Source organism: Hesperophylax consimilis, chromosome 2 (assembly GCF_061612785.1).
Source record: "Hesperophylax consimilis isolate HC1 chromosome 2, BYU_Hcon_1.0, whole genome shotgun sequence".
Taxonomy (NCBI): domain Eukaryota; kingdom Metazoa; phylum Arthropoda; class Insecta; order Trichoptera; family Limnephilidae; genus Hesperophylax; species Hesperophylax consimilis.
This window is the reverse complement of record NC_142837.1, coordinates 21,578,665-21,722,843: the sequence shown is the minus strand read 5'-3', so window position 1 is coordinate 21,722,843 and position 144,179 is coordinate 21,578,665. Positions and strand designations below refer to the sequence as shown.

The 144,179-nt window shown below is 34.8% G+C and overlaps 4 protein-coding genes and 1 long non-coding RNA gene across 7 annotated transcripts; 3 read left to right on the top strand and 2 right to left on the bottom strand.

Annotated features, from left to right (window-relative positions):
- The first annotated feature begins 44,399 nt into the window (after positions 1-44,399).
- LOC149425798 (uncharacterized) lies at positions 44,400-46,935 on the top strand. The gene is made up of 3 exons (XR_016304239.1): positions 44,400-44,448; positions 44,557-44,694; positions 46,050-46,935. It is a non-coding gene; the product is annotated as an uncharacterized LOC149425798 (long non-coding RNA).
- An 8,160-nt stretch (positions 46,936-55,095) lies between these two features.
- Lon (lon protease homolog, mitochondrial) lies at positions 55,096-95,356 on the bottom strand. Of its 2 annotated transcripts, none has more exons than XM_089641714.1 (14): positions 94,757-95,356; positions 88,632-88,890; positions 86,848-87,142; positions 81,566-81,695; positions 80,224-80,364; positions 79,954-80,117; positions 74,002-74,231; positions 64,080-64,272; positions 63,063-63,250; positions 62,710-62,885; positions 60,769-60,934; positions 60,378-60,567; positions 55,772-55,961; positions 55,096-55,560 (listed from the first exon to the last, which is right to left on the bottom strand). In XM_089641714.1, the coding sequence occupies exons 1-14, from the start codon at positions 95,195-95,197 to the stop codon at positions 55,408-55,410; spliced, it is 2,916 nt and encodes a 971-aa protein (XP_089497840.1). In that variant the 5' UTR covers positions 95,198-95,356; the 3' UTR covers positions 55,096-55,407. The 2 variants fall into 2 exon arrangements, with proteins under 2 accessions (XP_089497840.1, XP_089497848.1); XM_089641722.1 differs by having other exon boundaries at positions 86,848-87,112.
- Positions 95,357-101,469: 6,113 nt separating this feature from the next.
- LOC149425796 (omega-amidase NIT2) lies at positions 101,470-121,074 on the top strand. 2 transcript variants are annotated; one of them, XM_089641705.1, is made up of 6 exons: positions 101,470-101,629; positions 102,120-102,266; positions 110,676-110,860; positions 113,357-113,525; positions 118,585-118,818; positions 120,728-121,074. In XM_089641705.1, the coding sequence occupies exons 1-6, from the start codon at positions 101,617-101,619 to the stop codon at positions 120,853-120,855; spliced, it is 876 nt and encodes a 291-aa protein (XP_089497831.1). In that variant the 5' UTR covers positions 101,470-101,616; the 3' UTR covers positions 120,856-121,074. The 2 variants fall into 2 exon arrangements, with proteins under 2 accessions (XP_089497831.1, XP_089497826.1); XM_089641700.1 differs by having other exon boundaries at positions 101,470-101,776.
- A 7,185-nt stretch (positions 121,075-128,259) lies between these two features.
- Positions 128,260-135,241, top strand: betaggt-I (geranylgeranyl transferase type-1 subunit beta). The gene is made up of 6 exons (XM_089641691.1): positions 128,260-128,589; positions 128,718-128,854; positions 130,078-130,257; positions 131,474-131,637; positions 132,107-132,578; positions 133,870-135,241. Exons 1-6 carry the CDS (start codon positions 128,486-128,488, stop codon positions 133,881-133,883), a joined length of 1,071 nt encoding a protein of 356 aa, XP_089497817.1. The 5' UTR covers positions 128,260-128,485; the 3' UTR covers positions 133,884-135,241.
- A 2,954-nt stretch (positions 135,242-138,195) lies between these two features.
- Positions 138,196-139,725, bottom strand: OXA1L (OXA1L mitochondrial inner membrane protein). Its single transcript, XM_089644899.1, has one exon. It carries the CDS (start codon positions 139,597-139,599, stop codon positions 138,334-138,336), a length of 1,266 nt encoding a protein of 421 aa, XP_089501025.1. The 5' UTR covers positions 139,600-139,725; the 3' UTR covers positions 138,196-138,333.
- Between the last annotated feature and the right edge of the window lie 4,454 nt (positions 139,726-144,179).

The following is a 144,179-nucleotide window of genomic DNA, read 5'->3' as shown; positions in this document are numbered from 1 at the left end:
TATTTGGATTCTGAAATTTGCATTGTGTTTCTCTTGATAGTTCAGAATTATGTCACACGTGTACTACAGTTATAAGCAAAAAGACAGTTATTTGACAAAACTGAAAAATAGAACTAGACGTTTTTTTATAAAATTCTATAGCATATATAATTGGAGTAGGTTTCTAAAACTGTATTTCAGTGACAAAAACGTCATACTGTTTTTAAGTTTTTCAAAAAGACGACCGAAATACTAAGCAATAAAACAGTACACCAAGAGTCATAACCTAAAAATACAGTATACGAGTAGGTGAGGCAAATAGGTAATGTGTTTTTGTTTATATGATACTCGATGTTTGATGTTTTGACAATCAGAGGCATTGTTCAGCATTCTGGGAAAAGTAGAGCAGTTTTTTAAGTTTTTCTTTTTATGAAGTAATCGCTAAGTAATAGGTACTGTGTTTTTGTACATATGATACTCAATATACAGTGTTTTGACAATCAGAGGCATTGTTCAGCGTTCTGAGAAAAGTATAGCAGTTTTTTAAGTTTTTCTTTTTACGAAGTAATCGCTAAGTAACAGGTACTGTGTTTTTGTACATATGATACTCAATATACAGTGTTTTGACAATCAGAGGCATTGTTCAGCGTTTTGGAAAAAGTAGAGCAGTTTTTTAAGTTTTTCTTTTTACGAAGTAATCGCTAAGTAATAGGTACTGTGTTTTTGTACATATGATACTCGATATACAGTGTTTTGACAATCAGAGGCATTTTTCAGCACTCTGGGTAAAGTAGAGCAGTTTTTTAAGTTTTTCTTTTTACGAAGTAATCGCTAAGTAATAGGTACTGTGTTTCTGTACATATGATACTCAATATACAGTGTTTTGACAATCAGAGGCATTGTTCAGCGTTCTGGGAAAAGTATTGCAGTTTTTTAAGTTTTTCTTTTTACGAAGTAATCGCTAAGTAATAGGTACTGTGTTTTTGTACATATGATACTCAATATACAGTGTTTTGACAATCAGAGGCATTGTTCAGCGTTTTGGGAAAAGTAGAGCAGTTTTTTAAGTTTTTCTTTTTATGAAGTAATCGCTTAGTAATAGGTACTGTGTTTTTGTACATATGATACTCAATATACAGTGTTTTGACAATCAGAGGCATTGTTCAGCGTTCTGGGAAAAATAGAGCAGTTTTTAAAGTTTTTCTTTTTACGAAGTAATCGTTAAGTAATAGGTACTGTGTTTTTGTACATATGATACTCAATATACAGTGTTTTGACAATCAGAGGCATTGTTCAGCGTTTTGGGAAAAGTAGAGCAGTTTTTTAAGTTTTTCTTTTTACGAAGTAATCGCTTAGTAATAGGTACTGTGTTTTGTACATATGATACTCAATATACAGTGTTTTGACAATCAGGGGCATTGTTCAGCGTTTTGGGAAAAGTAGAGCAGTTTTTAAAGTTTTTCTTTTTACGAAGTAATCGCTAAGTAAAAGGTACTGTGTTTTTGTACATATGATACTCCATATACAGTGTTTTGACAATCAGAGGCATTTTTCAGCATTCTGGGTAAACTAGAGCAGTTTTTCAAGTTTTTCTTTTTACAAAGTAATCGGTAAGTAATAGGTACTGTGTTTTTGTACATTTGATACTCGATATATAGTGTTTTGACAATCAGAGGCATTGTTCAGCATTCTGGGAAAAGTAGAGCAGTTTTTAAAGTTTTTCTTTTTACGAAGTAATCGCAAAGTAATTTATTGTTTTTTGATTTTATATATAGAATACTCTATTAATATAAAGAATCATGTTTAATGTCCTTATCACGAATCCCGCCAGAGTCCAGAGTCAAGCATTGTAGCGCACTGTAGAAAGTATTGGTCCCGTCAATACATTCTTCGCTGTACATTCCTACTTTTATATATCGTATATAATTATTTTCTTACATTTATTATTTTCTTATTAGTCTCTTTTTAATTTATTTATAATTATTTACTTACTATTATTAACTTATAATTACTTACTTATTCTTACTTACCTGTTTTTATTTGCAAATTTTAGTATCATATACTTATTGTTATTAATTATTAATACTATCTCTCTTGTGATGGTCAGAACGGTCAGTACGGCCACCTTATGATTGTGGCTGATAAATTAAAATAACACTTGATGAAACATATGCATAATAAATAAAAATTCATTATTCTTATAATGAACGACTTCATTATATGGAAAGAATACATTTTAAGCTAATGGTTTTTTTTTTGTTTATGTTTCACGCATTTAGTAATAATGCGTAGATTTCAAAAACAAACCGTTTTATAAACGGTAAGAAAAAAAAATTGAATAAAATAATACAATAGTAACTTTCGCACAACCGGTTCAATTAGCAATCTTCGAACGAAAAATTCCTAGAGATATCTTTTAATCAACGCAACTCTAGAATACAGAAAATATGAAAATGAGCCATGAACTCAAAAGCACGAAACCATCCTCAGATTATGTAGATTTCAAAGACTGCAATCGGCTGGTCATGTGGAAAGAAAACATAAAATTTTAATGAAAATAATATTAACACACATTTGTACACAATGTTGGATGTCTTCAAACAAGCTGAAGCTCAATCTATCTAATACTGAGTTTCTCTGGGCAGCCACAAACAAAAGTCAACATTTTATAGACGATTCACCTATTACTATTTCCGGCAGCGATATCGATTTCGGTGTCAATTTAGATTCAGACTTTTCGTTTAAAAGTCAAATATAAAAGAACTGTAAGCACCGGTTTTTTTCACCTAAGACAACTCTGACAAGTCTGTCCGAAGAAACCTTCCTACAGAAGCATCAAAACTACTTATCAACTCTTAAGTAGTCTCACGTCTCGATTATTAAAATATCAAATTGACAAACTTCAATCAGTGTTTAATGCAGCAGCGCGGCTCATACCCGGTGTTTCAAAATATTCGCACATTTCAGAACACCTTCGTAACCTTCACTCGAAGTGCCCTGAAAGAATCCAGTACAAACTGTGCTGGATGGTGTTTAAATCCATCAATGAAATGGCCCCACCCTACATCTCTAAACTACGCGTCCCGGAAAATACTGGTCTGAGGTAGTCAACTCTTAGATCAGCAACATCACCAGCTGTAGGCAGACTGATAGAACCTATGCGCAAGCCAAATACTAAGTTTGGTGATCGCGCTTTCGGAGTATCTGGGCCGAAGGCTTGGAATAAACTCCCTCCGGAATTAAGATCCATAACAAGTCCAACAGGTCTCAACTAAAAACTTACCTTTTTAAGCTGTCATACCCTTTAATTAAATATACCATTCCTAAGAGAAAGTCCAGTTATATTCAATTTTCCAATTATGTCCTCAATCCTGTATCTAAAAAATTAGATAATGTTAATTAAGTGTTAATCTCAAGTGACCTACCAGGTAAGTATTGTACTATATATTATCTCCATAAACAGTTAGTAATAACATAGATCACTGTAGAAATGTATTATAAGTTTGTACAGCGCCCTTGAGGTGATTTTGCACAAAAACGGCGATATACAAGTCATCCAATTATTATTATTATTGTTTTCATTATAACAATAGTACATAACATCTCATCTTAACAATCACTCTACATTCTGTTCGCTTATTTTAAGATCGAACAGTGTTTTATTAAACTTACTTATTCGATTCTCCTTTTTCAGTCTATCGGGAAGGAGATTGTGAATGTTTAAACCCTTATGGCGTATGCTTCTTTTTCCACTTGAATAGTGCATGTACTTGTGGTATTTTTTATAAATGTTGTGTTCGTGTGTATAAGTTAATTTTATATTTTTTTAGATTAAAAGGTATATGTTATATTCATACAATTTTGAATGATTTCTAGATATAGTTTTTTATTTGGCGTATTTGGGTAACGGTTTAAGAGTTATTTTATAACATTATTCTGTATTACTTGTAAATCATGTAAGAATGTAATATGTGTTTTCCCATATTTCTATCAGATAAGTTGGGCTAATGCAACGGCTCTTTACTTATGTTGGTAGACCATGACCGATTCTACAGAACACACCAATTAGTGGAATGATCAGTTTTTCCCTCAAATGATCGGTTCACAGCTGGAATATTTGTAAATATGTAAAATACGTAAGCACATGTATTTTTTACTACTTAGAATGTGTAGGTTTCTTTCTTGTATCTGTAATGGTTTACTTTTAGGTAAGCTTGTGATCAGAATTGAGACATCGAAAAACATACGTAAACAATATGATAACCTATATTTTATGTTTCATTACTTTCAGAAAACAGTTTCACGATTTAATATATTTTTTATGAAGACCTAAAAATTTCTAGATATAGTTTTTTATTTGGCGTATTTGGGTAACGGTTTAAGAGTTATTTTATAACATTATTCTGTATTACTTGTAAATCATGTAAGAATGTAATATGTGTTTTCCCATATTTCTATCAGATAAGTTGGGCTAATGCAACGGCTCTTTACTTATGTTGGTAGACCATGACCGATTCTACAGAACACACCAATTAGTGGAATGATCAGTTTTTCCCTCAAATGATCGGTTCACAGCTGGAATATTTGTAAATATGTAAAATACGTAAGCACATGTATTTTTTACTACTTAGAATGTGTAGGTTTCTTTCTTGTATCTGTAATGGTTTACTTTTAGGTAAGCTTGTGATCAGAATTGAGACATCGAAAAACATACGTAAACAATATGATAACCTATATTTTATGTTTCATTACTTTCAGAAAACAGTTTCACGATTTAATATATTTTTTATGAAGACCTAAAAATTTCTAGATATAGTTTTTTATTTGGCGTATTTGGGTAACGGTTTAAGAGTTATTTTATAACATTATTCTGTATTACTTGTAAATCATGTAAGAATGTAATATGTGTTTTCCCATATTTCTATCAGATAAGTTGGGCTAATGCAACGGCTCTTTACTTATGTTGGTAGACCATGACCGATTCTACAGAACACACCAATTAGTGGAATGATCAGTTTTTCCCTCAAATGATCTGCTCACAGCTGGAATGTTTGTAAATATGTAAAATACGTAAGCACATGTATTTTTTACTACTTAGAATGTGTAGGTTTCTTTCTTGTATCTGTAATGGTTTACTTTTAGGTAAGCTTATGATCAGAATTGAGACATCGAAAAACATACGTAAACAATATGATAACCTATATTTTATGTTTCATTACTTTCAGAAAACAGTTTCACGATTTAATATATTTTTTATGAAGACCTAAAAGTAAGTAGCACATAACATACGAGTACTTCATCTTAAGAATCGATTGGTATGAAGATCTAAAAGGTACCATACCAGAGAATCCGTTATTTTCTACAGGAAAGAATTACACTCACAACACAAATATGGACGGCTCACCTTCTCCGAACATTGTCTTAACAAAGATCATAAATTTCATCATTTCATGTTAAGGAAATGCACTACGTAGTAATTTAAAATCATGTGTTTTTGGTTTGTAAATTTAATTGCCTATAAATATTTCAGATGCTTTAATTAAATACTGCGAGTAGAATACATCCTGGCTTTTGAAATAATCGAGTATTTTTTAGATAAGTCTTTTTATAAGCCCAGAAACAAATAATGTATTGGCCTATGAAAACTGCTTTAAAGTTCAAAATCTCCTACTTACGAACCCATTTTAGGTTATGGTTTTATTGTATAATGTGGCAAATTAAGTTATTTATAAAATGATCGAAAAACATTTAAATATTTGTGCCTGAACATCCACAAAATAAAATAAATTCACTTTTTGCTAAAGTTTTTTTCTTGCATAAATCAAAACAGGTGGATGGTGTGAAGCGGGAATTTAAACCTTATCGCCATATAGTTAAGGTGTGTTATTGATAGCGGCTCGATTCAAAATATTACGCCTAAAAAATTAAAATATTAAATAATATCGCATTAAGACCAAACTATAATTATGGGTTTTATTCATAAAAATAAGTTTCTTACGGTGATGAGCATTGAATACTATTTTAGTCCCTACAGAATATTAATTAATAAAGTTTTGATTCTCAGATTCTAGAATTTCCGACAAAAATTTATATTGAAGGGAGGTAGTTTATTGTCAGCAAACACTTATTTCCTTACTGACTTCCTTTAAATGTTAATTTCTTTCCAAGGTTGCCTAGCAAATGTTTAATCCAGATGATAAATAAAATTTTCTAAAAATATTATACAGAATTGTGATAGATTGCTAAAACATTTTGGGAAAAGGCATATCTTGGAAAAGAAAATCGCCATATTTACTTTTTATGGATATAGACAAGAAAGTAAAAAATTTATATCGTAATTATAACCATATGAATATATTCGAAACAGATTATAATTTTACCAGGATTTTTCACGTGACGACATATGTAAAACCCAATTTATATAAATGTTTCTTCGATAAATGCAAAACAACTTTGAAAAGAGAAAAAAATTTCTTCAAATAGCTCTAATTGAGAACATACTCAAATAAAATCAAAACGAATTTCTGAAAAACGGCTTTGAATGATTATGTTCTAGTGACCTTTGCTCTCGGCAGATTGTTGTAACTGTCAGAACAATCCCACGTCAACCAATTTGAATCCCACAACCAACTGCTAACTTTGTTATTATCAAAACAATCCCACATAGAGAAAGTTGAATCCCATAACCAACTACTTACTTTGTTACAATCAGAATAATCCAACATCGAGCAAGTCGAATCCCACAGCCAGCTGCAGACTTTGTTACTATCGGAACAATCCCACATCAAGCAAGTAGAATCCCACAACCAGCTGCTGACTTTGTAACTATCAAAACAATTCCACATCGAGCAAGTCGAATCCCACAACCAGCTGCTTACGTTACCATCAAAATAAAAATATTCATCAGACTTGCGAAAAACTCGACGGATATCGCACATTAAAATAAAAGTGAATATATAGTTATCTAAGGCTAAGGCACCATCCAGATTGCATTTAGTTCGGGAAGAAACTTGCAGTATGCATCAAAATAGTAGCCAGTAAAAATACGCTGACTTTGTTACCGTCAGAACAATCCCACATCAAGCAAGTTGAATCCACAACCAGCTGCTAGCTTTGTTACTATCAGAATAATTCTACGTTGAGCAAGTCGAGGTTTTGACTGGAAGGAGCGTCAGAAAATTATCGATTTCAGTGATCACCTACCTAGGCTTCTACAGGTTTTGAATGGAAAGATCGAATACTGCACAAGAGTCCCAACTGCTCCCTACCATATGGAACCAGTGAGACTATGACATCCCCAATTGGGGTATGTTGTGAGGCTGAAGATAGTGGGGACGGGGAAGGAGATGTGGAAGATGATGGTGGGGAAGTACCTGGCTATTCAGATCTTGCCACAAACATGGCCAAAGCCATTTCAAGCAACGTTTGAATTCTGAATGGTGGTCTGAGCCGCAAATATACATTATACAGGGTGTCCGGAAACTCGTAGTACAAGCGGGAAACTGGTGAATCTACATCACATTTGGAGTCGATTTTGTAGTATAATTTTTTTTTATTTGAGCTTTCGTTATCGAGTAAATCGAGTTTGAAGTTGATTTTTTTTTTTTTTTTTATTAATCAAATTCTTATAAATTATTACTGAAGATCAAAGTACCCAACTAATTAAAACTATTTGAAAGTAAAACAAATGAAGAAACTCGGATTTGAAGCATTATTTTGAAATCACCCTTCATTTAACCCGGTGTAATCATAAAATATTTCTGCTCTGCAGGGTTAAAACATCTGTTATTCAACCCTTAACACCTTTTTTTTTTTTTTTTTTGAAAATGCTCAAATCAAAAAACTTTATGTTTTTTTGGGTTCCCCATGTGGTGTAGATTCTCCAGTTTCCCGCTTGTACTACGAGTTTCCGGACACCGTGTATTATATTAAGTGATTAATAATATTTAGTGAAACAACACAAATAAATCAACCCGATTGGAACCCGCGACCTTCGGCCCGCAAGTCAAGAGCATTACCCCTCAACCACGGAGGCCATCATTTCGTCATGCCTTTGTTCAGACATTTTTAAATTTCTCTTTTTTTATTTGTTTTCATTATGTATTCTTTATATTAACGAGTACTCCTTTCCTAAGCACAAGCACCAGCTTTCAATAGGAACTAATAAATATTGTACAAAATTGTATATTGCTCAAATCAGTTGTTCATGTATATAATGTTAGAAATCAAGAAAATTAAATCAATTTAAAATCTAGATTTACATGACCACGCCTTATAGATAGTTGCGAAGTAATAATCCATTTAAATAAATCATTTCCGTGCTAAAAAAGATTTATTAAAAAGATAATAAGGAACACGGGTGAATATGTAATGGCTTTTTCATATAGATCAATAAACGCTGATTATGAATAGATAAGTTTTATAAAAGTACATTGTTAAGTTTTGAATGGAAGGAACTTGTAAATGATAACACATCAGAAACTTTAAAAGGACTCTTGAATTTTATTTGCTCTATTCCAAATTACATTGTGAATATCAGGAGGTCCAAAACTACCCAAGAGAGACCAAGGAGGTTGTCTTTACTATTAAAAGCGTTAGCGAAAAAAGAGAGGGTACAATGAAAATCAAATCTTTTTATAATCTGCTTGGGAGTTTGCACCTACCGACATCTATGTATGATTTCTACAACTAATTATCTTGGTTACATACAATTCAATTTTATATACTTGGAGAGGTGTGAGTCCTAGATAAAAATTGCATTATTCAATTTTAAACAACATAGAATTTATAAATCGTCGTTTTAAAACGAATAAAACACCATCACATTAAAATACATGCTTTGTTGGTACGACTGAATCTGCTGATTTGAAGACGTTGTGACATAATAACCAGTCTACTTGAGTAAAATATCAATGGTCTACAGTCACACCATTTCTTTTATAATAATGCTGATATTTAAACAGCGGTAAATTGTCTATCTGGTGCGTTCATGGGTTTATTTTCGCACTTTGGTTCAATATAATAACATTAGTGACAAGATGCTAATATTTTACCAAGTCTTCTTTAATATTAAAAGCGGGTAATCTTATGAATAAAAAAACGTCTCCCTCGACTCCCGTACAAAATACAGCGCCGGTCGGAAAAAAACTTTGACGTTTGGTGCCTGCTGACTTCACACGCCACATCCATAGATTTCATGACATTATGGGACACAAGAAAATTTAAAACTTTGAAAATTAATTACATCTAACTATAAAAATCTAAAAGTATATGCTAGTATTTAAGTTAAGTTATTATTGATAAAAATAAAATAATAATGAGGCAAAGCTGAGCTAAAACAAGTAATAGTGCGTTTTTTTATTGTTATTAAGTTTAATTTGTAGAACTCCATTTTAATTTTTATTTTTTATATGTTCAATAATATTGTTATTGGGTTTATAAAAACAGTTTATTTTTAAACAAGTTCTCTTGTGTAATTATTATTACGCGTGACAGATGTTTCGCCCTCTGAAGGCATTATCAAACTGTCTGTTTAAAAATAAACTGTTTTTATAAACCCAATAACAATTTTATTGAATATATAAAAAATAAAAATTAATAGTTCGTGTTTTGTACCTAGAAATATAAAAAGAAAATAAATATTTTCAGAAAATTCGTCTTGTTATTATTCAAAATAGAAAAACAGTGGCGCACTTCGCACGTTGGGTGAAGTAATTGCAATTTCCTCATTTGCCGCTTGCTAAGCACCCAAATTGCGAAAAGCTTTCCTTCAGAAATGAATGCGCTCTTTGTTCTGCATCCGAAAAGTTTCTTCAACCAAACTACGGCAAACGTCTAAACTTTTAAAAAAAGAATTTTCAGTGGAAATTATTTCTGTTTTAGTAAATGATTTTGTTATCTAGTTTGATAATAAGCAGTAAATTTGCATTTTTCTAAATATATCCGTTACGCACAAGAACCGCTGAACTATCTCGCACCGATGCGCACAAGAAGCGTAGAACGATCTCCCACATAACCGGAACGTACCATGACCGTGCTATGACCGAAAAATGGAAAGGTACGAAGCAACCGCAAACAGTGCGAAACGTTGCTTTAACGTTAAGGCGAATATAAACGCCAAACATATTTGGGTTTCTACCCCTTCCAACAGAACATAAAATATGCACATTTATTGGTCTTATCTGCAAGAGACAAGTAATTGCAGTAGCCGCGTACTATGTACCTGCAATACGTAGGAAGCGCCCGACCAAGACTTGAGGTATTTCGGTTTGACATGCTTGAGGTAGACTAGAGGTATTTCAGTTTGACATGCTTGAGGTAGACTTGAGGTATTTCAGTTTGACATGCTTGAGGTAGACTAGAGGTATTTCAGTTTGACATGCTTGAGGTAGACTAGAGGTATTTCAGTTTGACATGCTTGAGGTAGAAACATTTGAGCGGGAACATTAATATGTCAATACGCATATCCACCCCCCCCCCCCTTAGGGAGGGCCCTGACTCCTGGGAGAGGTCTTCATTTAAAAATATAGCGGATATTGATAGAGAACTACCTTGAAACATTCGCATTCAACAAATTTAATATTATCTACAAAAAGCTGCAAACGGAAGAAGAAGCGGAAACAAAAATAGATCGTGGCAAGGTAAATGCTTGGATTGCAACAATAACATTTGGCTGTCATCAGTTGTTTTGTTTTGCTCTATATAAAATTAATTTTTTACCATTCTTTTTTGTTTTCTGGCAAAATAAAAGTGTAGTGTGTTGTGCCTTGAGGTTTCTTCTCCCTCCTGATCTTCCAGGAGTCACTTTTCGCTGCTGATTTCCAGATATTTATAAACTTTTTTTACTTCTGTCATTTTCCATACTATTATTGTAGTTGTTTACTGTTGTGAATAATGGAGGAAGATTTCCCTCCTGGACTCCCTACAAAGCCCCCAGATCCCTCTCCAGACCCCCCAGACGGGGAGAATGTAGAAATTTCTGACAGTGATTCTGTTATTTTGACTTCTACCAAAAAAAGGAAATTTACTCCTTCCTCCCCAATAAAACTTGACTCGCCTTCGACTTCACAGTCCCCACCAGCACTTTCTCAACTTCCTCCAACAAACTTTTATTCTCTTCATTCCCGTGGCCCATTCATAGTATACGCCCAAAAAACTGAGCAAGGAAAAACCATCCACCCTCTTGAATTTGGCAAATTCCTATCAAATAGCAAGAATCTTTCAATCAAGCCTGGAGGTGTAAAAGCCGAGGTTCGCTTCCGAATCTCCGTTGAATTCCTCTCAGGGTCAGCTGCCAACAGTTTCATCAAAAATATCTTCATTTCATCTAATTCAAAGTTCAAGGCATATATCCCTACTTTCAATGTCACTCGCGTGGGCCTGGTCAGAGATATCTCGACCGATCTGTCCATCGAAGAAATTCTGTCTTCACTTTCAACCCCCCAACACATTGGCAATCCCATAAAAGCCAGGAGGCTAAATTATAAGGACTCCTCTGAGGGTATAATTTCCTGGAAGCCCTCCCAATCTGTCGTTATCACCTTTGAAGGTCAATCTCTTCCCTCCCATATATATTTATTCTTCAACTCATTACCAGTTGAAATGTATACTTATCCCACCACTCAATGTTTCAATTGCTGCCGTTTTGGTCATACCAAAGCTGCATGCAGATCTCAACCCAGATGTTTCAAATGTGGAGAAAACCACACAGCTGACCAATGTCCTTCTTCCTCCTCACCCAAATGTTTTAACTGCTCAGGCTCACATACAGCTATCAACACTTCTTGCCCAGAACAATCTCGCCAAAAAAATATTAAAATTTCTATGGCCTCTCAGAACTTGTCTTTTCTGCAGGCTTCTAAACTATTCACGCCTGTCAAAAAATCATTTGCTGAGGCTTTATCCAGCAACTCCTCATCCAACCCTCTTCCCTCCTCTACAACAACTTCTTCTCGTTCAACTAAATTCACATACAAAAACGCTATCTCTAAACCGGCTCCTGGATACGATCAGCAACAACACAACTCACTGCTCTTAAATCACAATGGTTCACCTCTTTCAAATGCCACAAATGGGTGTGCAAATAATTATAATCCGTCCTCAATGAACTCTCTAAAACTTTCTGAAAAACTCTCCCAAGACAATTCTTCATTTATCCAAACTTTTATTATGCTTCTAATTGACCTTATTTCTTACTAATCTACCGTCCAACGCTGCTACTATTATTTCCACATTAAAATCATTTATTCAAAATGACTCTTCAAGATGTCAGAATACTTCAGTGGAATAGCCGAAGTGCTATTTCTAACAAATCTGATCTCCTTAACCTATTAAATTCCAACTTTATTTCTTTGGCTGCTATCTCGGAGACTTGGTTTACTCCATCCACCCACTTTAATGTGGGAGGGTATTCCTGTCTCCGCGACGACCGCCCGGAAGGTTCGGGCGGTGGTGCTGCCCGTTTTATTAAAAAATCCATATCATTTTCCCCAATAAATAATATCAAACCCCCCAATGCTGACTTCCAAATGGTTGCAGCTAAAATAAAGGACACATCTTTTATTTCAGTCTATCTTCCCCCAACAGCCCACTTCAATAAACAAACTTGGTTGCAAATTGTAAGTCAACTAAGCCCTCCTTTCTTTATATTAGGCGATTTTAATGCTCACTCCCCCGTCTGGGGTTCTGCTTTCTCCGACCGAGATGGTCGAAGTGTGATGGATTTCCTAGATCAATCCAACCTTTTCCTTTTGAATGACGGATCTCCTACTAGGATCTCACGCCCCAGCACAAACCCCAGTGCAGTGGATCTCTCGATATGTTCTACTAGTCTGGCTTCTCTCTCCTCGTGGGTGGTGTCCCCCGACCCTTGCTCCAGTGATCATTTCCCGATCACCATTACTTATCAAACTTCTTTCCAATCGGACAAGTCTCATATTTCGACAAAGATTAAAACGAAACACACCAAATGGGATGAATTTAACTCTCATATGGACAAGTTCCTACTAAATTTACCCGCCACCGATATATTTTCCGTCAAAGATGACTATAATAACTTCAAATCAATGCTCATAACTGCAATAAATAAATCAAATCCTCCCCCTAAAACTAAATCTCTCAAAAAACTCCCTCCAACTCCCTGGTGGGATGAGGAATGTTTCAAAGTAGTAATAATTCGGAAAGCTAAATCTCTTACCTATCGTTACAATATGACTATGGAGAACTATCTTATATACAAAAATGCTGAATCCAATGCCAAAAGGGTATTGAGGTCAAAAAAAAGATCCGGGTGGTACAACTTCTGCAGTTCAGTATCTCCGAACACTCCAATTTCGGAAGTTTGGTCTATGATCCGAAGATTTCGATCCTCCTTCAGTTCACCATCTCCTCGAGCGTCTCATTCTAAATGGATAGATGAATTCTTGGCCAAAATTGCCCCCCCTTCTGTACCTAACTTAGATGAAATAACGCCCATCTATAATACTCCTATGTCTAATCATTGGCTAGACTCTCCATTCACCTTAATTGAGCTAAAAAATTGTTTATCAACAGTCAAGGACTCATCTCCAGGCAGAGATGGTATACCTTACAGCATAATCAAAAATAGTAATGAGAATGTTCTAAACCACTTCTTAAGCATCTTAAATAAAATCTTCCAGACTGGTATAATGCCTGATGACTGGAGTTGTCAAATAATCATCCCTATTTTAAAAACAAACAAATCACCAAATTCTGGATCCAACTACAGGCCAATCGCTCTTTCATCCACCCTCAGTAAACTTTATGAAAAATTAATTAAAAACCGATTAGAATTTTTTGTCGAGAGTAAACAGCTTCTCTCTCTATCTCAATTTGGATTTAGGAAAAAAAATCCACTCAAGATAACCTTGCCATCATCAGTACTGATATTAATTTATCAATTTCTAAACAGGAAGTTTGTCTTGCCGTCTTTATAGATATAGAAGGCGCCTTTGACAATGTTTCCATCCCGATCCTGAAACAAAACTTCTAGGCCTTGGCCTTCCCCCCGTGTTTGTCCAATCTATTATTAATCTATTTCTAGATAGAAAAAAATTCATTGAACTTCCAGATATTTCTCCTCAAAGTAGGTCTATTTGGAAGGGTTTACCACAAGGTGATGTATTGTCCCCCTTACTGTATAATATATACACATATGATATGCATGTCACTATTCCCCCACAAGTAAAAGTTATTGAGTTCGCAGATGACATAGCTTTCTTCTTATCATCCAAAATCATCCCTCTCGCCGTCAAATATCTTAACGAAGCCATGAATGCCCTTTGCACATGGCTCACGTTAAATGGTTTTGAACTTTCAATCCAAAAGACTCAGTGTGTCACCTTCTCAAATCGCCATAAAACCCCCCCCGTTCAAATTTTATTTAAAAATTCTCCAATCCCCAACGCTTCTGAAGTAAAATTTTTGGGAGTAACATTTGATAGGAAACTTAAATGGTCTTCCCATATTAATAATTTAGTTACTAAATGCGAAAAAAATTTAAATATCATCAGATCATTATCTGGCGTTTGGTGGGGAGTTCACCCTACTTGCATTAAGTTGCTTTACAACGCACTTATTCGAAGCCATCTTGACTATGCCTGCCCACTTTTTAGTACTGCCTCAAAAAATGTACTTGATAAATTAGACAAAATTCAATCTAAATCTTTGCGAATTATAACTGGAGCGATGCAATCGTCACCCATCAATTCCCTTCAAGTAGAATGTTCTGATCCTCCTCTTTATTTAAGGCGTCAACTATTTGCTGACAAATTTGTTCTTAAATGTTTAAATTCTAAATGTCATCAGGTTATCCCCAGCGTCTCGTTGTTCATTGACTCAACCCATTCGTCTACAATCAGAGCTTCAACTAAACCTCTTCCTGACATCTGTAAAAATTTTAAGTCTCTCTCAGAGCTTCACATCATCCAAAATGATCTACTTCCCTTATACAAATTAAAATATAGTCACGTCACCCTATCCCCAACAATATTAGAAGGGATCGGAATCCTTAAAAGTCATTCCGATCTCCCGGCCCGAACTGTCAATAACATGTTCAATGACATTATTTCATCTAAATGGCCCAACTTTTCTCTTTTATTTACTGATGGATCCAAATCAATTGACGGCCGGCATAGTCCAGTGGTAACGCATTGGACTGCCATTCCGAAGGTCGCGGGTTCGAACCCGGCGTGCGCAAATAAATTTTATTTGATTAATTTGTGTTATTTCACAATTAATTAATTAAAATAATATAGAGTATAATATATAGTATATTTGCGGCACGTTCCAGAGTGGAAGATACTACCAGTATCGCCCTGGTGTAAGACCACCATTCAGAATTGAACCGTTGCTCCAAATGGCTTTAGCCGTGTTTAGTGACTAGATCTGAATAGCCAGGTACTTCCCCACCTTCCTCTTTCCCTTCCCCACTTACCTTCAGCCTCACAACATCCCCCGATTGGGGATGCCATAGTCTCACTGGCTCCAGACGGGAGCAGTTGGGACTCTTGTGAGGTATTCACTATAAAAAAAAAAAATAATAATAAAAAAAATCTCCCGACTCTCCTAACTGTGGTATAGGTATTAACGTTTACCACAATAATTCTAATGACAGAATATTTCATTCAATTTCAAATCAATTTTCAATATTTTCAGCCGAGTGCATTGCAATAATAGAATCTCTCAAATATATAATCAAAAATAATTTTGAACATTCCCTCGTTCTCTCTGACTCTCTCAGTTCCCTCCAAAAACTTAAATCCAGTCCTCTTCTTCATCCTGATGATCACTTTGTATGCCTTATTCGAGAGATGATAGCCTCCATTCAAAGCTCTGGTAAAACTGTAACTCTGATTTGGATTCTTGGACATGTTGGTGTCATGGGTAATGATATTGCGGATGCCTTGGCAAAACAAGGAGCGTCCAACCCTGTTGTTACCCTCGTAAACCACATTCCCCTATCTGACATTTTTTCCATCATCAAAGATAGATCCCGCAATGTTTGGTCGGAGTATTGGCAAATTGCTAGTCAATCCAAGGGAGCCTGCTATGCCTCAATACAAAGGACTATTCCATCAAAACCGTGGTTTCAGCAATTCCCTCATTTTCCCAAAAAAGAAATTTCTTCACTTATTCGAATGAGGATCGGACATTGCTCCGTTCCTTCCCATCTTTGTAAAATTCACGTCCTTGACTCCCCAGATTGTACATTCTGTGGTCTAGAAGTGGGAACTTTAGATCACATATTTTTTGGTTGTCCCTCTCTAAACAAATATCCTCTCTTCTATCAAGCCTTATCTAAAATTGCCTCCCCCCCATTCAACATCTCATCTCTTCTAAGTCTGAACTCGACTCCAATTTTCATTATAATTTTGAAATTTGCCTATTTAAATAAAATTAATATTTAAATTCACCTTTCATTTCTCAATAATTTTAAATGATGGCCAAGAACACCCTTGAAGGGTGAAAGCCAGAAATAATGGAAAAAAAAGGTAAATGCTTGCGACATTTTTCATTTCCATTTTCTAAATCATCAATTGATTTCACTTAGCTTGTCTCTCCTGTTTCCAATCTAAGACATCAAAATAAAACATGAATACACTTGAACAGAATTTTATTTTATTGCCCCGGGATGGAATATTGGTTTTGGATATAATATTGGAAACAAATTTCAATCCTTCAGAAAGTAATCGAGGACATTTTTATTTCTTGAAGGTAATTCAAAGGATTTACTTTCATGTTACATGTTTTCCAATAACATTTAAAAAACTTATTTCTGATTCCCCTTTCTCTTGCACAAAAACATCTCCCCGCAAGTTTTTGACTGCATTCTCAAAAACGGTCGTGCAGTACCGGACAGTTCCGACCGAAACCAGGATAGGCAACATAAAAAACATAATCGAGCGAGTCTTTCTCGAGCTTATTGGAGTCGTGGAAACTATTCGTTCTCATGTGACAAATGACAACCATGTACAAATGTTTGACACGCGTTTGGCGTATTTACCGATTATGCACCGGAACATCTTCCACTGAAATACTGGTAGAACAAGAACAGCATTCCCACCTGACTTTTTCTAATTTATTGTAATTCTGTATTCATTTTAGCATGTATTTATAAAGCTCTGAGTAAGGTTAGGAGTGAACCGAAACCGGTTTGGTGTTTTCATGAACTCCATAAAGTAGTTTTCAAGCAAAGTGTTTTTTAACATAATTATGCTACATTTTCTTGAAACGCTCAAAACGGTCTAGGGCGTTATCAACCATACATTCTTAGAGTGCGGTCACACACATGGAATCAGATCGTATTCGTGCAGCTGTTGAGAAAAAAAATGTAAATACTGTTGGGAAGAAATCAATTGAAGTGGTAGAAATGGAGCCACATATTTATTATAATTTCAAAGAATTCCAGTATAAGTAAGTAAAAGCGAGAAGTACAAGAAAATGATAAAATCCTTAACAGGTAACCTCCTTTCTATTCAAGGAGTACGTGTTCCCATTCCTAACAAACCAGTGCCCCCTGGTGTACCAAGTTGCACCGGGACATGAATACCCCTGGCTGGCTTTTATTGTTTCTTTAATAAATAACACAAGGCTCCATTTTTTTTTAAATATTCCTGTTTCAATCCAAATTTTAATTGTCATTGGACCATTTCGTTTAACTTAATTCTATCGTTCCTTCAATAATTTATCGAGTAGATTTTTTTATTTAATAAATATTTACAGATTTAGATAAATATCCAATTTCAACTCTACATTTTTTTATGAAAATAATTAATAAAACGTACTTTATACTGTTTAGAATAAAACACATAATAATTAAATCTATAAAGTTTTTCGTTTGTGTCCATAGATTTTTAGAAAACAAGATAAACTGCCTTTGCCAGCTGCATTTAACAACAATCGATAATTTTGACATTAGACCTTTAGTATTTAGCCACAGAAGTATTCTGTTTAAATATTCAGTTTATGTAACGCGTTAATAAAATTTGCAGTCATAAACATGGTGCAAATGCTGCCTATTTGAACATTGATTATTGATAACAACTCGAGCGGATTTAATTAATACTGTAACGTGTTCTATTACACGTAAATGAACTGTAAATCAAATCCACAAAAAATGCGACATTAAAGTTCTCATTCAATTGGTTTTGAATAAATCACGGGAAAAAGTGGAATGAAGGAACAGCCTACCTTGAATTTCCCTGAATCCCGGCAATAGGGCTGTCGACGAACTTACATTGTTCACGGGGTGAAATTTCCTCCGAAACGAGATAATCTTTAATAAGATTTTGATATTTGCAAACAGAGCACAAAGCATGTGAATAATACTACAAGAACACTACGATTGCACCTTTTGCTACACGACACGAATTAGAATTTTGTACTTGTGACAATTTACAATGCAACAAATCATCTTCTTCTTTTCAAGTGTGGGTAAGGCTGTTTTTAAGGAAGGAAATGGATAGTATATGATGGGAAAAATGGTATATATTATCGAAAACTGTTTCAATACTAAACAAATACAACTCCTCAAAATAATATTATAAACAGATTAAAGTCATTGAATCCCCCTTGATTTCAACGTTTATCCCATATATTTAGGGTCTATAAATATGGCACATTATGGTTAGCGACCTCTTAAAACGTTTTCGCAAACTAGGAATAATTTGAAAAAAATCACTCGTAAATGCTAAATCACTATTTAGATTAATCTTTGCTACGAATCGGTATACATCATGAATACCAAAAAATATACGATGCATAAATTGAAGCTTTTTCTTTCTTTATTATAGATCGGAATTAAAATAAAATTATCGGTTGCGTTACAAAAAATATAAAGGTAAACCACTGATAATTTTGTTTTTTCTTGAGGTAAGTAAGAACTCATTTAAGAAATACTTTTTAAAAAAATACCGTTTTATGGCTAAGATTATTTTTTATAATTATTATTGACTAACTTTTCTTCATTCATATAAAAATATTCAACAAATAAATAAAACTCACTTTGGCGCTTACGTCAAATATATCCTACTCCGCTGGTCAAGCAATTGTCGCCTCTATTCGTGGTGATATAAGACGCAAACATTCCAGGATCTGTACAGAAGTCCGCGGAACAGGGGCATTTAACTAAACTTTGGCCTAGAAACCCATTTTAAACCGCCACGCCCACCTCATTATTCTTATAGAAAACGAATAATATGGCTAAAAGCTCAGATCTCATTGGTTAGAGCAGAAGGATTGGTTTGATCTCTCGCTCTCTACCATTATGACTCGTGTAACAGAAAGAGATGACGGAATTTTGTCATTTGACTGTTTTCAAATCATTCTTATTTATACACGCGGGTTGTCATTTGCTGCCAAAATACTGTAATTTCGCGTCGAAAATATTGCGTGTTAAAGTTGTTCGTGATAAAAATACAATATTAGCCAGTATAGTGTTAGCATTGTATAGTTGTTTAATATTAGTTAGTTACAAGCATATATTCATTCTACCTACGTAAGTTCAAGTTTAAAGTGAATTGGCAGTTTTTAGGTTAGTCTTCCTCCACAACGTATAAATGTTATTTATTATATCGACCAACTTATTCATGTTATTGATTAGTGTTATCCTGTATTATCTTATTGTTTTGGTGAAATTAAAGATTTTTAAACATATGCAACCATGAGTTCAAAATAGGCAGAAAATGTCGGAATTCATCGTCGTATTGTCGGACAATCATGTTTTGGAAATTTTCTTCAGTGTTTTTTGCAAATTTCTCGTCATTTTGGGTTTCTTCTTCTCCGATTAACAAGTTTCATCTTAAGGAAATAAACTGTAAAAGTTTATTTTCTTAGTCAGATGAACTTTTGCCCGTGGAAAACATTTCGACATTTTTCTGCTCCAAGGAAATTTTTATTTTTAAAATAGTTTTTTGGGCTACTGAATGAATGGAGTAGGCCGAGAGCAATTATATTGTCTATGGTTGCATCTTACTTTTGAATGGCCTTGAGTTTTTTCTACCTTGTCTACTGCTTTGCTCCGCCCGGTAAGTACTGCTTGTATATCTGTGGTTAAGTACTGTATAATTCTGTTGTATACAAAAAGCCCGAAGATATCGATCTAGAGAGTGGTATATTTATGCCGCGGAACGTGGCACGGAACGGAAGTCGGTCTGTGACAGTTTTTTCGGCGATTTTTTCTTGTCGGCATTATTTTGGTTACGAGTATTATTAGTTCTCAAACGGTGAGGGAGTTTTGTGTGATATTGTTACCATTCATGACCAAAATATTATACTTTTTTATCTCAAAATACTTTTGAATGTATAGTTTTATTCACTATTTAACAAAATTAATGACTTACTTCTTACGAAAAAAATGCTTTCCGTTTGCATTTATTTTGACTAATAATTCGTTTTTACAGGTCCATAATTTATTGAAGATGGGGAATATACAATATGCACATAAGAAAATCAGTTAGTTCTGCGGTAAAATATAATAAGGCTCTGAATCTCGACTTATCGAAGCAAATTGAAAATCTGCATAGGGATATAATCAATTCCCCTCAGCATGTGTTTGGAAGTCACGATAAGTGCCAAAACTATTTTTGCGTGGGAAAGAAGATTGGAGAAAGTAATCACGAACTTGAGTTGTCTAAAAATGTACTATGGGATAAAATGAAAAAAATTGTTTCAACAGTTGCAGCTCATTCGAGAAGCTTGATTCACGATGTAGATAGCAATGTTGTAGAGAGGTTTAACGGAATAATAGCCAAATTTGTATGTGGAAAAAGGATTAAAGAAAAATTATTCCAATAAGCAATCTTATCAAGGGCGATGCTATGCAGCGGTTGTATCCCACAACTCTCGAAAACCACTGTATACATTACATAAACAGCTTTTAGGGAAAAGTCCTGGAAGCAGACTAAAAAAATCAGAAGAAAACAGACTAGCAAAATGTCGTCTTACTTTGCGATATTTTCGGAAGAAAAATCGAATTTAGCGACACATGAATCAAAAAAATGCTGAGTATAGAGAGTAGAGTGTCCCAGGGCATAAGGAAGAAAAAAAATTTCATGAAATTAAATACGCATACCCTTTTATTTTATTCCATTTGATTTCAATAACTCAAATAATACATATTATTTTGATTAAACACCGGTAACCCGTGCCAACTTGATGCCAAACATATGGTACAAAAATTTGTACAGAGTTAATATGGAAGGATTTTAAACTTTCATTTTTGTCGGATAAATGAAATTTAAAAATGGACTAATGTTGTATTTTATAATTAAAAATGTTTTATTGATTAAATTTTCTCTTCAAAGCCATGAAAATCTTGCATTAACTTAACAGCTGTATCATTCACTACCCTCAGTTACGACACCTTTTTTCTAGCTTCTTGATACGAAGCATTATTTGATCACATCGTAGGGCATTCGTTAAGAAAACTGGCATCTATTTTCAGACGATCAAACAAAGACTTGCTTTTGACTGAAATGAAGTCGTAAATATTTTTTTTTTGAAACAAAATTCACAAAATTTTGATAAGAACAAAAACCTCAAAACAAAACATAAATGTAACTGATTATTCAACTGACCATCAATATCTTCCTTCGATGGGATTTAACGTTTGTCATGGGTTGATAATTTTTTTATTTTTGATGTTTTCGAGCATTTTTATTTTAGTTGTTTGATCCACAGCGTCGTCAAACTGCGATAAAATAGATTCTTCATCAGTCAAATACCATAGATGCTTATTGAACTTCTGTAAAGCTGCCATTGAGATGTTTTCATCAATTTTTTCGCAAGCCTTCATCGATTTCAAAAAGCACAAGTCCTGGTAAGGTGCTTTAACTGCTATAATACATTGAAGCCATGGCTTGACATAGGATGTTACTATGAACAGGCAAACGTCTAGAAGTGCCGCCTTATCCTTACCGGTAATTTTCAATTGCGCACAAAGTTATGATATTTTCAACGAATAATGCGCCCTAGCCATCCATCGAGCACCTGGAGGACGAATCTTAAATTTTCTCGCTGTTTCTCCGCCTAAAAATATCACACAGAGCTCTAACAACTCTCGATAGTCATCTCCAAGTATTTTTGTTGTCAGTGCAGTACGGTCAAGCAAATCATCGATTTCGGAAGTGGTTAGGTGCAATGTGAGATTTTATCCGTAGCACTGAATTTTATCGGGATCAAATTTTTTCCAGTTATCTCGAAACTTTTTGAAGAGTGGTATGTCAGAGCTTGTAGTCACTTGACTGATTTTTACTTCAAACACAGCTTTTAATACCAACTCATACACATGATGGCGGCAAGCAAAAATAAACATTTCTCTATTAAGTTTTTATTCAAGAAGCACACAAGCACTATTGAAGCGACCTGTATTTGAAGCTGTAGTATCACAACACAGAATTTGGACTTTATCTTCCAGATTCCAGTCTACAATCGCATTCCATGCAGTCTGCGCTTGTTCGCTACCCGAAGAACTTTCCAATCGTGGCACAGTAATAAGTTGGTCGTTATCCCCATATGATATAACAATTGGAAGACGTTCTTCTTTTGATTTTCGAGGATATTTCAGGCAACAGTTTTCCGTCCCAGTGAAGAGTCACAACATCTGGTACCTCGTTTTGAAAATAAACTTTTATGGCCTCCGCGCGTGCCTTTCGTTTTTTTCGTTCTAATTCTTTGAATTGAAGACTTACTTATAAAAAACTGATCAATATTATATCCAAGCACCTCAACAGTAGCTTCAAGAATGAAAACAGAATCTCTCATACTTAACTGGCACCTAACTAACCTTGGAGTAATTAAGTATTTTCGCATCGACGTTTTACTGGTTTCAGTTTGAGTTTTCTGTAGAGGTTTTGGAAAATCTTCTAAATTTGTGTCTTCGTTAGAATCAGAAGACGAGTCGTTTTGTAACGGTTCATAAGACGATGTTGAAGGAGTTGGCGAAAATGAAAATTTAGTACGCCGCTTTTTTTCCTGCGAGGCGCGCTCTCTCCTCTTTATCTGTCAGTTTTTTGTCAACCCCCCCCTAAGTAGCCAGGACGACCTGGCTCTCTTTGCTGCTGCAAGAAGATTTTAATTTATTTTTATTAATTCATGAGCATCGGCGTGTACAATGTCAAATAAATTATCTAAGTTTTTGACAAACTCTTGACGACGTTGTTCAAATATGACTTGAGTTTTTAGCGCATTTTTTTTGCAAGTCCCTCCAAACTTGATATAAGTTTACAAGTTTTTTCACACAAGCAGGTAAAGATTTGGTTGGTATACGCGCCTTTTCCCAATAGATAACACACTCGCGAATAGTGAGATTAGCACTGTGATTGACAGTTAAATTCACTTCCCGGATATTGTAGAACAAAACTTCAAGAACTTCTCCATTAGATGGCAGTTTAGAACCCGATATTTGGTGTTTTACAACTCCGACTTAAAAATATACTCTTTTTAGAAGTGCGTAAATCTAACGACATCTTACCTGAATGAGTGATATTCGTTTACTAACAAAAAAGTAAGTTACTACAAGCTCATCAACACGTTTTGTTCGCGGGCGTCTTAATGTACAAGTACTAAAAAGTTTCGATGCAGTAGTCCCAAGTAAACGAAATTTTATTTATAAGTGCTTTGTCATTATTGAAACAAAATTAGAGGGTATGCGTTGAAAAATAACAACTTTAATTTTTTGGGACACCCTAATGGAGAGTTCTGCATAAAACCAGATATTCCTGAATCTATTTTCGAGGCGGAGAAAGAAATACTTTTGGATGAGTTGAGAGAAAAACAAAAAGATAGGAATAAAATAGAACGGGAAACAATTTTACAGAGTAACTGCAGTGAATGGATGGAGTTGCGGCGTAAAATGATCACAGCATCTTCATTTGGAAAAGTTGTACGTAGAAGAGACAATATAAGCTGTGCAGCTCTTGTAAAATCGTTGCTGTACAAAGTCAATATCTCTCATGTATCTTAAATAAGTCACGGAAGAAAATATGAGAAAGAAGCTTTACATCACGCTAGCGTTGAACACGATATTGAAATTCATATATATTATTATACTATGGCTATTTATTGACGAGGAATTTCCATTTCTAGGAGCTTCTCCGGACGGTTTTAGCGGCGACATGCTAGTAGAAGTAAAATGTCCTTTTTTTTTTTTTTTTTTATTGTTGATACATTTTTTTTACAATATTTCATATTTCAATTTAGTAATGTTGGCCTCACTGGGTTGTTTACCCGTGCTGAGGCCCCCTTTAAGAAGTCCTTTTGTAGAAGTTACTCCTATAACGCAATCATCATCAATGGAGTTACAAAATGGCATAATTACAGACGATGTGTCACCAACAATTGTTCCTGATTTCAACTCTATTGATATTGAGAATGTTATATCATTTAAAAAAAATTATATTTATGAATATGCTACATAAATTCACAATATATTAGTTATATTATATAAGTATTTTTTGTTTTTCCAATTTTTTTACATTATAATAAAAGCAGGTATAAGTACATTTTTTTTAAATACATGTAAAGCTAATATGTTCTAATCAGAGGTAATAATACCTCCCTAGTTGAGAAATTATCGTGATTAGAGAGGGAGTACTATCACAAGTTGAGATAGTACTCTCTCAACCCGTCGCGCGAGATCAACATAGTACGAGAGGGGATAAATATAAATAGATAAATATATATATATATATATATATATATATATATATATATATATATATATATATATATATATATATATATATATTGTTGTTCTTTAGATTGAAGCGAAATCTTCCGGCAAACGTAACATCATACTAATAAGATCAAACATGGCGTCAAAACACGATAATTTTTTTATCTTTGAAAAACGATTTACAATGCACCTTTTACCATCTCCTCTGAATAAAATAGTTTATTGTAATAATTAAGTTGAAACGTAGCATTAAAAATAATATATTAACAGTTAATAATTTGTGGGTATTAAAAGTAGGCAGTGTAGGGGAGTTTGTCTTTGGTTCGTTCTGACACGACGTGTTTTGTGATCGCTCCGTGTATTTCTGGCCTAATTTCTTTGTAAAATGTTTCAAAAGACATGTTTTCGTGAAAACTTTACAATTTGATTGTGACATTTTATTTTGCATTTTGCTTATAGTGGTAAAATTTACATTTTTTTGTTATTAATGAAAATTTTGTACTTACATACAATTCAGGTTTTGCAGTTGGATATTTTACATCTTAACAATTACACTACCCTTCCATTACCTAGAAATACTTCTACAAGCAATATATATATATATATTACGAAATGCAATGAAAATAAAATACTTCATTGTTTATGTTTATTTTCAGCAGACTTTTAACCCATTCTGTTCAGCTTTGGAATCGGTTATCTTATTGAATTGATTGATTGAGCCAAGACAATAGCAAAAAGAGGAATGAATAAGTAGGGGGAGAAGAAGCAAGAGGAAAAAATAAGCGAGAGTGGGATAGAGGAACCAAAAAAGCAAGAAGAGGCATGAAGAGCCAAGAAAATGCAAAAAAAACCATGACGAGGCAAAATAAGAAAAGAAGACAAGACGAAACAGGAAGAAAAAAGAACCAATGAAACCCAAAGGGAGTCAATAAGGCAATTAGCAAGGGACGGGGGGAGATGCAAAAAGAAACAATATGAGCTAAGAATAGTCAAGGCGAGCCAAGAAGAATCAAGGCGAGCCAAGAGGAACCATGAAGAGCCTAGATTGAGCAAGAAGGGTCGAGAAGATGCAAGAAAAGTCAGTCCCGATCCAAGAAGACCCAAGAAGAGTCAAGGAGAACAAAAAAGAGGGAAGAAGGGCTAAGATGAGACAAGAAGGGGAGAATAGAGAAGAGCCAAGAAGATACAAGATTCAAGAAAAACCATGAATAGCTAAGAAAATCCGAAAATGGGCAAGAAGAAGGAAGACTTAGGGAAAAACAACGCTCAATCAATTGTTTTAATCCTGTTTATCCAAAATTTCAATACTTATGAACAAATTTAGTTGCTTTTACAAATTAATAAAGATTCTTTCAACAACGAAAACTAAACACTTTTTTCGCAACAGACCAAATGTGCATGGTTCTATATCCAACCCGTGCTGCAACACCAACACAGCCCAACAATTTTATAAATATAGTTGTGTGAAATGGTTTAACCAATTACCTCCAGATGTAAGACACCACCATTAAAAATATAATCTCAAAATATTCATTTCTTTCTAAACAAAAATATATTTTAATACTTTTGTGGTCACACATTCATTGCGTCATTCACATGCAAACATACATATTAAATTTTTGAAAGTTTTTAATTTTTGCGTGTTAATTGAGCAATTCTTTTTCCAAAATTACAACTTTTGAAGAATGTCGGTGACAAAAACCTTACATACGATATGGGTATCAAATTACGCGTCTCAACCTACACAACGCGAACGGCTCGGTGAAAAAATGATCAGTAAGCTCCTTGGCTCTTTTTTTCTCAAAATATTCATTTCTTTCCAAACACACATATATTTTAATACATTTGTGGTCACACATTCATTGCTTCATTCACATGCAAACATACATATTACATTTTTAAAAGTTTTTAAATTTTGCGTGTTTTTGAGGTTAGGTTAGGTTAAAACATGGAAAAGGGTATTAGAATTAAATCACAAACCAGTCTATACAAACCTAGCGTAGCCCACAAACTACTTGAAAACTGGGATGTAACTCTAAATGGGACGCGAGCAGGCGTTATTAAAGGGGAAATTTTTTGTTACAGAAAATAACATGGAAAATAGGTATTAGAATTAAATCACAAACCAGGCTATACAAACCTAGCGTAGCCCACAAACTACTTGAAAACTGGGATATAACTCTAAAGGGGACGCGAGCAGGCGTTATTAAAGGGGCAATTTTTTATTACAGAAAATAACATGGAAAATAGGTATTACAATCAAATCACAAACCAGTCTATACAAACCTAGCGTAGCCCACAAACTACTTGAAAACTGGGATATAACTCTAAAGGGGACGCGAGCAGGCGTTATTAAAGGGGCAATTTTTTATTACAGAAAATAATATGGAAAATAGGTATTAGAATCAAATCACAAACCAGTCTATACAAACCTAGCGTAGCCCACAAACTACTTGAAAACTGGGATATAACTCTAACGGGGACGCGAGCAGGCGTTATTAAAGGGGCAATTTTTTATTACAGAAAATAACATGGAAAATAGGTATTAGAATTAAATCACAAACCAGTCTAAACAAACCTAGCGTAGCCCACATACTATTTGAAAACTGGGATGTAACTCTAAAGGGGACGCGAGCAGGCGTTATTAAAGTGGCATTTTTTTATTACAGAAAATAACATGGAAAATAGGTATTAGAATCAAATCACAAACCAGTCTATACAAACCTAGCGTAGCCCACAAACTACTTGAAAACTGGGATATAACTCTAAAGGGGACGCGAGCAGGTGTTATTAAAGGGGCATTTTTTGTTATAGAAAATAACATGGAAAATAGGTATTAGAATTAAATCACAAACCAGTCTAAACAAACCTAGCGTAGCCCACATACTATTTGAAAACTGGGATGTAACTCTAAAGGGGATGCGAGCAGGTGTTATTAAAGGGGCATTTTTTGCTATAGAAAATCACAGTTTGATTAGGTTAGGTTATATATATTAATTTAATATTTTCAACATTTTATTTTCTTTAACTGAATTAGTTCGTAGGTAAGTACTGTACCTAACCCGCGCACTGGCTAGGTAAACGGCGCCGCATACTAATTGACATATCGCGTAAGTGACTTAATAAACTAAAGTAAATTTAAAAGTGCGTATTTTTCCGTCTCTCCCTTCATAATAAATCATGTTTTGAATGAATAAAGCTAAATCCATTTATTTGAAAGTGAAATATTGCGTTTTACCGTGAAGCGGAATTCGTAACCTTTACCACATTTTTTGATTTAAAAGTTTTTAAATTTTGCGTGTTAATTGAGCAATGCTTTTTCCAAAATAAAATTTCCTGGGACTTTTCAAGAGTGTCGCTGACAAAAACCGTACATACGATATGGGTATCAAATTACGCGTCTCGACCTACACAAATCGAACGGCTCGGTGAAAAAATGATCAGTAAGCTCTTTGGGACTTTTTTTTCTCCAAATATACATTTCTTTTTTAAATTATTTGTAGACCCACACCCTCGTCTCATCTACATTCAAATACTACACCACGCACCACATTTTTACCCATTAGTTGCCTGCAACGGGCAAAAAGCTAGTTTAGTAGTATTCTTCAATTATTACACTTTTAAAATAATATCATAATACTCGAAAATAATATTAGATATAATTTTTTCTCGTTTCTTCTTTTTCCCTCCTCCTTTTTCTATTAATTTTTCACAACAATTTGTTGTAAATTTTATTTTATTTTCTTTGTTTGAAATAAAAATATACTTAAAATAATAATTAATTACGTTTTTTAACACAAGCGTTTGCACAAAAAAAGATGTGTTACGATACTGTTTATAATATTAAAAAAAAAACTTTTTAATATGTATAAATTATAAATGTACCTCTTTAAACCAATAAAGAAATTAACAAAAAATACCTAATTAGAATAAAATAACGTTGATTTTAATACCCATTTATTGTATGTATTTTTTTAATAAATAAAACCAGTAAATAATTTTTTGTTTTATTGTGTTTTATTTTTAGTTAAGAAATTATTACATAGTTAATGCCCAAGAAATACAGCAATATACTGTCCAATTTATTAACCATCTCCAACCTACAAAAAAATCTTACCGATGACCTGGCCTGTATGCTTAACCTTAACCAAAACTATTTTAAATTAAACAATGTTACATATCAGCAAAATGAGGGTATACCTACTAGCCATCTTTTTGCTTAACAGAAATGGGATAGGTTTACGTTTGAACAATCTAGAAGCTCTGGAAATAAATAAAACCAATTTACTAAATAAACAATTCTTACTGTCAAATAGCCCCATTATAAACATCCTACCCTCTCCTCCACCTTCTTTCACCTCTATCTCCCCCTCGCCACTCCCACCAAAGTTGATGTTCTTACCTATAAGTATAACTCTGTTATTGATTTAATATGTTTTTAAATAACCCTTATAAGGTTCAGGGTGAACCGGTTGGTTTTATATATATTTAAAAAATATATACAATAAAGTGATATTTTTTTGTATTAGGCAATTCACCCTAAAAAGAGTGCTATGTGCCGTTAAAGTTAATGGAGATGGTTATAATTTTATGGGAAATCTATACGGGAATAGAAAATCTCAAATACCTATTGAAGTCATTCAAGTCTATGAACTTGTATAGAACTGAGAAAATGCGAGAATTGTAGAGAGAAAGTAAATAAGGAATACTAAGGGGAGATTGGTGGGTAATTTTTATAAGTAAACGATAAATGCCTTTGAAAGATGAATGATTTTTACAATTTAAGAAAACATGATCAAGAGTCTCATTTTCCATGCCGCACTGGCAGAGTAAACTATCTAGGACCCGGATTTTAAACAAATGGGATACAATGGAGCAAAGACCAATTCTCATTCTCGAGATACAGGATATAAATCTTTTGGATTTTTTCTTGCCGTGGAACCAAGGTTTACTCGCAATATGATTTTGTATTCCAGCATAAAAAGCACCAGTTCAGGTTTTCGTACTAGTCCAATTTTCTTCCCAGGAGCGAATCATGTTGGATTTAAGAATTGGGATGACGTTAGAGATAGGAATTCTAAAATCTAAAGGATTAGAGCCAGAAATTATTCCAAGTTTAGCTTGAGAATCGGCTTTCTCGTTACCCTCAATTCCTAAATGGCCAGGGACCCAAACCAATATTGTCTCGAAATTTAATTCATTTAAAGATTTAAGGGTGTTTCTGATATTATAAATAATATAGTCTTCTGGTTTATAAATATTTGAGGAAATTTTCAACACTGCGCCTAGTGAGTCAGTGCACAGTAAGGCTCGACGAATATTGAAAAGCTGGATTTGACTCAAAGCTTGTTCAATTGCGAAGCATTCTGCAGTAAATATAGAAATTTCTTTAGGCAATTTATAAGACAAATCTGAATCAAATTCGGGAATGTGTACCGTAGCTCCACAATCTTTGTTATCAGACTTAGAACCATATGTGTAAATGAGTGAAAATTCTGGAAACTTAGAAGATGTAATGTTTTTAAATTTTTCCTCAACATTTTGATTAGATGAGGTTAAAATATCAGTTCGGAAGTCTGAAGTTATAACGTTGGGGATATAATTGATAGAATTAAATGGGATGGTGAAAATAGGAAGGATAGGATCTTTTTGTAGATTTTGGAGGGAAGAAGACAGAGATTTGAATGAAAGAAAACTTTTTAGAAGGAGAGGAATTCGATGTTTATGTGTCAATCTTTTTTCGTTATTTAAGTTATTGAACAAATAATCAAGGTTTTGTTCTAAAGGGTGACGCGATATAAAAAAAAAAGTTTTAAAAAAATATTTATCAGCCAGGAATTGTCTCCTAAAAATTAAGGGGGGATCAACACATTCTACCTGGAGAGAATTAATTGGAGAAGATTTCATCGCTCAAATATTTAGGAAGAGGATCGAAAAGAAATGTTCCATAATCCAAATAGCTTCGCACTAGAGCACCATACATTAATTTAAGAGTAGTAGGATGAGATCCCCACCACACTCTGGAAACAGCTCGCATAATATTTAGCCCCTTTTCACACTTAGCCGAAATTTTCTGAATATGCGGGAGCCATGAAAGTTTATGATCCAAAAGTAGTCCAAGAAATTTAATTTGCTTAACGATTTGAAGAGGGACATTATCAAAGCAGACAGAAAAGGGGGGTATTTTTCTTTTGCGCGTAAAAGCCACTACTTTGGTTTTAGACGTAGCTAAATTCATCCCATTTGTCAACAACCAAACTTTAACATTATGTAAAGCCAAATTCAATTCCTTCGCAGCGCGCGATAGATTTTTGTGTGATAAATATATAAGGAAATCATCAGCAAAATAAAGTGGCTTGATAGAAGAATGAATTACACTGTCCAAATCACTTATATATATTAAATAATAATGGACTGATTACGGACCCCTGAGGTAACCCCTTCCATAGTTTGCGATTTATCGTTTTTGAGGAAAAGTGGATAATAATGGATCTTTCTGTTAGTAAATTAAGAATAAATTGAATTAGTTTTAAGGGAATTTTTATTTTAATTAATTTTTCTTTCAAAATGTTAATTAATACATCGTCGTAAGCTGACGAAAGATCAAGAATGTGGCCAGAGTGCAAGAATTAAGGGACTGAGATATACGGATGTCTGTTGTTTAAATTATCTATGGTTGATTTCTTTTTCCGGAAGCCATATTGACTAGGAGAGATAATTCTGTGATTTTCAACAAACCATTCCAATCTGTTATTTATCAAGTGCTCTGCTACTTTCATTAAACATGACGAAAGAGCAATAGGACGATAGGATGAGATTTCAGATGGATTTTTGACTGGTTTTAAAATCGGAAGGATTTTTGAACTTTCCAGACTTCCGGAATACATCCTGTTTCGAAAATGTAATTAATTAGGGATAGAAAATATTCAACCGACATGTCTGAGAATGCTTTAATGAAACTATATAAGATTCCATCAGGGCCAGGAGAAGAGTCTGGAAGGGAATTGATTACTCGATTTAATTCACTTACTGAGAAAGGAGAGTCCAGCCAGCTAGAGTGAGATGGATAAGAAATAAAGGAAGGCATTTCCTCACATCTGCCAACTGACGGAGGAGCTATCTTATTAGAAAAACCTATAATAATTTCTTCTGGAATATGTTTGGAACGCTGGGGAGTATATGACAAACTGATTTTTTTTAAATTGGACCATACGGATGACTGGGGAGATTCAGGAGACAAGCGTTCACAGAATTTTCGCCATCCAGACCGCTTTTTGTTTTTCAAAACGCGTTTCGCTTCTGCCTGGGCTCTTTTCACAGAAAGGTAATTTTCGAAAGACATACATTTACGGAAAATGGAAATTGCTTCTCTTCTGGATTTAACGACACTAGTGCATTCTTCATCCCACCATGGGGTGGAATGTTTTATCTTAATGTTAACATTACGTTTTTTAAGTGTTTTTTCTGCAGCTTTTATTATCATGTTAGGAAATAATTCACATTGTAAACTAGTGTTGACAAGGGAAGACTTAGATGCTTGAACAATGGAGTCTAATTCTGAAGAAAAATTTCTCCAATTCGCGTCTTTCGTTTTAAATTTAAAACTATTGTTTATCGAAAAGGAATGCGTGGAAGATAGATGGTGGAAGGTAATTATTATAGGAAAATGGTCACTGAAAAGGGGATATTTAAGAATGTTCCAAGAACATATGGGAATCACCGAAGATGAGCAAAGAGATAAATCGACTGCACTTTTCCGATGTTGAGGGGCAGTGAAACGAGTTGAATCCAATGAATCCGTCATTTAGAATACATAAATTATAGGTATCCATAAAATCTAATAGATTATGGCCAGAACGGTTTGTTAACTCACTGCCCCAAGAAGGAGAATGAGCATTGAAGTCCCCAAGTATCATATACGGGGGACGAATCTGGGATATAAATGTTGACCATTCGTTTTCAACAAAAATTGTAGAGGGAGGGATATATATTTATAGTAATGTAATATCAGATACAACAGCTGCTGCTATTTGAAAATTATTGGAGAGAGTGTGGAAAATGATTTGTTTAAAAGGGATAGAATTATGTATAAAAAGAGCAGTGCCACCTTTGCCATCCAGTCTATCATGTCTTAGACAATGATATCCGGGAATCTTAAATTGATATGAGGGTTTTAACCACGTTTCGGAGATGGCTGAGGATGGATGAGCAACTGAAATATTATGTTCATCAAGTAACTGTACAAGATCAATTTTGCTGGCGAATAGACTTCTACTATTCCACTGAAGTATTTTGCTCAGTTGCGGATACATCGGGAAGGCTAGAGAGTAAAGATTTCATATAATTGGCAGCGTTGGACGGTACTTTATTGTTATTTGAAAGGATCGTAATTAATAGGGTAATTAAATTTTGAATAAAAGAAGAATTTTCAATCATGACTTTAGGTAAGATATCGGAAGTGGAACAGTTTTTTAAGGCAGTCCCATTGGGAGCCTGGGATTTATTATTCCCATTCGGGTTAAGTAAAAGATCATTATGTAGTTTTTTATCGAAAGAAGGAATAAATTTTGGATTAGATTTTATCGGTTTGAAAATTGTTTCTTTGTGGGAAGATGATAGAGGGGATTTAGGGGAAGAAAAATGAAAGAGAGAAGCGTTAGACGTTATCTCTGCAAAAGATTTTTTCGTAGGAGGGAATAATTTAGAAGCCTGAAAGTAGGAAATGTTGTCTGCAGCCATTGACTGTTTGATATTTCTCTGTCTAGATAACTCTGGACAGGCCACACTAACAGCAGTATGGTTGCCCTTAAAATTAATACAAATAGGGTTATTCGTTGTATTTTGACACTGTTCAAAGGGATGATCCTCTCCGCAATGGAAGCAACGAGGAGGGGAACGACAAATAGGTTTTGAATGGCCAAAACGGCAACAGTTGAAACATTGGATCGTCGGGAATCTGTATACTTCAACGAGAAGAGCGTTATAATAAATAAATACACGGGATGGTAATGTTTGACCTTCAAAAGTAAAAACAACGGATTGGGAAGGTTTCCATATAGTGGTGCCGGTGGAAGTATCCTTGAAATTCAAACGACGTGCTTTTAAAACTTTTGAAGTTAATTGAGAGTCATTAAGAGCGTCTACTATTTCTGTTTCTGATAGATCGGTTGAGATACCTCTTACTCTGCCCATTCTGGTTAAATTGAAAGTAGGTATGAAAGATTTAAATTTATTATTTGAAAGAGAACCTATTTTTTTACAAAATCGTTAGCTAATGTGGCGGATTTAAATTCTATGGATAGTTTGTATCGACCTTCCGGTTTTATTGATCCATTTATAATACCGAGGTAATTGAGTTTTGAGCTAAAAATAAATTTACCAAAATCCAGGGGATGAATTATTTTCCCCTGTTCAGTCCTTTGGACATTAACAATAAATGGAGCTGAAGATGAAATAGAATACATAAGCTCAATGGCTTTTGCTTCTGTAGGAATGGTATCATTATAACATCCATGAGAGATTGGGGCTTCGTTTGTTTGTAAAAGAGATTTAATTTTAGGAGATACATTAAGGCAAAGCGGAGGTCGTCGTTTTCGGGAAGGAATGGTTACAGAATTTTGGGAATCATCAGAATCGTAGACGTCTGCAATATTAGAAATGGACTCAGGGTCCGGAGGTGGATTATCGTCCTCCTCCATTTCAACAAATTAAAAAAAAATTAAACAATAATTATTATTTTAGAAATAATAAATGATAGAAATAAAAAATCATATTTGACGAAATTAGTTTTTTTAGATCTTCATACAATAGTATATGCTACTGCTATTACTGTTTGTAATAAGTTAGGAATCAAATTATCATCCTCTGATGATAGATCATATAGTCATAGTAAACCAGAATGGCAGATCAGATTAGAAAATGATGTAGTATTTTTAAGAAGTAACATAGCTAGAGTAATAGAATATAAAAATGGGAATAGAAGTAGGAAAATTTTGAGACATGTAGATGAAATTGGGAGAAAATTTGGTTATAATATAGATAGTCATAATAATGAAAATATAATCAATGATTTATTAAAACAAAAATTAGGCGTAAAAGCTAGTAGATTAAAAAGATATAATTATACGTATAATAAAAAAAATAATAACAGATTATTCCATAAAAATGAAAAAATATTTTATTCCAAACTTGACGATAAACAAAATATTATTTCGAATAATAATATTCCGTTGCCATCTGAATCAGATATGCGCGATTTTTGGACTAAAATTTGGAGTAAAGATATAAAACATAACGAGTCAAGTCCCTGGATAGAAAATGAAGAACTCAATTTTTCAGGCATTGAACAAATGAGTTTTTCTAATATATCGGTTGAATTGTTAACCAAAATTATTAAAAATACTCATAATTGGAAAGCCACGGGTTGCGATTGGATACATAATTTTTGGTACAAACGTCTAACTACTTTACATCCTCTTTTGGCAAAAAATCTTTCAAAATTTGTCAGTCAACCACAAAATTTTCCAAATTTTCTAACTAAGGGCATTACTTATATGTTGCCCAAAAGCGAAAATATTAATAATCCCTCTCAGTACAGACCCATTACATGTTTACCGACAATATACAAAATATTAACCTCTTGCTTAACAGATTTAATATATACTCATTTAGATGAAAAAAATATTTTATCTGAACAACAAAAAGGTTGTCGCAGAAAACATATGGGATGTAAAGAACAATTAGTTATTGATTCTGTAATTCTAAAACAGATTCAAACTCGAAAAAGTAATTTACATACTTGCTATATAGACTACCAAAAGGCTTTCGATAGTGTCCCGCACTCGTGGCTGATCAAAGTATTAAATATATATAAAATTAACCCCATTATCATTAGCTTTTTGGAAAATATTATGTCCTTTTGGAATACCAATTTACTTATCAATTTAAAAGGTAAGAAAATAGTAATACAGGGCATTTCAATTAAAAGAGGAATTTTTCAAGGAGACTCATTGAGTCCTCTTTGGTTTTGTTTAGCATTGAATCCTCTATCTAAAATGTTAATTAAAAGCAAGTTTGGAATAAAAGTTAAGGGTAATACAAGGGAGAGTAGTACAATTTCGCATTTATTATATATGGATGACATAAAATTATTTTCGAATTCTGAACAAAATTTAGAGAAAATGATCGAGGTAGTTAAAAACTTTTCAAATGATATCAAAATGACTTTTGGTTTAGATAAATGTAGAACGATCCATATAGAGAAAGGCAAAATTGTAGATGGGGACGAGAGTATATTTAGAAATTTCCAAATTACTAGTATGAAAAGGGATGAGATTTATAAGTATTTAGGATACCCACAATCAAATAGATTAGACCACAGTAGTATTAAAAATGATATTAGGACATAGACATATGAATATTAGTAGACCTGCCCTAAGTGATTAAAAGCGTATTATCCCCACTCCCCATACCGGTTCCATTGAGCCGGCTGGGCTCGCATATGGCCTCAAGTGAAATTTGAAAACGTGACGTCATCATTCTTGTGCGAACTATGGTCGAGGCATCATCGGTTCATTTTACGAAATAAAACGGCAAAATGTTGACTTGTGATATGAAAACTTGTAAAAATAGATGTGAAAAAGAGAATAAACCCAATTGTCGTATTACATTCCATAAGTAAGCATTATTTTACTTTATTTTAAGCTTATTCACACCGTATTATATGGATCAGTTTTAGAAACATATACTATCACATCTCAATGTAGCGATTCTCAAGTGTGCTCATCGTTGTTTACTGGGGTAAGTAAATTATGAGACATTTGTAAAAGTGTCTTAACTAAATACTCTGAAACTAACTACGACTCTGAAAATAGAAGCTGCCTTACTTTGCCGAATTTGGACTTCGCAAATTAGTTCATAACGTGGCGAGTAATTTGCGCTCCCATGTAGAAATGTCTATTCATTCAAAAGCAGATTTTACTTTTAAGAACTAAATGGTGATATTATAATGCGAGATGCCTATTTACTGTCAGATTGATTTATTGACGAATCTCAGTCAGCCTTACTCCCTTCGTTCTTCAACAGTTGATTTTACCCCTCGCCATTAGCTTCTCGTCTATTAATTCCTATGTCTGTGTATTAGGATTAAATTTCAAACTAGGATCAGGAAAATTTTAAAATGCAATCTATCTGCTAAAAATTTAGTAAAAGCAATAAATACTTGGGCAATACCTCTATTAACGTACTCATTTGGCATAATTAAATGGTCTAATACAGATTTAGATAACTTAGAAAGATTAATTAGAACTACGCTAACAAAGTTTAATTGCCATCATCCAAATTCAGCTATAGAACGAGTTTTTTTTTTTTATTTATTTAATATTTGTATGTTTTTTACAATAAATATACAATTATACATATTATACAGTGTTATCAAGGTAAATAATAATAGCTTTTCCTCACCATAAAGAGACAAGGCTCTTGTGTTTGGTGAGTGAATCCTAGCTCAATTATATGGAATCATGTAAGTAAGTAAATAATATATTTGCAAAACCAAAGGGATAAGTAAGAAATAGGCAAGATTTATCAATAATACAGTTTCAAGATTTGAGAGAAATAATAATAATAGTAAGATATGGACTTTTATAGTAGTTTTAGGTAATTTTTTAATTTTATTTTAAATTCCTGAATATCTTCAATATTTTTTAGATATAATGGAAGGATGTTAAAATATGTTATACCCAGATAGAGATAGGTATTTTGTGTGTGCTTTGTATTAAGTTTTGGGATTTTGATAGTTTTTTGATATCTTACTGATGAATTGAATTGTAAGTTATTTAACTGTATTTCTTTATAAATTTGTAGAATTGAATATTTTTTATATATATTGTCTATTGTGGGTACATTGAATATTGAAAAGAGAATCTCAGTAGAAAATTTGGATGGTTTTTTCAATATTACTTTGATTATCAATCTTTGAACTATTTTAAGTGGATTTAATATATTGTTATAAGTTCCTCCCCAGCCAATAATACCATATTGTAATATAGATTGTACAATTGCATAGTACACTCTTTTTAGGTTTTCTAGTCTAAGAATATTTCTAAGTCTTATAAATATATAAATACATTTTCTAATTCTTTTGACAAGTTCACAAATTTGTTTTTTCCATTTAAAATGTTGATCTATATATATACCAAGATATTTAATTTCAGAAGTTAGGCTAAGTATAGAACATTCTTGATTGCAATTAGTTCTGTTACATTTAAGTTGATGTATTATAATTTTTAATTCTGGTACTGATTTAAATTTGTTGATAGAGAATGGGATACATTTTGTTTTTTCAGTATTTAATGAGAGGAGGTTTTTATCGAACCAATTCAACCAATTTTTATCGGCTGGCTAAGTCCTCCATCACAACACAAGCAACATTTTCGGCTTTCTGTGGTGGTAGTAGGAGATTTTCAAACATTGTTGGGTTATTCGTAACCCGGGAATGTTTGTCTTTCTTTTAAAAAAAAAAAAAAAAAAAAAAAAAAAAAAAAAAAAAAAAAAAAAAAAAAAAAAAAAAAAAAAAAAATTTCAGTATATTAATATCAGTATTTGCTAAGTTATTAACATTATTCCAATCTGTACCTTCAATTATTATGACAGTGTCATCAGCATAAGATATTATTTTTCCATTTAATCTTTGATTGAATATGTCATTTACATAAATGATAAACAGTAACGGTCCCAGGACTGTACCTTGAGGTATGCCGAAGTGACTTGTTTTTTGTTGACTATGAACATCGTTGATTTTTACGACTTGAGGGCGTTTGAAAAGGTAGCTTTTTATCCATTCTATAGCTGTACCACTTAATCCAATGTTTCTTAATTTACTTATAAGTTTGTCGTGTGATATGCTATCAAAAGCTTTTTTAAGATCTATGAAAATTCCAATGCATTTTAATGATTTATCTAATGAATTATGAACAAGACTAGTTAATTTTGCAATTGCATCCTGAGTGCTTCTACCTTCCATAAAACCGAACTGATTTTCATTAATTAATTTATTACATTTTACAAATTGGTTTATCCTTTTTTTAACTATCTTTTCAAAAATTTTTGCTATGTTCGAGATTACTGATATGGGTCGGTAATTGCTAACTTCTTCTGGGTTACCAGATTTAAATATTGGAGTAATGGTAGTTTGTTTGTAGATTGATGGAAACACTCCGCTTTGGAAACTTACATTTATTATGTGTTTTAACGGTTTAGAAATTTGATTTTTAATATTTTTTAAAATATTAACTGTTATTCCATCAAAACCCGGGGCAGAACCTCCTTGCATACCGTTTATAATTGATATTATTTCGTTCTCTGTGGTGACTTGGAATGTTGCTATATTATTGTCAGTATCAATACTACAGTCTGAAAATGTTATATTTGGGTCAGTATGAATGAGATTGGCAAGATTTTCCCCTACATTCGCAAAGAAGGTGTTAAATATGTTTGCAGCTTTTGAGGGATTTTCTTTACAACGTGTTTTCATGTTGTCATGAAATATAATAGCGATGTCGTTATTCTTGTTTTTTTTCTTGTCAATTATTTCATTTATAACTGTCCACACTCTTTTACTATCATTTTCAGCCTGATTCAACTTTTGTTTATAATACTTTTGTTTTGTGTTTTTTATAATATATGAAAGTTTGTTTTTATATGCTTTAAAATGATTTAGTAAATTTTTATTATTTGGTTGTTGAGTAGTTAATTTGTAAAGAGCTTGCTTATGTCGTACAGATACTACTAAACCATGAGTAATCCATGGTTTTATAGGTTTCAAGTTCAACACTTTGGATTTGGTTATTATATTATTATTTGTCGAGTCATTTATGCATTTAGATATTTTTTCTTCAAACATTTTACAACATATATTGACATCATTACATTGTAATAATTTATTCCAATTTTCTGATTCTAATTGGTGTTTTAATGTATCCATATTAAGTACTTTTTTTGGGTAATTATTTTGTTTAAATAATGGCAAAGTTGGATTGCTTAATTTATAGTTAAAAATACATGAATAATGATCAGTGATAGATGTATAAATGACAGCTGATTTTATATTTTTGATATCAGGAATATTTGTAAAAATGTGATCTAAGCATGAGGGGCGTTGACCTTTAACATTTCTAGTATAAGAATTTATGCACGATAAATAATTGAGTTCTGCTAACATATTTAGATATGTGTCTTTATCTTTACTAGAATAGTCATTTGCGATATTTAAATTCATATCTCCAACAATAATGGTATTTTTATTTCTAAAATTTAACAAAATATTTTTTAATTCATCTATGAATTGAGGTACTATCGATGTATGCGTGCGATAAATAGCAATAATGTTGTAATATTTATTTACGTCTTTAAATTCTATATTTAATATGTTAACATTACTAACATTAATTATTTCTTTAATATTGAGAACATTATACTGGTTAGAAATAAATAATCCGATACCTGAGTTTTTGTTTATTTTGTTTATTGTCGCATGGTATGTGTAGCCTGGAATAGTGTAATTGATTTCGCCTGCAGAGTGTGTCTCTGTTAAGACAATCAGGCCCGGGAAAAAATTTAATTCTTTTAATGTTATAATTAATTCATCCATATTTCGTTCTAAACTTCTAATATTTATATGAAATAGGGTAAATCCTTTTTCAGTGCAAATTAAGTTAAAATCTTTCATAGATTGACATAAATTTTCTTCAATATACATTTTTTTATCTAATGCGTTACATAAAAAATCATTCATTTTTAAAGTTTTAGATTAGAGTTTAAAGAAATGAAATTTACCGTATTATTCATAGTCGATGCGCTCTCTAGCTAGTTGAAGCATTTTTTGCCGATAGAGACATTTCATGCTATCAACTCTGTGTTCTGTAGAATAATTCATATTAAACCTTTTGTTTTGAACACAGCAATTGTTGCATGTTAGAGGTTGTTCTTTATTTTCACATTTAGACAGAATGTGCTCCTTTGTGCAGTGAGGGCAAATGGGGGGCTGCGTCCTGGCGAGACATCTTTGCGCTGTGTGGCCGAACTTAAGGCAGTGGTAGCATTGAGTAAGCGGGTTACAGTCTTCTATGTATACTCTTTGGAATTTGATGTTTATTTTGTTTTTTTCTAGTAGCGTTTTTCTTAATTTACCGGTTGTTTCAATAATGTAGTTAGTGGTGTCGTTTTCTTTTCCTTCATTGTATTTGTTTTTTAATTCTTTGATAAGCTTGATGTTGTTTTTGTCTTCCAGGGTTAATCCTTCATTTTGTTGTACAATCCCATCTATTATTTCCTCTTCAGTCAATTGGCATTGCAGTCTTTTCAACATTAAACACGGTTTCTTTTTTTTAATTTCTTCGGCCAATATTTCTTTTCCAATTACCTTATTAATTTCTTCGGTTAACTTTTCTGCATCTTCTTTTTTTTGACATGAAATCAGTAATTTTTGATCTCCAATTTTTTTTACTCCATTTACTCCAACTTTTATTTTAGTTAAATTAATGTTTTTTTGAATTTTTATTTTTATATCTTCGGCCTTCAAGGTGTTTTTAGATGTAATTATGATGGCGTGCTTCTGTTCTGGGATGTGTGCACTTGTATTCACGAAGTTTTTATTGTCACCTAATACATTTGCATATGTCCTTTTGTTATTATTATGAATTTCTTCTAGTTTCTGTGCGTAGTGATGATTGTTTTTAATATTAGTTTCTTGTAATTCTATAATCTTTTTTTGTAGATTTATTAGTTCATGTTGATTTTTTTCTTCCAGTGATATAACGTTCTGTTCCAGTGTTAATTTTATTTTTGAGTCCTTCACTGAAGTGATCTTGTTTATTAAATCTTTAATGTTTTTAATAATTTCTTGAGTTTCCATATTGGATGGAATGGAGCGCCCAGGTGGGCGAGTTATTAATGTAAACTATATTATTTGATTTACTTGTTACAAAATTACGCGACTGTACTCCTTCGATGCGGAGCGAGAAATATACATGAAATATACATAGAGTTAATTTACCTAGAAATTTAGGAGGTAGAGGTATAGTCAAAATAACTTCTTTGAAACATAATCAGGTAGAAATGCTAAGAACTTTTTTCCATAGGAAAGCTCATAGCTCAGAAATGCACAAAATAATTTGCAAGGCAGATAGAAATATTACACCTTTAAATTTATACGATGAGAATGCCAACATTTTTATAAATCCCAACCAGGAATTATTAGATTCCTGGTCAAATAAAATTTTACACGCAAAACACTTCAATTATCTCAACCAAACGTATGTTGACAAAATTTCGTCAAACAAATGGTTGAGTATTGGAGAGTTGAGCGCAGAAATAGAAGGATTTATGCTTGCCATTCAGGATAGAGTCATTAATACTAAAAATTATAGAAAGCATATAATCAAAGATACAAATCAAATTGATGATTTGTGTAGAAAATGTTTGGCTTTTCCGGAAACTATAGAACATATTATATCGGGATGTTCTATATTAGCACCGTCCGAGTATACATTTAGGCACAATCAAGTTTTAAAAATAATTCACCAAAATTTGGTAATTAAACATAACTTGATTGACTGCCGTAATGTAGTACCATATTATGAATACGAACCAGATTCATTTTTAGAAAACGAATTTTATAAAATATATTATGATAAAACTATACTAACAGACCGAGCGATTAGTCATAATAGACCCGATATAGTTTTACATGACAAAATTAAAAAAATAACTTATATCATTGATGTCGCTATTCCAAATTCCTGTAATATTCAAAAATCTGTTAGTGAAAAAATAAGAAAATACACAGATTTAGGAAATGAAATAAAAAGAATTTGGCATTCTCAGACTATAAAAATATTACCATTCGTTATTTCGGCTACTGGCATTATACCTAGCTCTCTAATTGAAAATTTAGGCGTATTAGATCTATCAAAAAAATTATATATAAAGATGCAAAAGTCGGTCATTTTGAATACATGTAGGATAACAAAAGATTTTTTAAATATTTATGTTGGGGGATCAGTAGGATTTATAGGCCCTGTTAGAAGTTCTACCGAGCCGAACCCTCTGATATGAAAATATCTGGAGTCGGTGAATTATTTTCCCATTTGATCTCTGGTGAGTTGACGTGTTGTTCTTGTATTGTTTTGTATTTATTTTGCTTATATAATGCACTTACATAATGTTGATTGACTAGATGATCATTTGTGGAAAAGTGAGTGGAAGGGTTAAGTTTTTCCTTTGGGGAAGATTTAACCCGGACAACTAAATCGGAAGATAAATTTTAAAAAAATACACGCAACTTCGTCGCAAACCAATAGCACAAACAAAAATAATGAATACGAAAAGGTAACAATAAATAAATCTTATCTGTACGCCGCGCCGTCAGCAATCCATCAAACACAGAGCACTGGAAGTAAACACGACTGCACACTACCGAGGTTCGGTGACTAATCATAAATTGATATTAAAAACAATGTTATTTTATTCTAATTATTACAGATTAAAGAGTTTATTTAGTCATTGCTTCATCCTTACACTTATCGCACTGGAATTTTTAGTTTTTTTTTTGTAATGATTTGTGTAAAACAATTTGTTTGAAAACATTTTTTTGTGTACATAATAAAATACATACATTTTTTTACACATAAAACGTCAATAAATGGCCCACTAACTAACTTCAGTTTATGGAGTCGCATTACAAAAGTAGGCTTTAATTTAAGAGTGGGTTATAGGACATAATGGTGATTTGCTGGAAAACGGCTTAATACTACCTAAAACGGCTTAATACTACCTTTCGTATGTCATTCTCAGACTTCATATTTTTGTATACCAATTAATGGACTATTATTTTTCAGTCTGCTTTTTTTTTGTAGTTGTTGTAGGCATTCGACTATAAAAAATAAAAACATTGATACACCATACAACCCACTTTTAAAACTTCGATCCATGATTATCGCATTAAAAACGGTTTTACACAATATTTTTAATTTAAAATATGTATATAATATACACATCTGTAGAAGTACGGCCTCTTATTATCGTTATGATATCTGTGGATATTAACAATTAAATAAATACTTCATCTTGCACCAAATTTTCAACACATTTACACTGTTTTACTTATTACGGGTGAGAAGCCCCCGAAAACGGTGGTGAGACTATACGCTCCTTGTTTTACGGCGTATATATTTCGAAAATGCCATCAAAATGTTTCATTAATGGGTCTAAAAGTAGAATACGGACTCACTTGAAGCATTGCAATAATCTATAGAAGCTACGAAAACAGTAAGTAGGTACTCACAAATTCTCTTTTTTCATATAAATTTGTCGCATTGTATATTTTCAAGTGTCAAATTCTTTGAAACGTGTAAAATCCAACATTCAATATGCGTTTATATTCCTAACGGTTAGCACGAAGTTCATGATGTTCTGGCGCGCTCTTTATGCAGGTGTGTGTGAGAATTCGTTGTCTTTACGCTATGTCTAAATTGTGAGAGTGAACGTTTTTTCATGACACGTTTGGTAATTGAACCAAAAATTACCATCTCACACCGGATCATTTTTAGTTCATATCACCTTTCCGCGTATAAACACGTAACCATTCACACATTGTCAAATCAAAGATATTCTATCTATGTGTTGTGTTGTACAGTTTCAAATAATTATATTATTTTTCTCTTTGTAGATCAACACATGATTTATCCATAGCAGCCGGAAAAAATACTCCAAACAAGGTATGCTTCGAGCAACAAATGAATTTGAGTGCGTTGGAGTCACGGGGGTGGGGGGGGGGTTCTGGACTTTTTCATCATAATATATTTTTTTTTTGCTTTTTTATTTAGGAAAAAATACAGCAAAAACACCAACATACGATAGAACCAAATGAGTCTACTGTAAATATTGCACACAAAGGACCAAACTTGGAAGATTTAGACCACGAGGATATTCTTATTGGTTCATCAGCCACTACTGTCGAAAAGGTACTTATATACTTCAAATATCTCGCATTTACTATTCGTCACCTCATTTGAATAGGGTTCTAACTTCATTTAACTTGTTCTGAGATATGAGGTGTCAAAGTTTGAAAAGACGATTTCTCATAGCCTATTTACCTATATTTAGAGATGGCAAAATTTAGCATTAATTTTCAGATTTTTTAGCATTAACAATTGGAAATTTAGAGTTTTATAGCATTTTGAGGCATAATTTAGCGTTTTGTAGCAAAATAGAAAAAAATGTATTTCGTGAATGTTTTTAGCGCATATTTTAAGTATTTTTGGTAAAATATATGTTTAACCTTCATTTGCAAGTACATATTTCCATGTGAAAGATTATAAATAATTATTTTTAATATTAAATTAATAAGGAAGGAAACTCTAAGTACGGGTCGAACACAAACACAACAAATGCAGATTGCGATTAACATCAATAGGCGTAATTTATTTCGCACAAATTGTGTAATGTCAAAAAGCTATTTTAGCCTACAGTATAAAAATATTAAATATTTACACATAAAATAGTAACAAAATTATAAAAAATCGTAGGAAAGGCTTCCAAAAATTAAATAAAGTAGACATAATACTTTTCCTTGCACATTCACATGAAACTACCTTCCTTATGCATTTTTCTCAATTATTCTTTAGTTGTACAGGACTAAATATTACTGTATCAGCTTCTCCAATTTGTATGGTTCTTTGACTTACGAAATACGCTATATTCTCGGAAAGCGTTTAAATTCAGCGTACAGTATAAATTAAAAATATTAAATATTTACACATAAAATAGTAACAAAATTGTAAAAAGAGGTAGGACAGGCTTCCAAAAATGAAATAAAGTAGGCATATTTGAAATACAGGTAAATACAAAAAACAATGGAAAAGGCACTTTACTGATTGAATGATAGCATTGCGCACGTTTCAATAGTGGGCTCCTTCATTCTCGTACGCCTGTCAGTCAATACCCGGTATTTTTGGGAAATTCGCGCCTATTTCGCTAAATAGAATAATTTAGCTGAAATACGGCCAAAATCACGTTTTTCGCGTTAATTCGCGAAATAGAAATCACTGGAAACACTTTCAAATGCCTTGAAACGCAAAGAAAACTTATAAATGCCCTATTTTCGAACCATAAATATTTTTTCGCGTTTTTAGTTAAAACGAAATCTTGCCATCTCTACCTATATTCCTGATATATCGGAACACTTGTTACATGCACCTGCTTTAGCCCTCATGAAGTATATTGTCGAAAGGCGAGAATTTTTATGATTTCTATGACGCGTGTTCCCAACATCGTAATAATAGGTTTGTATTTTACTAAAATTTTATTTTATGTTCAGGACCAAAAAGACAGCAATTTTTTGGGGAAAAAACCTGTGACCAATGACCAAGGATGGAGCTGTGAAGAATCAGAGCAAGAGCTTGTTATTGAAAAGGCGATAGAAGAAAGCGATGATATTTGCATAGAAGGGCGGAGAGTAGTACAATTTGATTATTTTTTTAAACAACTCCAATGTATTAGTCAACATGATTCCCTTTTAACTGCAATTTAAAGCATTTACAATTTACCTCAGAAAATAGAAATGGTTTGAACTCTACTTTTAATTTAAAATGTGTGTTATGTGGTAAACATTTTAAACTTAAAACGTCCGAAAGCATACAAGAAGGCATTGGCATCAACGAATCTTTTGTGTCGGGAATAATGAGCATAGGATCGGGTTATTCGGGCATGGAAGAACTATGTGCTACCCTTGAAGTTCCGTCCTTATCTATTGCTGGATATGGAAAATGCCATAAGAAGGTTTGTGAATGGTGGGAGAAAACCAAATTTACCAGTATGGCTGCGGCAGCCGATGAAGAAAAAAAACTGGCTATTCAAAGCGGCGATGTTGATGAAAACGGGACGCCAATGATCACTGTAGTAGCTGATGCATGTTGGTCTAAACGATCTTATAAAACCAACTACTCCGCCCTCTCAGGAGCTGCTACGATAATCGGTTACCGCACAAAAAAATTATTTACATGGTAGTTAAAAATAAGTACTGTACGAACTGCGCAAGAGCTATAAATTTGAAAATTCCTGTGCCCGAGCACACATGCTTCAAAAATTATGTTGGTTCTTCAAGCGGAATGGAAGCTGAAGCAATTTTAGACGGATTTCAACAATCGATAAGTATGTACGGTCTTATATATTCAACCCTCATTGCCGATGGAGACTCCAGCACTTACGCCAGAATCAGAAGTAGTCACCCATATTCCAATATTACAGTACAGAAAATAGAATGCTCTAACCACTTAATTCGAAACTACAGCAATCAAATTGAAAAAATTACGAAAGATACCGGCTTTCCTTTGGAATTTAGAAAAATTGTTTCAACCAACAAACTTCGTCTTAGGAAGGCGGTAGTTGGAGCTGCAAATTACAGGATGTAATCAAATAGTACATTAGACCAAAAAATTATCGATTTAAGGAAAGATTTATTAAATGGACCCAAACATGTTTTCGGTGAACATAAAGATTGTTTACTGTACTTCTGCAAATTTAAAATTGATCCAAATAAAACATTAGACCACAATCACGTTCCAAAGTTACAAAACAATATTATATTTTCAAAAATTATGGAAGCTAATTCTCGTCTTGTCAACAATGCCCGGAGTCTAGTACATTGATTAGACAGTAATATTGTTGAGAGTTTCAATGGAGTTATTGCAAAATTTATTGGTGGAAAACGAATTAATTATTCTTTAAAACAGTCATATATGGGTCGTTGTGCAGCTGCAGTAGTTTCTTTCAATTCCAAGCGACCGTATTATTCTTTACATAAGCAGATTTTCAACAGGAGCCCTAGTAATTTTTTGAAACGATTAGAATTGAAAAGAAAAAAAGAAGAATGGCTTCTAAAACAAACGATAAAAGATCTTTACGAAAAAAACAAGGGACACATTTACTTACAAAATCAGGAGCACCTGATATCCATTATGGCGAATCGTGCGAAAAAATGGATATGGAACATGATGCATATGAATGTGCTAAGGCAGAATTCTTAAAGCTACTCGACATTTCAAAAAGTGAAAAGAAGGCAGTTGAAAGACGAACTGTCTTGCAGTCTGATAGCGGGGAGTGGCTGCAACGCAGAAGAAACATGTTAACAGCTTCTTTATTTGGTAATATCTGTAAACGAAGTCAAACCATCAGTTGTGCTAATTTAGTTAAATCAATATTATACGGCCGCTCTCTAGATAATATAAAATCTGTGCAATATGATAGAGACCATGAGCAAGTTGCAAAAAGGCAACTTTGCATTCAAGAAAATATTATGGTCGATGAATGTGGCTTATTTATTGATGAACTTTTCCCATTCTTAGGAGCCACTCCAGATGGTTTGGTAAATGATAGTACAATATTAAAAATTAAATGTCCGATTTCTGCTAGTGGGATGCTATTTGAAGAAGCAATAGCAAAAAAAAAATTACGTTCTGGAAGGAAGATAAAAACAAAAAAAAAAATTTTACAAATACAAATCACAACTGGTATTATCAAGTACAGGGTCAACTTCACATTTCCAATAAGTCTGTATGTATTTTTGCCGTCTGGTTGGGTGAAGCAATTCCATTAAAGATAGAAATAATAAAACGAGATGACAAATTTTGGGGAGAAAAGATGGAAAGCAGATTAAGTACTTTCTTTATGGATTGTTTATTACCAGAAATCATAGATCCTAGATTTAAAAGATCAATGCCCATTTCGTGACCCACAGTATATTATATCCGCGTTGGAGAAAAAACGAAAAGCAGCGACATAAATTCGAACAGAAAAACTTTAAAAAATCCGAGAAAAATCTGTTACTGTGTTATTGAAACTAATGCAAATATTGTTCAAATTTTAGATTCTGATACGATTTTAGATAACTTCCTGAAGAGTTCATCTATCAGCGGGCACAGTGGAATTATTTCTAACTTAACCCTTCCTTGAAGTTCCTTTTATTTAATGTATTAAACATATACACAGGGTGTTGAGGGACGTACTTGAGTTACTTTAACCAGTAAATCCTGATATTATTTGCAGTAAAAACTGTAAATTAATTTACGGTCACCGGTGACATTTTCGATGTTCGATGTGACATTTCCGGTGACATTTTGAAAAAGTCACAGGAGAACAAAATTTTATTTACATTTTTTCTCTAAATAATATCAGGAATCACTGGTTAAAGTAAGTCAAGTACGTCCCTTAACATCCTGTGTATATTAAAATAAACCTTTGTTCCACCGCAGGGGAAGCTTATGGCGCAGACTACGCCAGTCGAAGAATACCATCATCACTGCCATGGTTGCCTGGATGGAGTCCCCCCTGATGGCCTTCAAACGAAACAGGAGCCTGTCAAATATCCCCCATGAACATTTATTATCATATACTATATTTTTTGTTTCTTTTCTGTTCCATTCTATGTATGAATGCATTGTTATTTTGTCAATATTTGTACTATTTTTGTACATTCTGGAATAAACTCTCATTATTATATTTGTTTTATTAAAATAAAGAGTGAGTGTCGCTGCAGTTTTGTCATGGTTTTCTGCGGCCTTGCACGACAGCTACTGCCATGGTTAAAAAATATTGTTGTTTAGTTGTACTAAATAACACAGAAAAATTAAAAAATAAAAAATATTAAAAAAAACTTTATTTTATTTCTCGAGGTCAATATATAAGAAGAACGCCATTACGGAGAATCAAGCAAAGCAACACTTTAACATTACAAATACAGTAACAATAAAATGTATAACATGATAACATTAAATAACATGTAAAATTTATTGATAATAATTTAATGGATTACTTGAACCATGAGATCCCAAACACCGTTTATAATGGAATAGCGCTCACTCCTACCTACACTTCAGTCCCTAACGAAACGCGACCACGAAAGGAACCAAGCAACCGCTAACGGTGCAAAACGCCGCTTACGGTTGCTTTCCTCCTTTCACATAATATCGCGAACTTAAAAACCTATTGTCAGCTTTTCAAACCTAATATGATTTACAATAACAAGCAAATGATGAAACATTTGTAAAAAAGATCATACTAAATACTCTACCAAAATAGTAAGTTCCATAAACAAGCCACATTTTGTTATTGGTTTGTTTTTTTACTTGAATATCTATATGTCTCTTCATAACTCACGTATAATGTTGAATATTGTACAGTGGTGAAGGCACCCTTACTGCCACCTAGCGATTTAATAATAAACATATTTTGGTAGTTTCGGAAATCTGCCTTGCCTATTATATGCCTTTAAGACAATAATTTTATAGTCAGAGTATAGTCAGTACTATGTAAAGAATTTCATTAAAATCATGTATTATTTTCAATGATATACAACATTCATTTTCTCAAATGGGACCCTTTTTTCGGCCGACTGCTCCAACTACCGGCCCTGAACGAACACACAAATGTGTTGTTCACAGCTATAGATATGTTTTGTGGACTGTAAATATTGCTAAGCTATGACAATGCTTGACGGAATTGTTAGGATGAAAAAGAAATAAAAGGAAGGAAAAGGCATCAAAAATAATTCCAGATCTCCTTTATGAACAATTTCACTGTCTTAAACATTCACTCCAAAGTTAAAGTAAACCAAAGCAGTGTTACCCAGGTTCATGGGGTTAGGTTTTTCTAGGTCTTGGCGGCGGATGTGTCTGCCGCCTTACTGCGTGGCGGGCCGGATCGGGAGAGACTGATTGAGTGAGACCGTTTGACCTCTCTAGCAGGACTCTCAACCCATCGCCTTGCAACGCAGTGACAGGGATGGATTCATACTTCTGTCACTCCTGGACACACTGACCCAGAGATTTCTACCTACCCCTCATACCTTTTCCTTCCTTGAACTACCTCTCCTTTCTTTCCTTGAAAAGGCCCTCCACACAGCATCCCCAAATTCAACAGCATACCTATTTTGAATGTTCTATTTGACCATGAATCTAAAAAGCCCTGGACAAAGCATTTATTAGTACAATTTTGTATGAATGGCATTGAAGCCAAATCTAGGGCGAGGGGAAATCGCCTGACAGCCATCTTGTATGACAAACTTTTGAAGTGGTATTTTTATTAAGTTTTCGAAGTGGCATTATGTTAATATTTTTATTTTATTTTCATATTTTGAATGCAATTATAACGGCTTATGAATTTTGGGAATGGGATGTTATTAAAAAATTAAGCAGGTTTTGACAATTTTCATACAACTTCCCCTTCACCCCGCGGCTTCAAATTTATCTTGAATAGTTCCATGACTTCTTAGGTCCATGTATTTAACTGATGAAACCAGATTGCCAATATTTGGAGAAATGTCTGTGGTTGATAAACATTACTATAATAATTATTATTAGTCCCACAAGTTGACTTATTAGTTATATGAAAACTTTAATTTGGACCGGAAAAATCACTCGGCAGTCCGCAAGTTACCAATGTATGCTGTTAATATGCTGTTAATGCTGTGTGTATGCATGCATATATGTGTATTTATGTATGTATACATGGGTGTATGTATATATGTGCATATAAATAAATATTTTTTTTCCTTTTTCTTTAAATAAAAATGTACAATAACCATTTAAAAAAATAATAATTTAAAATCCCAACTTACACTTATACGAGGCATATCCAGAAAGTAAGTGTACTGAGGCTCTCACGACCGAATGAATTTTATTTTCGATATGTTGGCTACACTTACGTGTAGCCTGACTCTTCCCCTCCGCAACGAGACCTGTTCAAGGTCAGTACGTTGAGAAGTGTCAACGCGACAACACGTTTCGTGAAAAATGTCAATCCAATCTCCCGCCAAATGCGAAATACGCGGCGTCATCCGTTATCTCGTTTGGAAAAACCTCCGTTTGAGGTTTATAATGAGGTTAAAACTGCATATGGTGATAAAGCTATGAATTGTACGAGTGTGTACAAGTGGTATCGCGAGTTTAAAAACGGTTCTCACCTCTTCACCCTCCACCAAAAAGTTCAAAACCACAATTTCAGCCAAGAAAATCGTGGCATCCGTGTTTTGGGACTGTCAAGGCATAATTTTGATTGAATATCTGCCTCAAGTGGAGGCCATCAACTCTGCAAGATACTGTGAGACCCTAAAAAAATTGCGGAAGGCGATTCATAACAAGAGGAGAGGCATGCTGACAAAGGGAGTCAGCCTGCTGCACGACAATGCCAGACCACACACGGCCAACGCCACGAAGGAACTGCTTGCTTCGTTTAAATGGGATATCCTGAACCACCCCGCGCATTCCCTTAACCTAGCACCTTCAGATTATTATCTCTTTACCTCCCTGAAGCTGTACATGAGTAGAAAAAGGTTTTTAACCGACGAGGAGGTAAAGGAGGAGGTGGAAAAGTGGACGAAGGTGTTGGCGGGAAACTAATTCGAGGAAGGCATCAAAAAGTTGATCCCCCGCTTCACCACCTGCATTGAGAGGAATGGCGACTATGTCGAAAAATAGCTTACATATGTACTACGGTAACCATGTAATTTTTTTGTTTCAATAAAAAGATTTGTAACCTACAAAAATTCAGTACACTTACTTTCTGGATACGCCTCGTATAATAAAATTTAACCAATACACATAAATACATGTACCATTTAATCATAACCACGTAAACACCTCAGCACAGGTTCTCCCAGTGAGGTGTTCACGAAACATATAACATTACCCACCACAGTGTCACCTACTCAAACCTACCTCACACCCAGCATAAAACACCATTTTAACAACAGTTCTAAATTTATGTATTATATACAAATGTAAATATTTGGTAGACACTGTAATGTATGTATAGAAATAAATAAAAATACAATAAAAATACAATTTATACTTATCTTTCACATCTTATGAGCAGTGATGTCATCCAATATCTGTACAAACGGGTTTCTATCAGTATGACAACGATAATTATTATTGTATGTCCAATATAATATTTTGTTTATTGCTAAATATATCAAAGATTTAAGTACACAAAATATGAAATATATACATATATACTACGTTTTAATAAATTTATCGAAAATATTATTAATACTGGTGCAATTTTTTTTTAACCTTCCAGCGGGCGCGCTGTCGCAAAATTTACGACAAACGCGCCTTATCGCTTCCCCCACTCTTGCGACTTAGTTGTAAGCATAAATGAACCACTCACTAGATCAATATCTTCGGGTTTTTAGTACTGAGCCCATGGGTCCTAATGTTTGCCATAGATAAAAGTCAGTAACTGAAAAATATACGTCACTACTACACATACTCACCATCGACTAGGATAGAAACTATAAAAAAGGCGTAACCATAGACAATATAATTCTCATTCGGAGCCAACCCATTGGCTAGCCTAAAATCGGCCAATGACAGCGGCCTATAAACATGCATGAAGTTCGTATTGGTTTGTGGAAAATATACGTCACAAGTCACCCATAGAGATTACCGTGTCTTTTTTTTCTGACCCACTTTTTTCTCGGAGTTATACCCCCCTGGTTGTAAGCATCGAGCTTCGAGCTATGCTAGAGTCAAATCAAATGTCAAACATTTACCGCAAGATATAAATGCTTTTCTCAAAGTGAATTACGGTAGGGCAGTTGAACCGATAACAGAAGAATAAAACAGAAGCTTTCCAAAATGCGGTGTTTGTCGGTTATGTGCACTGGATAAGAAAAGATCCTCCGCATCAATGAAGTGTTGCCGTTGCCAGTCCTTTACATGCAAGAACCATTCTTCAGTTGAGGTGGTTTGTAACAATTGTAAGGATGAGGATATTGATTCTGACTAAATAGGTCGATAAAATATTTTGTTTTGAAATATTAACATGTTTAGAGTGTTGCTTCGTTTTTTTTAAGAAAGTCAAATATATTTTTTTAAAGTACTGCCTATTATGATTTTTCATATCCTTAAAGAAATTCCCTAACGTTTGTATAAAGAAAACGCCACTTACATGGAGAAAACTTGATGACGTAAAATTTACGACAAGCGCCCGCTCAAGGGAAATTTCTCAACGCGCCCGCTGGAAGGTTAACTGATGATGCTCGATGGTGTTGTTTATTTTCGCTTTAACAAACGGGTTTCTGTAAACCTGCTGAATTTACAGCACTGTAACTTTACGAAGACCTCCGTGGCAGAGAGGTAAGCGTCTTGATTGGGCAAGTGCAAGTTAAATTAATTTACATGGATTAATAAACATATTTTATCATAATATGTTGATAGTTATGGTAGGTTAGGGCGGTAGGGTCAATTATACGTGGGGCAAAAGGGTTAGTTGTGATAGTCGAAGCCCCCACAATGTGCGCCAGGGTTAGTTGTGGTGACCCACGGCGGGGATAATATCAGTGTTGGTTATAAAACATTTGGGCGGCGTGGTTTTGGTATGGAAACCCACTGGGGGGCGAACCTAGTCAGTGGGAGTTCTCCAAGGTTACCATAAACAAAACACATTTCTCATAGAACAAGGCTGCCCAACCCCAGGCCCGCGGGCCACATTGTGGCCCGCGGGCCCGCGAATTATAAGTGGCCCGCGTGAAACATTTTCAAAAAACCCGCCAATCCGCCAATTTGAAAAAGTGTCGCGGGCCCGCGGTAAAACAAACAATGCAGCTTGCGCGCGGTCACCAGTGTTGCCAACGACGGCGATTTATCGCTTTTGTGGGGAATTATGTTTTATAGAAATTCTCTAACAACCCCCCCCCCATAGAAATAGGAACCGTCAGGTATTCAGTGGCCCGCCAGTGATTCAAAATCGTCAATTTCGCCCAACTGCTAAAAAGGTTGGGCAGCCTTGTCATAGAACATAAAATCTAAAAGTAAAAATCACATGGTTAGAGGGCCCCTAAACTATTGACACTATGGGACGGAACTAGCTCTCTTTGTCTTGTTTCATCACAATTAAATATGGGCATACTTGATCGGCCCAGATGCGGGAGCGTTATCTCCACTACAACGGCGTCGCTATGTGTTTTGAACACACATTTCAAGCAAACAAAAGGGCACACAAAGTCCCGAACGGGCGGCTGACGAACGTCTGTGTGTGGAGTTTTTCGGGAGGCCGAAGCGGATTTGGGTATTTGGCTCCTTTGTGTATTTATTGCTTTGGCCGAAATTTCAAACCTCTAGTGTCTAAAATCCACTACATTACACTACGATACTCACAGTATCGTTCTGGTGAAAGACCATCATTCAGAATGGAAACATTGCTTATAACGGATTTAGCTATGCTCAGTGACCACACCTGAATAGCTAGGTACTCCATTCGGTCTCACAAAATTCTCAAACTGGGGATACCACCGTCATACTGACTTAAAATAAAAACATATTTAGCATTATTATTTATTTATACACTATTCATTAATACAGGTAACAATCTTTAATTTAGAGAAGAGCAACTTTAAACAATTAAGAAATATAGTACGCAGATTGCAGAAAGCAATATGCAAGAAGGTACATGATAATCATACATAATACAAAAATAAATGCGCGCTTTCTCCTTTGTTTGTGCCAAAATAAAATAAATTTTATGATGGATAACAATCAATATATTTTCACCAATTAACTGAATGCCGACATATAAATAGGTTGACTAAAATTTTTACAAGAATGTTTCTTTTCTTTCAATAAATATTTTTTTGTTTTTGTATTTCTTTTTATCGAACACTAAGTTAAACTTATTGACTATGCAATTTTTTTAAAAACAATATCATAAACATCTTTGTAGTTGCTGCAGAAGTGAACTTCCAGTCCTTCAGTTATAAATGAAGGGAGGTCGTTGAAGTCTTTCTTGTTCTCTTCGGGAAGTATAATGCAGTTTACACCAACTCGCTTAGCCTGAAATAAACACAGTTATGTTGATTGATTTTTGGGGTAATACGCCATGCTAAACTTCCTCCTCCTCCTTGCGCCAATATTTGGGACAGATTTGCAGAGCCCATCATCAGGGAAGATATAACAAGGGTATTTAACTGTCTTTAATTGATACCGTGTTGCCGAGGCCCAGTAAAAGAAATTATTCAATTAGTCTCTGTAGGTGAGAACTTACTGCAATAGTCTTTTCTTTAATTCCTCCCACTGGCAATATTTTTCCTGTCAGTGAGATTTCTCCCGTCATGGCAATATTCTGTCGAATAGGAATATTCTTAGCCAAGGAGATAAGAGCAGTGGTGATGGTGCAACCAGCAGATGGGCCATCTTTCGGAGTGGCACCTTCCGGAACATGAAGATGAAGATGGCTGGAGAAAAATACAATATATTTATTAAAATACAAACAACAAACTTTAATAATCTAAATAAAAAGAGAATTCAACAGGATGACCTATAATAAAAATAAAACATTAACTGGGAAGAAATTAGAAGTTTACTTGGGGAATGTATAAAGTGAACAAATAATATCTATCATAATCAGAGATGTGCTTTATTTCAAATAAATCCATTTCAAATGGAAATGCAAAATGCAAAATAGGTATTTTCCATAGACATATGAATATTAGTAGACCTGCCCTAAGTGATTAAAAGCGTATTATTCCCCACTCCCCATACCGGTTCCATTGGAGCCGGCTGGGCTCGCGTATGGCTTCCCGTGAATCTTGAGAATGTGACGTCATCATTCTTGTTCGAACTAGCGTCGAGCTATGGTCGAGGCATTTTATGAAATAACACGGCAAAATAGTGGCTTGTGATATGAAAAATTGTAAAAATAGATGTGAAAAAGAGAATAAACCCAATTGTCGTATTACATTCCATATGTAAGCATCATTTTAAGCTTATTCACGTCGTATAATATGAATCAGTTGTAGAAACATATACTATCACATCGAGCCAACATTGGTCGAATGTAGCGATTCTCAAGTGTGGGCATCATTGTTACTGGGAAGTAAATTATGAACACTTATAAAAGTGTCTTAACTAAATACGTAAACAAAATATTCGACTCTGAAAATAGAAGAAATTTTTTTTTGCCGAATTTGGACTTCGCAAATTTGTTCATAACGTGGCGAGTAATTTGCGCTCCCATGTAAAAATGTCTATTCATTCAAAAGCAGATTTTACTTTTAAGAACTAAATGGTGATATTATAATGCGAGATGCCTATATACTGTCAGATTGATGTATTGACGAATCACAGTCAGCTTTACCCCCTTCGTTCTTCAACAGTTGATTTTACCCCTCACCTTTAATTTCTAGTCTATATATTCATATGTCTGTGGTATTTTCCATTTTGCATTTTAAATGCTTTTCTAAAAACCATTTTGCATTTTAAATGCTTTTCTCAATGCATTTTCCATTTTAAATGCTTTTTTGCAACATTCTTCCTACTATCTCCACTCATCTTTTTTTCATAAGCCCCAAATATCAATCGGTCCTCAACCTCGCTATGAGAGATAATTTACATTTGTCAAGTTGCTCCCTGGTGAGCCCTGGTAAGAGTGAAACCATTACAAAAAATACTGAACATGGGGCCATGACGCTGTAATATTAAATTTTAGATAGCAGTTTCTATGTTTTTACGTTGGCAACATTAGTCCCGCGCAAAATTTTTGTGGTTTCATAATCTGTAGTCGTGGTGTTTTTGGATTTACCATAATTTAATATGTTTGTTCTACATTGATGAATTTTTATCAAATGAATTTTTTTTTTAAATTCTATAATTATTTTAATTGTTTGACCTGAGAAACCATTTTGCATTTTCAATGCATTTTGAAAACAGGTATTTTGCATTTTTATTTCTAAAAACCATTTTGCATTTTGCATTTTCAAATGGAAAAGTTTTGACCCATTTCCATTTTGCAGTTCAAATGGTTTTGGGTACCCATTTTGCACATCTCTGATCATAATATATTAAAAAGATACACAAGTAAACTTGCAAGTGTTGGGTTTTGTGGCGTCTGAAGAATAAATTACACACATGGGGAAATTTTTTGATGTATTCATAGCTTTTATTATGTAGTGCCGTTCATTATCCAGAATATTCCTTGGTGAGAGATAGCATCTCTGTTTCTACCCGATTTCGGCTTCTCCCCTCCTCTTTCAGTGTTAAAATTTCGCGCCATTTGCTGCGCAATTCGTCTTTCCGTGAAATCAACTACTGCCGCCAACATCTAGGCGTGTACGAATGCGATGAAGCGACGCTATTTTATTCAATTGACATCATGTTTCTACCGCGAACGGTTCTTTGGTTGCAATATCACGACTAAAACAAAAATTCTGTTTCTTCTCCAAAAGATTTTTACGCAAAAATATTACGCATTCTCAGATAATGTTGTGTCTCTCGAAGCAGTTGAGATTCCCGTGTCCGCGAGTGTAAATCGTGTTTTGAAAGTTCCTCCTGTAAATCCGGCAGACCTTGACACTTTCCTCTGGCGTAGGTGTCCTTATTTAATTCCCCGAGTGCTGGCTCATCTGAACAACTCAAAAGGGATTAACCTACTAGTAGCTCCCAAATGGACGAAAGTATTTGGCTACCAGACCTAAAATAGAAAGCCTTCAACCTACCGCAGCAGATCAAGTGTAAACCAGAGATACTGATAGATACCACCACAAGCTTTCACCCACCGCAAATACTTCACCCGGAGCTGCAAGTGTGGAAAATTGGGACTGGGATGGTGCATTGCAAGGATTGTACGATAGAAAACGAGAGATTTTAAGGACCAGCTGGCGAACTTCAACACTAGCTTCTTATAAATCAACTATTTCAAATAATGCAAATAGACGTTACCATCTTGTGGTCAAGCAAATTATGAAAGGTATAATAAACAGCTTGAAGCATCTAGAAGATGTGCAATCATACTCCTGTTAGCCTCAGGATGAAGAGCACATGATCTGACACTTTTGAGGTTAACCTCAGATCATTTTACTGATATGGATGATCATACATATTATTTTATGGCCTACATTTGGTTATTAAGCAAATTTTGCAAAATAACAATTATCAGGATGGAGATTAAACTCCTCACTAACTCAATTCACAGATCCTGTATTTTGGCTTGAGAAGCTGTGTGTCCTCTCAAAAGACAAGATACGAGAGGCATTCAATATTGATAACCTGTTTTTTAACCCCATCAGGTCCAACAAAAGTAGCTTCTAGAACAATTATCGATGGATGGGTCAAGACAATACTTAGGGATGCTGGTATTGAGGCCGCTGTGCACTATGTCAGCAGTACTTCGTTGGTTTGAAAACTGTCCAATAGAGGAAACTGGTTGAGTGAAAAAACCTTAGAAAAATAATATAAAAAATGAAAAACAGTCCAATATTCACATTCTCCTGAGGGGGGCAGACCCCCAAAGGTTCACCATTTCTGGAATCAGAAGGAGAAGCGATCGGGGTGAGGGTAGACCTCCAGCCGACGTTTGTATTAAGGACCGGGGACGTCATCGTTGACAAACTGTTCAGACCAATCATTCGCCTGAGGGGGGCAGACCCCCAAAGGTCTTCCAATTCTGGAATCAGAAGGAGATGTGAAATCAATTGTTGGACGTACTTAAGATCTGTACAGGGTTAGCAGGAGGTCACTATTGAAAAATCTTCTAGCTAAAGACTTTTTCGCCCAGTTTCTTGGAAGCTAGATTTACTCGGGCTTCTATGGAGCCCCAATACTTGAGCCAGTCTGATATACTCACTCCAAGGATTTCAATGGAGTCTTTATTGGGGAGGGTGCTTCCATAAAATTGCACCTGAGTCATTGATCTCCCTCTTTGCTGAAATCAGAAACGCTTGGGTTTTTGAGTTGGCCTTACCCCACCTTGAGGTTGTGATCAAATTTTTGTCTCAAAACATCCTGAGCTGTTCGGACGTCAAAAGTGGAAGGGGCCTTGTCAAAAAGATAACCCTCGTGAACGGTGTTGTCATCAGCGTAGCAATGAATTGGTGCACATTCAAGGAGATCGTTAATGTGCAACAAAAACAGAGTGGTAACAGCACAGATACCTCTATTTGGTACGGAGAGGAAGAGCCGTCAACTATGTAATAAATTGTTCTTCCCTTGAGAAAGCAATCCAACCATGCAGGGTTGGATGGATCCCATACAATGGTAACTTCTCGACAAGTGCTTAGTGCCAGTCCCTATCAAAGGCTTCGAAGATATCCAACCTGACGATTTGAGTTTCTACAAAATGTTCCAAGTACTGCCTCTAAATATGCATCACATATCTGAGCAAATCACCACACAATCGGTTTGGTCGAAATTCATATTGCCGATCGCTCAAAAGGTTGTTATTCTCAAGGTGTTAACCACCCTTTCGAATACCTTTGAGAGTATGGAAGTGATGGCTATGGAGCGGTAGTTGGGAGTATCGGAGCGGTTCCCCTTCTTAGGGATTGAGGGATACATATATTACGACTCCCGCATAAAAACCAGTTTGCAAATGTTTGAGGTTTCATTTGAGCTGAAATAAACATATTTAAAGTTTATATAACTTCGACCATTGTTCTAAAAAGTTGAATTGAACTCATGTAAAACAGGGAGAATTTTTTTTTCAATTTTAGACATTTTGATAGATAAAACATGTAATTTTACACGCCTGGCAAATTCTGACACAATTTAGGTGTTTTTGTGAGTTATACTACTTCTCAGCTGAAATGATTAGTGCAGAATTTAAGTTAGGTATTGAAGAACTAAAAAATAACAACAAATTCTATAAATGTAGGTACTTATTGCTTAAGAAATCATTTGTCGCATCAATTTCCAGCATGAAGTTTCTAGCAACGGTGAGAGCTATTCTGACAGACTCTTTCATTACGTCTCCCAAGTGTCCTGTCAACTCTAATGTGCCGTCCCCCTTAGACTTCTCAGAGTTGGAGGATTTCCTTTTTGCAGTTTCAATGAAGAGTGTTGAACCACCTTAAAAAGAAATAAGATAACATAAAGCTCAATGAAGTAAATATGTAATGCAAATGCATTACATATTTACTTCGATGACAAAAGATTAGATTATCTCCCTATGTCTGTCTATTATTAATATGTATATAGGTACAATCATAATTAATTTATCGGCATTGAAATTAAATTAAAGTTATTTTATGTACTGATCGTTGGACCTACCCATAGCAGTCCACGCTAGCCCCATTACAACTCCAGGAGGCGTTTCATCATACATCCGGTCGTGGGTAAACACTGGCTTGCCGACAAAGTCATTCAAATTATCCGACGTGACATTGACAAACTCCGCATCCTTCTTGACAATCTTAAAGGCAACCTTTCTGATGACCTGTGGGAGAAACAAGAAACAATTTAATTTCAAAGGAAACTACACAGCTACCATAATCCTCGTGTTTATTTTACGATTAATAAAATTATTACTATTATTTACAATAATCCCCAAAGAGAATTATTTTTCATAGAGAATTATTAAATCGCTTTTATACTACAACACTTTTAAACCCTTATTTTAAGATGTTTTGACTACACTTCAATAAACTTCCGGATAAACTGACAATGCTAAACATGATAAACATATATTACAAATCAAGCAAAAGCCATAATAAAAACCAGGTCCTCAACAAATAAAATACTGAACATTCCGATAACACACACCACACACGGACAAAGACACTTTCAATACTAAGCAACCAAACTTTTTAACAGTATGCCCATTACTTTGAATCAATTATTGACTACAAACACATCTACAAACTTTCTCAAAAAACATATCGTAGCCTGGATAAAAATCAAGATATTCGCTTTATTCAAAAGATTATAATTCCAAACCAAACATAACCAAAATATAATAAGTAAAATTAAATATTATACACGTCCTTCAAGAATTATCCAAAAATACATACACTCACATATAAATGTGTGTTTTCATGCTTCAATATGTCTGTGAAAAAAAAAATAATAATAACTTTCTACCACAACACATTTCTACCACCTGTCACCCTCAATCACAAACACGTTAACACCTCAGCACAGGTTCTTCTAGTGAGGTGTTCACATAACATACAATATCACCCACACAGAGTTTTACCTATATCAACCTATGTTCTTTATTTTTTATACCTTTTTTCTGTACTTTTTTCTCTGTACTACAATATAAACCACTGTAATCATTTGTAAAATGTGTATTCAAGAATAGACATAAATAAATATATGGCACACACTGTTACTTTGTATCATAAACTCGCTATTTTTTAATGTGGCAATAATTTCATCAGTGCGTGGTGGAGATTACAGCAAGCCCAGAAAAAGCATTCCTAGGAAAAGCATCCTTCAAGGATCTTACTTAGCTGAATAAAAACCAACTCATTTATGAAGGAGCATGTATTTTTTCATCCTACCAACACAACACTAGGAAACTAGCCACTGTGGGCAAATAAAATCAAAGTGATTTGACTCCTCAGGCTAATTCGTTTACTTTTTTAACAAACAGCTATGTATTATCCGTAGACAATTTGTTCGCTTTTCGGAACAGCTCATATAGTCTAATAGAATCGTTGTCTCCCTTACTGTCATAGTTAGAAATATGAACTAAATGGTGTTAGAAAGAAAAAAACACTAAGCTTTACATTCAAATATATGTAGAAGTTAACCACAAATAATTCAAATGTACACCTCTATGAAACCAAAGGTTCTGACCGCAATTTGAGAAAAATTTATGAAATTTTGTGAATTTTTTATTAATATTTTTATATGAAATGACAAAAAATGAGGTGGCAGTAACATTTATAATACATTTGTCTAATAATTTATTTTTTTTGTTATTAGTAATTTTGGTTCAGTGTTTAGATGAGAAAGCGTAAGGTGTTTCATGTTAGATTTCTAATTTTAATATTTTTAAAAATATATGTTGATTTGTAATAATAATATTTGAAGGCGTATTTTATCACCTTTCATAAACAGTTATTAATTTTCGGATACTTTAATTTATTTGGATTTTATTGAGAAGCGGAAATACACATAAATACTCTGACTTTCTGACAACATCTTTGAGAAATGTAACGGTCAATATGCCAGAGGCCTGAAGGGTTAAATAATTCAAATAACCTTTTCAATGTGTTTCTGCAGATTTCTCACTCCGCTCTCTCGACAGTAGCTTTTGATAAGAGTGTGCAACGAATCGTCTCCTATTTTAATTTGTTCATCATTCATTCCGCAATCCTTCATGGCTTGGGGAATCAGATATTGTTTGGCGATGGCCAGTTTTTCTTCAGCCACATAACCTAAAAGCAATAAAAATGTATTATTGACTTATTTATATAATTTATTCAGGTGAAATGACAAGAGTAGCCACAGAAAACAAGATTCAAAATTCGCTGATAATTCCAGGTTTTCCAGTTTTATTACTCATAGTTTTTGTATCCTAAAATGAAACCAAAGATAAAAAAGGTAATGCATACCTGACATATCAATCATTTCCATCCTGTCTCTCAGAGGTTCAGGGATGGTGTCAATAATATTGGCCGTACAGATGAACAGAACTTTAGACAAATCAACGGGAACATCCAAATAGTGGTCCAGGAAGTTGGCATTCTGTTCAGGGTCCAGCAACTCCAGAAGAGCTGAGCTAGGATCGCCTTGATAACCTCTGGACAGATGCAAAAACAACATTTATAACTGTTTTGTTATTAACACAAGGTAGAAATAAGTCCATCCATCATTATTTACAAGCCACTGGTAAAGTGATCAATACCCGTACTTTCATTTGACATAGGTATATATTAGGTAAATGATAGCCAATTTGAGATTTCAGGTCAGGTATTTACCATCTCTATTTGTCTGTCACGAGAACAAGATTTGAGATATCCGGTCTTCACAATTCATACATCTATAGTCGCTCGCCTTGCCACACCGACAACCGGCAACCGGCACCCATCATGGAACACGGGTGCTGACGATTGAATTAACCCACTCATGAACCACTAATATGTGGGCGGGTAACAATGAGTGGGTACTTCAATGGGTTTCGATTCATGGGCTAAATTTCATTTTACTAGTAGCTCCAAGTTCTGTCAAATTAAGATTTTATTTTGCTGCATCAACGTGAAATAGCGATCATTTATTTCATGTGAATACCGCACAAGAGTCCCAACTGTCCAGAGCCAGTGGCATCCCCAATCAGTTGTTGCGCAGCTGAAGCGAGTAGGAAGGTGAAGAAGATGGCAAAAAGGAAGGCTGGGCAGTATCTGGCTTTTCAGATATATCACTAAACATGGCTAAAGCCATTTCAAGCAAGGTCTCGGTTCTGAATGATGTTTTTTACAAGGAAGATATTGAGAGTATCGACCATTCTGATTAACTATTAAAATAGATTTGCAGCTATCACAACTGACATTGACCAAGAATCAAAAAAAAAAATACTATAAATAATATTATACGCACTACATATAATAATTGAATAAAAAATATATACGCACTTTCCGATTTTGTCAACTTCATCAATAAGTACTAGTGGATTTTCAGTTTTGGTTTTCTTCAAGCATTGGATAATCTTTCCTGGCATGGCTCCAACGTACGTTCTCCTGTGCCCCTTAATTTCAGCCACGTCTGTCATACCGCCAACTGAAAATCTGAAGTACTCTCGGTTAAGCGCCCGGGCGATAGATCGTGCTGGAAAAAAAGAATTTTTACAGAACTTATTTTCATAAAACACAAGATTCACATCATAGGGTATTCTCAAAATATATATAGACACTTCACACCGATAGATGGTGTTATTTTCAATATTGTTGAATAAAACATTTTTGAAACGTTATTCTTTTGAATATTGAGATGAATTATTGGTTTGCGCCCATACTTTAGATATATTAATCTGAATAAATTGTTTTTTCTACCTATATATCTTTTTCTGGCGTTAGTAAAATTAGAAAGAGTATTTATTGAAGTATTTTTAAATGTAAGCATGTTAGCTGTAAGTCTCTATGTATGTAAACATATATATGTCATTAAGACAGTAGTTATAGGCCTTAGTCGTAAGTCACTAGATATAAGCCTAAGATGTAAGTCACTAGTTTTAAGTCAGAAGTTATTAGCCTTAGTCGTAACTCACTGGATATAAGTCTTAGATGCAAATCACTAGCTATTACCAGTCCTAGTTGTAAGTCAGCTGTATTTATTGAGTAATAGCACTAAATAACCCTGACCCCCAATTCTCACGATTCTATAAAAAGTATCGTAATATTTGCAATAACCTGATAATAATAACCAAACAAAAATATTATAAGAAAAAAATTGAAGAATCAGGATATGACAGCAAAGTAATTTGGAACGTAGTCAATGACATATCAGAAAATAAAAAAACCTCACTCAACATTCAATCACTAGTTATAAATGGGAAAAATATCCAAGTTCACGAAGACCCAGAAACCTTAGCTGATCACGCCAACCATTATTTTAGTGATATCGGCACAAACTTAGCCAACAAAATTCTGAAAGCCACAAATAAAACCCAAAATTTTCTAGCTTCAAGGGTAAGACAACAGAACTTTCTACATCCTACACTTATCCTAGCCCCCACATCCACCAAAGAAATTCTTGACACTATACTCTCTATAAAAACAAATAGTGCTGCAGGTAATGACAAAATTTCACCTTACATACTAAAACACATAGCTCACTTCATTACCACACCGTTAAAACACATTGTTAATCTAAGTTTCAAAAGTGGCACCTTCCCCAACCAACTAAAACATGCTACGGTTATCCCAATCTATAAGAGTGGCGACAAAACAAATATCGAAAACTACAGACCCATTTCTTTGCTAAGTGTCCTATCAAAAATCATCAAAATAATTGTCAAAAGTAGACTTATCTCCCATTTGGAAACCCAGAAGATTCTCTCGCCCAATCAGTTTGGCTTCCAAAAAAAAATTAGTACAGAATCTGCAATCTTAGATTTGACTGAGAACATCTCTAATAGCCTGGATGAAGGCGATTTCTGTCTAGCCATATTCTTAGACTTAGCCAAAGCATTCGACACGGTTTCCCATCCCATACTCCTAGAAAGGCTATCTCAAATAGGCATCCGGGACTCAACTCTTAACTGGTTCTCCTCATACCTAACTGGTAGATCACAAACTGTAAAAATTAACAACACAGCTGAAAGTAACCCTCTACCAATTCAATTCGGAGTCCCACAAGGGAGTGTCCTAGGCCCTATTTTGTTCCTCATTTACATCAACAAACTCTGTAACCTACCCATAACCGGAAAACTAATATCCTTTGCAGATGACACTGTGCTCATAGCTCGTCATAAAAACTGGAAAGGAGCATTTGACATAGCTCAACACGACATAGGCCTTGTAAAGAATTGGTTAGATGACAATCTCCTGACACTCAACGCTGGTAAAACAAAATTCCTAACCTTCAGTCTATCTGTTGCAACCCAACCTACTAACAATCAGAAAATAACAATTCACTCTTGTCCAAGACCTTATTCTTCCTGTACTTGCCCAAACTTAGAAAAAGTATCCCATATAAAATACCTAGGGGTCCTAATTGATCATCATCTTCGTTGGGATCAGCACTTAGCCAGCCTAACTCCCCGAATTCGCAAGCTCTGTTATGTTTTTCGAACATTAAGAAATATCCTTACTCCTACAATAATGAAAACAGTCTACTATGCTCTCTGCCAATCCCAATTAGCATATGGCATCATAATTTGGGGCGGTTGTGCACATTATCTTATTGATCCATTAAAAAAAGCCCAAAAAAACGATAATACGTACTATCAACAAGCGACCGACAAGATACTCCTCCACTCGACTCTTCACTGAATACAATGTCTTAAACATACGGCAACTCCACATAAAATTTACTCTAATGCATTTTTTGTACAAATATAAGAAAAAAACCCTCGTACACCATAATTACACCACCAGAACAATAACCAACCGACACTACAACGTACCTACACTACATACCACGTCAGCTCGAAGACATTTCATGTACCTAGCTCACAAAATATTTAACCTTCTCCCTGAAAACTTAAAAACCGAAACCCAACCCCATAAATTTAAAAAACTAATATCAAAATGGATAAGTTCACTTGGAGACCACAATATATAAAAATTGGTACATAAATTAAATTATATTATAATTTTATCAACTAATTATCAATTATTATTAATATTTAATACCATTTTTATTACTATAAATACATTTAGAAACCATGATTTTAATATATGTAATGCAATTAAATTTGTATAATTTAATAACTTTTAATTTAATTTAATTTGTAGAGTTTTATTACTTACTTATTATTTAATTGTATAATCTAATTGTATAATCTAATTAACTTATATTTTAATCTAAATTGCATAACTTATAATTAACTTATTTTATAAATCCAATCTGTAAATATCACCCGCCATAACACAGGGACATCCCTAGCATGGCGGATGAATTATCAAACATATGTATAAATGTTCAACAAGTTCTTATAATAAATAAAAAAATATATATATATATATATATTTGTACAGCGCACTTGAGGTGATTTTTCACGAAAACGGTGCTATATAAATTAGCCAAATATTATTATTATAAAGCTCAGGTCTTAGAATGGCATAAAAACACACAATTTGATCGCAAATCTAACACGCAAAAAATACATTTGCCAAAACTCACATATATATTTGTATTCAAAAATATATTACCCAACCGAAAGATATTTGCGAAAAAGAGTGCATCTTAAAATATTAACGGCATAATGCATAAGTTGAAGTGAGATGGAAATCGAGAGGATTGTTGAATCAGATAATTTAAATCAACACCCGGGGAGATTGAATGATTAATAAAAAGGGCCGCCGGATAAAAAAGGCGTACGGTGCCCTTGCTGGCATTAACTAGACCCCTTTTTATCTGCTTGCACAACGTACAATGCTATATGAAGATCAGTTCCATGATATTTCATCAAAATGACAATTAAACACACCTTTAAAAAGTGATAGTTATTAAAAGTGATGAAACATAAACTAGGTTAAATAGTAACCTATGTAACCTAGTTTTTGTTTCATCACTTTTCATGACTTTATATCACTTTTTGTAGGTGTGTTGAACTGTCATTTTGATGAGATACCCGGTCACCATGAAGATCGAGCAGAAGAGATACGAAGTCCGTATTACATGGTTCCCGATTCCTTTCTCATTTTTTACTAGTGATTTCTTTTTTAACCAATGAAAAGATTCAAGTTTTATTAGAAATTTCCTTCCATAAATATTTTCTGTCACTGTCTAAAATTTAGCAGTTGTTCAACTACACCTGGAGTTTTATGTGTTGGAATTACATTTTTCAGCATTTAAAATTGAATGAATTTATCGACGTACCTATCGCTTCTTTACTAAAATCGTCAACAGTATTTTTTCAGACTCACTTGCTGAATGAAGAATGTCGTAGTCCAAAAAATGTTTTTAAGTAATTTTCATTTTAAGTGCTCGCGACAAGCACTTGTCCATGTAAACGTCTTTCAGAATGGTCGGAACGAAATGTGGTTGAATTAACAATTTGGTACGAAATGTTACTTATGATATGAAACCGTGTGAAACGGACTTCATGAATCCAATATTATTCACCACCAAGCGATGTAGTTACATAACTACTGATAATCCATTTTATGCCCTTTCCCAGTTTTTTGCTTGTTAGTCAAAAAGTAACATATTCGTTTATTTCTATGCAGCGCATTTATTAAAACCAACGAAGTGGTGATATTGCTAGATGTAAAAACAATATCCCGTGTGCTCAATCCAGGGTATCTCACAATAGGTAGTAAATAATATTGTAGGTACCTATCATGAAATCAAGTGTTGAAGAACGAAGGGGGTAAAGCTGACTGTGATTCGTCAATAAATCAATCTGACAGTATATAGGCATCTCGCATTATAATATCACCATTTAGTTCTTAAAAGTAAAATCTGCTTTTGAATGAATAGACATTTTTACATGGGAGCGCAAATTACTCGCCACGTTATGAACAAATTCGCGAAGTCCAAATTCGGCAAAAAAAAATTCTTCTATTTTCAGAGTCGAATATTTTGTTTACGTATTTAGTTAAGACACTTTTATAAGTGTTCATAATTTACTTCCCAGTAACAACGATGCGCACACTTGAGAATCGCTACATTCGACCAATGTTGGCTCGATGTGATAGTATATGTTTCTACAACTGATTCATATTATACGACGTGAATAAGCTTAAAATGATGCTTACATATGGAATGTAATACGACAATTGGGTTTATTCTCTTTTTCACATCTATTTTTACAAGTTTTCATATCACAAGCCACTATTTTGCCGTGTTATTTCATAAAATGCCTCGACCATAGCTCGACGCTAGTTCGAACAAGAATGATGACGTCACATTCTCAAGATTCACGGGAAGCCATACGCGAGCCCAGCCGGCTCCAATGGAACCGGTATGGGGAGTGGGGAATAATACGCTTTTAATCACTTAGGGCAGGTCTACTAATATTCATATGTCTATGGCTCTTATCTAATTTTTTTTAAATTTTTTATAAATTTAATAATTAAATTTTTTTCAGATATTCTCTAGTCTGATACATGTATTATGTTTTCTTGACAACTTGGCTCTTATCACTTGAAAGTCTGCGGGCCCCTGCCATAGAGCAAGGCACGCCACTGATTTAGAGGTACAGAAAATACCTTACTTAGAGAGTTATTGAAAAATTTTAAGCACCAAATTTTCTTGTAAAATTTTGAAATAATAGATGATATTAAAAAAAAGTCACATTAACATGAAAAGAGTTTGAAACTTTTAATTTTCCCAGTAAATCGAAAAATTAAGTTTCACTGTTGTGTCTAAGAGAAAGCGTAATAAGTAGAGACCGGATTATATGCATTTGCATATTTGCATATGCAAATGCATATTTAGACCCTTTTCAGCGGTAGTTGCATATTTTAACAAATAATTTGAGATCTTGCATATTTACGCTTGATATCGTTCAGATGCCTCACATAGCGACACTATAGACGTCAGATGGCAAGGCGCGCGGCCAGCGAAGCTGAGCGAAGAACTGATAACTGATCGCTACGGAAGGCGGCTGGAGCGGGGGGGAACCTCTCTCATCTTCGCCTGCGCTCGCGCCTACTCGGCTTGATTAGGCTAATTGCCGAAAACAATTCATTCATTCGTATGAGGGGTGATTTGGTATATTTTTATGGTAATTCAGTGAATTCCGAATTTTGTTTTTGACTGGTCGCACGCGCTGTTCTTTAGAGTTTTGTCTAGTGTTTTGTTTGTTTGCATGAAGTTGTACATTGTGAAAGTGAACCATGCCCCCTGATAAAAAAGTGCCCATACGTGGATAGCTGAATATCCTGGAATATTTACATACGACGGAAAAGTTTTATACTGCCGAGTTTGCGAGAAAAACATTTCTAGCACAAAAAAGTTCCAAATAGACCAGCATGTCAAATCCAGTGTTCATATCGCAGGAGTGCAGAAGAAGGGCCCACGACAACAAGTTTTTACAGTGGCAAGTAGCAGTAACAGTGAAGTAACCTCCAAAGGTAAACAACAAAATCACTTTAGCATGGATCTATGTGAAGCATTTCTTGCAAGCAATATCCCTCTATACAAACTGACAAATCCTGCCTTGAAGGATTTTCTCAGAAAATATTGCATAAATCAAAATATACCGGATGAATCTACTTTACGTAAAAATTACATACCATCAATTTATATACATGTGCTGGAAGAAATACGCAATGAACTCAAGGATAACATCATATGGATTTCAGCTGACGAAACCACCGACACTTGCGGCCGTTACATTGCAAATTTGATTGTTGGTGCATTAAAACTTGAACCTTCACCTTCCTATTTGGTGGCCTGCAGAGAACTTGAAAAGGCAAATCATTCTACGATCGCCAGATTTGTGAATGAGGGTATAAAAAAAATATTTTCTGAATCTTCTGCGGATGAAAATGTGTATGTGTTGCTCTCAGATGCTGCCCCCTATATGATCAAAGCAGGCAAAGCCTTTCAAGTATTTTATCCCAATTTGATTCATGTGACGTGTTTTGCTCACGGAATTCACAGACTCGCCGAAGAATTGAGATCCACGTTTGCGAATGTAAATAACCTGATTTCATCAGCAAAGAAAGTGTTTCTTAAGGCGCCTGCTCGTATAAAGGCCTACAAAGAAAAACTGCCAAATATCCCTTTACCTCCTGAGCCAGTAATAACACGTTGGGGTACATGGATCGAAGCTGCGATGTTTTACCATGAACATTTTGAAGCCATCAAGGGTGTTATCAATGACTTCGATAGTGCAGAGGCTTTGGCAGTTTTCCAGTGCAAAGAATCGTTTGACGACGCCAGTATTAAAAAAAAAACTAGCTATGATTACCACTCATTTCGCCTACATACCTGCAAGTATAAAAACGCTTGAAACTCATGGATTGGCGTTGAATTCATCTATTCAGGTTATGAAGGAAATTCGCCTTATGAATTCCTCGTTGCCAAAGCTATTCCCGAGTAAACTCAAAGAAAAATTTGAAAACATACTGAATAATAACCCAGGGTTTGAACCTTTGTGCCAAATTGATAACATCATCAACGGGGCAGGTGAAATTTTGCCCGGAACAATAAGTTCAAAAATCGCACCCAAATTTAAATTCTGTCCAGCCACATCAGTAGACGTTGAACGTTCCTTTTCCGCTTGCAAATAGACACAATTTGTCTACAGAACATTTAGAACAGTACTTAGTCATACAGTGAAACTCTCTTAAGAAGTTTTCCAAGGGACCGGGGAAAAAAAAACTTCTTAAGTGGGAAAACTTCTTAAGTGGGATTCAATTTTAGCCATTTAATAACTCGAGTCCGGGGCATACGTCATTCCTATGTCTACCTACGTTAAATTGTCGTGAAAACAAGCTCATATGATCCAAGCGGTCAAAAAAAAAAATATATATATATACTTCTTCTAGTTATCATGGTAATTAGTATTATGTATTTAGAAAAAGGTGGGAAAGTGAAATAAATGAAAAATGGTAGAACATAGTTGATTATAAAAAGTTTATAATCAACTATGTTTAAAAAGTTTACATATAAATTTTTTTTTTTTTTCAAAGTATTTATCTATAGTAGATTGCTTAACTCTATTATTGAATTCTTTTGTTGTAAAATTTTGACTAAACATTACAAATCAAAACAAAACCATCCCATGGACAAAGTAAACACAATTTTAAAACTGTTAAAGTACATCCCTCGAAAAAGCCACTCGAATTCGGATAGTAAAAGTTGCAGCATTCCAAAAGGTTCATACTGTTGATCTTATTTTAAATTGGTGTAAAGGCAATGGATTATACATATTTACTTGTTAGTGATTACTCACTCTTAACTTGACAGTTGAAGACAGAGCTGTGGATATACGCCGTCTCTTTTTTACGCTTTCGTTTACTATATGAACTGAGGGAGAAAGAAAGACTTGTTGTGGTTAATTTTACCAAGCGGTTTGATAAAAGGACACCGCAAGTAATTTTGTTAACCGCAAACTAATGATAGCGGGTTCTTTGCCTCAGAACCGTTTGCGTACTGCACCCTGCCATGGCACTGCACAGAAAAATCTCACATAGTCTACGCGGCAAACTGCTTATTAGTTGGCGGACTTTAACTTTTTTGCACGCTTGCTGCTTGCTCCAATGGCATTTGAGATTTGAGAGACTATTGTTATGATGTATTTTCGCCAGGCACAGTCGACTATCGTATATTTTTAAAGATATTTTAATCCTTTTCTAGAAATTCCTTATGAAAATAATATGCGCAGCTCAATATTATGTACCTGTAGGTTCATTTATGGTCCTACCTAACTAGCAGACATCGAATAGCTACGATTTCGCACATAAATAAATGGCTTGATGCTTGAATCAGAAAGTTATATCATACAAGCTGTTTGACGCTGGAATTATGTGTAATCTGTAAACGCATCCAAAAACTAGAAAAATCATTTGCGAAGTTTCGTTTCAATCTACATTTTAAATTTATGCATATGTATTTCCTAACCTTCAAACTTAATTTACGACAAATGTCAGATGAAACGTGATGCACGGCAATTTTTGATGTTTGAATGAAAAAAACGTAATTATAATGCATATTTTACCATCTCCCCCGCCATATAATCATGTTGTTATGTATTTAAAGGTGAAATATTCCGCATTAACCGTGATCCGATAGATTATCAAAAGTTTTTCGTGTTTTACAAATTCGATGGAATAAAAATTTTATACAATAATATTACGAAACATCTCTATGTTCATTATCAAAGAGAAGATTATTGAAGGAGGCGTCAAATGTATGCAAATGTAGATCTAGCCCACGTTGTCATTAAGGTTGAGTTTAATATAATCTTTCATGTTATTTCGGCCTTAAAGACGCTTGCATATTTGTTACATAATTCCGCATTGTTTATTCGTTCCATTGCTATTTTACCTAGTTAGGGGATTAGGAGACGGGTTTGGTTTATTTATTGGATGTTTATTGGTTACGGCAGGTTACGGCTTACGGCCCGGCGGCCGACAAAGGGTTTTATGGTCTCAGGTACTAGGTATGGGTTTCAGTCAACGTCTTTCAATTTATGACTTGGAAAAAGGTTCATTTTAGATATTTTGCGACACAATATTTCGTTTGTATTGATTTTACCGCCGGATTTCTAAAACCTCTTAAGCGGGAAGCAGTTTTAGCTCTAAAACTTCTTATGTGGGAAAAAATCGTGTTTTTTGTATGGAATTTTCAAGGGACCAAAAATCAAAACTTCTTAAGCGTGAAAACTTCTTAAGTGGGAACTTCTTAAGCGAGTTTTACTGTATACGTTTTAAAAAGTAAATTTTAAATTTTATTGTTAAATACATTTTATAATTGATATTTTCGAAAATATAATTGTTATCCTTGAGAACTAATAGCTTACTAAAATAAAAAAAATATATGTAAAAATACGACTTCCTGTATTATTTCATGTTGCATATTTTGACCCTTTTTATGGATTTTCGTGCATATTTTAGCTATTTTTATTGCATATTTGCATGCATATTTTGGGCTATTTTTGTTGCATATAATCCGGTCTCTAGTAATAAGAGAAAGACAACATAAAACCAAATTAAATATGCACATACTTTAAAATTAGCATTTTTGCACTTATCACATGTTGACCTAAGATCTTTAAAATGATAATCCAAGGTAAAAGTAGCGAGCCTGCAGAAACATCAAAGGTCATGTAAAGTCGTGCAAAGAAAGGTTGTAGCTCGAAACCAACCAGGAATATTGTAAAAAAAAAAAGTACCTAGAAGAAGTAAAAGTATAATCTCTATAATCAGTACTCACCGATACTGGTTTTGCCGATACCAGGTGGCCCGTGGAAGCAGAGGATTTTACCCTGGGTAGATCCCTTCAGCTGTGACACGGCAATGAACTCGAGAATTCTCTTCTTGATGTCCTCCATCCCATAGTGATCATCGTCCAATACTTTTCTGGCTTCGTCTAGTCCTAAGTTTTCTACTGACGACACGCCCCAAGGCAGGGAGGTTAGCCAGTCCAGATAGTTGCGGGTAACACTGTAAAAATGATAAGGAATTAGTTAATACATCATCATCATCACGGCGCTACACCCCGTAGTGGGATTTGACCTATTTCACAAATGCTCTCTGTATTAATGAGACCTTCCTGTTCTGCTACAATCCTCTTCCACGCAATTCTCCCTAGGTTGTTTCCACTAGGTCACCCACTTGGGTATGTCATTTTCAGTGTCTTGACCGTTGGAATCTATATAATCTTATAACAGTCTCATGCTCAATTAGATTTTGAGTTCATGTATCATTTTAATTCTATAAAATCAATTTTCAAATGTAATGAAGTATGTATGTGTGTATGTACAAATTGCTAAGTACAGGGTAAGAGGCCCCTTCTTGGAATTGAACCAAGGTATATTAAAATATGCTAGCTCAGTACAAAGTAGAACAGGTAAGTCTATTTCTTCAGGGGTGGGGAACTCCCGTGTTCACTTTCACGTTCCTCGGTCAGAATATGGGAAAGGTCATTTCAATTAACACAAGAAAATACATGAGGACAAAGGTTTATTCGAGTAGGATTCACTGGAACACAAGTTAACTCTAAAGAAACACAATATCGATTCTCTCATTCTCTCTCGACCGGGTGAAACAGTAATTAATATGAATTTACGGTCTTGAACACAGTTAGGGTAATAATTCTGGAGAGGCTTACGGTTCGCCAAGTCATGATGATGTTAGCTCGTGATCCGGTCGACTCCATCGGGCGAGGAAACAGGCAAATTTATACGGTAAAAACGACTCCAACGGCCGAGTATAAAGGAACCGAAACATGGTTAAGAACGATACGGCTAAATATCGATTACAATAATTGAGTTTGTTTAAACACGCGCGAAACTACGCAAGGTTCTGGCGTATTGAGTCATGCTTGAAAGCAATAATAATTGACTAGCGCGGTACGCTGTGAGCGTGACTGCGGCTGCTTGGGCCACCGCACACGTGCAAGCCGGCCGCTTTGACCATATGTTTGGTGCGTGGGGGGGGTAACAAATGTTGCTACAGGGTGATTGTACCTTTTAATGTATAGGGTGATTGTATTTCGTAACAAAATGTATATCCCAATCATTTTTAATAACAAAACTATATACAGTGAAACCCGAATTTTACGTCCCCGGATTTAACGTTTTCCTGCCAATTACGCGTAATTATTTCAGTCCCGATATATTTTAGTACATTTGATACTCGCTTTTTACGTTTTTTTTCCCGCAATTTACGTCGAAAATATTCAAAAAATGTTAGTTTCGCGGGCTTGACACGGCCGTGCCGTAATTGGTCGGCTTACGGCGCGCAACGCGGTCATTGGCCGACATTTTTCAATTTTAGCCGGCCGTGCCGTGATTGGTCGGGGTACGGAGCATAACGCGGTGATTGGCCGACATATTTCAATTTTAGCCGGCCGTGCCGTGATTGGTCGGGGTACGGAGCACAACGCGGTGATTGGCGTGCATTTTTAAATTTTAGCCATGTGTAAAATACTGTAGCATCATTTGTTCGGTTTATTTACGCATCTGTCATTCGGTTTTCAATTCGATTTGTGACACTTCTTTCTGACATTATTCGCGATCATCACATAGTTTTTACGTTTCTTGTTTTGTTTTCGTTAAGTTTATTACAATCTAAAGTGTATTACGTATACATATATTATTATGTCTCAACAAAGAAAAACGTTGTCAGTGCGAGAGAAAAGGAACATTCTTGAAAAAGTTAATAAACACGTTGGTTCACGTGTTTCGCTGGCTCGTGATTTGGGTATACCCATAACTACGTTGGCTACAATCATTAAAAATCGGGAATCTATCGAAAAAAGTGCGATTCAATGTGGTGTCATGGCGAAAAAACGTAAATATATTACTACGTCGAAGTATGAAAAACTGGAAGAAATTTTGAAAGAGTGGTTCGTCAGTGCGAGGGCCAGCAATGTTCCCGTCGGTGGTTCGATTATTCGCGAAAAGGCGCTACGCATCGCGGATCGACTCAGTATCGAAGGATTTACTGCCTCAAATGGATGGATAGACCGTTTTAAAAAGAGGCATAATGTGGTCTACAGATCGATTTGCGGAGAATCACGAAGTGTTGATTTAGATATTGCTGAAGATTGGAAGCAGACAGATGTTCCGACGTTAATTGCAGACTATGCTCCCGGAGATATCTTCAATGCGGATGAGACTGGGCTGTTCTTCAGCATACTACCGTCTAAGACATTCTGCTTTAAAGGGGAGGACTGTCACGGAGGAAAATTAAGCAAGATGAGGCTTACTGTTCTTTTGATTACGAATTCAGATGGCAGTGAGAAGCTTCCCCCATTTGTAATTGGGAAGTCTGTAAAGCCCCGCTGCTTCAAAAATGTGAGGTCGCTGCCAACAAAATATGCAGCTAATAAAAAGGCATGGATGACTTCAACCTTATTTGAGAAGCAACTTACTGCATTAGACGCTTTGATGGGAGTAAAAAATCGGAAAATTGTATTATTCCTTGATCGGTGCCCTGCGCACTAGCCTGGGCCGCCACTGTATGGCGAAAAAAAAATTGACTTATTTCAATAAGCGCTACCGATAAAAAGTTGTCTTAGGTCTTTATTGTTAATAAAAAATTTAAAAAGTCATTAAATTTTATCATTTTTAGGTTCCATTTTGCGATCGAAAATTGATTAAAATACATTTTTTGTGAATTATTCCCAAGTGATAAGGTAATGAAAGAGTTATAATTATAATTTTCACAATAATTTATTTAGTATCAAATGCTGTTTCAACATTAAGAATTTAACTCATAAATATTACAGATATCGTATAGAAATAAACGTAATCAATTATTCCGGTATGAAATCACGCATATTTTCAATTTTTGGCATATTTTTTCTTGATATTATAGTGGTAGTAATAAGGCCTTCCCTGTTCTTCTTGCCACACACTTTCGAAGATGCTTCAGTTACAACCTTCACACAGCGTTCTACCGATTGTGTGTGACAGGGGAATCTCTCAAATTTTATTAAAATGGAACTGATTTCTGAAGATAGGTTAAGATCCTCCAGGTCTTGTTTTGTTACACCTTCTAAAATGGGAGGATATGTGATCGGCGTATCTTGCCAAGATATCATATCAATATAGCATTGTGTATTAAAATTTAATGTTCGGAGCTCTGTCCGGGAAAACTCTCTGGCTTTCAACAAACGTCTTATCCCAAGTTCTTTGATGATAGGCGATTCATCGGTTATCATTGATAAGAGTAATTTTTCCGGATGAGCGTAGTAAGCATTTCGCTGTATTACGGGATAAATGATGGCTTTTAATTCGTCCTTAAGATAGCGCGAATAGTTTATCATATTAAAAATATGCCTCGCACCATCTTTGCACGACCCATGTAGTTTTATATCAAACCACATGGGAACATATACCCTCATGATAAATGTGGTTAATATGACCAGATTTTCTGATGGCGTTGCGCATCCAATATACAGTCGTAGGATACGACTCGCTGTAGTAAGCCATCGTGCATGTGACATCACTCCTGGGTTTCTTCGGGCAATATCAGGATGACAACGTCCGCTGGAAACTGTTTTGAAATTTTTTGATCGGTGCTTAAATCAGCATGCAGGACATCCGTCGAGTACTCCACATCAATATTTAAAAAATATTGAACCGTAAATTATGACAATTATGAAGAGCCGAACCTACGGTGCCGGGAAAAGCACGAGGTCCAGTAGTTGTGCCATCCAACTTAATAATCAAATGGCGTAGAAGCAGCTCGTTGCAATGAAAAAGACAGATCAGTCACTGTACTGGACGATTTAAGTGTCTCTCCATCGTTCGAATCACACCACCAGTTGTTCCCGTGTTAACATTTTTACCATCACAACCAATTGCTTTTAAATGGTCAAGTGAAATGTTTTGACAAGCAAAGTATTCTATAATTGCTTTGGTTATATTAACGGCAGTGCCTGACCTAGGGGTAATATGGGTCACGAAATGAGATCCTGGTTCCACGATTAACGATACGTGTTCTTCAAGTACCGTGCTTTTATAATATTTCTGTGCTTTTTTTAAGGCGGCAGAGGCAATTGCTGCACCAGTTCAATCCGATATCCTGAACCTGTCACAGATCTTGGAGAGAACTGTAAAAGATGGAGATTTGCTGGTCGTCGGAAAAGCAGTGGTATTAGTCTTAAGTGTCCTACTTGATTTTGCGATCGGAGAAGATGATTTTGATGTTGAAGTGGAAGATAATGATACAGTGTCTACAAATTCTTTTTCTTCACACATCTGGTCTTTTATTTTAGTGAGATCTTTTCTCTTTCTCTTCATAGATTTTTCAATTTGTTTCGTAGTCGGTGTATCAACACTGCCGATGAATATTTTTCTCTCACCTCTTTGGTCTTCCAAAAACTGTTTTTCTTTAAGGGAAACTTTCCTTGCTTTCGAACAAGTACAATAATTGTCTTTACATTTACAAGAACAAATATCGAACAGTCGGGAGCTTGTTTCCTACTTTTTTTTGAAACAGGAACTGCGGGCGGGAACTTTTTTGTGTCGTATTATTACAAAAATAATAGATTCTAGTTATATACAGTAAAGCTACATACTTTATTAAAGAAGATTTCATAAATTCACATGGTTAAAATGATCCAGAATAATTTATAATGAGACTGAAAAAAACTATTTTTTAACATATTTTCTCCAACTTTAAAGGCAAAGTGGAGCCTTAAGATATTTTTTGAATTTTTTTAAAGTATATTATTTTGATGTTTTAGATACAAAGACAACTTTTTATAAGTAGCGTCAAATGGAATTCTGAAGAAAAAAAAATCGGCCCACGCTACTGCGCACCCCACAAATCTGACACTGAGGAATGTTAAGTTGGCATTTTTTCCACCCAACTGCACGAGTGAACTGCAACCTCTGGATTTGGGGATAATCCGTTCATTCAAGCACTACTACCGAAAAAACTTGGTAAATAAGTTATTGTCTGAGCTAGAACGAGGTGAGGACCCCAAAAAGTTTAAAATATCCATTTTAGATGCAATGCATTATATTGTAAAGGCATGGGGTGAAATTACAGACGTGACAATAAAAAATTGTTTCTGGAAAGCTGGGATAAATAAGGAGCAGGAGGCAGCGGCAGAAGAAGATACCGAGGATCATTTTATTGATAGCTGGGAAAGGATTTCTGATCAACCCTTGGAGGACTTCATGAACCTCGACTCCAACGTGATGACGTCAGACTTGGTGGAAGTGGACGACATCGTGGACAGTCATGTAACACCAGAAAACTCGTCCAGTGAAGAAGAGCCATCCGATGAAGAAGAGAATGTGATCCCAACAAAAGAAGAAGCGATGAAGTACATCGAGGGTCTTAAAACCTATTTTTCAAGCATTGGCGGTGTTCGAGAAGAAACTTTTAAATGTCTATACAGGATCGAAAAAGAATTAGAACAGAAAAAAAAAATGCAACAAACTAATCTACGTGATTTTTTTAATAAAAAATAAAATTTAAAATGTGTTTTTCTTCAATACCCCCCATGATATACATGATTTTTTTTTTAAATAAAAAGTTCTTTTCTTCAGTATCCCTAATATATTTATACACAATTTTTGTAATAAAAAATAAAATTCAATACCCCCCATTTACATTTTCCCTCCGTTTAGGTTTTTTTTTTTCAGTCCCTTAAAAAACGTAAAATAGGGGTTTTACTGTATGACAATAGAAAAGAACTCACTTGAATTCAGAGCTGTGACTTTCCAGGAAATTGAGTTTGTTTAGTTCCTCTTCAATGACAACATTGATGGCTTCGGGCACTTGTTTCTCCTTTATTCGCTCCCTGAACTTCTCTCCGACTGCATCCTTATCATCTTTTTCAATTCCTAACTCTTTTTTGATGGCCTGAGAACAAATTGATAAAAAAAAATATGTTAATTTGGATGAACCAAATATGAAAATATTACGCTTGAAATTTGAATGCAAATTAAAAAGCAATGAAATTGATTACCTTAAGTTGTTCTTGCAAAATGTATTTTCTGTGCTGTTGCTTCACTTTCTCTTCTACTTCACGTCCAATCTTCTCTTGTAACTTTGACAATTCCAATTCCTTCTTCAACAATGATAGAGAGAGCATCAGTCTATTCGGAATCTGGAAATAAAAACAAAAGGTTAACCTATATTGCGGTGATGTTGCAAAAACGCAACGGTCAGCTTGCTGGGTCATATTCTGAGAATTTTATGACCACTCGAGCGATTTTTGGCTTATTATGCCAAGTTTTCACAACGTCTTAAGCGATCGCACACCTTAATATACCATTTTTCTTTACTTTTTTAAAAACATTTATATTAATTTTTTTCAAACATTCTCGCGATTAACAGTTTTCATTAGTAGAAAGCTGATATATATAATGCTTTCCTATTTTATCAATAAATGTGTAAATTCAACCGCCTAAAGCCTGAAGAAGACTATTCTAGATTTCATAGATTATTAATTCTGCCTGAACAGAAGTTTCTTGTTGAACGCGGTGCAAAATGATGCAAGTGTTTGTTTTATTCAATGTTTATCACATATTTACACACCAATGTATTAACCAGATGGATAATAGATAGATGTTTTCAACTCATGAGAAGTGGCTTTTTTTCAACTTTTTTCTAATCAAATTTTGAAGTTCTTACCCCGTGTCTTTTACATTGTCAAATGTCGTGTAAATTGTCTATATAAAATGAATTATTAAAGTAAATAAAATAAGAATCGAGATTATTCTTATTTAACGTGTTTTCAACTCATGAGAAGTGGCTTTTTTTCAACTTTTTTCTAATCAAATTTTGAAGTTCTTACCCCGTGTCTTTTACATTGTCAAATATCGTGTAAATTGTCTATATAAAATGAATTATTAAAGTAAATAAAATAAGAATCGAGATTATTCTTATTGATCATTATTGCAGACAGTGAATGTATGTTTTTAAAGCTATACCAGTTCTTTCACCTGATTCATATCATGTCGAGTATTCTGCGTTTGTTTACTTCACAAACGTCAAAACCGAATTGACATTTGGCGCCATTTGCAAAAGTTATAGCGTTTTCCAATAGGGTGATTACTTTTGCCCTACATGTCTTGTCAATTTGTATTCTGCGTTTGTTTACTTCACAAATGTCAAAACCGAATTGACATTTGGCGCCATTTGCAAAAGTTATAGTGTTTTCCAATAGGGTGATTACTTTTGCCCCACCCTGTATTAGATTTAGTACAACAAGGACACAAAGACAAAAACTCGAGCATACTCATTTTGTCAGAGCTTATTTGGAGTCATCCCTTTCTTCCTGACAGATTTGATGTAACATAACCTACATTGAGTTCCTCCAGCACGGCCTGAAGGTCTGGTGCATCAGCCCCAGTGAGAGCGGCCCCGAGGTCACTGAGGTACACCGGGTTGTCCACCACCCGCTGGCCTTGATGCAACATCTGCTGTAGACTTTCCCTGCAAAGAAGAAAACATGTGAGTGTAGCAACCAACTACTTACGTACATTTTTCTTCTTTTATATTTTAACTCCACACTTCTTTGGAGATACTGTGCGAAGGGTCTATTTGAGTCAACAAAGTGGGTATTGAAGAGACTCATGTCGTAGGCGGCAGACCGGCAAAACATTCCACAGTCTAGCTGTTCAGTCTATTTTGGGGATACTGTGCAAAGGGTCTGTTTGAGTCAACAAAGTGGGTATTGAAGAAACTCATGTTGTAGGCGGAAGGCCGGCAAAACATTCCAGTCTAGCTGTTCAGTCTATTTTGGGGATACTGTGCAAAGGGTCTATTTGAGTCAACAAAGTGGGTATTGAAGAGACTCATGTTGAAGGCGGTAGGCCGGCAAAACATTCCACAGTCTATTTGGGGATACTGTGCAAAGGGTCTATTTGAGTCAACAAAGTGGGTATTGAAGAGACTCATGTTGTAGGCGGAAGGCCGGCAAAACATTCCACAGTCTATTTGGGGATACTGTGCAAAGGGTCTGTTTGAGTCAACAAAGTGGGTATTGAAAAGACTCGTGTTGTAGGCGGTAGGCCGGCAAAACATTCCAGTCTAGCTGTTCAGTCTATTTTGGGGATACTGTGCAAAGGGTCTATTTGAGTCAACAAAGTGGGTATTGAAGAGACTCATGTTGTAGGCGGAAGGCCGGCAAAACATTCCACAGTCTATTTGGGGATACTGTGCAAAGGGTCTGTTTGAGTCAACAAAGTGGGTATTGAAAAGACTCATGTTGTAGGCGGTAGGCCGGCAAAACATTCCAGTCTAGCTGTTCAGTCTATTTTGGGGATACTGTGCAAAGGGTCGATTTGAGTCAACAAAGTGGGTATTGAAGAGACTCATGTTGTAGGCGGAAGGCCGGCAAAACATTCCACAGTCTATTTGGGGATACTGTGCAAAGGGTCTATTTGAGTCAACAAAGTGGGTATTGAAGAGACTCATGTTGTAGGCGGAAGGCCGGCAGAACATTCCACAGTCTATTTGGGGATACTGTGCAAAGGGTCTGTTTGAGTCAACAAAGTGGGTATTGAAAAGACTCATGTTGTAGGCGGTAGGCCGGCAAAACATTCCAGTCTAGCTGTTCAGTCTATTTTGGGGATACTGTGCAAAGGGTCGATTTGAGTCAACAAAGTGGGTATTGAAGAGACTCATGTTGAAGGCGGTAGGCCGGCAAAACATTCCAGTCAGATTTCCCTGTTACACATAATCGGTAGGACATTTTGCGAAGGTTGTGACTAAAGCATCTTCAAAGGGCAAATCTTTCCACAGCTGAGCTATTAATAAAGTTTTAAGCTTATAACTCGAAAACGAGTAAAAATAGCTTAAAACTTTAAAAGAAGTTGTAAAAATGACCCATTCTCAAACAAACAAATGGACGTATTTCTGCAATCTAGATCCAACCCACACAAGCGTAGTTTTGATATAATTCAGTTTTAAGGAAAAGTTGGATTTAAAAATCATGTATAATGATATAATTGTCCTTATGTCTATTACTTAGTAGAGATTATGTCTTATTTATATATGTAATATGTAGGATTTACTAAGATGGAGGAATAAAGAGATAATCATTAAAATTGACTTGGATCTTTTTAACAAAATGCTATTATCCTTAGGTACATACATGATAAAAGATTAACGACTAAAAGCAATTACATTTTATGTCTTTTTACTTAGAAATATCAGAAAGAAAGATTTAAATTTTATAAAAAACAACAGAAGTTGCCAAATAAGTATCAAGTTCACATCTTCATCCATCAACATGACTCTTCACCGTCGATATCAAAATTTGAACTGCCCGAAAATCCGTCAGCATCATCTTCAACGGAGTTTTTTTTTTCAAATGAATTTTTTATGTAGATAAGCGTCTTTTGGAATGAGAGATAGTAAAGATTTCAAGTCTTTAACTTTGGCTCCGGTATTTCTTTGCCATTCGGTCAAATAGGTATTAGCATTTCCAATGTTTTTTTTTATGTCCACCCGTTTTATTTTTTATGTCCACTTCAACAAAGGCTTCCTCGAACGAAGATCTCATCAAAATGGAGAAAATTTATCTTTCTGCAAGAGAATTTCTTTAGTTTTCAAACATGAAACTTTTTTCCAAACTATGATTTTTCTATTCACAATAGCCTTTCCCAACGCGGCAGAGGAGAAAAAATGCAAAGGGTCCATTGGATTTTTGCGTTTGCATGTCTGCATTACGTGTATATGGTCTTCTGGAGTGTATGAGTGTAATGCTAGTATGCATATTCAGTGCAGTATCTATTTGGTCAAAGTTTGTAAACCGGCAGGAAACTACGTCCCGATTCTAGAAAACGATGGCTGATCGTTTCTTCTGTCATTTAGAAAAGCATTGAGCATCAGCACCATCTTTATGTTTCGGTTTTGACCGCCGCAACTCTCGAACTCTCCAGAAAATAAGTTTCTCAGCACTTATTTTTTGTTCATATATCTATCTAATAAGGCACGACTCCATCTCCTGAGCACTCCTCCTAGCTAGACCTTCTACCCATATAATGCTAAAACTTCGTCGCCTAAACCAACATGAATGCTCAGATTGTACACCCACAGCTGTCTCTCATAAAAATCAATATTTGTAAGTTAAACGTTATGGTTTCAGCCTCAGGATCACTTTTAGCCATCATCAAGTCACTTCTAATTTTATTTTTAACACTTCCACAAATTGTTGTGATGTTTAATTCGATCAACAACCATGATTGCACGACGTGCATTCAGCGCCTGTTGTGGATTTATTTTCTTGAACAGCAAAAGCATCACACTTGTTGCACGTATATTTTGTCAAAGGCTTGGTTCGCAGATTTAATGTTTTTATTTAGACAGGGATATTTTTTTTTTCAAATACAGTCTTACTTAACTTAACTTCGTATAAGTCATAACTTTTTTTTTACTTTTCATCCAAGGCATTAAAAATTTTGCTTTACAATTTTCACATCTGTAGTAGGTATTTTTGGAATTAGCCATAGACATATGAATATTAGTAGACCTGCCCTAAGTGATTAAAAGCGTATTATTCCCCACTCCCCATACCGGTTCCATTGGAGCCGGCTGGACTCGCGTATGGCCTCCCGTGAATCTAGAATATGTGACGTCATCATTCTTGTGCGAACTAGCGTCGAGCTATGGTCGAGGCATTTTACTAAATAACATGGCAAAATGGTGGCTTGTGCTATGAAAACTTGTAAAAATAGATGTGAAAAAGAGAATAAACCCAATTGTCGTATTACATTCCATAGGTAAGCATTATTTTAAGCTTATTCACATCGTATAATATGGATCAGTTTTAGAAACATATACTATCACGCGATGGACGCGAAACACAAAGCCGTTTGCACAAGAATCAGGGATGTGCCTTCGCCTTTTGCGCTTTGATAAAATACATAATAGTATCATTTGGAACGTCTATTTTTTCATCTGCTATTTCTTGCTGGAACTCCGTCGTATTAATAAAGGATAATAAACCAATAATTTTTTAATTTATTCCACTTTAATGGCGTTATTACTACAAAACAAGGAGCAAATAATAATGTAACTGCTACGTATTATTGTGATTAAATAATGTTTGAAATAATTTGCGTAAATTAATTTTAATTAAAAGAGATAATTACATTATTTTATTATTAATAGGAACAGAGCGGTTGTGACAACCCTAGATCATTGTTCGAATGTGGCGATTGTCAAATGTGCTCGTCGCTGTTTACTGGGGTAAGTAAATTATGAACATTTGTAAAAGTGTCTTAACTAAATAAGGAAACAAAATATTCGACTCTGAAAATAGAAGAAATTTTTTTTTGCCGAATTTGGCCTTAGCAAATTTGTTCATAACGTGGCGAGCAATTTGCGCTCCCATGTAAAAATGTCTATTCATTCAAAAGCAGATTTTACTTTTAAGAACTAAATGGTGATATTATAATGCGGGATGCCCATATACTGTCAGATTGATTTATTGACGAATCACAGTTAGCTTTCCCCTCTGCGTTCTCCAACAGTTGGTTTAACCCCACGCCTTTAGGTTCTCGTCTATTAATATTCATATGTCTGTGGAATTAGCGCATATTTTTGTTTGTTTCTTTTTTTTCTGGTAAATTCAAATTTCTTACAAATCCTTTTGACGGCCTATCCTAAATAATTGCCACTGACAATTATGAAGGTCCATTTCATAAAAACATAACAACAAAAGCACCTCCAGCTGTGAATTTTATTTGCTATTAAAAGCTTTAAAAGATCCATTGCATTTTACCGTGAATATGTGGATCTTTTATGTTAAAATAAGTAGAGAAAAAATAAGACGATTTGAGATTTGCAATAAAGATCCGTGCTGTTCGGATTTCGTTGGAAAAATTAATAAAATAACTATCATTACATGCCAGTGTAAAAAGGATCCAAGTGACCTGGATCTATTTTGAAGAATCAAATAAGTTATTTATACCTTTATTTGAAATAACGCAAAAAGAATCCATGTGCTTTGGACCCCACTTGAATTTTAAAATTATTTTTGCAAACTAGATTAATACTTCTTGAATCTTTTTTGTAAATTATAAAAACCCGCTAACAGACCTTGGTAATATTTTACAAAAGTATATGTTTGTACTGAGATACAATACAGCCTGGATCTAATTTGTAGAATATGGACAAACAAAATCTCTTCGCAGTGGTATAGATAACTCATTGTCGGACTTTTTGTGGGTTGGATCCAGTTTGCAGAACTACATCCAAATGTCAACAGCATACGTTGGGCACGCGTTTGGCATGTTTCCCGATTATGCAACGGTGCCAAAAGAATCAATGACGCTAGTTCCTCGGAGCATCTTCCATTGAAATACCAGTAGAACAAGGATAGCATTCCCACCTGTCACCTGTGCTCTAAAGATTGTTTGTTGACAATGCGTTTGTTATTTTGGGGAAACTATCAGACCGCCCATTTCTGCACAGATTCAAGGGTTTTTTTCAAGTATTTTGGGGCTCCAGACAAGAGGTGATCCACATTTCTAAGGCTTTCATCTTCCTAGTTAATGACTAACAGGATCTAAAAAGACCGCAGCATGGTGACCACAGATATATATCATGGAAGTATAACAAAGTAAGACATATTTACCTGTACAGCGGGTTAAGGCTAATGATGTCTCTTATTGTCTTGATTACTTCTTGAGTGATTGCTTTGACTTCCTCGGAATGGCTGAACTTATCATGAATGACATTCTCCACCTCCACCATGAGTACGGGTGAGTTCTTTTTGTCCTTGGAATCGGTGCTGATGGTCTTGGTGTCTATTTTAGCAGTATGATTGGTGTTTTTCAGGTTGCGGTGCTTGCGGCGACGTCGATCAGCGTCCGTTTCGTCTACCGTTACGCTCAAGGAATCTTTAAATGGTGGAAACTTCAATTTCACAACTGCTCAATTTAGATGACGTCCAACGCAATCGGATTAGCGCCGAATTATGAAAATGTACACCACAAAAAAAATATAGTCACAATATGATTAAATTTTTATATTAATAATTTCCAATTTTAGAAAAGTGACATGTAATATAATTTATGGTCATTGAAAATATAGCAGAACTTGTTAACTAAGGAATTGGGCCACATTTCAGCAGGCATTATAAATAATATGTATAAAATCTGTATAAATTTATACTAAAGATAATAATTTAGTAAAGTGGATTATATCGATTGACATTTGGACGGTCCCCTTTAAACGCTGATTTCAGTTGTAGATCAATTGTGTTCATCTAACAAGCATAAAAGCATGGTCGTTATAATTGACAGCTGATCACAATTTGATTGACCTTTTGAACACCGAGCACCCTAATACCTCCTTCATGTTCCGACGCTCAATTTTCACACGGCTGCCAGATGATTCTATTTTCGTAATAACTTGTAAATTGTGCCATCCTACCAGATAATGTGTTTGTATATTTAAAAAAAATTGTAATTTACATAACCACTCGAGCGATAGGGTACTTACAAAACAAATGCCTTAAGCGATGGAGATTTTCAGGCATTTGATATTGGATTTGGCAGTGCTCATTCAAAAAATCATACCTCCGAATATATGGAAACATATAACTGCTTACAGTGGTTGAAAGCCATTGAATCCACCTATATTTCATCGTTTATCCCATATTTGTAGGTTTTATAACTGAGCTGTTTGTGGAAACTTAAAAAAAAATTTGAAAAAATTGTTTACCTAAATTTAGGCAGCCATCGCTCAAGGACTGAAAGTGATGAGGCCTAAATATGCGTAACCATCATTCAAATGGATAAGCAGCTTCGCTAAACCACTCACAAACTAAACCTGCTATTTAGGCGGGCGCATTGGGAGCGAGTAGTAACTTTGTTATTATTTTAAAATGGCTGTTCTTTACGAAACGAAAAGCAAGAACTTTTATATCATTATTTATTTTGTTGGCACTTGAAAAAGATTTATTTTAGTAAGCTACAATCGTTTTTTACAATGCAAAAATCCATGCAAAGAATGTATGTTTTGATTGCGCTTATCAGCCACGGTGGCATTCGACGGGTACAAATTTTTCGTGGAGGATAAACCCGACACAAATAGTTTAGAGTTGAAACATGGCAAGAATCGGCATTTAACGGGGACCATCCAAATGTCAAGAAATCAAAATGGCACTGATCGTCGGTTATGTGACGTTAGTGTGAAATATCTCAACCAAAATCTCAATATTTACACATTTCCATTAACTATTAACCTATAATATATGCATTACTATACTGTATAAACCACAGTATCCTCCTTGAGTATCTCAAGGTTGATGTGTTTTTACTTATGACGGCATAATAGCACATTCCCAATGCATGCAAACACCTCAACACAGGTTCTCCTAGTGATAAATAAAACATTGCAAAGGTAATTTCTAACCTGGCGGCAATTCCTCCACCACATCATTCAGCTGCCCGGTGATCTTGACCCTCCGATGAGCCATGACCACCAACCGCAGCTTGTCGCCCATGTCCTGCATCTCGTGGATCTGTGCAAAGGTGCCCACGTTGTAAATGTCATCCAGGCTGTGCACCACGTCACCCTCCATCTCATCATTTTTCTTCAGGAAGATTCCTGCATACGGTTGGTTCAGTTTCACTTTACGGCGTAGAAGGTCGATGAGGACCGGGTTGGATACCTGTAAGAGTAAAACTTAAGTCAGATAATGGTGATTGCTTTGTTCAGGTTTCGTCTGTCTGACCGCTGGATGTATATTAGCCTGGGCCGCCACTGTATGGCGAAAAAAAAATTGACTTATTTCAATAAGCGCTACCGATAAAAAGTTGTCTTAGGTCTTTATTGTTAATAAAAAATAAAAAAAGTCATTGAATATTATCATTTTTAGGTTCCATTTTGCGATCGAAAATTGATTAGAATACAATTTTTATGAATTATTCCCAAGTGATAAGGTAATGAAAGAGTTATAATTACAATTTTCACAACAATTTATGTAGTATTAAATGCTGTTTCAACATTAAGAATTTAACTCATAAATATTACAGATATGGTATAGAAATAAACGCAATCAATTATTCCGGTATGAAATCACGCTTAGTTTCAATTTTTGGCATATTTTTTCTGGAGATTATGGTGGTAGTAATAAGGGCTTCCCTGTTCTTCTCGCCACACACTTTCGAAGATGTTTCAGTTACAACCTTCACACAGCGTTTTACCGATTGTGCGTGACAGGGGAATCTCTCAAATTTTATGAAAATGGAACTGATTTCTGAAGTTAGGTTAAGATCCTCCAGGTCTTGCTTTGTTACACCTTCTAAAATGGGAGGATATGTGATCGGCGTATCTTGCCAAGATATCATATCAATATAGCATTGTGTATTAAAATTCAATGTTGGTACTTTAAATGTTCGGAGCTCTGTCTGGGAAAACTCTCTGGCTTTCAACAAAAGTCTTATGCCAAGTTCTTTGATGATAGGCGATTCATCGGTTATCATTGATAAGAGTAAATTTTCCGGATGAGCGTAGTAAGCATTTCGCTGTATTAGGGGATAAATGATGGCTTTTAATTCGTCTGGAAGATAGCGCGAATAGTCTATCATATTATAAATATTCCTCGCACCATCTTTGCACGACCCATGTAGTTTTATATCAAACCACATGGGAACATATACCCTCATGATAAATGTGGTTAATATGACCAGATTTTCTGATGGCGTTGCGCATCCAATATACAGTCGTAGGATACGACTCGCTGTAGTAAGCCATCGTGCATGTGACATCACTCCTGGGTTTCTTCTGGCAATATCAGGATGACAACGTCCGCTGGAAACTGTTTTGAAAATATCGAGCAAGTATTTTTGATCAGTGCTTAAATCAGCATGCAGGACATCGGTCGAGTACTCCACATCAATATTTAAAAAAGATTGAACCGGCAAATTATGACAATTATGAAGAGCCGAACCTACGGGGCCGGAAAAAGCACGAGGTCCAGTAGTTGTGCCATCCAACTTAATAATCCAATGGCGTAGAAGCAGCTCGTTGCAATGAAAAAGACAGATCAGCCACTGTACTGGACGATTTAAGTGTCTCTCCATCGTTCGAATCACACCACCAGTTGTTCCCGTGTTAACATTTGTACCGTCACTACCAATTGCTTTTAAATGGTCAAGTGAAATGTTTTGACAAGCAAAGTATTCTATAATTGCTTTGGTTATATTAAGGGCAGTGCCTGACCTAGGGGTAATATGGGTCAAGAAATGAGATCCTGGTTCCACGATTAATGATATGTGTTCTTCAAGTACCGTGCTTTTATAATATTTGTCCTTTTTTTATATTAACCAAAGTCTTGCCCTTTGGACCATCAAAAAATAATCCACTTACTTTATCCCAAGTCTTTGATTTCATGAGTATAGATCTGGTACGCAGATGTGCGCGACTCAGTCTATTTTTATCTATTACTTTATTAGTATTATCCTGCGTTATTATGTTGCAATCATTTAAGACGGCAGAAGCGATTGCTGCACCAGCTCGATCCGATATCCTGAACCTGTCACAGATCTTGGAGAGAACTGTAAAAGATGGAGATTTGCTGGTCATCGGAAAAGCAGTGGTATTAGTCTTAAGTAGCCTACTTGATTTTGCGATCGGAGAAGATGATTTTGATGTTGAAGTGTGTACAAAATCTTTTTCTTCACACACCTGGTCTTTTATTTTAGTGAGATCTTTTCTCTTCATTGATTTTTCCATTTGTTTCGTAGTCAGTGTATCAACACTGCCGATGAACCTCACCTCTTTGGTCTTCCAAAAACTGTTTTTCTTTAAGGGAAACTTTCCTTGCTTTCGAACAAGTACAATAATTGTATCTACATTTACAAGAACAAATATCGAACAGTCGGGAGCTTGTTTCCTTAAATTGAGATACTTTTTTTTTTAAAACAAACTGTATTTCTTTTGTTCTTTTCTGTCTTCAACAGGAATTTATATTTAAGATGATAAACCTTAATAATTTTCGCAATTCTTTCTTTCGAAATAGTTGGCAAAGAAGCTTTTTCCCATATTTCTAAAATACTTAGAAATTACCTTCAAAACAATATCACGTAACGGAGGGTCTTTGGGGCCATGGATCGATTTCCACTCCGATCGCTCCCACTCACAACACTTCAATACGTCTTCGTACGTGGGCAACACATTGTCTTTAAGCACCTTAAAAGTACCAATAATAGGGCACGTGGTTAACTGCCTAATATTAATTTTGCTCATTTTTAAACTGCTACCAAAAAAATATGCGTGACCTTTCCCTTCGAAAGCAGTTGGTCGACTAAGGCCTAGGGCAAATACAGAACGGCGAGTAAAGCGCGGCTAGGAACTGCGGGCGGGAACTTTTTTGTGTCGTATTACTACAAAAATAATAGATTCTAGTTATATACAGTAAAGCTATATACTTTATTAAAGAAAATTTCATAAATGCACATGATTAAACTGATCCAGAATACTTTATAATGAGACTGAAAAAAACTAATTTTTAGCATATTTTCTCCAACTTTAAAGGCAAAGTGGAGCCTTAAGATATTTTTTGATTTTTTTTAAAGTATATTATTTTGATGTTTTAGATACAAAGACAACTTTTTATAAGTAGCGTCAAATGGAATTCTGAAGAAAAAAAAATCGGCCCACACTAATGTATATGAAGCCAGAGCAGATTAGTAATTGGGAAAATATCCAGATACACTGGACACTTTTAATAAGTATATTTTATCACATCACTTAAATTACAATCAGAAACAACTATTTCAGTAACCAGAAATGGAAAATAATGCATTTTAATAGAAATTTCACAAAAAATTCTGATAATTCAATGTCTTTTCTTCACATCACGTTTTGACATAATGATATTATTTTAGGTTAGTTTTGATTTTTATTTTTTTTAATCAAACCCCAACTAGGAACCTGAGAAACTATTTTAGGTTATTAGGTTAGATAAGGGAAGAAAAATATTAACTTTAAAACTTTCACATCAATAGCAATGGTCATCGAGTGAACAATCAATTTAAATTTTAACGAAATAACTCCACATTAAAATGCATTATTTTTGGTGACTGAAATAGGTACTTGTTTCTCGTTGTTACTTAACAGATTGAAAGTGTTTTTAAAAATAATTTGTACATATTAACCATGTACAGTGTACTGGATATCCACCAGTAATTCTAATCAAAATGTATTTAGGTGCATTGTATTATTATTGTTTAAATTTGGTAAGCGGGTATGGGTACCATTTATTGGATGACCAACACCTCTGCCATAGGTTACCCCAAGTTGCCCCATATGTGTCCGGGTTCATGGAGTAATGTTTGTCTGGGTCTTGGTAGCGGGTGCGTCGGCCCACCTTCTGCGTGGCGGGCTGGATTAGGAGATGCCGGTTGAGAGAGACTCTTTACAACCGGTTACAGCTGCCCGGGCCGAAAGCTTCATATCTGGACTGCCCAGGTTTCACCCTCGTAGGTAAGTTCAGACCCAGAGGAGGTGCAAGTCTCTATAGCCAAGCTGACGTCAACTGCGTGTGACTTTTAAATGTGGAAAACTCCAGATTTGATGTAATCCAGGTCTTACGAGGGCTCGTTGTTAGCAAAGCTAGCGGGCCTGAAGGAATACCTGTCCTGGTATTGCAGAGGTGAGCTGCAGAAATATCTCCAATTTTAACGAAGCTTTTAAAAATGTCCCTGAAGTCTGGCTCTGGATGGAAACAAGAGGTCATTCATCCTATTCCAAAGAAGGGTGACCACTCCAACCCGGCCAACTACCACCCCATAGCGATCACATCTATTCTATTCAAGGTGATGGTGTGATCAACGACAAACTGCTCACATACCTCGAAAAGAAAAAAAATTATTAATGACTACCAATACGGATTCCAGCAGCACCGCTCCTGCTGTGATATTCTCGCGTATGTGACGCATGTTTGGGGGCGGTGCCTGGAACGTTACGGAGAGTCCCGGAGACCCCAGAAACGGTTGCAATGGACATTTCCGAAGCCTTTGACCGGGTTTGGCACCGAGGACTTCCCACATCCTTGTGTACATGGATTGCGGACTTTTTGAGGGAAAGGCCGATTCAGACGGTTGCCGATAGTTTCACCTGTTCCTCACTCAATAAATGCTGGCATAGTACAGGGGTAGTTTCTGTCTCCGACTTGTTTATGTTGCACACCAATGACCTTTTGTCGTGTGAACCAATTCACTATAACGCGGATGACAGTACAGTCCATGATAGCGTTTTATTTGACAAAGGATACACAAACTCCAACAGCTCTGAGGTCTTTGAAGCAGAGAATGGACGGTTACCTATTGGGGTGAGAATAACCTAGTCGAATTTGAAGTTTCAAAGACCCAATCATGTCTGATTACGTCTAAGAGGGATCGAAATGACAATCTAGACTCCTTCAAGGGAAGGAAATTTTCCCAACATGCCTTCCATTGATATGCTTGGTGTAAGGATGGATTGTTTCAGAGAATTTGAACAATTCATCAAATTTCAACATTCATTTTCGGGTTCTGTGAAAGATGTTTTCAAGTTCTGTTATTATTTCAGTTCTGTCAAGCAACTGCCTATGATATAATAACAGAAATTGAATAGGACTTTCACAGAACCTGAAAATGAATGTTGAAATTTGATGAATTCATAAAGTTCTCAGAAACAACCCATCCTAAGTGACTATCCCAGGAACGGAGGTTCCATCAAAGTCAGAGTCAGGCCAGCCTGACAGAAGTTGGGTGTACTGTAAAGGACCCGCAGATACTTTAATAGTATACAACTGCTGACCCTGTACAAATCGCAAGTGGGCCCTACTGTTGAATTTGGCAGCCACCTCTGGTCCAGAGACCCAAAATTCCCTAAAAAAAACCCTTGACTTGTACAGAAACAGGAGGTCCGTTTCATAGATTCCCCTATCTTAATAGGGGTCAGGTAGGTATGCTCTTCTTGTTCTACCAGTATTACAATGGAAGATGCTTCGAGGAACTAGCGTCATTGATCCCTTCGGCACCGGTCGATAATCTGGAAACATGCCAAACGCGCGCAACATTTCTACACGGTTGGCATTGGTCACATGAGAATGGGTCGCTTCTACGACTCATTCTTGAATTCAACATCTCGACTGAGGAATCATTTGCCAGCCTTTGTATTTCCTCCCTCCTACAACATGGGTCTCATCAAGACCCAGGTTAACTCCTTCCTCTCCTCTAAAAGACCCTCCACACAGCATCCCCAGAGATGATATAGGCCCAAAGAGAAAATATTTTTCTCAGGGCCTCCTATGTGGAGTTAATGTACAAAAAAAATTAAGTCTGAACTGGGTGAATAAGTTTATAAAAGTACGAAATCATATTAATTGACGTAAAAACATTTTAAAGGTTTCTTTAGACTCTCAACAAAGATATTTTTGTGCAAATTTCACTTCAAGAAAAATGATTGCATCATAGTTACTTTTCTATATTCCACTTCTGACGAAAATATATAGTCATTATATTGTACTGTTATAAATTATGACTTACCTCCACTAATTTAATAAACCTAGGAAATACTGGATTCCTACTGATGGCAATAACGGGCAACTGCGGCCATACTTCTGGTACAGCTACAGTAGCTGGGAGGTGGGTTTGGTTAATGACAGGCTCTTCTTTACCAGGCGGATCTTCGCCATCACTTTCTTTATCCGTATCATCTTTCTTTGAACTAAATAACCTTGCACCAAGAGGAAATCGGTAATCTATTACAGCACTAGTTTTACAAAATGAAAGGGTATTTAAGTTACGAAAGGGATAAAGCTGCCCATAATTGAGATTCCTGACTGTTCTTTGAGTATTATTACACGTAAGGAGGGCACCGGACTGCCCTTTAGAACTTATTGACGTCAATTCATAAGCACCAGAGGTTAAGGACGACTTACGAGATAACTTTGATATAACACTTATCGATCTTTTTACATTATGCATTGTACTTATATGTGTGTGACGCTTAACATTAATTATACTGGTCGTGCATAACAAGCGGTGTCTTTTAATCGAGAAATAACCTAAATGCAAATACGATCAGCAGAAGAAAAAGTCAGAAAATAACAACTGCCAAAATCAAAATGTGGACTGTCAACTCTAAAAAATTGTCTCTGGCATACCATAGAGATTTTAAGATTATATGTATAAAACTTTTGTACGAAAAAGAGGTCTTTATTTGTTCTATGGGCACAATCGATGATTTATGACTACTTTACACCATACTTTTTTTCATACCGATCCACAAACGATTTCCTGTTGCCATTAGAGAAGAAATAATATTTTGAGACGGTACTAAATCGCCAAAAAATGGCAGCACCTTGAACATAACTACAGATCACAACCATGAAATCATCTGTGAATGTCATTTGCGAGCTTTGACGCGTGCTTTGTCATTACCCGGAATGGTTTATTTATGCATTACCCAATCTATGTTTTTGTCTACACGTTCGTCTTTGAACCTTTGTGATAATGATTTCTCAAGGTACATATGCCTTGGCAAAATTGCCTACCTGATCCATCATATCTTGATCGGTACGATATTCGTATAATATATGAGGTGGAACTACCAAAGCGACAGCTCTCACAACCCTGTTTCCATTAGCCTTTTTGTCCGGCATGCTGGGTATTAATAGCCTCGCCGATAGAAGGAAAACTCCTTTGCTGACAACAGCATATAAACTTCTAAACGGTCACATCTGTATTCCCGATATAATAGAAAAAAAATAGTTTTATATCCCCGACAATTACACAAGAGCGCGCAGACACAGAACCTTTGTCGTTCCAAAATGCAGAACTAACTTACCATTAGTAATGCCGCTCGGAAAAAATGATTCTGTCACTAAATTACTTGTTTCCTGAAATAGATATTTTACAATTAAATATTCAACAGTTCAAAATCGCGATTATTACTTGATAAAATAAAATAAAATGCATATTTATTATTGGTTATGTATAACTGTAAAGGTGCACTTAAAATAAATAAACCACTCACCCTGTTTCTATTTATTAATCAAAAAGTATGTAACAATATCAAGTTAACTCGTAGACATTCTTTATTCTATGCGTTAACTAATGTAAAGTTCTCATGTATTATTTTCTCAAAACTGAATGTCAAATCATCAAACATGCACGCAAAATTTACAAAATCTAACAGTAATTCACGGTAATAAATACATGTTGTAGTTAATACGTAAACTTTTTTATTAATAGTTTGAACATAAAATAAATCAAATACAACATGTTCAACTACGTGACTACGTAAAACAATGAGAGATGGCAGAAACAAAATGTCAATCATTAAACATATAGGCGAAATATACAATACCTAAAGGTAATACACCCTCGCAAAGAATAATAAATAGATACTTGCAGTTAAAAACGCGGCACTTAGTTGACTAAGTTAACAGTTTAAGTCAGTTTAGTCGGCAGTTTAAGTGATACTAACAACAGATAACCTATAATAACCCAACCTAACCTAACCTAACCTATCACTTTATTATACATATAAGTACATTTCAGATTAGAAATTTGTTGGCTAATAATTTACTTACAATCAACGAAGCGTTTCAAGCTTCCAATTGTGTTTCATGTTTTTTTATTGGGTTGGCAGTGCCTACATATGGATTATTTCAAATGAAATTATTCGCTATTATGCCGCCAGAGGTGCGCTCTGTCAGCCAATAGGGAAACTATTCCAGCGGCCGGTAAAGGAGGAATTGACATTTTCAAGGAACGAATTCGTGAAATTTTGAGCGAACGCTACGCGGAATTTACCCGAAACATATTATTTGAATTCGACCAATCAGAGTGCCGAAACCGTCCAGACGTTGGCGTAATAATACTAAAAAATCAGACAGATAATAATAATCAGATTGTAGTCTTTTTACTAATATTTTGAATATAAAACTGAAAATACATTTAACATTTTTTCGTAATACAGTTACGTAAAACAATGACAGGTGTGGCAGACGTCAAAAAAAGTTCACCATCTTAAAACACGTCCCTTTTTTCATCCCGATTAGACAAACTGGAGGAAAAAAAGTGGAATGTAAAACAGCCATTACAGGATCTTTTTGACAATCGAAATATTTCGATACATTGTCATGGACAAATCGATTCTGTCAAAAATCATCACACAGTCGAGAGTGGTTTATTTTTGATCGTTTTGAAAAACGTCATCGAACAAGTAATCGATTCTGTCAAAAATCATCACACAGTCGAGAGTGGTTTATTTTTGATCGTTTTGAAAAACGTCATCGAACAAGTAATCGATTCTGTCAAAAATCATCACACAGTCCGAGACAATCATTTTGAAACGTCATCGAATTATGAATCGATTCTGTCAAAAATCTTTCGAAACGAGATATTCCCGTGGGTACATTGTGTTTATGTTTAATATGATAATAAGGTCAAACATGGGAACTAGTTAACAAACTTGCAAATGAATGTATTAATATCTTAAAATCATGGTTTGATAATAACCTACTCACACTTAATGCCAAAAAAACAACATATGTATTATTTTCACTACAAAAAATACCTAAACACAAAGTAAATATCATAATCCATGATGAAAATTGTGACAATGTCAACTGTAAACTACTTAATCCTATTTGTACTGTAATCAACTCTTCTTCTGAAATTAAATATCTTGGTGTGATCATCGATGAAAATTTGAAATGGAAAAGCCATATTACGGAGTTAGTAAAGAGAATAAGGAAATGTATATATATATTTGTTAGGTTAAGAAATATTTTAAATGTGAAAATACTAAAAAATGTATATTATGCTCTTGTCCACTCCCTGCTTATTTACGGAATCATAGGTTGGGGAGGATCTTATAAAAACAACCTAAACTCAGTAAAAGTCTCGCAAAAAATTATTGTAAAGGTAATACTTAAAAAAAACTTTCCCAACAAAATTGCTTTTTAAAATGTTTCCAGTACCAAATATTGATGATATATTTAAGCAAACTTCAATTATAAAAATGTGTAAAGAAAAAAATAACACAGAATATCAAGAATTTTACAAACTGATGAGAAATGGAAATCAATTTATTACGCCAATCTTTAAAACAACTCAAATGCAAAACCATTATATTTACCAAGCCATAAAAAACTACAATAATCTCCCTTCCGAATTGCGCTGTATTACGAACCAACAAGAACAAATCAATAAAATCAAACTTTTTTTCAAAAAAAACTTATATTAAAAAAATATATGGATATATTATATTTATATTTTACACATAACATTGAATCACTGAAGTAAGAATCGTGGCTCCCTTATCAGGCACAAGAGCTCCTCTTTTCTGATAAGGTATACATGACCAAATATGTACCTAAATATTATATTTTGCAAAAAAATGTACGTATTAATGTAACTATGATCTATATTAAAATAATAAAAAAAAATTAAAAAAATGATTTGATATGCATTTGGGATTGCACAATTATTTGGTAAATGTCAAATGTTGGAATAATGATGTTATCTACCAACCGAAGAAGCTACGAGTAGTAGAAAAACAGTTTATTATTGTTTTAGGTTACGATTTACGACGCCAGTACTTTAGTATGTGTAAAAAATGGCATTCTGACCTGTAATAAGTTGGGAAGATTATTAACAATATTAAATTGATCATTTTTGTTGCGTTGTTTTTGCGAAAAATCTGTCATTATATAAACAGTATTTGTTGCTGGAATAACAAGGCACCGTCAGTCCCTATCTTAGTAATTTACCTTTCACACTGGGCGATTTCAGTTGATCAACTCTGTGTTAAATGATACTTGAAAGCTAATCGACAAGTGTGAACACGCTTTAAACAAAGTTAATCAAATTTTTAGTTCTGTGACGAAAGTTGAAAGACCGTCTACTTTTGTTCAAGTATGAGTCGTCGTTCGATTTTCCTGCCAAATCGAAACGTGGTAACATAATGTTTCAAGTCACTTGCGATTTAAAGTTCCCTGCGGTGGAAAGTTGACGTTAGACGCTCCTACCTACCATTATGGTATCTACTTCTATGAAAGAATGTATGAAGTGGTCGGACGATACGATGTGTAGATTTATGGATCTATACCAAAGCCATTCCTGTCTTTGGGATAAGAAGCAAGAAGTTTACAGAAATAGGAATGCCCGAGACACTGCAATTGATAATTTTATTTTTAAAATGTTACTGTAACTTATTAGTTATTAACATTAAATAGCACGTCTCAATGTTTCAAAAAATAATTATTTTTTACCTTCATAACAAATTTTAGGCCATCAAATATTGCAACGAACACTTTTATAAACAATGATATCTTATTTTTTGGAACTCTGTGCACATAAGCCAGAGTTGAAAAATAATCTCCCGTTTCCAGGTATCTCATCATAATTTGTAACTTAGTTTTTGTCGGTACATCCGCATGCATAACTGTGTCCTGTTTTTGGATTTTTCTTGAATTTTAGACAACAGTACATCAAATTGTAATACCGAAATTCGCGAATGATTGCGATAGCCTTCAGTATCTTCTAACGCCATCTCTCTAAATATAGAGTTCGAAGTACCCAATTCTCTCCTTATAGTCCATTTTCTGGGCGTTTTTGAGCCTTTTCAAATTCTCAAGTTCGTTCCGTAAAATTTCAAAAATCATAGGGCAGGCAGGGCACGCAGTGATAACTTCACTTGACGTCATTTTGATTAACAATACCGGTTCGAGTTAAATCGAAACGTCTGAACTAAATGTTATTCAATTTTTGTCGTTCAACTAAAATGGGAATAGAACGGAGCGGTAACCGGATAAATCATCACATCTTTAAAAAGTGATATAAAGTCATGGAAAGTGATGAAACAAAAACTTTATTAACTGGGTTATGTAGGTTAGGTTAGGTAAGGTTAAATTTTTGAAGTGAAACTTCTTTACGCGCGTCATGCAATTTCGAGGACCGGAGTAAAACCGACTCATGACCGTCACGAAAAACCGTGATCATTTCGCTATAGGAGCCTAGCTAATATTATATACCTAGTTTAGGCCACTCTCCAAACTCAGCTTCGCGGTCTAGAGGCAGAGCGCCCGAGAGTCGTCGTGAAGAACCGAGGTTCAATCCTCGCTTTAACTATTTTTTTTTCTTTTTCTGATTTTTTTAATACGAGGAAAAGTGATAAAATGCTTTCGTGCTGCGACTTTTAGCTATTTTGACTATATGATATTTTGGTCGAAATATAGCTTACAAATCGAGCCGGTAGAGTCGCTCAGTATTTTGATTAATTATTTTTATTTTGAATCATTAAAATTACTAATCAAGGCCGTTAACGCGACAGCCGTAAGTGAGTTTTCAAAATTTAGAAATGTTTTTCAAATTCAGACTTCATACGGGTATGAGACTGTTAAAACACGATAGATCTTTTCCAAAACGGACAAATATACGGAAATATTTTGAAAAACGACAGATATGACTTCACACTGCCGATATATCTTCGATTCGACCCTATATAAAGCGTTAACAAGACGTTATGTGATATTATTCATTTGCCGTGTTTGAAAACAAAAATTTGCGCTCGACAAGTCAATTGAGGAGTACACGTTGTATACGCGGTTCTTGTCGCGCCAGATACCTCTCCTCGCGGTCTAGAGGCAGAGCGTTCGACACTCGTTATGCAGGACCCGGGTTCGAATCCCATATTTTTATAACTTTTAATTTTTTTATCACATCTACTTATAAATATGTCAATAGACAGAAAAAAAGAGAGAATCAAATGAAAAGAGAGAGAGAAGAATACTTAAAGTTTCACTTCCGTCGTGCGTAGGCTTGCCACACACTGTTTTTTTTTATCATCGTTCCTAATGCCTTTAAATCACTTTTTAAAACTGTGTTGAATTGTCACTGTGTTGAGTTATCATGGAACCGAACGGGGCATATGAGAGTCATTTATTTCTGTCAAATTGCTCTCTGGTAGGAGCCCTGGCAAGTGATACCATTACAAAAAAATACTGATATACGGGGCCTAATAGGAAAATCCTTCACAAGCGATACGCAAAATATGGGACGGTTTGTTTGACATAATCAAGATATATTATTTTTTTGTTCATGTTCCTCAGGAGGAACTATGGCATTGAAGACTTAACACAATTTTTGAAAAATGCCAAAAGGCGGAAAGAATTATTGTTTGATCTCTGCATTGCAAATTTGCAAATGTCAAAAGTCAAACTGATAACTTCAGACAGGGATATATCTATGGACAGATTCAAGACTTTTTGGCACTTTTTGGTTTATTTATGCTTCTGCCGATAGTGCTGATAAATCTAGATAACTTAAATAATAAAGAACTACCGCTTGATTTGCTCAATACTGATAAATTACCCTAACTTACATACTGTGAAATGTTCTTGCGAGGTAATTCGTGCTGTTGAGTTAATTAAATCATATAACATAGTAAATTTTATAATTTGATAAAAATGGCAGATGTCAGCTCAACTGATGCTGCGCATCCCAGATTTTGTACGACACCGAAGCCTTTATTTGACCAATCTTTTACTGACGGTGGGTAAAAGATTATTTATATATATTTTTATTGAAACAAACATCAGTGGCTAGTGAATATATTGCGCTGTCATTCATTGTGTAAATTTCAGTTAGAATTTTTTTTTTGTTTAATTTAAACTCGTTGTGATATCAATATCATGCCTACATTCAGTTCAAAACCAACAGCAGGCCTCTGAAAGTTCCTATATCACGATAATAACATTAAATTGACTAACTAACACATTGATAAACTGTATTTTAATGGATCTAAATAAACAAAGATAATCGTTATTAAATTAGTATGTAATCTTACCTTATTTATTGGCCGACTAATAATGTAATAAACATGTTTTAATTTTAGGGTTGCGGGTTGCCTTCATCCAGATGGCCGTTGGCTCGGATAAAAAAATTAACATAAAAAGGGCTGTGGACCATATTCGCAAAGCTAAAAGCAAGGGGGCTCAGTTGGTCGCCCTTCCCGAATGTTTTAATTCTCCCTACGGAACGCGTAAGCCATAACTTATTTGTTTATTCACAAACTAAAATATATATTAAATGAGAGAGGTTATTTCCTCCGCGGGCTTCCTGCGGGAAGTTAATATAAAAAATTTAAAGCTTGATTAAAAATAATTTTCTAAGGTATAATAGTATTCTAAGGTTGGGGTGTTTCAAATAAATGTACTCGTCACATCAAATTAGATGACTTTTATACCGACCAACATTTTGAATTTTTAATATCAACAGTCCCCGTTAACACTGATGTAGCTGATAGCTGTGTAGCATAACGATCGTTTTTTTTTTTAATGATAAACTAATGTTTATAAAACAAGGTTTTATGCGTAGCATAATGGATAACAAATAATTATAAGCAATAATTAGTCGCCTGAAATATCGATACAAATTGAAAATATCTCCCGACTAAAATTAATGCCAAAAAAAAAATAATAATACGCAGTAATTGTTGATTGAGGTACTAGTACATATTGAATTATTTGGCGGGTTGGAAATAAGCCGACATAGCTCAGTGGTTTCAGAGCACCTGACCGGACATCAGAAGGTACGGGTTCAATTCCCGTTGGCGGCATTACTTTTACTCGGGAGATATTTTCAACTTGTATTGATATTTCAGGCGACTAATTATTTATAACGATCATGTTAATATGCCTGTCGGGTGATCGCAAATTGTTCAAACTCACTTAGAATAGACGTAAAACGAGGAATGTCAAAAATTCAAAATGGCGATGACTGACGATTTGATGGTCATCAAATTTATCTATTTTTTCATTCATTACAAATTTATTCTCAGATATGAGAGAACTTTGACTGTTCAGCTAGGAAATGTGAAGAGAGTTTGAACCCCTCAACATAAAGATTTTTCTCTGAAATTTAATTTATCAGACAGATTCTGTATTATAACTGATAACAGTAGTTTACCAAGATAAGTCTTTTGCTAATACATAAAACATGAATTTACTGTTGAACATGATCCCTTTATGTATGAACCATCTATCTTATCTTATTTGATTTTCTTATTGACTTTCTCATTATAAAAATTCATCCCACCAAAAACAATAAACTTGACTTATTTACTCTCTGGTTGCTACCAGACAGTAAATAAGTAATAATATTATTGTATAACAGAATTTACATGTTGTCACTTTTGACTGAATTATTTTTCTTATAAAATATTATGGGGTATACGAAGCTTGGTTCTCACGTGTAAATATTATACAAGGTGGGGCAAACGTAATCATCCAATGTTCTTTTGCTCTAATTTTTTTTTTAATGATAAACTTTGGTACTGCTTGTGAATTTTTTTTATTTAATCCTTTAAAATTTATTCCATCAAGTCGAAAAAATGATATCGGCTAAGTGGCCGCCGCCAGAGTTGATGACCATACTGGCCCGTTTTATGACATTTTCCATCACTCTTGCTGGATAGATAGACAGGTTCTCGCATTCCTGTCGAATATTCTCCTTAAGGGCTTCAAGAGTCTGAGGCTTGTTCATGTAAACCCGCGACATCAAAAAACCCCATATAAAGAAGTTTGGAACGGTTAAATCGGGTGATCTGGCCGGCCAGTGCAAATCACCAAAACGAGAGATTAAGCGACCCGGAAAAGCTTCCTTCAAAATATCGGTTGTGGCTCGAGCTGTGTGCGTATGCCGTTGCACCGTCCTGTTGGAACCACATATTCTCCAGTCCCAATTCATCTAATTGAGGAAGAAAAAAATTGGTAATCATGGCTCTGTAGCGCGCGCCGTCCACAGTCGTCGTTTGGCCCGCGGCATTCTCAAAAAAAAATGGCCCGATTACTCCTCCAGCGTAAACAGCAAACCACGCAGTAACTTTGAGCGGGTGTAATGGCTCTTCGTGGGTGATACACGGATTTTCGGTGCCCCAGAAACGATTATTTTGTTTATTCATGTAACTGCTAAGATGGAAATAAGCTTCATCGCTCATGATATTTTCCATGAAAAGTCGTCCACCTCTTCGTTGAGATTCAGGATGGCTTGAGCGTAGGTTATACGCGTTTGGTGGTCAACAGCTAACAGCTGATGCACTGTCTGCCCTTTGTAAGGGGACATCTTCAAATCTTTCACCAAAATTCTGCGTAGGGACCGCCGGCTAATGCCCAATTGCGTGGCACGTCATCTGGTCGATGTTCCGGGCTCATCTTCGACATCTTGGTCAAGAGCAGCGATATTCTCAGCAGAACGGCTGCTCCGAGGGCGGCCAGCCTTGGGAACATCTCGTGTTGTCCCAGTCTCTTCAAGGCGAGTGGCCAAACGCCGCAGTGTTTGTCCAGTTGGTGTCCGACGGCCAGGAAATCTGCAACGAAATTCACTCTGCGCCAACACAACTGACGAATTGTTGCGCAAAAAAATGGAAACAATTATTCCGCACTCTTGCGGAGTGATCCGATTCTTGTCTTGTCAATTTGTATTCTGCTTTTGTTTATTTATTATGTGCATCTATATAAAAGTTTACTTCACAAATGTCAAAACTGAATTGACATTTCCAAAAGTTATAGCGTTTTCCGATAGGGTGATTATTTTTGCCCCACCCTGTATAATACTAGTGGACTCCGCAATGCTTCGCCATTTCTAATGTCTTTCTCGGGCGTCTCCGACTTCTTCCACCATTCACTACTGTATACCACAATGTTACTGTTAAAAAACTACATTTCATCAACTTTAATTTAACTCCATATCTCATTCCTGTCCAGAGTATTGCATTAAGTATTCCTCGGGCGTCCCCGGCAGTCAACTACTTTACAAGCTACTTTTGCGAGCGCAGACAAGTACAGGCTGAATTTTTACATATTATTATTAAGATAAGATTAGGACCCAAAGAAACGTCACTACCTCAACGACGATTCAATTGTACACTAGATTTAAAATGTAAAATTTTATAACTAAATAAAATATACTAAAAAAATATATATGTATTTTTTTTTTTCAAAAAGGAAGGTAGGTAACATACTTTCGAAAAGATCAGCCAAAGTTAGCCACTTAGGCGAAGTTAGTCATCTAGTCAAAGTAAGGCTTGCTTGAATAATAAAGTGGATGCAGCAGTTTTTAGAAAACAGAATATACATACAAATTTACAGACATACGGAATTCCAAACGGTCGAGTTAAAACAAGACTTTGCTGTGCTCAAAGAGGCGGCCTGGCTTTGTTTTTTATGGCATACTTGAAATAGAGGAGAATTACTGTCTATATCTGATTCATAAAAAAACGCGTTAATTTGCTCCGTTTTATCTATACCCGTACGCGGTACATATTTTCAAATACCTTGCATGCAATTAAATGTCAAATTATAGCATTCTGGCATGATTTATTGGACTATATAGACAGAACAGATTATTCTCCACAATATGAAAACAAATCCTCGTGTGTCAACACTCTTAGATGTTTATAAAAACAAAAACATAAAATTTCATACAAAGAGAAACTGTATCTTTTGAATGTGGTCCCGCCATTCACTCGGCGTCATAAATAAACCACTCTCGGTGTGTGTGTACTTAGGCCACTGTGTTTATAGACACAAGTGGGACACCATGATCACTTATCATTCTTAGTTATGAAAAGTTGTGAATGACAAACTAGTACTAACGCCATCCGTTGACAAAAATGTAAACTAAAGGACTAAAAGGCGCGAAGAGGCGCACTTGGTTATCGGTCTTTTTTTATGAAATACAATTTTATTTTTGAGAAATTCTTGTAGATGTCAGCATCGTGATAGTTCTACAAATGTCCAAGTGAGCAAGAAATACATTTATGACGAAAGAGAGCGGGAATATCGGCCGTCAAAGTTGCCGTATCAACTGTTGATACAGCCGCGTGTGAGTATAGACTTTTTTCCGTAACAACAGTTGATACGGCCGCGTGCAAAGAGTTAAAGCCCAGACAACACGCCAGGGACTTCATAAAATTATAATAAATTACAATATAATAAAATATAATACTAACTCATCGGCATACACCAGTGACCTCATCTGCGCATAGTTGAGAAGGATTCTTATTGCCCAGTATTGCACCCCAAATTACCCCAAATGAAACACTTTTTATAGAAAGTCTATGTAAAGCCCAGACAACTTGCCAGTGACTTCAGCTAGTTTGTCATAAAATTATAATAAATTACAATATAATAGAATATAATACTAACTCATCGGCATACACCGGTGACCTCATCTGCGCATAGTTGAGAAGGATTCTCACTGTGATTATAATTTTATTGTGAACTACCCAAGTATGTGGAAAAAGTTTTAACCGCCCCAATGGGGTGGGCAATATTCCGATGTGAAAGAAGTGCAGCCTCCCAATCTTGGCTTGATTCACTTTAATGTTCCGACTTTTAGATCAAGGTCATTTAATTTTTTTATCAACCTTCTAACTCAAATAACTGTATTTTTTATTGTTATAGTTAGTTTTAATAGTTACAATAATTTTCAAAGTTTTAATTTGTAAGGTCTCCAAAAAACGCATTGAATCTATGAACGTGACCCGTGACTTCACCAATCACCAGTCTCAAAACGCCTAAGAATTCTTTTTCAACCGGCTTTGTATTTTGTATGGGAGTCGAGACGTTTTTTATTCTTAAGATTACCGGCTTTTAATGCTGAAGAACACTAAGGACGGGTTGTTTCGGAGAATTTGAACAATTCATCAAATTTCAACGTTCATTTTCGGGTTCTGTGAAAGACTTATTCAAGTTCTGTTTTTATATCATTGTAGGCTAGTTGCTTGACAAATCTGAAATAAAAACAGAACTTGAAAAAATCTTTCACAGAACTTGAAAATGAACGTTGAAATTTGATGAATTGTTCAGATTCTCCGAAACAACCCGTCCTTAGTAAAATGTTAGCATCTCTTTACTAATGTAATCGTATTAAATAAAAGTGGAAAAACTCATCCATGACCGCACCTGATAATACCGGTGTTTTAAAAACCTGCATTAAAATATTTTCATCGGTTTAAATGTGTATTTGGACCAGAGTTGCCATTGTATAGATTCTAAAATACTCACAGGAGATGAAGAGATTTTAAAATTCCCCACGAGTTCATTTTCCTCCAAATTGAAACAAAATTCTATTCAAATTAGCATTGTTTTAGTATCTAGTCATTTTTGGGTTTTTGTATTTCATTCAGGCTTTAAAAATAGACTTATTTTTAAAATTTGCAATACATCATAATTTTCAGAAATCGAAATACAGTGCATTCTCACAATTATTGTAAATATTATTTTTCATTATGGTTGGATAATCAAGAAATGCCCTAAATCCTCGCATTTTCCCCACTAAAAGCTTCTCCCTGCAAAAAAACCATTGCTTGATCTTAAATCTTAGAAATTCCCCACAATTCGGAGAATTCTCCACTTATTAGCAACCCTTATGTTGATGTTGTAGACAATGTAGACCATAGATATATTACTCGTGTAGACTGTTTGTGATGAAATTGCAGGTTCATTTGTACCAACCAAACAGTGTGCTTTAATGGAAGGGTATTTTATTCGTTTTTAAATGACGATTTATAACATATACATAATAAAACTTATAAGTTCAGAATCAGCGTTTGTTGGTCTATATTCTAAACAAACATATTTTTTAAAATTCTGTTATAAATATTTTATTCACCACGGGTAACATTTATGCTATGTTAGCTGATGTTTTTAATATGCTTCTATTGAAGTATAAATCTCTACTAATTAAACATTTTAGCAATGCATTTTTTTAACAAGGTCACTGCATAACAGGTTTTGAGTTTTTGTTTCTTCTTCATTCTTTCACTAACTTTGTACTAATGTAATTTTTTTCTGTTTTGTCTTGTTTACTTATATAATCTTATTATTTTTCTTTTCTTTCTTCTTTCTATTTGTACTATGACTGTCAATAACTATCATGTATGTAAATGGTACTTGTGCCGTTAATTCTAAATAAATGAAAATGTATAATAATATTGAAGACAAAGATAATATTAATAAATCCAAACGAAAAATGAAACAGAACAAGATACTGAAAATAAAAAGATAACGGTCACAACTAGGAATTGAACCCAGGACCTATTGTCTTACCGGGACAGGTGTCTTAAACCACTCGACCATCGGGACCTATTATATTATTCTTAATTTTATCTAAGTACTCCATAATTGCACAAGCAAAATTTTTCGCTTATGATGGTGGTAGGGAGTTTTTCAAATATTGTCAGGTTATTCATAACTCGGGAATGTTTGTCTTTCTTAAAAGAAGAAAAACAAATATCTTCTTCGATGGCGCTACAGCCCATATCGAGCTTTGGCCTCCTGCAACAGTCGCCTCCAACTCCTCCTGTCCTCAGCGGCTGACTTCCAGTTTGTCACCTGGAGGAGCTGTGCTGCATCCCCTCTTACCTCATCTTCCCACCTCAGTCTGGGTCTTCCCACTTTTCTCTTTCCACCTGGGTGACCAGTCAGAATTCTTTTTGGGACGCGTGTATCCGGCATTCTCTGTACATGACCAGCCCATCTCAGCCTGAGGAGTCTCATGTGTGCAGAGATGCTAGGGGCCTTATATATATCGTACAATTCTCTATTGTGCCGGATACGCCACTGTTCGTCCTCTTTCACCGGTCCACATATTCTTCTCAGCACCTTTCTTTCAAAGGTATCCAGCATTTCAGCCATCTTTACTGTCAGTGTCAGCGCCTCACATCCATATGCCAATACAGTTCTTACAATGGTCTTATATATGGTTATTTTGGTTTTTCTGTGGACACTACGTGACTTAAACACTGGCACCAAAGAGAAGTATGTTTTGTTGGCTGCTGTGATTCTTCTTCTGATTTCTGCTGGATCCTCATTGTTCTCTGTCAGGCTGGAGCCCAGGTAGGTGAATTGATCGACCACTTCGTATGAGTAGTTGTCTTTAAATAGTGCACTACTTCTTCTTCTGTGCGAAGGGTTCCTGCTCTGTACCATCATTTTTGTTTTGTCAACATTAACTCGCAGTCCTACTTCCCGCGCCGCTATTTCTAAAGGGTCGAAGACCTCCTTAATGGCTGAAATTGATCTTCCGACAATGTTGATGTCATCCGCATATCCGACAACTTGACTGCTCTTGAAACAAATATTGGAGCCAGTGTCTATTAGTGTTTTTCGTATTACATGTTCGAGCACAATGTTGAAGAGAGTGGGAGCCAGACTGTCCCCCTGTTTAAGTCCCTGTGATACTGTAAATTCTTCCGACAATTCTCCGTCTATTTTGACCTGACATCTTGAGTCTGACATTGTGGCTTTTATGAGCCTAACCAATTTAGGTGGAATCTGGAATTGTAGTAGTATGTCATATAGACACTCCCGATCTATGCTATCATATGCTTGCTTGAAATCAATGAATAGTTGGTGTATGTCTATGTCAAATTCCCAGCACTTTGCCAAGATCTGTCTGACGGTGAACAGTTGGTCTGTTGTGGATCTACCGGTGCGGAAGCCTGCCTGATACTCTCCCAGTAGGTTTTCTGCATATTTATCAATTCTTTGTTTCAGTATCATGGTGTAGATTTTATATGCTGTGCATAGGAGTGATATGCCTCTATGATTTTCGCATTTTAATTTATCACCTTTCTTGTGAATTGGGCATATTATGCTTATTTGCCATTCCTCTGGGATTTTTTCCAGTGTCCATATTTTAGTTATTAAATTGAGTAGCAGATTTCTCAGATGCTCATTTCCATATTTGAACAACTCTGCCGGGAGGTTGTCTTTCCCAGGTGATTTGTTGTTTTTAAGTTTCTTTAGTGCAGCATTTATTTCTTGCATTGTTGGTGGATTCGCTGATTCTTCATTACTTGATTCAGTGGGGATATTGGTAGGGTGACTTCTCAGGTCGCTATTAGGGTTGAGAAGTTTATAGAAGTAGTTTTTCCACACTGTTTTTATTTGTTCCTTATCTGATATAATTGATCCATCAGCGTCTTTGCATAGTGTTGTATTCGGTTTGAAACCCTTCTTGAAGAAGTTTACTCCCCTATATGCTTCTCTAGGATTATTATTGACAAAGTCCTGTTCCATTTTTAGCAGTATATCATTCAAGAATTTTCTTTTCTTTCCCCGTATCAGCTTATTCGTTTCTTTTCTCGCTTGTTCGTACGCCTGTTTTTTGTTTCTTGTTGACGTTTCCAAGTACTTTTTTCTGAGTATATTCTTTTGATTGACCGTTTTGCTAAATTTTATTTATCAAATTTGAACACCCACTTATTTACCTACCTTTCTATTTCAGTTCTCATCCCCTTACCCTGTTTCCTTCCACCTTACAAAATTCTGTATATATGCATACCATTGCCGGAGCCAATTGGACTATTATGGTGTTACATAAAATTTCTAATATATATTGTGCATTAGTTAAAAATAATACAATTATTGTGATAATTTATTAGAATTCTTCGAGGAGTATTCTGAAGATATCCCCACTGGAGAAACAAGTCAGGCTTTAGCCAGTGCTGCAAGAGAAACCGGTTTGGTCGTGGTTGGAGGGACCATACCAGAGAAGTGCGATGGCAAGCTGTACAACACTTGCACTGTTTGGGATGACAAGGGGATACTGATTGCCAAACATAGAAAGGTATCTATATATCTGATATCTATCAGTCTTATGGTTCCAGTTAATTAACACTCATTTAATAAATATTACCCTGGTAAGAGAAGTAAAAAAAAATATTGTTCTGGACCTGGTATTTTATATATGTACTTAGCTGTTTTTAAAAGCATTTTTTGGCTTTATGCTGTCTGATATTTCAAAGCTCAATAGCCCTTGAAATGCAAGCTAAAACGGTTGTGCTGAGGCTAGAGAATTTCCCATAATTTGTGGCTGCAGCTTTGGCAACTGGTGTTTAAATATGGCCTTGTTTTTACGTATTAACTTAACCCTTCGGGCCTCTGGCATATTGACCCTTACATTTCTTAAAGATGTGATAGTATAAAATAAAGTCGTTATCCGCTTCTGTCTGATTGTGCACTTGGTTCTTATAAACTACGCAACGGATTTTGATAGGGTTTTCACCATCATTTAGAAAATTTCCTCCGGAAGATTTATGTATGTAATGCATGCATATTATATTTGTAGAAAGTAGGGTAAAGTCGATGTTTATCCTAGAATTCACAACCTCTAAACTTTACTCCAAACGATTCACAACCCCGAGCAATGCCGGGTAAACGCCAGCTAGTTAGAAATAAATATAATTTTTTAGTATTCAAATTTTGAAATCAAACATTAAAAACTTTTAAAAATGGTTCACCGGGCGTTTTTCATCTAAACACTGAACTAAAATTACTGATAAATAAAAAATACATATTTTACTAGACATCTGTGGTTAACTTCTATATTTGAATGTAAAGCTTGGTATTTTTTTCTTTTTAACACCATTTAGTTCATATTTATAACTATGACGGTAAGGGAGACAACGATTTCTACGAGAACGAAGAGTTGTTCCGAAAAGTGAACAAATTGAATCTAGAATAACAGCTGTTTGTTAAAAAAAAAACGAACAAATTAGCCTGAGGAGTTAAATAATGAATTTATTATTCCATCGTTATTTCTATAAAATATTTGAAAATTAGTGGTCCCTTACGGTAACACAAATTTTGTTTTGCATTTTGGTATGTCTCAGATTAACTCTTCATGTGCCGATAAAAAATTACTGCCGTGTGCCGGGTGATTCTATTTTCGTAATAATTCAATTGTTTTTTGAAAAGTTATACTATTTGTCAATTGTTCCGTCTAACCAGATAATGTGCTTATATATTTATAAAAATAGTAAATAATCTACCATAAATAGTGTTAAAAAGAATATATATTTTATAACACTTTAAGGCGATGCCATACGTAGTAATGCAAAATCATGTGTTTTTGGTTTGAAAATTTGGTCGCCTAGAAATGTTTCAGATGCTTTAATTAAATACTGCGAGTAGAATACATATTGGCCTTTGAAATAATCGAGTATTTTTTATATAAGTCTTTTTATAAGCCCAGAAAAAAATAATGTATAGGCCTATAAAAACTGCTTTAAATTTCAAAATCTCCTACTTACGAACCCATTTTCGGTTATGATTTTATTGTATAATGTGGCAAATTAAGTTATTTATAAAATGATCAGAAAAAAATTAAATATTTATGCCTGAACATCCACAAAATAAAATAAAAGGCACTTTTTGGCCAGGTTTTTTTCTTGCCTAAATTAAAACAGGCGAATTGGTGTTAAGCGGGAATTTAAACCTTATCGCCATGTACGTAAGGGTTGTTATTGATAGCGGCTCAATTTAAAATATTACACGACGTAGTGCATCGTCTTAACCTGATTTTTTAATAACAATCTCACAGATCTCTAGTTCAGGCCATCTCTCAAGGAACCATCAAAATGAAAACACTTTATACAGTTACACTGATGTACCATTTATTTGGCAACCAAGTTGTGCAGAATATTATGAAATTATCTTAAACCTAATTGCATGGAACAGTTGTATGCTGGAAGTAACTGGCTCTGTTTCATTACGTTTGTTAAGGGTACCATATATTTTAAAGTGCTTACTGCTGTGAACCGATGTGGGACGTTTGGGCTGCTGCTCTCTGGTGTGCATCGCATGGTTCAACCCTCCAGAGTTTAGAGTAAATCTGCATTCTGCCTCGCTGCTATGTGTGGGTGATCAATGGGTCGTCTGCCGACTCCCACAACTGGAGTCCACGGCTCTCGGATGTGCAGTTCCGCTGCTCTGTGTGCTCCCGCTATCCCGTCTCTCCCGTCCTTCTCTTCCCCTCATCCTTAGTTAATCATCCCTTTTATGGGCATGATTTTTGCGTTAGCGCTTAGATCACCATATAAGGTGATAATTCTGATTACACATGACCAAGGCATGTTTTACACTATATTGCTGCGTAATCGATGTGGTGGTGTTTCCTCTATGATTTGTAGCTGTGGGGATGCTTGATTAATGGAGGATATGCAACTCATAATACTATTTTCCCCTGAATAGCTACTTATATTCAGAGAAATGATTGTTTTGATTATGCCTGTTGGCAACGGCGGCACCCTAGATGTTAATGAGTTGAAATTTTGCCTTGCAGGTTCACTTGTTTGACATTGATATCCCTGGGAAAATAAAGTTTGTAGAATCGGAAGTTCTTACTGCCGGAGACTCCTTGAACACTTTTACTATTGGCAATCTAAAGGTCGGCTTGGGAATCTGCTACGACCTGAGATTTGAGGAAATGGCACGGGTCTATGCTAATATAGGTAAATAATAAACAATATTTTTTATACAAATTAATAATGTATGTATTCAGAATTCACAAAACATACTTTACTTTCATCATCTTGTCATCTATTATCAGTCAACTTCTGTTATTTGATAACCTTTGTCATAAAACGGAAAAATCTTTTTCAAATAAAACGGAAAAATATTTTTATTTTTTCTTATAATCTATTATTCATACTATCCATGTTGTAATTGTTAGTATGGTTACCCTATGCTTGTGTCTGATAAGCCAGCACAGGTACCTTGTACTTTAGTTAACAGAAGAATATTATTGTTGCCAACTTACTTACTATGCTTCTTTTGTTTTTATTTTTTCATACATTTGTTACTAAAATTTTGTTTATTTTTGTCTACCGGTCTCGAAACGTCCGTGTCAAAAACTTTTCTTTTTGGTTTAAATTTAATTTAATGTTATTATTTTAAATTTACATATAATGTATTTTTTTAAAATGATATTATTGTAAAGCTGCACATCTTGATACAGGAATGCCCTAGTGAGATGTGCAGAGTATGCTTTTTATGTAAAAACTGTTTTTGAATGAAATAAATAAATAAATATAATCCATGGCTCTGGGTCAAAAGGCCACAGGTTAAAATCCTGAAAATAAAAGTGTGTACAATTTGTTCTAATTTTTTTTACATAGAAACAGAATGAAGAAAAAATTGTATGCGTTCATATTTGTACATTATGTGAATAAATGTTTTCTTATTTTTGACTTTGTGAAGGACAGTATTAATACAATCAAAGTTAAGGTCACTATTCATAATGTCGTTGTTGTAAATGACAGTAGAATTTTTCATTAGAGACCAGTATAATCTTCCGGTTGTCATGCCATTTCAATTTTTAAGTGTTCGTTAAAATAAATATACATATATGTATTTTTTAAATTTTAGCCATGAATTCACATAATTATTAATATTACTCACGAATACAAATAGCTTGCACTTTGGATTGAACCATGGTCTCTTGCAAAAGGGTAAATGTTTCCCACATACCATTCGACAATTATTTTAATTTGACTTTTTTATTATGGATTCAAACACCTCACCACAGTGACCGGTCTTTAATAAAAAAGTGAAAGAAAGTTATAAAAGTGTTTAATTAATAAAAACATCATTTTAACACACTTCCGGCGGGAATGGTAGTTTCACCCTTTACCCCGGTCCTAATTGAATGGCGGAAAATGCATTGCTATCCGATAATTTTACATAAATTTTTTATATCAATCTCTCTGTAAGGGTCCCAACTATATCAATCTCTTTATAAAGGTCCCAACTATATGTATTTAACTCTTTGCACGCGGCCGTATCAACTTTTGTTATGGCAAAAAGTTCATACTCACACGCGGCTGTATCAACAGTTGATACGGAAACTTTGACGGCCAATATTCCAGCGCTCTTTCGTCATAAATGTATTTCTTGCTCACTTGGACATTCGTAGAACTATCACGATGCTGACATCTACAAGAATTTCTCAAAAATAAAATTGTATTTCATATAAAAAGATCGATAATCAAGTGCGCCTCTTCGCGCCTTTTAGTTTACATTTTTGTTAACGGATGGCGTTAGTACTAGTATGTCATTCATAACTAAAAATGATAAGTGATCATGGTGTCCCTCTTGTGTCTATCAACGCAGTGGCCTAAGTAAATACACGCCGAGTGAATGGCGGGACCACATTCTAAAGATACGGTAAGTCTTTGTATGAAATGTTATGTTTTTGTTTTTATAAACATCTAAGAGTGTTGACACACGAGGATTTGTTTTCATATTGTGGATAATAATCTATTCTGTCTATATAGTCCAATAAATCATGCCAGAATGCTATAATTTGACATTTAATTGCGTGCATAGGTATTTGAAAATATGTACCGCGTACGGGTATAGATAAAACGGAGCAAATTAACGCGTTCAAAAGGTTAAACATGAGAACTAAGTCTTCCCCCTCTTCTAATTCTTGTATTTTGTGTGCAAGAATATTTTATCAAAAGGAAACTATATTTAAACCCAAGGAACATACATAATTCCCTGTAGTTATCCCAACGGAGATGCGGAAGTTTTTTATATATTGATATCTGTGAAAATGATTTTTTTTGAACAGTAGAACCTCGTTAATTCGAAATACAAGGGACATCAAAAATCAAATTTCGAATGAAATCAAAAATCAAATTCCCATGTTATTCGAAATTTTATGAAAAAAAAACAGACGCCGTAAATCTAGTTCCTCTGCCGCCTCTTCGAATTCGGGTAGTATCTTTAGAGTATAATACGAATTATTCCCTTGTAAAGCCGATTACCACCGCAGTCGGCCCTTCACGTTCAGTTATTCAAAGTAAATTCGTAAAAATACCACACATTTCCGCGTAAATCAAAATCTTCGCGACCGATTAGCGTCGGCCAACCCCTTAATTTAGGATATTCGACATAAATTCGTAAGAATATGATACGTTTCTGCGAAAATCGAGATCTCCGATTTCCGTCGCAGCCGGCCCTTTTAACTCGTATATTCGAAGTAAATTCGTAAAAATACAGTGTCTTTCCGCGGAAATTGAAATTTCGCGGCCGGCCCTTAAAACACTTATTCTTCTTTTAAAACCCTTGCTCTTCCTGTAATTGCCCAATTCTGGAACAAGTCACACACATAAAATACCTGGGGGTCATCATTGATAAACATCTTCGCTGGGATCAGCACTTGGCCAGTCTAACCCCATGCATCCGCAAGCTCTCTTATGCTTTACGAAATCTAAGAAATATCCTTACTACCTCAATTTTTAAAACTGTATACTACGCTCTCTGCCAATCCCTACTAGTTTACCCAAAAATTGGTAATATGTGTCATTAACAAGCGACTGACAAGATACCCCTCCACTCGATTCCTCAAAGAGTATAAGGTCTTAATTAAACATACGACAACTCCACCTAAAATTCTCGCTAATACATTTCCTGTTCAAATATAAAAACAAAACTCTCTTACAACACAACTACACCACCAGAATAATAACCAACGGTCACTACAAAGTACCTTCACTACCTTATCACCTTTCAGATAAAACATAATATATCCTTATTCCCTAACTTAGTGGTACAGTATACACATAATTAATTAGTGTGATCTATTTACTAATAATTTCTCAAATTTTTCATCTTCTTATAATTCTCTAACTTCTCCATCCTCTTCTTGCAACCCAAACTAGCTATGCATCATTTTTCTTTTTTATATTATAGTAATGTATGGATTCTATGTCCGCAAACTGTAAAATTCACCCGCCATAACACAGGGTCATCCCTAGCATGGAGGGTGAAATATGACAAAAAACCACATGTATCAATAAAATAAAAATCATGTATCAATAAAATCAATAAATATTCGAAGTAAATTCATAAAAACAACACACAATTTCCTCGTAAATCAAATTTTCGCGGCTGACCCCTTAAAATCGGATATTTCACGTAAATTCGTAAAAAAACAATATATTTCCGCATAAATAGAGATTTCGGTCCTTTAAATTCATATTTCGAAGTAAATTAGTACGAATATGAAATATTTATGCGTAAATCGAAATTTCGCAGCCGACCCTTTAAATTCAGAAATTGGACATAAATTCGTAAAAATATCCGCGTAAATCGAAATTTCCTTGCCGATTTTCGACGCGGCCGACCCTTTAATTTCTCAGATATTTGATGTAAATTCGTAAAAATATCTGCGTATATCGAAATTTCGCGGCCGATCCTTTAAATTCAGTTATTTCGTGTAAATTCGTAAAACCACGACATATTTCCGCGTAAAACGAATATTCTCGGCCCTTCAAACTCGGATATTCGAAATAAATTCGAAAAATACGAAATTCAGTGTAAATCGATTCAGATTTACAAAATAATAATAATAATAATTATACTAATTTTATAATTTATTTTCGTAAAAATCGAATTTTCGGAATTACACAAACAAATTTTCGTGCGCGGAAAAAAGTAAATTTCGAATTGAAAAACCATTTGTGTGAAAAAAATTTCTGGCTAAAATTTTGAATTATCGAGGTTCAAATTAACGAGATTCTACTGTAATGTGAAAAAATAAGTACATTTTTTACAAATAAAACTTCACTAAATGGCCCACCACTGACTTTAGATTCAGTTTATGGAGTAGTATTTCAAAAGTAGGCTTTAATTTCAGACAATAATTTTATGGTTGGGGTGTGGTGAAAATATATTTAAAGATATAGCTGTTTCAAGTACATCAAAACAACAAAATCCATTTTTGATGTACTTGAAACAGCTATATAAATCATCAAACAAAATCCATTTTCTCAAATGGGACCCTTGTTTTAAAGAGTTTATTAAATTTCTTCTCAGATAGTCCTCTTCCTATCACGGCACTAGTACTGTATCAAAATATAACTAGCTGTTGGAAATAACAGCTAGGCCGTCAACGTCAATTGATGAAAATTTTCTGTATTAATAATGGACAATGATATCAATAATCACTGAACACCTACAAATATTATTCAACACAACGCAGCGACGTCTGTAACTATGTATTGTTTTAGCAGTCTTGTTGGCAAATAAATAAAAAGATGTAACAGTTTATACTTGAACGATATCATACGTAAATTTGCGGATTCTCCTATTCTATATGGCCGATATGTAGCGCTTAGATTCAAGTAGTCAAGTATACTTAGGTCAAGTAAAACATAGCTGTTGTTGTTATAAATAACAGTCCCAAAATCCAATTATTTTTATTATTATAGGATCGTTATTCAATGTTATTATTAGTGTTCACGTAAACGTCGGTGTTATTACCAATGGTTAAATCCATTTTTTTTTATTATTATAGGATCATTTTTAATGTTATTTTGTATTAGTGTTCACGTAAACGTCGGTGTTATTATCAATGGTTATATTCAACAGTTGACAATTATTGTCAACGATAGCATTTCTTGGAATTGTCGTCAATGCTCATTACCTACTAATTGGCACCACAGGTGAATTGAAGAGTTTTTATTTATTTCATCCTCAGTTTACAATTCCCGGTTTCTTCAGGTTGTAACATGTTGCTATATCCGGGAGCTTTTAACATGACGACCGGGCCCCTTCACTGGGAGCTGCTGACCCGCTCCCGCGCTAACGACCTGCAGCTGTTCATGGGGGTCATCAGTCCCGCACGGGGCTCCGGGGCCGGATACATCGCCTGGGGACACTCCACCCTGGTGGACCCTTGGGGGAAGATCGTCGCCAGAGCTGGTCATGATGATGAGTTGCTAGTCGCTGACATTGGTGAGATTGTATTTTATAATATGGTTAACTAACTTTCACGCTGTTTCCCCGGAGGGTAGGCAGAGAGGATAGAACGCTACACAACTCTGTCTCGCACACAATCCTTGCTTCATTCAGGTTTATGCATCGTCTCATATATACTCTTACGTTGTTCTGACTAGGGACATGTGGGGCGGATGAAAGAAAAAAGAAGGTAAGGAAAATATTAGACGCAAGAGTGAATGAAAGTTGGAAACGCCCGACAAAGATATGGCATGACCAAATGAATCAAATACTTGAGTCGGGTCATTTCAAAAGATATCATATCAGAATATAGTATTGTTTGTGCGTTTATTTTATGCTTTCTCTATTCTGCTATATGCATGGAAACATGGAAACCTGGAGAACTTAAATTTATAAGAATACTGCAGGTTAATTATAAGATGAGCAACACAATTAATGTGTATCTGCTTTTTATCCATTCGAGGTTCGCCTCGAGGTAATGTAAATTTCCCACGAAACATCTATTTACAAAGTGTTGTGTAGTGAATGTAGGTCGGAGACCATGAAATAATAGTGAATGTATGTCTCTGATGAATGTACAATGCGAACGAACATATAAAAGGCCGGTACGCTTGTCAGTTGCCATCTTCTACTTATCGTCTTGGAGTTTATTGTACTTTCCATTTACAAAAGCACAGGCACTATAGTAAGTAATCTTGATAAATGCTTTACAAAACACGTCATTGTTTTTACTTAAAACTGCACTTAACACGTCTTGTGTGCGCTAGGCCATCGAAATCATGTGTTACTTACTGTTATATGCATGGAAACACTAAATCATGCGTTGATATTGAAGGCACATAGATACTTACTGCTATATGCATGGAAACACTACATCATGCTTTGATATTGATGGCACGTAGACATTTACCGCTGTTACTACACAAAATATCCTAGATAGATTACTAATTTAAGATAAGATAGCGTTACTAATTTAGAAGTCAATCAATGTAAAATTAGGAACTACATTGCTAAAAAATTAAATACTGAACACAAAAAGAAGAAAACTCAAATATGTATGTATCTTGGTCACATCTCATGAGGAGCGACAAATACAATAAAACCCAACTGTTAATCCAGGATCAATATTGATGTGGGACGCAGTAGAGAATGATGCCCCACCTCATACAATTGAAACCAATGGGAACAGTCAGAGTTAAGGTGAAGATGACCCAGATGATAGTCAGCCTCTCATAAGACAGGGCACCAAAACACTTTTGTTTGTCAAGAGGAATATATTTTTGAATAACTTTTTAAATCTGTCTTCTTATTTATTTCAACCAGTGTTTCTCAACCTTCTTTATGCCATACCCCACTTCAATGCTTTAACCCGTAGGGGCTGGCAAGAAACTTCAATAAATAAAAATACATTTTTGTTAAAGGACAATACTTGATAAAGTGACATTTAAAATACAAACCTAGTAATATCCAAGGCAAAATTAATATATGTATAAGGTTGACACTGCAAGTGCAGTGCTTCGTATTGTGCGTGGGCACAATTCTTCAACACTGCAAATGCCCCCAGGTTTAAAATTTTCCATGCACCCCAAAGATAACATTTTTTTAGTACCAACTGAGAAAACGCCGCAGATGAAAATTTTTCTTAGTTCTGGGTCAAAAAACAAAATAAAAATAATAAATAAAATATACAAATTAACCATAGCCTTAATACGCATCGTGTTGATATTAATTCACGTTAGTTTTTTTCTTAGAAAGCCAGGATTGCAATATAAATGTTACAAATATTAATGATTTGTTCACTGCCTCTCGGCGGAGAACACTGATTTAAACAATTTTTTTCCAATTTACTTTGCCTTCTGTGTAGGGTTTTACTTAACTCGCTTATTTTTTATGTATATTTTTACAGATTTATCCATTGTTGATGAAGTACGCAGTCAAATACCGACCACCAAACAACGCAGGACCGATGTTTATTCAACACTTTACAAAGGAATCGAACCGCTCGATATGACCAAAAATAGTTCAAAGATATAAAATAATATTTTGCCAAACTTGATATTATGTAGGTTATACATAAATTAACATACATTTTCTACCGTTATTTTATTTTTTTAACTAATTTATAAGCAGGAACAACTTCTTCCAACTACCAAATTAGTGGGGTACTCTGTTTCATGAAATATGTACATAAATAAAATTACCAAGGAGAAAACTTATTTTTGATAAATTATTTTTATTATGCATTATGTAAAATGGATTTTATTTCATTCCTTATCCCTTTCAGTATTTCACCATTCTCTCGATAGCTTATCCATAGGATGATGTATATTTTCGATTTATTTATCTATAAATTTCGAGTTTACTATTCGGTACTCTACGGAATATTTCAGATAAGTGAGCCGAGTTTTCATCTATTGCGAGTATTTATTTATTAATATACAATATACTATGGAAAAGCTATCCAGAAGATGGTGAAATACACCCTTATTTTTATAATACGTACATATATCAAATAACAGTAATTATTATTGGCTTCATTTTCATATTATGTAGATATAAAAGCACAATCCGTTTAAAATCTTAAATCTGCAAAATTGCCTTGAAATTTTGACATAATGTTGCATTCGAATATGTGTGTTTTTATATACATATATAGATGTCACCTGTGAAAGTTAAAACCATGCTTTTTGTCACCTGTGACAAGTAAAACAAGCTTTTAAAACAAAAACAGCGCCGTCTGTTTGACTTAAAAGCAACACGAGCTATTGTTTCTCTATCTGCACAGAGAGAGTGAGCCACAGCAATGCGTGGCGTGGTACAGTATTATAATATATTATCAAATAATCTGTAGAGAATATCAAGTACTATGTGTTTAAAACACTATCAACTTCATTTTGTATTGCATCAATTTGCTGGTGAAAGTTTTTCAACTCTTCAATGTTGAATTCGATGCAATGCTTATCAATGGGAGAATCATAACTTTTATTAGTGTTAAAATTAACGAGAACACTTGTGCTTCTTTCTAACGGATTCTTGCTTGATGCCATTTCTAAATTAACCTGCCAACAAGTTTTAGTTACTTCTTCTATTTCTCCGAGGTTTGTAATGTTGAACTCTTCTGCTGTATTCTTTGTAAGAAGTTTATATTTATCTATAAATAGCTGTGCTTTGTCTTTATCCATTTCTAGTACAGTTGTAAGATCGTTCATTATAAACATTGGTCGCATTATGAATTTGGTCATTCTTTTGATAATATGTCTTATGCTTTTGATCGCCAAAGTTACATGGTTCGAGTCTAGGCTTAGTACCTTTTCTAATGATACAAGTTCATTTGCAGTGAAAAGGCCAGAGTCAGTCCTTTCATTGATGTTGTTCACAATGTGTGAGAGAAGTTGTAGGAACTTGACCTTATCAGTATTATTAATCAGTTTGATGCCATTTTGTAACCTGAAATTCAGATATAAATGGTGAGAACACTACAATGAATGTTTTGATAATTAAAACAGAAACAGAATTCACAAAAACGTCGCTATATAAACCATCCGAATATTATTATGAGAATATCAAGTTTCAATTAAGTATTGATTATCATCCTACTGCATTAAGACAAACAGAGGTCAATGATAAAAACAGTCTGCACGGCATGACAGATAAGAGTTCATAAAAAATTCCTACGTTTCTTATTTTTACGCCTCTATGGAACATATCCATATTTATATCCATTGAGATTTATTCTAGGTATGACTAACTACCATTCTCTAGAAACTCGTAGATGTTTTGCGTTGCTAAAATATTTCTTTAAATTAATCCATGGACTCGTCTCTAACGGTGAGATTCTGGCGCAAATCAATTTATTTGTCCCAGAGTCTCACTCTCGGGCACGTCACCATAACATATTATATTGCCGATTGAGTCGTACAAATCTGTACCCGAATTCGCCCGTGGGAAGAGCGATACGCTATTTAAATATATGAGATAAAAATTTTGACATATTCTTCGGAAAATTCAATGAGTTTGTAAGGTTTTTGCCACTACATTCTCACTGTGAAAATGCCACTTTTACAATTAGTTAGATAAAATATCTGTAATGTTGTAAAATTTGTACACAAATAAAATAAAAGATCTGTGTAACAGTAAATACAACATCAAAAATGCGCTGTGAAGACAGATATCATTTATAGAGTTAGACAAATCTCAACATTTAAACAATCAGCCTGTTTTGAATTGTAACATTGTGGTATACAGTAGTGAATGGTGGAAGAAGCCCGAGAAAGACATTAGAAATAGCTAAGTATTGCAGGGTCTACTAGTACCCTATAACAACAATACGTCCAACTCCAGTAAAATAGAGGCATTAATGTAGCATATTGACTGAGCATTTCTTTCAATCGAGGCAAATTGAATTTATTTAGTACCTACTTGGTAGCAGTGATTTGCGCTTTATAATTTGTATTAACAACAAAAACACTCCAAGTCATTTTTCAGGATGCCAAGAAACATTGACAGGTTTTTTTTATTATAGGAGTCGGTTGATATAGGGTTCCCGTGAGCACTAAGGCCATAGGCCCATTGTGCTATCTCCAATTTTACCTCATTCCTTTAGCAGTAATCCGGTCCCTTTTATAAAGTTCACCAGGGTTGTCATTGGATATGTGGCTACGACTTCTGGCTCTTCAATTTTTTCTTCCCAGGTAATTGACAGGTTAGTTGGTGAAATGTAATATGATTTCTTTAAATCATGGCAGATAAAATGTACTCGATTACATAAAAAGTGGATTATAGCACGAAAGATATAATTATAACAATTTAATTCAGAAAAGCTGAATTATTGAGCTGAGTGTTGGTTCCATGTGCCATTCTGTTTATGTTGAAGTTATATGTCATTGTCAATATTGATGTTCAAAATACATTTTACAAAAATATGTTTAGAATTATTGATAACATTAGGTATTGGTGTATCATACCATTCGTCCGTCACTCCTGGATACACTGATCCCTAGATTACTACCCACCCCTTATACCTTTTTCCTTCCCAGAACTTTCTCTCCTTCTTTTCCTTAAAAATACCGTGATAATATATACATATTTAATAAATATAGGGAAGTTTCTCACAATTAACCTTTCTAAACCATCCAAGACAGAGTTAGAGCAAAAAAAGCAGTAAGGTTGTGTGTAGGTAACCTATTTTTTTATTGTTTTTTCAATCTATAATTTATGAAGGTAAAATAAAGAATATATTTCACAAAGAAAACCAAGGCGCTTATAGCGCTTTTTTGACGTGTGGACGCAGAATATAATTTAAAAAAGCTAAAGAAATAAAAGAATACATACCCAACGGTTTTCTTTATCCAGAATAATTCCATGATTAAAATTCAAGACTACCTTCAAATATCTATCGACATCAAATTGGAAACCCTCAAGATTGCTTAGGATTATAAATAAACTATCATCACAATCATTGACAATAGCTGACACCCCAATCCATAAATAAACCACTCCATAAATATACCACTCTCTAGATCGATATCTTCCGGCTTTTTGTATCCAACAGAATTATACAGTACTTAACCACAGATATACAAGCAGTACCTACCGTGCGGAGCAGAGCAGTAGACAAGGTAGAGGAAACTCAAGGCCATTTAAAAAAAGATGCGACCATAGACAACATAATTGCTCTCAGCCTACTCTATTCACTCACTAGCCCAAAAAAACTATTATAAAAATAAAAATGTCCTTGAAGCAGAAAAATGTCGAAATGTTTTCCAAGGGCAAGGTTCATCTGACTAAGAAAATAAACTTTTACAGTGCATTTCCTTAAGATGAAACTTGTTAATCTGAGAAGAAGACACCGAAAATGACAAGAAATTTGCAAAAACACTGAAGAAAATTTCCAAAACATGATTGTCCGACAGTACGACGAAAAATTCCGACATTTTTCAGCCTCATGAACTCATGGTTACATATGTTTAAAAATCTTTAATTTCACCAAAACAATAAGATAATACAGGATAACACTAATCAATAACATGAATAAGTTTATCGATATAATAAATAACATTTATACGTTGTGGAGGAAGACATATGTCAAGTATCAAGCATTGTTCAAAAAACCGAACGAATAACCTAAAACTGTTAATTCACTTTAAACTTGAACTTACGTAGGTAGGTTGAATATAATATGTTTATAACTCGCTAACACTATACTGGCTTATATTGTATTTTTATCACGAACAACTTTAACACGCAATATTTTCGACGGAAATGATAGTATTTCGGCAGCAAATGACAACCCGCGTGTATAAATAAACCACTGTCATTTTGTTTGAATGATTTGAAAACTGTCAAACGGCATAATTCCGTCATCTCTTTCTGTTACACGAGTCACTATGGTAGAGAGCGAGAGATCAAACCAATCCTTCTGTTCTCACCAATGAGATCTGAGCTTTTAGCCATATTATTCGTTTTCTATAAGAATTTTGAGGTGGGCGTGGCGGTTTCAAATGAGTTTCATGGCCAAAGCTTAGTTAAATGCCCCTGAACCACTCTCTATTCTCTGTCCACGATAAGAACGACCTGTTGGAGTACCAAATTAGGTTCGTTCTGCGCATACCACCCCCCCGCTCCTTTCCTTCACCATCGCTCGGCTATCTCCGGCAATCTTCGCTGACAATTCGTTAGTCGTTAGTGCCCGCGCTTAGAGAAATTAACCCATTCAGACCCTGCTATAAAATGGATGTTCAGCCGATATGTCCGAATTCATTATCACCAATTACGAAAAACAAAAAAGGACAGGTAAACATTATTTATGTGTTATTTGTATGACTATTCGATTTACAACAATGCATTTTTATAATTCAAGGATATAGATAGGTAATATATGTATAAAATTTGTGAATGTTGGTGTTGATCGGTTTTTTTATGTTTATAGGTGGTGCACAAACCTCAACGGACAATGATAATAAATATGTATCGAAAAAAATTTTCGGAATATCGATCACATTGTTGATGAACTAGAGGACAATAATGATAATTCGTTAGCTTTTGAAATTTCAAATGAATCATCTGAGGAAAATTAATTTTTTTTTTAATGGCAATGATGATATTTTCAACTTTGGATTGATTTCTTAGCCGATTTGATAAATCTGATGCCTAATAAAGTACAATATATATTGTAATACTATCATCATCATTATTTGAATGTATTAAAATGTTTTAATTTTTTATTTTATTTATCGGTGGGAAAATAAATTAAATAATTAATTTGTTAAAAAAGTGGGTCTAAATGTGTTGACGCTCGTCCTTTTAGGAGTGGGGCGAAGGGGCGGAGACATGCGCGTCCACGGGTTGTTCTAATGTTGGACCGAGTATAGATCGATATCTTCGGGCTTTTTGTATGGCGCCATCGGCGCCATTTTGTCACCCCCTTAACCACAGATAAAACGGTCGTTTGGTCCAGACAGGTAAATATATGGTGGACCATAAAGAAATCTCAAGGTCATTTAAAAAAGAGCAAACATAGACAATATACCTGCACCCAGCTAACATCGTTCATTCACTAACCCAAAAAAATTATATAATAAAAAATACTGGAATGCAGGAAAAGGAAAATAAAAAAACCCACAGCTATGCACAAATCAAAATATTTTTTATTTTCAAAAAGACAATGGACAGTAATACAAAACAGGGTCAGTACAACCGATGTATTGAGCATTGATTTATCATTGAAGTAGAAGATAATACTAATATATCTAAACAAAACATGAAACAGAACAAGACACAAAAAAATAAAAAGTAACAGTCTCAACTAGGAATCGAACCCAGGATTTCTGTCTTACTGCAACAACTTAATAGGATTTAATTTGACCTTGCACAAAAATACAAGAATATATACACAAAATAACACTAGAAGTTATTCATGTTCTCCTGCAAGGGTTTCATATAATTTTCACAGCTTTGTCGTCAGCAAACATCATTGAAAATACTGGTACTTACATGATGTAATTCTGGAGAGGTTTAAATGAACTTGTTTGATGTAATCGTGGCTTTGTTTAGCAATTTTAGTCTCCTAATACGTGGTATAAGATCGCGTCGGAATACGGATAGGTCTAAAAAGGAAAATTAATCAAATTATTAGCCAATGAAGTACATTCAGGAATCATGAACATTGTATCAAAGAACGAGAGGTTAGTACCTGTATTTAACAACGTGATCGGGTCCTTCTTTCAATTGGTGGAGATAGACCGGATATTTTATGATGATTGGAAGATTAAGCGTTGGCAACGCATTATTTTTTAATCCCAAAAGTACCGTATTTTTGATTTCAATCGCGAAATGGCACACACAAACAAACGTATTTCTTGCTGCTTCTTCCTAGCACTGGATTATCGAATCCATTTGAGCAACCTTTAACACAACACGGCATTAATTTATCACCTTGAAGAATTCTAGCACGCAACATTATTTTTAGATGGGTGAAAGAAAATTCAAAATATTTACGCTAAAACCTTCAACTGACTTCAATCTGCGAAATGACGTCTTGGAAATTACCGTTATTTTTTTATCGGAGCATAACACATGTTTAGCTTCTCTTTCTGTTACACGAGTCGCTACGGTAGAGAGCGAGAGATCAAGATACAATTTTTGCTCTGAGCCAATGAGATCTGAGCTTTCAGCCACAACAGCTTTGTCTATAAGAATTTGGGTTGAGGATAACTCCTCCCATCAGGGTTACAAGGTTATGCGAGAGTTATACGCCCCTGCCCCAATCCATCCCCAATCACGAGTTGACAGTTGACACCATGTTGTGTCCATCAGTGTTGCCAACGGATCTTGGCCTAATGTCGCCGTTTTTCAAACATTTAGTAGCCTAATGTGGCCGAATTTCAGTTGCAGTAATTCTAATGAACTCGCATAAATTCTGTCACATATTCCCCACAAATATTCTACGTGAGCTTGATTCCCCGTTTTATTATTCGAAATCCATGGGGGGAGTTGTTAGAGAATTTCTGTAAAACATAATCCCCCACAAAAATAATTCGAAATGAGTACTCCCCACAAAATATTTGAAATCCATGGGGGGGAGGGGTTGTTACAGAACTTCGCTGAAAAAAAATTCCACCCGGCCAAAAACAAATAACTTGTCTCTGAGGTAGCCTAATCGGCGACCAGTCGCTTTTTAGATTTTTTCGTCGCCGATTCTCGTTCTGAGTAGCCTAAATGGCGATAAATCGCCTTCGTTGGCAACACTGGTGCCCATACACTTCTTTCGAAGCGAATCTTTCAATTAATTTTATCTAAGCCCTTACCTTTTATGAATGTTGCCAGTCGTGAAATTAAGTCAAATAATATTGTAATTTTTATGAAAAAGTTCACAAGACAGCCATAAACAAATAAAACAAAGTGTTCATTCATTCTGAAATCTGATTGGATTCTGTTCTGTCAAAAAATGTGAATTGTCAAATTTGTTCGTGACTTGTCTTGAGAAAGTTCGCCTACTCGCTGCTCGTTTAACTTTGATATGCGGGTCTAACTTTTACCATCCGCACAAACATGTATCCGTTCCTTCATCTTTGAATAGTGTTTTTCTTTCATGTTTAGGGATTATTCCTTTTCATTTTGATTGTGTAGGCGTAAGTTCGTGGAGGTTAAACCTTTATTTTTAACGATGGATAATGCAATTCCCGCAATAGCTTACAAGCAACACGTAAAATATTTTTTAAGATTTTTAAATGTTTTGCCATCTGGATTATCTTCTCACGACACCACCAGGTGAGTCATCAAACCGTGTGAATAATCTTTAACTGACAAATAACAGGTACCTCGAATTTAAATGACACGAGTTACCGAGAATTTAAGGTCTGTGAATTATGGAATTTATATGTTTATCTTGGTTTCAGACTAACTCTGGCATTCTTTTCAATTTCGGGTCTGGATATATTGAATTCGCTTTCATCTCTATCCACCATATCGCCGACTATATCCTCTAATATAATTGAATGGATATACAGGCTTCAAATATTACCCAGTGGTAATGGTAAGTCTTAAATATTATTTCATTTATAATATAAACTTAACAATTGGACACTACAGTCATACTGAACTTGCCAAATGTATGCTGTGTCTGTGCTATAGTTATTTACACTGTTCGTGCTCTGAAGAATTGTTACCTCTAGACATTTGGATGCAAATTCAAATAAAAAAAAATCATCACTGAACAAATAAAATATAAAGAGATATTTGCTTGTGTAGTGTGTTCTGTATCGTAGGACTGCTGTAGGGTAAGAGGGCACCGCGGGCGGGTGTTCCAAACTATTTAGGACCTATTTGAACCACTTATAAAGTGAAGATATATGAATCCTATAATTTCTATACCCGCTTTATCCGAATTTTTGACAAAATGATCTGAGTATGACATCTTGTTCACATTTTTGCGAGCAACAAGAGAAGCCTAAAATTGAGTTTCAAAACCCTCCTTATCACGACCAAAAACCATGTTAAAACTGCGAGTGAGAAACCAAATCCGCTATATCATACAGAAAGTTACTATCAAAACGCGCTATATCGGATTCAACCAATCACAAGCAGTTATTTTTCCAAAATAGATTATGGCCGCCGCTCTGACGCCACGCTCGTATGTCAAAATGATCTACGCGTGTGTTTCTAAACCCGCCATGTCGGCTCAGTTGATTTTCAAAAGCCTCTATATCACAAAGTGAGTATCAAAATCCGCTTTATCCATTTTATTTATCGAAATTACTTAATTATTGCTAGACATATATAGAAAAATAAATGCTTTTCGAAATGTTATTACTCCAATTCATTATATAAAAAATTGTAATGCAATTACTTATGTACGCTAGAAATGTGACAGTTTTTTGCGGTTTTCTCCAAATCAATGAAAGTTGATATAGCGGGTATAGAAATTATACGACTCATATGTACTGTATCGCGGACCTAATTGGTTTACTTCTTAGAGTATGTATTTACTGATTCTGGGTGAAAATAATTATTTTAAATTCAATTATTATATATTTAATAAATATACTATAATTTTATTGATAAACGTCGTTACGCGCCCAGTATCTTTGGGTTGTTACATGATAAAAGGAGACTAAACTATAAAAAGACTGGAAAAACTTTTTCGTAACTTTCAATATATCTGTGTGCACAAATACATTCAAAGGGTCCTCTTCAAAATGATTTGCCCCATACCTACTTAATCGGTTCTCTCAATTTGAAGATTATTTTAAATTTTAGTTCCAGGCGAGGATATGAGCACCTGCGGCTTCCAAGGCTCAACCACCCTGAACATGGAGCTGGATGATTGTAACAAGCACTACCGATGTGGCCACCTCACGATGACCTACACGGGACTGTGTTGCCTCATCATCCTCGGAGATGACCTCTCTAGGGTGCATAGGAAAGCTATCATCGCTGGTATGTGCAGATTCATGTTCGATAATCATTTTAGATTTATTTTCTATTATCTTGCAATATTTAGTTAAGTTTATTCTTTTTTCAATATATAATTTAATAGTTTGTTCCATCTGCCACTCAATTAAAATGACTTCACAAGGTTTGAGGATTTAATAAATTTACGAATATATATTATCATAAAACAGCTTTCAAACTTAAATAACAAGAAAATAATATTATATTAAATATGTATATTTATGTATATAGCTGTTCTATAAAATAATCACGTAATTTAAAAGAACCACATTCGCGATTTTGAGTTAAAAATTCAAAAATATCCGTGAATTCACAAACTTTGTTGTGTAAAAAGACCACATCTGCTATTTATCTAATATCACCTTTACTGTAAGACATGTTTCTTTACAATTACAACAAAAGTATTTTTTTAATTATATCTTATTTTCTGATTATGATTCCTTTTTTGTTCGATTTTTGGCAATTATTTGAAAATTCATCAAAGAATCTTCAGACCCCATTTTTTCAAAACATGACAAATGCAGACGCGTTGCAACAATATGCCAAACAAAATATCCACAAATTACTCCGAGTTCCGCTAGGATTGTAGTAATAAGGGATTATTTCTGTCATGCTAGGAATAAAATTTAGATTATTTCACTTATTCAATTTCTCCAACAATATCTTCACGTGGTATCAAAACAAAAAATTCTCAAAAACTAATTCAATAAAAGATATGCATTTGTTACTTAATCACCCAATGAAAGTAATCGCAGTTTCTATATTTTAAATTGCTCTCCTGAAAAGTTGTTTTTTTGACTTGTACTCTTTATGCTTAGCATTATAGATTTATTCAATCATAGGATTCAATTACTTTGAGGAATTCCTTTTCAATAATTTTTATCGTTATTTAACCCATGTTCTAACCTATTTTTCATCAACTTTTAACATAAATACATAAACAATGCTTATTTTTTCCGAAATCAGAGTTTTCTACAATTTAAGTGTTAAAAACATGCGTGTTAGGAACATATCATATTAACCCAATGTCCCACTGATCTACTGATATTATATCTGACATTTACAATCATGCCTCAAATCCGACAAGTATAATCTCTTTATGATCTAAGATAATCTGGAAAAAAACATTAAAATGCCAATGCCATGCTTCTGTAAGTGTATATTATTATGTGATTCATGCTTTAATATATTCACGTTGCAGGAGTTAAATGTTTGCAAAAACCAGAAGGCAATTATTCTGCAACTTTATCTGGGACTGAAGCTGATATGCGCTTTCTCTACTGTGCGGCTTGCATCAGCTATATTCTTGATGATTGGTCTGGATTTGATGTTGAGAAGGCCACTAAATACATTATCGACAGCATTGTAAGATAATTCTTTATTTTACAATCATTGAGTACCGTTTGATTATTCAACAATGCCAGCAATATGCATGAAGCATTATCAAATTAAGCTATTTTTGTTATTGGGCAATGTTTTTGCGCCGTTTATTGATTGAAGTAAAACATTAGATGTTTTTACAGTGGGGGAGTAATTTTTTACACGTTTGTGAGATATTTTGTTATTTTGCAGTACCTGTGTAATAATATTTTTTCACCGTTGTGTTCATTTGTATTTTCAAAACTAGTATAAATTGTTTCAAAGTCAAATTACCAGACAGTACCTAAAGAATGTACATTAAAACTGATACAATTTAATTTTAAACCTTCATACGTAACGATTATTTAATGAAATCATTTCATGTTCACAAATACGAAATTGATTCATAAACACCAAATGAATTTATGAACATACGTGAATTGATGTGACCATTATTTTGATGTAATTGTTTCAGGGTTACGATTATGGAATTGGTCAAGGTCCAGAGTTGGAATCCCATGGAGGTACAACGTTTTGCGCAATTGCAACCCTCAGCCTGAGCAACCAATTGGACAAACTGTCGACTCAGCAAACCGATGGGCTCAAGAGGTGGCTCGTTAACAGACAGGTCGATGGATTCCAAGGAAGACCGAACAAACCTGTCGACACTTGCTACAGCTTCTGGATAGGGGCCACACTCAAAATGTTAGGAATTCTCGAGTTGACGAACTTTGAATCCAACAGAAGATACGTATTAGATACTCAAGATTCCATCGTGGGGGGATTTTCTAAATGGCCCGATACCAATTCCGATCCTCTGCATACTTATCTCGGTTTGGGGGGACTCAGCCTTATCGGGGAAAATAATCTGAACGAAGTAATGCCAAGCCTCAACATAAGCCTCAGAGCATACGACCATTTGAAACAACTTCACAAAAAGTGGAGAGGTGACTGACTATTGTAAACCTTAAAAATATATTATTTATAAAGATAGGAAAATATTTATTATACCATCGGTGCGAATCCATCCTTGCCTAAGTCACATTTTGGTCACTTTCTGAAAGAGACAAAAAATACATTGCTGCAATCAATCTTTTTCGTATTTTTAACACACTTGCTACGTCTAGTTTGCCCATCTTTTTTTGTTAACAATTCTAGATCAATGCAATTATTGCTCGCAAAGTCATTTCCATTGTAAGCTATGGAAGCTTTGAAATATTAAACCACCGAGATCGGCGGTGTTTTTATGTATCCGGGTGCGTCAGAAATTTACGGTGATACTGTTATTGTTGTCATACACTCGATGTATTTTAAAAATCTGATTTTTTTTATATAATCTCCCTTGTCAAATGGCTCACAATGAGTTATGCAGTGATGGTTCGTAATGATGATGTGTTTGGCTTGTAAGTGAAAGTCGACAGATGTCATCTTGTTAAAGGAGATGTCTTCACATTCAAAAGTTGATTTTGATTTTCTCTGTTAACTCGTAATTTTTAACCATAATTTACAGGATGCTTGAGATTACCTAAATAATTATTGTTGCCATAAAACCCGTTCCCTATATTATTACAAACTAGCTAAAGTCTCCGGGCTTTACACAGTTTTTTAAAATCAGACGTAGACAAGTCACCTTCCTCTTGTTCTGAAGGTCAAGTGATTTTTATAAAAATCAAATCCGCGCTGCCTGCCTGCCACAGATACTCTTCTTTATATAAATACATAGATAGATAGATAGATAAATAAGAAAGCATGTGTATTAAAGAAACACGGCAGGTGTGAAGTTTACCGCCGTAGGTCAGTGGTTGGAACAAAGTCCAGATAACGAGATGTCCCGAGGTCATATACCTATTATCGTAACAACTTTTTTTTTCAGATGCCAAAATTTTTCACTTTGGTAATGCAATAACTAATGAGATGAGAAAAAAACAACATTTGAATGTTTAGGTGTCCCCGTAAACTCTTTTGAATGTTGTTATTATTGTGATTGTTTTAACACCGTTATTTTATATTTAATAATTATTTTATGTCAGCAAATTTTACTGCAACAGTTATTTATAGATACGCAATCTTATAATTACTTAATTGTGAGCTTATGATAGAAACATTTGTTAAAATCGTTTGTTATCGCTGTTTCCACATGTTGTAGGATTGAATATAAATGACCACATGCTTTAAAAAAATTTTAACATAGGAATTGATTACACAATTATTAATTTTCAAACTTTCTATTTGTTTCAGAAAAACCTTCGTAATTATTTATATTCCGGTGTTAGTGTGCTTGGTTTACAATATTCGTTATGGTGCGATGAATAGTTGATGCTTGTTATTGCTACAATAGATAACTGAAGTACATAATAGGCAATAATGTGCAAAATAACTTTCACTTTCAGAGACACAATACAATTATTGCACAAAAGTTTTCATTCCAAGTCGTATTATAAAGGTTCTTTTAAGACAAGCACTCTGTTTCTTGATTGATTACAAATTTACTGTTTTTTATATTGAATAATTGGTTTCATGTAAAAACTTTTTATATTTAATTGATCGTTTCTCTTTTGTCATTGAATTATTTACAGATTTATGTAGAAACTGCGAAAAAAACTGGCTTTCTGAATGGTTTTGTTTTAACTGTGACCAATATTATTTTTGCTACGTGTTTATATTTTGTGCATGTTTAAGTATTATTATGTAATGTTTTGTGAGGTGCTGGTTTTCGTCTTTTGATATGAGAAAATGCTGAATAAATATGCAACGTTGCAATGCACATTATGCTAATCTAATCTTTGGTTCGTGAACTTGGCTGAAAGTCAAAATTTTGGATGTCTAACTATTATGAATGTGATTGATATTTTGTATATGTATTATACTATGTAGTTGCACTTGGATTAATAGATTATTAGGGACACCCAAGTTGTTGTGTTTTTGCAAGTTTATAATATTATCAAAATGCAAATATTTATTGAATGTTTGGTTTAGTTTGTTTTAAAGTAAGTGTATAATGAATGATTTCAGCAGACCAACGGGAATTTACGTCCGCTGTCTTAGCTTAATTATTAATGTCTTATAAATCTTTGTTATTATTTTGGTAATGTGCAATGGTATGTATTCTGCCATGGTAAGTAAAAACACTGTGCTTTTACATACCACGGCAGTATTATCATTACCTGTAAAAAAATATTTTTGTATCAAGCAGAATAAGAAGAATCATTTGTTATTTTAAGACTTGTTTGAGCAGATCCATAGCTGTACAAAATATTATTATATTTCGTTAGATTTCCACTTTCAACATATATTTAGGTTCTCACCATAGACATTCAAATTGATAGACCAACCAATCAAGGAAAGGGAAACAAACGAGTTGCAAGAAACTGAAGTTGCTTGGAGCGAGGATATCTGACAGTATACAGGCAACTCGCATTGTAATAATCACTATTTAGTCCTCGAAAATAAAATCGGCTTATGTATTATTAGTCCTTTTTACAATGGCGCGAAAATTGCTGGCCATGTAAAAAACTTAATTACGAATTTCAAATCAGGTAAACAAAATTTTGGGCTTGTTTCCAAAATTTATTATTTAGTTTCACTATTCAATTAGACACTCTTACAAATGTTTAATGTCGCTTTGCCAGGTGGTTCGGTTAAAAATAAACATTTAGATCCTGCGCAGAAAAATACCACAATGGACTGCACTACAAACCGTTGCCTTACTTTACTTTTCTGGGCAGGGTCTAGTTATTTCGATGTATGCTCTTCAGCAGTCAACTTACGATTGATGTCGTAGTTTATTCGAAGCACTCTTGAACACCCCTGCATTCCCTATTACATACTTTGCCTCCAGTTTATCGAAATAATATACAAATTCTATGTGGGGCAAGTCAATTTGTATGTCTATGGTTCCCACTGGCAATAATGTTACAGTTGTGTAAAGTTGGAATGCCATGTTGATTTTCTCTGTTTTGTTAGCTTTTTGGACATCATGGCTGATGAACCAGTTAGCTCAGCTTATAATGCCAAAATAGATCAACTCATAAAATGTTTTTTTGCTAAAATAGGCTCACATCGAAAACCTTACGAAATATTGATGGCATAGTGCACAAATATGTTAAGCCATTTTATGTAAATACAGTTACCTTGTTTTGTAGTGCCTTCCTCAGAATTATTTAACTTGTAAATATGTCATTTTTTATGTGAACTTTACGTTAGGTACTTCTATTAATCCCTATATATTTTAATCTTGAATTGAATTTTCATATCACGGTTAAGCCGTTTGCGCTCTGTGCCCTTGATATTCCCCCACTATTGTTTAGTTTTAGTTTAGAAAGCAAATTTTCATTATACTAGAAAAAAATAGTGGCATTGTTGACAGCTTGATCAGTATTGATAAAAGTAACATTATTATTATGTGGTATAATACCTGTTCAGATTAATCAACATGTTCTTTATGGGGCCTTACTTGAGTTAATAAACCTTTTTGGTTTATAATAAACCTCTTATTACAACGGAAGCTATAATGACTTCATTTGTGTTCCTTTTATAATATTTGTGTATTAGTTACCTACAAAACTAACAAACCCCTATAAGACTTAAAAGATGGAACTCGTGTACGAACCTTGTAAAAATATTATATTTTTTCTTTTACTTATGATTTATTTTTGGATAATTTATTAATTTCATAAAACATTAAAATAAATAGTATTACATATTCAAATCCATAGAATAAAGAAAACACCAGGATGCCTTCCCTTTTTGGCCTCCGTGTTCGAGAGGTAAAGCTCTCGATTAGCAGGCTGGTGGTTGCGGGTTCACACGGTACCACCTATTGGTTCACATCAATTTTATTTGATTAGTTTGTGTTATTTCACAAATTACTCATTTAAAAATAATATATTGGATGTTTGCGACATGTTCCAAAGTGGAAGGTACTCTCGGTATCGCCCTTGTGTAAGACCACCATTCAGAAATGAAATTTTGCTTGAAATGCCGTATTTGGTGACCAGATCTGAATAACCAGGTACTTCCCCTCCCCACTACTTTCAGCCTCACAACATGCCCCAATTGGGGATGCTGTAGTCTCACTAGCTCCAGAGGGTTGGGACTCTTCTGCGGTTTCACATTTAAAAAAAAAGAGATTCGAATGAAAACCATGTTGCCACTGACTTAGTACCTTTTGGTTCCAGCCCATTTAGAAGGTGCTTTGTCTCTCTTACACCTGCCTGACATTGTATATTACATATCCCATTTGAATTCCATAATGATGGTGAAACGCAGTTCTGCGTATGAAATTTGAGCAGAGAAAGGCTAGACTTTTGGATCACAAAACACCCTAACACCTACACGGCATGTCTTGTGTTATTCTTTATTCTGTGAGCAATGAGCTTGCACTACTAATAATAGAATAATAAATTCTGGTTATTAACGAAAGGTACCCAACTTTTTCAATAATGCAAAACAATCATATTATGTTATTGGTGCCATTTCAGTTCTCTAAAGAAATCAGATGATTTTCGAAATATTTGCTGCTCAAATTAATATTTACATAATTTAAAAAAAGCGCACAAAGCAACCAAAGGTGTAAAAAAAATGTCAATTTGAGAAAATTTATAAATATATCATTAAATTTATTTTACGTGTTTATAATTATTATTCCCCAATTTTTAGTACGTGTCATGCTGTTTTCTGGTCTAAAGTGAATTTTCAAGAATTTCATGGGCAACTCTCTTTCATATCTCAAGACAGGAGATAATAAATTGCGGTACCTAATGTTATTTTAAAAAAGCTTAAACTTTCTATTCTATGGGACATAGCATGAAGTTGGACCATGCAGAGCAGCAGAGTGAGAAAATGAATGTGCATCTTTTCGACAAAGGCTGAGAGTTGTGGAAAATTCACTACTAAAAGCTTTCGTCATTCTCAAGTAAAACTGATAAAGTACCACAGTTTACTGAGATTATCATATCGTAGTATAATTATTAGAGATGCAACGGAAGCAGATATTTAATTTAAGTTTAAGGACAGGAAAATAGAAAGTTTTTAAAACACTTTCGTTGGATGAAGTGTGTTAAGTCTTGACGTAAGTTATATTCAATATGGCGCTTTTCACCCTGTAATAATATGTTTCTTTGTTCCTCCCTTTTTATTATACAATAAAGGTGAAAATGAGGAAATAAACTAGCGAAATGACATACACTTAAGGATGTTAATCTGAAAACAAAACAAATCGCAATTTTCGCAATCGCAGCTTCGCAATTCGCTCCCCACTCACGCGCCCCGCCACCCTGGCTATGGAACTCATCCTAGAAAATTCTGCTGTAAATTTTGAAGAAGCAGAAGTGAAAAGTATAGGTCCGTTACATCTCTAATTACTACAACTAGGTAACTCTGAAATCAGCTTCTTTGAGTTACTCACAAAACCATACCTTTATTTCCTCGCCTATGTATGCCACAAACACAAAGTGTTATTGCGTACACGGGTGAGGAAATCAAAAAATGCTTATGGTGTAACTTGAAAAAGATGATTTTGGAGTTACCTAGTTGTAATTTACCCCATAATATCATATTATTTTGTTAAATAAAAAAATGTTTTTAAACTAAGAACATAATGTATTTAAAATAAATATACAATTCTAGTGGTACACCTTATCAAAGGTGTGACTACAGAGGATTATTGCAAGTATTACATAAAATAGTTAGCAATGCTATTTTTTATCGATCCATTTTTTTTGCTTGTATAACCTTGGTGGGATCATATTTGTATGTCTTTTGCAATGGTCCTTTGCCCGCTTTGTTAAATAGAATTTCATCAATTTTTTGCCTTTCTTCCATCTCTCTGGTCAGCTTCAAGTTGGTCCATGAATCCTTTGCTCCAGTTATGAACCCTTTCTTCTTTATGGGCAGGTTGCCTGGGTCGTGGGTTATTAACTTATCAATCTTGAAGTATTCTCTGACGCGGGGTATCTTCAGTACAGCCACCTGCCCCAGCGATATGAAGTTGGTGGACACCCAATAACATAGAATAGCTCCGGGGAAGTTCATGATGAAGGGGAACATAATGAAAGGCAGAGCACGGAGGCCATACTTGACGAGGCCCATGTTCTGCGAGCTCATGCGCACGCTATCAGTTCCCACTTCGATAGTAGCCAAGAGGGTGAGACTGGTGATGACAGGAAGAAGATAGTAAGGATCTGGCACAATGAGGTCAGTGAACCAGAAGAGGCCTCCAGCTGAGAGGCTGTCTACCGGACAGTTGGCCATCCCTCTGAGGCCAAGGAAGAAGGAAATAAAGATTGGGGCCTGCGCCAGTGGTACCAACATATTCTTAAAGGGACTCAACCCCTTTGTTTTCATGAATATCATCAATTCTTGTCCATATCGTGCAGCTTCCAATTGATTACCAGACTGTCTTGCGTTTGACATTTTCAATTGTATGGCTTGCATCTGAGGTAAATTGTTATTCATAACGGCGTTATTACGTTGTGCCATTATGACCAGGGGAAAAACGATCGTTCTCACACATAGAGTACCTAACATGATTGCTCCCCACCATGGCAAATCTACAGTTACGTGCAGAAACTCCATGCAGTTTTGAATCATGCCCACAGGAGTCCAGCCGCCGAGGCCCATACTAGCAAATGTGGGTTCTCCATTGGCAGAAAGAGATACCGAAGCTTCAACGATTTCTTGAATCACCGGAGCTACAGGCGGCTCGGGTATATCTGGTATTATCGTAGCGACTGTTGATGCAAAATGAGAACCATTGATGAACGGGGACGAAAACTGTGAAGTGCGCTTGCTTTTACTTTGAGAGGTGTTACATGTCACGCATAAGTAATATTGCTGTCTTCCATTCCAAATGTGGTGGTTCCTCTTGGCGAAACTGAATTGAGATGTGTTTTGCAACCTAACCTCAAATGTTTGAGAATTGTGAGCGATGTTAAACACCTTACTATTACGTTGGATAAGTTTCCACATTTTGAGTAGTTGACATAGATTCGACTTGGGTAAATAATATTAATACAAATTTATATTACTCAACGAAAGTTATCACATTTGACACCGGCCGAAAATATAACAACGCCACAGAAGACAGAAAATACCACAAAATATTCGTCTATGGAGAACCTTGTGATGCCATAACAAAAACGTTTCTCCGCTGTTCTCAGCTTTCGATTTTTACTTTTTGTGAAACAAATATTGCAATAAATTGTCAGAATATTCAGATATAAAAAATTAACCAGTAAAAAAACTTTTGGTACATATTCGGGATCGCTGGTCACCCTTAATACGATTTGAAAAATATATAACCTTTTTATTTTCCTAAATTACTTTTGCATTTGGGAATTTTTTTGAATTTTAGTGTAACGTAAATGAAAATTCGCATTCGTTGCATGGGATGACAGCCAAAATAATTTCTGTTGATGACATTTTTTTATGTTGGTATTTCTGATACGATACGAGTGTCTAGAGTTACCATTTACTCTATGCAAATTAGGTGGGTACTAAATGTAAAAGTAATGGGGCGGAGCGCTTCATGCACATACAGCGTGTATCGGCACGTACCCGACAAACTTTAACCAGCTATTCCTTAGCGCATTTGGAGTAAAAAATGTTATGGGCACTTTGCTGTCCGGTAACATTTTTTTTAATAAAAAAATTACTATTCATATTTTCACCACATGTCACCAATGTTTTATCATTTGTCAAAGTTTGAAAACCCGTCTGGCAATATTTTGTTCGAGTTTCGTTTAATAATGTACTTACGTACCTACGTTGGCGCGCTTTTACAATCACAACGAAATGGCACGGCACCATTCGTCTCATTTTTAACTATTATTATTTTGTGTGTACGAAAGAGCGAGGACACTTTTTGACACACTTGCTAATAACAGCTGTTGAACACGAGAAACAATGCAAATGACAGTGACGGAGTGTGGATTTTTTAATTTATTTTTTGTTTTTAATGGAAAAAAATGTTACCGGACAGCAGAGCACTCATAACATTTTTTACTCCAAATGTGCTGAGGAATAGCTAGTTAAAGTTTGTCAGGTACTTGCCGATACACCCTGTATAAAACATTTACAAATAACTCAAAATTTCACACCCTTTCTCTGCCTACCCCTTCTTCAGATTACTGCACCTCCTCTTAAAAATCTTGGTCTGATTCCATTTTAAAATCTGCAGACAAGTCTATTCCCAAATCATCCCCTGTAGGCACGAAGGCTCACCCTCCCCTCTGGTGGGATGAAGAATGCCTTCGAGTGTTGAAGGAGAGGAAAGCGGCTAAAAAGACATACTGCCAACAGATGACAATGGAAAATTTCTTGAAAACCAAAAATGCACAAGCTGTTGCTAAACGTACATTCCGTTTAAAAAAAGAATCAGCTGGCGTAATTTCTGCACTAATATATCCCCTGCTACTCCGGCGGGGGAGGTTTGGTCCATGATTCGCAGGTTAAGGTCTTCCTTTTCCCTGCCGAAGTCATCTCACAATAACTGACTATCTTAATAAAATTGCTCCCGCTTATGTACATAATCTTCACGATGTGCCTGTTTTATCTTACTCCCCAAATTCTTCTTCTTGGTTAGATGCTCCACTTTTCATAGACGAGTTAAAAAGAGCCACGGAAGACCTAAAAGACTTAGCTCCGGAGAATGACGAAATCTTGAACATATTCATCCGCCACACTGATGACGATTCCCTTTCCTACTTTCTCTCTCATCAATATCTTCCTGGACTCTGGTATTATTCCCCCGGACTGGAAAATTAAAAAAATCATATCCATTTGCAAAAGTACCAAAGATCCAAGTTATTCAAGTTACAGACCGATTGATTTCTCTCCAACACTTTCCAAAGTAGCTGAAAGAATGATCAAGAATAGATTAGACTTGTAGAGGTTTATAGGTTTTAGGTTTGTAGAGAAAAATAATATTCCCACCCCTTCCCAGTTTGGATTTACAAAGGGTAAAAATACCCTTGACAACCTTTCCTCTCTTGTTACAGATGTCAAATTAGCGTTATCTAAAAACGAATATTGTATTGTAATATTTTTAGACATCTGTGGAGCATACGACAATGTAAATATACCCATTGTTAAAAAAAAGTTACTGGCGATTGGTATTCCTCATAAATTGGTTCAATTCATTATCAATTTGCTCTCCGAGAGAACTGTTTTTGTAGATGGATCCGAATCCTCTCCCCCCATAAGACAAATATTCAAAGGACTCCCGCAAGGGTCTATCTTAAGCCCGATACTGTATAATATTATATATACATTATTATATATACATATACGATCTGGAAAAATCTATTCATTTCATGTGCAACATACTCCAATATGCTGACGACTTAACGTTTTACAAAATATCCGCCAATCTTTTCATCGCACCATCAGTAATTAACAACGCTCTTAGAAAACTCTTGGCGTGGTTAAATAGTAATGGTCTTGAACTTTCCCCTGCCAAAAGCAAAGTTGTCATCTTCACTCGTCGACGAAAGCTTTCGGATATTCAGGTGAGATTTGGCGATGAAGTCATCCCTATCTCTAAGGAAGTAAAGTTCCTCGGAATGTTTTTGGACTCCAAGCTTACTTGGAACTCTCATATAAATCACGTTGTTACAAAATGTGAAAGCAACATCAATCCCCTTAGATTTCTAGCCGGAGTGTGGTGGGGATCCCACCCAGCTTCTTTAAAACTTCTATACAATGCCCTCATCCGAAGCCATATCGATTACGGATTTTTTCTGTTTGATCCAATGTCCACTTCAAATTCTCATAAATTTGATAAAATCCAGTCAAAATCTCTTCGCCTTGTCTTAGGAGCCGTTAAATCTTCTCCAATCAACGCAATGCAAGTGGAATGTTGCGAACCTCGCTTACATATAAGAAGGCCATGCCTAACGGAAAAAAAAGTTTAATAATATCCCATCCCTTGATTCCTATTCTTCAATCCTTAAAGTATGAGGTTAATTCAAATCAATTTTGGAAAAATCTTTCCCATCCCCTTTTCTATGATTGCTACAACAACTCTTTCCTGGATTTATCTACTAACACCTATCTCAATGAATCTCTTCCCTTATACTCATGCCCCTATGAAAGTCTTACTTTCTATCCGAAGGTCCATCAATTTATAGGAATAAGTAAAAAAAATATCAAAAACTCAACTTAATTAAATAATGCAAAATTATTTAAACTGGCCAAATTACATAAAATTTTTCACAGATGGTTTTTATCTTCTTGGATTTAATTATTCTTTCCAGATATCCAGCATTCAGTCACTACTGAATACTCTTCAAAAAAAAGTTAGCTTTTGGAATCGGATGGGGATACATTATCATCAGTGAATATTAAGGCTAAGTTAGCTTTTGGAATCGGATGGGGATACATTATCATCAGTGAATATTAAGGCTAAGGAACTCATTTTACGGCAGGTGGTTAAATCTCAGGGAAGAGCGATGGGAAAAAATACTCCCCCGAACTCCGTTCTTTTGCTTTGACGTTGATATTATATATATTGTCATTAAAAACCCTTGTAATTAATTGACAAAAATTAAATAATATAAGAAATAATAGTGTTAAGTGGTTAAAACTGGGGATTTTACCCCATTCTGGCTAGATGGATGGGTGTGTCCACTTTAAATCCCACCCATACTTACCGCGCGCACCTTACTTCTTACCGCAAACTGGCGACACAATTGTCGTAGTAAAAGTTTCTATGACCACCTCCACTCTCTTCCTTCCTCCGTGGTTTAGATGCATCGAATGATATTTATCTACTGGTAACTGGTTTTTTGTCTGTTTCGGAAATGATCGTGGAGCAGATTGGAATATATTGAATAGCCTATATTAGCCAGATGTCCGTCGATTTGTGGCTCTCATTTCTCAATCGGAAGCAAATGGTCAACTGGTTCATTAAGAAATTGCGCGCTTCGTGACATCTCAAACACAAAATAGGACTTGTGATTGTAACCGAAAAAACCAGGTACGAAACTGTTTGTTTCTAAATTTGTTTCATCCTTACTCTACTGGAATCGGCTTCTTAACCTTCAACACATTCAAATATAGAAAAGCCAAAAAATCTTTACGGGATTTAACTTAACACTTTGAAACTAGTCCTCAAGAAACTATTCTTTCTAGATTTGAATATATTGAATTCCTAGAACAAGTATATCGATACAGGTTTTATCGACAGTGCCGGCAATTTGTTATCGTTCCCGAGCACGACTAACAAAAAACAATAGTTCGTGTCAAATTAGTACTTTATGCACGGTAGCGATGACAAAATATAACTGACAACATCGATAAAACCTTTAACGATGTTTCTAGGGCATTAAACATTGTGATGTGGAGAGCCAGTAGATTTTGTACACCTTTTGGTGTCTAGAAGTTCTGCAAAAAAGTTAGAAAAGAAGCCAAAAGGTTTTTGTTCCATATTTGTCAATTCCTTTAAAAGAAAAAGAGTTAAAAAATTAGTCAAAAGCCGCGCAGTAGATTTTTCTGGTGATGCAACAAATAAACAGTTTTAATCCGTAGTGATAGATTGTAAAGAACAT

What these genes read in the sequence shown, in the direction of transcription:
- Lon (XM_089641714.1), bottom strand. Translation starts at nt 95,197, where the DNA reads ATGCATAATGTAAAAAGATCGATAAGTGTTATATCAAAGTTATCTCGT. An exon ending in AGTCACAGCTCTGAATTCAA is followed by an intron (nt 74,232 to 79,953) that starts GTGAGTTCTTTT and finishes TCATTTTTACAG; the next exon opens with TGTTACCCGCAACTATCTGG. An exon ending in TGCAGAAACACATTGAAAAG is followed by an intron (nt 60,935 to 62,709) that starts GTTATTTGAATT and finishes TTTCTCCCACAG; the next exon opens with GTCATCAGAAAGGTTGCCTT.
- LOC149425796 (XM_089641700.1), top strand. Translation starts at nt 101,692, where the DNA reads ATGGCAGATGTCAGCTCAACTGATGCTGCGCATCCCAGATTTTGTACG. An exon ending in TGACCAATCTTTTACTGACG is followed by an intron (nt 101,777 to 102,119) that starts GTGGGTAAAAGA and finishes TTTTAATTTTAG; the next exon opens with GGTTGCGGGTTGCCTTCATC. An exon ending in TAATTCTCCCTACGGAACGC is followed by an intron (nt 102,267 to 110,675) that starts GTAAGCCATAAC and finishes ATAATTTATTAG; the next exon opens with AATTCTTCGAGGAGTATTCT.
- betaggt-I (XM_089641691.1), top strand. Translation starts at nt 128,486, where the DNA reads ATGGATAATGCAATTCCCGCAATAGCTTACAAGCAACACGTAAAATAT. An exon ending in AATATTACCCAGTGGTAATG is followed by an intron (nt 128,855 to 130,077) that starts GTAAGTCTTAAA and finishes TTTAAATTTTAG; the next exon opens with TTCCAGGCGAGGATATGAGC. An exon ending in AATACATTATCGACAGCATT is followed by an intron (nt 131,638 to 132,106) that starts GTAAGATAATTC and finishes TAATTGTTTCAG; the next exon opens with GGTTACGATTATGGAATTGG.
- OXA1L (XM_089644899.1), bottom strand. Translation starts at nt 139,599, where the DNA reads ATGTGGAAACTTATCCAACGTAATAGTAAGGTGTTTAACATCGCTCAC.